A 107,157-nucleotide genomic window follows, 5' to 3' on the forward strand; every position below is an offset into this window, starting at 1 on the left:
ATCTATAGTAACTACATGGATATGCTAAAACAGATCTGTCACACAGCTCACCTGCTCTGTAATCACTCTCTCTCTCTCTCTCTCTCTCTCTCTCTCTCTCTCTCTCTCTCTCTCTCTCTCTCTCTCTCTCTCTCTCTCTCTCTCTCTCTCTCTCTCTCTCTCTCTCTCTCTCTCTCTCTCTCTCTCTCTCTCTCTCTCTCTCTCTCTCTCTCTCTCTCTCTCTCTCTCTCTCTCTCTCTCTCTCTCTCTCTCTCTCTCTCTCTCCCCCTCCTTCTCTCTCTCTCTCTCTCTCTAGCTCTCTCTCTCTCTCTCTCTCTCTCTCTCCCAGGTTGAAATGAAATCTACTGCAAGTCTATAGCCTACCTCTTCTCTCTTTATCTCTCTATCACCCTATCTCTGATTTCTTTCTCTCACATACCCAGATGAGAGCATGCACTAGTGTTGATTTCGTAGACTAAAACTATGACAAAAAATGTTCATCGACTACCTTTTTTCACTGACGAAAACTAAATAAAAACTAAGCTACGATGACTAAAACTAAGACTAAATATATTGACAATTTTGTCAACAAATAAAAACTAGACTAAAATGTTTGTAAGGGACTAATGGAGAAGAGATCCAATAGAACTAAAAGACATGTCATTTTATGTTTGGTTGCGCTCGGGTGTTGCATTCTGAAAATAGCAGATCTACAAGCTCACAACATGTCATTGTGAGCTTGTAGATCTGCTAATTTCAGCATGCAACCAAGTGTGAAATCAGGCATTATACGACGCAATCAAGGCCTGCCAAAATATATTTTAGTCGACTAAATCAACTGTAGATTTAGTCAACTAAAATCCTATGATATTTAGTCAACTAAAACTAGACTAACAGTAAAACATTTCAGGTGACTAAAATATGACTAAAACTAAATGAAAATGTATTCAAAAGCCTATGACTAAAACTAAATCAAAATGTGCTGTCAAAATCAACACTGGCATGCACGCACAGCTCCCACAGCAGCACACACACACACACACACACACACACACACACACACACACACACACACACACACACACTACTGCATTTATCTGAACATACATTGTGTTGGTCTAATATTTTTATTTAGTTAAGCCTTTCATTTTTTTTTATAATTGAGTTTAACCCTGCAATGGAATATGTTTTCCTTTTTTACCACAGCAAGTAGCCTAGTCTTCTAACCACACACAGAGTTTCTTTCCTCCAGTGCTTAGCCTATGACATTTCACAGTAAGTGATTTAGGACGTCCACTTGTCCTGCAGTGCTGCTGCATCCTGATTCATGACAAATGAATATTTTAGGCTGCTGTCAGGATATTTGGAAAGATGGAGAAGCGGAAATGAATCTGTGTTGTTTGGCCAACATCTTCTAATCAGTCTGTCTCAGCCAGCCAGGTGGTATATAAGGTAGCCAGGCCTCAACAGTAAGACTACCAAACAAAGCCTTATGCTCAGGTTGCAGGACATAAATTTGCCAAAAAAAACAACAACAATAAAGCTGTCTGTGCAGCTATTGAGTAAAACTAGGTTATAGGTCTACGGGGGCCCGGCGACGTGCACATTTCATTTCCGACCCCATGCTTAGGTTTTCCTGAAACTGGACCCGCGGGCCGATTAATAAAACATCCATTGTGCCGGTGTGTGTGGCTGATCCACCCGAGCTCCTTCAGCTGAATAAGCGGTGAAAGGCAACATAGGCTAATCTATCTAGAACAAGATCGGGACTGAGATTGAGAGTCCGTCCGTCTCTCACACACACACACACACACACACACACACACACACACACACACACACACACACACACACACACACACACACACAGAGAAAGGGACACTCTGCAGGAGAGCCAGCCAGAAAGACGCAGACGGGGTAGGGTCAGGGTGCCACTGCCAGGCACACACCATGTTAAAACCTCATCATCGCCACAGTGAGTTCCTGCTGCATGAGTCTTCTCTGCTGCCCGCAGTGTACGGCAAGCCGTGGTTCTGGGAGCGGCGGAGCAGCAGCATGGAGAGCACCCTGGGCCTGGCGCAGGTCATCATGGAGATGCGTGACGAGATCAAGAAGCTGGAGAGCGAGAACCGCGTCCTGAGAGAGGAGTTTGGCGGCCACCCAGCGGCGTCCAACCCGGCGGTCACGGTGGTGTCACCGGTGCAAGCTGCAGAGCATCCAGAGAACCCCTACTTGTTTCATCTGAGACGGAACGCCTCTGCGCCGGTGCTGGACTCCGGGCAATACAAGGGTGAGCAGCAGTGGTGGAAAGTAAATAAGTATATTTACTCAAGTACAATTTGTTGGTGTTTTTTACTTTAGTGGAGTATTTCCAATTTTCAATACTTTCACTTCTACTCCACTAGCCTACATTCCAGAGGCACATATTGTATCCTACTTTTACTCCACTATAATTATTTTTAAAACTTTAGTTACTAGTCTTCGTAGATTATTATTATTATTATGAAATGAGCCGATGGAACACTTGAGCCTGTAGAGCTGCTATTTTCAAAAGATTTTAATACATTTTATATATGATACCTTGTGAAATGAGACATTCTGCATAATGGCTAGGCTACTTTTACTTTTGGTACTTTAAGTATATTTTGATGCCAATGCGTTTGTACTGTTACTCCAGTAAATCTTGATTTCCAGACTTGTATCAGAGTGTTTCTACATTGCAGTATTGATACTTTTACTTAAGTAAAGAAATTGAGTACTTTTTCCACCACTGGTAAGCAGAGTGTTGCAGGCCTGTGACTCCAGTCCACTCAGGTGGTTGTGTTGTGTTCACAACTTGAAGTTACCAAATTCTCAGATGTTTTTATGTATATTTTTATGTAATTAAGTGCATTAACTCAAAATGTATTTAAATAGGCCTACAATTTATAAGGCCTGCTACTGATTGACTCGAGTATTTCCATTTTTGCTACTTTTAGGCTAGTCTACTTCTACTCTAAGTAGGCTACATATCACACATAAATATTGTATTTTACTCATTCATTGTACAGCTTTTGTTAGTTACTTAGGTTTAGATTATTAAAACAAATTATAAATTAATTAATTAATTATTAGGTATTTTTATATGTTAAGGCAGTTAAGCTGTATATAAGTCATTAAAATGAGCTCCACATTTACCAGCTGCAGCCTGCAGCCATAAATTGATGAACATATTAATGATGAATAATTAATTAACATGTGATTCTGAAATGGGAATTCTGTATAATGACTAATTTTACTTTAGCTACTTTATAAAAGTTGATGTTAATACTTTTGTAAGAATGCAGGACATTTACTTGTAATACAAAGTCTGGTATTGCTACTTTTACTTAGATTATTTGGTCAGTAACAACTGGGGCCTCCACATCTCTACAGCTCTATAGTAAACAGTAAATACATTCTCTATTCAATTCCATCCAATCAGGAGAGAGAACTCAAACAGGAAAAAGTAATTTCTTCCTCGGCCTAGTGGGAATGTGCGTGTGAAATTTCACGGAAATCGCAAGCTGCGTGCATAGTTTAGGCATTTTGTTCAAAACGGACCAATCCTGCAAACTTTGGAAGCCAACCTTAGCCAATGAGGATGGAATATGGGAAATCGGACAGATCCGTGTTGATCACATGACTATAGAAACACTGTGTACCGATTTGAGTGATGTTTGGATAAAATCTGTAGGAGTAATATAAACAAATGGGTTTTGCACAAATCGGCCTCCTTGTGGCGCTATAACAGGCCCATGTGAAAAATTTGGGGCAGAGGTTCTGAATTGGCATCCAGGGAGTGTGTGTGCACAGTTTCGCAGCGACCGGGCCAATGGTGCCGGAGATTAGCCGCTCGCACACGGACGGACGGACACACGGACGGACAGGGGTTAAAACATACTCTCTCGCCATGCCTAACCCTGGCGGAGACAACAAATGAAATTGGAAGAAAAATGGATCAGACAAAGTTGGAAGTTGGAACTGAAACACTATAACAATTTAAGCTGGAGTCCGCAAGGACTTTCATGAACGACCTGTTAAAAGGAATTATCCTTAAGCTGATGAAACTCTTTGTGGGGTTCTCTCTCCTGATTGGATGAAATTGGTAACCTGCCTGAAAATGTTGCCTATTTTCTGTTTACTAAAGAGCTGGGGACATAGGGAGACCTTTGTTACTGAACAAACACTATTTAGCAATGAATACTCCTGAAAACCCCCCAAAAACAATACCACTTATACAGCACCGTAAACCACTTAAACCCCCTATTCTTAATAAAACTGACCTGAGTTGCAACTGTACTTGGAACGCCTTTCTCTGTCTACACAAAATATTTTATAGCCGATCTACAAGCACACAAGTTGTGAGCTTGTGGATCTGCAATTTTGGACGAATTGTCCCCCCAGTATAGGGATGCTGGGGTTCAAGTGGTTAAGTCAATGTATCTGAGTATCACTGGTGTTTTGTTTGTTTGTTTGTTTGTTTGTCTGTTTCACAGACAATGCCGTCATGACTGTCAGAAGATACTCGATCTCCTCCAACCTGTCTGAGATGGACATGACGGACAGGGGGACGCGGAGAAGCGACTCCTCCGGCTGGGGAAGACTGCAACATGAAGTCCACAGTGGGAGCGGTGCTGCCATATATGCGAACACAGCCAGAGGAAATGGTGCTGCCATATATGCAAACACAGCCAGAGGAAAGATACAGCGACAGGAAATGGGGGGCAAAAATACCAACAGACATTCTCTGCAGGAATATGTGCACAAAAACAGGTAATCATTTTGTTTTAGAGGTGCTTGAGAGACGCACATTCTTTGTTCACATGTAGACTGGGGAGTATCCTTTTAAAGGTAAAATGAGTAAAGAAATTAGCTGAGTTGATTTGGCAGAGATTTAAGGCCAGGCAGCACCAATGCAACTAGTCGCAACTCCTTGTAACAAAACTGTTTTAAGGCCAGTTAGGCCAGTCCACACCAATGCAACTCCTTGCAACTGCCATTGGGGATAATGGTTGCAAGTACTTGCAAGTACTGTAGTTGCATGTTACAAAGGAGTTGCAAGGAGTTGAATTGGTGTGGACTGGCCTTTAGATTCAAGCGCTGGGTGTTATGACTAACAGTCAGTATTATCACACAATGTGAAGTTTTTTTTTATCCTAGCTAAGCTTTGAATAGTTAATTGAAATATGAAGCCTAACTTGACTTTATCTGTATTTTGTAAATCCATGAAAAAGTGGCATGATGAAGATTTGTATTTGTAACTTCAGTATTCTTAATTTGTGTTCCCAAACCTTAGTATTGCACCTTTAAGTCATAACCACTTAAACCCTATATACTTTGTTGACCCCCCCCCCATTTTGTCCCTATAAACCAAATAGCTTTTCCAAAAATAGCCAAATGTTTTACCAAATGTTTGTCTATTTTTTGGGTTCAGGTGGTTAATTCCTTTTTGTCATTACATTTTCCAGGGCCAAGGTAAAAACAGTCACATTCCTTCTACCCGTGGATGACATTTACACCAACCGGCCAGTTCTGACCAAACACCAGGAGGACCTCGAAACAAGCGAACTGGATTCCATATCTGAGACTGAATCGTGAGAAATTAAGTGCCTTTCAAGACATAATGAAGAATGGGCCACAGGCTCAAATATGAAATTGAACTCTGTGGTCTATTAGTGCATTATGAGGGGGGAAAAAACTGAGTTAACCCTTTATCTAGGTCAGTGTAGACTGGACTTTTTAGGGACAGCCAGGAGACTGATTTTTATCACACCTGACTAAGCAAACACAGACTCGTGTTTCAGGTGTTTGTTTCATCCGGTCATGGCGATCCACGCCCGGTCACCGGTGATGAGACATCGAGCCCTCTGCTGTGGGGATCAGATGTCCAACTCCGCCTGGGGTGTCATTTGGGAGCAACGTTGCACACCCCACAGGTGACCGGCCCTTTTACGGACATTACTGGTCTCAGTCTCAGTCTCCGAGAAGGCCCCCCACCAACCTGTGAGCGACGTCAGCGTCATTATTTATTTATCCTTGTTTGTTTTCACACAATCATCTAAATGAGGAGATAAAAGGACATGCATGTTTTGCTTTGAACTTGTGGGACCTTATTTTTGGACAGTATTCATGAAGAGTAAATCACACACTTGTTGTTTCAGCTTTCATGTGTGGAGGACTTGCATTATTTATAAACCAATTGTTATTGTCTTACTTCATAACGATATGCATGACACTGAAGTAACTGCAGTTTATTTCATGTAATGATTGTCATATTAAGTCAAGCTACGTGCAATATTTGTACAAACTGTTCACTGCTAAATCTCACCAATAAACATGAGCCTATACTTTCTCATGTTGAGCCATTACAAGTTTTTTTAAAGATTTGAAATAAAAGATATTCATGGCAAATTGCCTCAAATAACATCACATATAAGTACAGTGTAATATATTGATGGGTCAGGTCAGGTAGGTTATTGTAGCCTCCTGGTGGCGCTATAATAGGCCAATGTGAAAAGGGTGCCATTTCTTCTTAGGCCTTTCAATCGGACACTGCATTCATGATTTGAGGCATTTTGTTCCAAAAATGTGTTTTGCTAAATCAGACCTGCTGGTGGCGCTATAACAGGCCAATGTGAAAAGGGGGGCATTTCTTCCTCAGCCTAGTGGGAATGTGCGTGCAAAAATTCACGGAAATTGCACACTGCGTTCATGTTTTGAGGCATTTTGTTCAAAACTGACCAATCCTGCAAACTTTGGAAGCCACTCTTAGCCAATTAGGATGGAATATGAAATATCAGACAGATGACAGATCCATCAGAATCACATGACTATGGAGATACTGTGTACTATATAAAAAGCAGATGTGAAAAATGCAGGGCAGATGTTTTTCCTTTTCACACAGATCGGTGCAGTTATAGGTAAAAACGTGAATTGGCCTGTTATAGCGCCACCATGAGGCTGATTTGAAAGTTTTCAAGTGGCATTTCTTCCTGGGCCAAGTGGGAATCTAAGTGGAAAATTTCACGGAAATCGCATGCTTCGTTCATGATTTCAGGCATTGTGTTCAAAATGCTCAACCAATCCTGCAAACTTTGGGAGCCAATCTTGTAAATCGGACAGATTCGTGTTGATCACATGATTATAGAGATACTGTGTACCGATTTGCGTGATTTTTGGACAAAATCTGTAGGAGTAATATCCAAAAATGTGTTTTGCAAAAGTCTGCCTCATGGTGGCGCTATGACAGGCTGATCTGAAAAATGTGGGGCAGAGGTTCTGCTGTGGCATCCAGGGAGTGTGTGTGCGCAGTTTCACAGCGACCGGGCCAACGGTGGCGGAGATTAGCTGGTCACAGACAGAATGACGGACGGACGGACAGGGGGCAAAATATACTCTCTCGCCATGCCTTTCGGCCTGGCGGAGCGGAGACAATAACCGATCTACAAGCAACTTGTAGACTGGTTATTTAAAGCATTTTTTGAATTTTGTCGCCTATAATGACCAAAATAGGGATGCCAGGTTGAAAGCGGTTAAGTTGATGTTATTCAGTAAGTAAGACAGATACTTGACGTTTCTGTGAGAAGCATGTAACACTTTTAACCATGATGTATAGACCAATTAATTGTTTACTAACATTGAGACTGGATGCGCAGGTGATTGTTTCACGCAATCAATTTCCAACCTGTTGTTTCGGGGTGCGCTAGTTTCAGCACACCCCAACCCCCTCTTGTGTGTTGGCTAGTGTGGCACGTCCTGGCGAGACCTGATAGAATGGGTTTCATTGAGCGCATACTGGTTGCACGCATACTGGTTCTTATCAGTGTGACGTCGTCTGTTAAGGGGTCTATAATAAATCAATGTCAAACCTTAAAGGTAGGCTAAGTGATATTTTTTGGTAATTATTTTTTTCTTGTTAAAAAGGTCAAATTACTATATTCTGATAGTAATCATTGCTACCGAGCGTTTGTTCGGTCACAGGGATCTCTCCAGCTCTTTAGTAAACAGAATATAGTACATTCTCAGGTAGGTGACAAAATGTACAGAATGCATTTTCTGTTTAATAAAGAGCTGGAGAGACCTGGGAGACTCCTTTTACTGAACAAACACTCTATAGCAATGAGTACTATCAGAATATATCGCAATAACACTTATTGTAACCAAAGTTAATCACTTACCCTACCTTTAATTCAAAACAGCCCCATTAATGGCAGAACGTCATTCAGTCATTGTCGACCTATCTGCATTGGTTGCTGTGGTAACAACGTAATGACATACAGTAGGTTTGACCGTGAGTTCTATGTTAATCCGGCTCACAGGACCACACAGAACCTGGTGTGGTTGTGTTTGTTCCTTCTGGTGGATGAATCCCGCTCCGTGCTGGCAGTGATAATGTGCTCATCTTCATTGTCCAGATGTCTGTCATCATTTGGTCTGTCCGACTGTTGCTCCTCATCTTGGTTTTCCGATCGGCTGAGATGCTGCCTCGTCTGTGTTTCATTCGTGTCTTTCAACTGGTAGGGAGCCCTGTCTTCTGACAGACTGTCAGTGTGTAGACTTCCATAGCTCTCTGAGTCCCGCGGTTTGAAGGTGGAGCAAGGGTGGCGATCGAAGTTGCGTGGGGAGGGTGAGGCTTCACTCATACAGTCTCCATATCTCATAGGGACCGGGCAGAGGTCAAACTGATGCTGCTCTTCCACTGCTATGCATCAGGAGGTAAAGAGACAGAGATGGAGAAAGACTGAGAATGATGTACAGCATATAGACGTAGGGTGGCTACAGTACACACAGTATTATCATGTCAGTATCATGTGTTATGACCCTTATGTGTATCTTCCTGTGTGGTGTTGCCCTGTGCATGTCTTTCTTCCCTCTTTGGTGTGTGTGTGTGTGTGTGTGTGTGTGTGTGTGTGTGTGTGTGTGTGTGTGTGTGTGTGTGTGTGTGTGTGTGTGTGTGCGTGCGTGCGTGTGTGAGAGAGATTGAGTAGTGAATAGTGATGAGTGGCTGATTGACTACCAGCTGGTGTGAGTGGTGACTGAGTGGTGTCTGAATGTGAGTTGACTATTAGGTTGAACCAGGATTGTGATTGGCTCCTGTGTTGGTGGACTCTACTATAAAGCTGGCCCATTTCAACATGTACAGGTAATCCAACCACACCAATCATGTGTCTCTGTCAGCTTTTTAGATTTGGATTAACATGGGTTAGTGTGCAGCCAGCTCTGGTCCATAGCCTGAATGCACCCGCACCACAGGCTGTGTGCGCAGCCTCTCGTCTGCAGTCAAAATTTAAAATAAACTTTCGCTACTCACCAAAACAAAGACGGTTTTATGGAGTTGAAAGCCAACTCTATTAAGTGGGAATTTGGAACTCTGAGCCCCCCACCTCATGTCTAAAATACCCTTTTTGGACAAAATGCTAAATATTTCACCGGAAGGAAAACATTATTTAGACGTGCTTGTCCACCCAGCTCTCATAGACGCATTTCATCGCACTTCCGGTTCCAGTTTTGTCTCCCATGCACGTCAATGGCGCCTGCCCGTTCCGTAGGTTGACTGTACCGTCTTAATTAAAGCCTTGGTTTTAGGACTATAAACTGATTTTCAGGAAGTGTAACAAACTAACCTGTGCATTCTTGTCCTTGGTGACTAGGCTGGTAGCTCTGATCAGAGGTGGCCTCCTCAACGCCTGAAAGACCCATGAGCTGCTGCTCACTGGCTTGCAGGTTCCTCTCCAGGAAGTAGGTGGTCATCTTGCCCTTCCCCTTCACCTCGATCTCCCCTCGTTCCTGGATGTCAAAACCTTTACCCTTCAGAGACCTGAGGACATGAATACGAAACTTTACTACAAATGTTAACCAAATGGACCCGTCCGTCCGTTGTTCATTTTGGTTACATTTGTACAGTCTTCAGTGACAAGGGTCATCACCGCTGGCTTTATGGGGGTCCTTGAAAATAAAACATTTGAGAACCACTGTTACAGTGGACTCCTAATATGCCATTGTGTCATCATAGTAAATCATGTCATACATATTCTGAAGAAAACCTGGAGACTGACATTCAATGATTGGGTCTTATGATCAAAATAAGAACATTATGTTATGCAAAAAACTCTTGCCACAGACAAGGACAAGTCTTGCCATGGACACATTTGTCCTTGTACTGACATATTGATGACCCCTGTTCAGGGAGGATTTTACTGTATGCGAGTGTTCCTACTGGTAGACACTGGGGCTCAGGTGGATCTTGTTTGGCAGGCCGTGACTCTCCATGCGGGACGCTGTGTTGACCGTGTCTCCAAACAGACAGTAGCGAGGCATCTTCTCCCCTACCACCCCTGCCAGCACCGGACCACTGTGGAGGCCCACCCGGATCTGTGGAAGCACAGTATGATACAATACAATGAAATGCAATAGACAGGCAGTGATGTAAAGAAACTAAGAAACTGCAGATCTACAGGCTCACAACGGGTTGTATCACAATATCTTGTGAGCTTCTGAGATCTGTGAGATTTGTATATATTATGTTTAAACAATTTCCAATTTGTACATGTTTTTGAAAACTTTGGCCTGTAATGACATAGGGGTGTGTATGTTTCACCTGTATAGGCCCCCCAGTGACAGGATTTATGACTTCCCTGGCAGCCAGTATCATGCCCAGGGCAAAGTTGGCCACTCTCTCAGCATGGCTACTCACAGGGATAGGGACACCACCAACCACCATATACGCATCCCCTATGGTCTCCACCTGGGGAACACAAATCAAACACACACCAAGTAGGCTGAATAATATCCAGTCCACTATTTTCAGACATGTTTGAAGATAACTTGAATTTGTGTCCGGGTAGCTCAGTCTGTAGAGCTCTCGCCTTTGGACCGCAATGTCTTGGGTTCGATCCCTGATATTGCCAACTCAGCGTATGAGTAGCGTGGTTTCGGAGCAGCAAGACCTGTGGTAAGTACTGGGAGCTGATGGTAGGTGTGACCGTGTGACGCTCCACCTCAGCCATCCATCTCCCAGGTGTCTAGTGCATTGTAACGGAATAAACCTCTCCTACCTACTTACTTAATTAGTAACTTTAATTTTATAATGGAAGTCTAATCGGGCTGAGACCATGCATGCCCAGATTTTGAGTCATACGTCATATACAACTGATGTCACAGGCTAGCAACATAAAGTCAGTCAGCCATGTGTTACACACCATGTGGATCCCGTCACCCAAGAACCACATAATTCAAATGTTATATTTGTATCTTCTTTTCAATTACTATTGTTAACTGACTATTCTTTCTTTGTATTTCTCTACTCTTACCTGTATACATCTTTCATGTCTACAGTGGTGCTGCCATGACACCTACATTTCTCTCTGGATCAATATACTGTAGGTCTGTCTGTCTCTCTGTCTGTCTAAAGAAATCAATCCATACCTTGTAGACCTTGTGCACGGTGGTGAGTCGGTCAAAGCGCAGGTACATGGAGTTGAGCATGAAGACGATGTGGATGGGCTCACACTGGGAGCAGATGTCTGTGAAGGTCACCACATCACTGAACAGAATGGTACACTCCTTAAACTCTCCTGCAGGATACACACAACAAGCAGATGTAGCAGAGTAGCCCTGTCTGAGGCCCAGAAACCCAATATCCCCCACGGGCCAAGAGGGATTCCCCTTATGGTTGAGCGACAGGTGAGATGTCTGGTTTCCTACATAGTTACATTTGGGGGCTCGTCCAAATCAGGTTTCCTGATGGGGAAGGTGGAAGGTGTGTGTGTGTGTGTGTGTGTGTGTGTGTGTGTGTGTGTGTGTGTGTGTGCGTGCGTGCGTGCGCACGTTTGTGTGTGCGACTGTGCGTGCGCGCATGCATGTGTGTGTGTGTGTGCCAATCACCTGCTTCAACAGTCTTGCCCTCTTTGAGCTTATTGGCTACGTGTTTGGGCAGCATGGCGTACAGCAGGTTTTCCGTTTTCTTTCTTTCTTCCTCCAGGTGTTGAGACAAGAGGCGGAGCTCCTCTTTCTTCCTCTCCAGCTGATTGGACAGCTCCATTTCGGCCAGTCTCTGTTGGTTGAGCAGGATGAGATCCCGTGTGGCGTCGTGGGGGGCGATGTCAGCGATGTGCATGTGTCTCTCCTCCAGCTCCTGGAGGCTCCTTAGCAACGGGGATGCTTGGTATAACATGCAGCCCAGAGAAGACATCCAGATCATCTGACCTGATGACACAAGCATCAACAGATTTATAAGCTGAGAGGCTGCTCAAGATGTTACTTGCACAAAGTACAAGTAAAATAGACGTGATTCTTACAATATGTACTGTATATGCTTCTTCTGATTCGTTGCACATTTCACACTGTTTATCATACCTGTCTTAAGAGGTTTATCATACCTTTCTACCTGTCCGCTTTATGTATTTATTTATATTTATTTATATATATATATATATATAATGAATTCATGTTATATTGTATTGTTGTATTAGTATAGCAGTAGTGGCTCAGAGCCTCTGCCTGATGACCAAAAGCCTAATATGTCCCCCAGCCAAGGGGAATTCCCCTTTAGGCTAGTGGATAAGATGTTGGCTTTCCATGTGGGAGACCCATGTTCGAATCCCTGATGTTACATTAGCAGAGTCTCAGCACATTTAAACCCTATATACTTAATTGACCAGGGTCCCCCAAGGGTCTATACTTGGCCCCCTATTTTTTTCCCCCTCTAGTCTACACCAAATCTCTACCCAGAAGATATCTGATCTACAACATAAGTTCATCATCACAGTCATCACATGTTTGGTTTGTACCTCTTAGCTGCAGCATGGGCCTGTTCCTCCATGCCTCAGGCATCATTTCTCTGCACGTCTGCAGGACAAAATGGCTGTTGATGAACTTCCTAATGCTGGAGATGGTGAATGTGACCTCAGGCTGGATGATGGTGAAGTACTGGTCCAGAGTGATGCATCTTGTCTGGAGCCCAGGGACGATCCTCTGGAGGTTCACCCCAGCCTGGCGCACTATCAGCTGCCACGAGGAGACCATGAGGAGACACCATGAGGGCAACAACATTCAGCTTTATGTTTTTCAACTTATGCTGAGTTCCAAAGGTTGAGATCATCCCTTAACCATGTGTAATTGTTGATTCCACATGGCTCTGTTGAACTGAACTTGATTTCAAGGTCTTCTCAGCTCATATGATTCAAATTCATTCACATCAATACCAACCACCAACCATAGCTTTAATACACAAACACTGTGTCTCCTTCTGTAGAGTAGCCTACCTGCTCGTCGAAGACTATATGAAAGGGAAATGCATTGCAGAAGGTCTTCTGGTCAATGCTCAGATTATCAGGGTACTCTGGCACAAAGCCCCTCAACAATTTGCCTGTACAGAGAGATAAAGATTGTTGAAAAATATGTGCATGTTTACATACTGTATGGCTACGGCGGTCAGAACCTCTAGAATAGTTATGACTTTCACTTCAAGTTATTAAATCGTGCTTGCAGTTTGACATTGAAAGCTGTAATTCATTAGGAGCATATTTGGACAAGATCTAATACAAATGACATAGTAGAAAACAGACAGTGTGTGTGTGTGTGTGTGTGTGTGTGTGTGTGTGTGTGTGTGTGTGTGTGTGTGTGTGTGTGTGTGTGCGTGCGTGCGTGTGCGTGCGTGCGCGCGCGCATGTGTGTATACTGTACGGTATATACTGTATTATGCGTTATGTCACAGCGTACCTTTCCCCAGCTGGACAAGACCTCTAATAGTCTCCCAGTGGTTTCTGTAAACACTCAAGCTGGCTGTCTTCGGAGGGAGCGGCTTTGGACACAAGAGGACAAGGTGAGACATTTAATAACATCTGGCTTCATACGACTCTTCCTCACACAGCTCAAGGAGAAAGCTGATACCCTTAGAGAATATAACACACTGCAGTTTGCTGTTTACTAAATATTGCCTTGGTGTTGTTGTTTACATAAAATAGAAACGCAAAGCTCTGTGGTTGTGAAGCCTGCCTCTTTGCTGCAGGTCAGGGAATTACGTCTGCTGATCCGTGTTTGGAGTGACAGTGTGTGTGGGGGTGGACTTGAACCCGCAACCGTCGCCGGTCGCTGGGTAACCAGGAAAACCACGTGTTCTTTCTTCCCTGTTTCCAGCTCCTCGAGCTGGCTGATAATCTCCATGGTTATCTCACTGTCGAAGAAATCTTTAGCAACAGCTCCGATTATGCCTGCGGAAGATACAGTACGGTCGTCACTTTATGTTATATACACACAGTATAAACACACACACACGCACACACACGCACGCACGCACACACAATTGTATACATTATTTTAATGTATTGTTCTTATCTATTAGTTTTCATATTAGAGCTTTCCATGTTCTGATGTTTGTCCAGTTACCTGGGACAATATGGCACAGCCCTCTCCGATTGGAGTAATAGTGGAGAAGCATGGTGCTGCCATGGTTCCTCTCCACCCGAAATGATGGGGCCTTCATTTCCTGCAGGCACAGGTTGGTCGAACAACCAACAAACCTTTTATTTCTGAGAATACCAACGGAGAATACCCTTATACCTGTCGAACTACTTCTCCAAAGTGAGTGACACCCACAGCCACAACACTAGAGGGATCGACAATGATCTGGTACCATCCAAATTCAGAACAAACATGGGAAAGTTCACATTGTACTGCTCTGCCACCAAAATGTGGAATGCCCTGACACCATCCATTAAAGCAGGGGTCTTCAACATTTTCAGGCCAAGGACCCCCTAGCTGAGAGAGCGATGAAGCAGGGACCCTCTCTATATTGTATAAAATTGTGTTTCAGATTTAACTTTTTTTGTGTACTTGGTCTGCTCTTTTTTCCCGTTACACCAAACACCTCTTTGCCAAAAAATAGCCGATCTACAAGCTCACAACGCCTCGCAGCGCGAGGCGTTGTGATCTTGTAGATCTGCTATTTTTTGGCTAAAGTTCTCCTCGGAAAAGGGATGCTAGGGTTCAAGTGGTTAAGGTAAAAAAAAAAATCCTATCACACAAAGATTTGGCGGACCCCCTGTAGTAACTCTGAGGACCTCCTAGGGGTCCCGGACCCCCTGTTGAAGACCCCTGCATTAAAGGATGTGCAACACTGGTTTCTTTCAAAATTGGCCTGAAAATCTTTCCCATCTCTTTTGTACATAGTGTTTGTATTTTTTGATCACATTACTGTATTAATTTTGTATGCTATCATTGCCATGTTGATTAATGTAATACTATAGGACCACTATGGAAACAAGTCCCCAGGACTTTTTTGTGTTATCCTTTTAGCTTTAATGTCTTGACTGTACTGTGCTGTTTACATTTCTGACTAATAAAGTTCAATCAATCAATCAAAACAGTCGAACAAACAAACAGACAACCATTGGAGAGAGGTACATACCTTGTAAGAGAGTGCCAGGTAGCTGTGTAGTGCATCCAAATTCTCAATGAATTCAAACAAGTTCCCACCCAGAGTCCGCAGCATATGGTCATAGCCAGACCGCTTACAGAAGTCAAAGAAATATTCTCCAAATAACCTCAAGACCACCTCTGGCTTCACCTCTGCCAAAAGAAAAAAGCAGACTATCACCAAAGAACAGTGGTGGAAAGCAAGTATACTCATGTACTAATAGCCTACTTGAGTATTTTTCAGATGTTATACTTCTACTACTACATACTGTACATCTCTCTCTCTCTCTCTCTCTCTCTCTCTCTCTCTCTCTCTCTCTCTCTCTCTCTCTCTCTCTCTCTCTCTCTCTCTCTCTATATATATATATATATATGTAGCACTGGCCCTTTAAGGAAAGTGCATAAAGAGGGGTGGCCAGGTTAGTGGCCTCCTGTCTAGCCAGAAGCCTGGTTTGAGTGTTTGTGAGAGAGACCTGGAGGCATGAGGGGTACAGACTAATTCTGAATTTGCCTGTCTGAAACAAATGACAAGGTTTTTATAACTCATTGTAACAATAGTATATGTACAGTATAAGAGTTTAGATAGGCTGACAATATTAGGCCTGTTGTTAATTATACTAATATATATCTGTACTTCCAGAAGCCTCCAGGTCCTTTGAGTAGCAGTACTCTGTGGCTGTGCAGGTCTTTATCAATTGGAGCCATGAGCATACATTGACTATTTGGGTATGTTTGTTATTTTTCTGTATTTTGTCATCTTGCTATAGGAGCCTAATGAAGTGATGAATTGTTGGAGGGTTGGTCTAATGTTTTATTATTTGATTTTTGTAGGAGCTGAACTGTAAATCACTGTTTTTCCCACCGTGCCATATATATATATATATATATAAATACTATTTAGACTGAGTGCAATAGGGTTGACTGAGGACAGAGCTATACTGGGCCATTAGCTAGCATTGCATGACTTTGGTTTTGGTTTTGCTTATTTGTAGTTTGTTTTGATTTGCTTATTTGCTTATTTGCTTTTGGTTACTTATTTACTTTGTTTTATTTTGGTTTTGCATTATTTGGATTTGATTTGTTTAATTTCTGTATATTTACTTTAGAGGCCCCGAAGCCCTTACCCTTATTGCCCCCTTTGCCTCTTGAGTTCAGTCCCTTTTTGCAGAACTCTAACACTAACCGCTTTCTTCCGTTCTGTATTTTAACCTGACTATTTTTATAACAACTGTTGAATAAACTTGACACATTTGATACATCAGCCTCTGGTTCTGTTAATTCTGAACCCGTACCTTCCTGGGGAACCTTACCTTGTTCAGTCCTATATATCTATATATATACAGTATATGGTTAATGTGTTTAAAGGATCCCTCACTCCTATATGTGTGGGTGGCGTAGTCATTGCTTTTCCTAGCCCTGCTACATATATAATATAGTTACTTTGTAGATTTAGATAACATACAGTACATTAACCACTTAAACCCTATTTTATACTTGAAAATAGCTGATCTACAAGTTCACTACTTGAGCAATGTGAAATAGTTTCTAAACTTTGAGTTAATTTACTCTATAGGTGTATTTTGTAGCCAGTACTTTTGTACTTTTACTCAAGTACACATTTTTAATTCAGGGCTTTTACTGTAACAGAGTCATTTTATATTGTGATATTGTTAAAAAATAAAATAAAAGATCTGAGTAACTCTTTCACCACGGCTAAAGAAGTATAGCCTTTTATCTATTAATTTCTATTTAGGTGGAATGCAGTCAGACTTCCGAATAAGTGAAAGATCGTTTAAAGATTGTTGGATCACGATTTACCTAGCAACCTGCATGCTTCTGTGACTAGTTGCATGGTGATTTCATCTTCATACACTTCATATGTCAAGAAGGTGTCTTGAACGCCGGCTTCAACCCTGAGCATCATGAAGAAGTGCAAGGGGTGAAGGAAAAAACAGTGGCGTAAAATAACTAAGTACATTTACTAAAGTACTGTACAATGTTTAGGTATTTTTACTTTACTGGAGTATTTCCAATTTTCAGTACTTTTACTTCTACTCCCACTACATCTCAGAGGCAGATATTATACTTTTACTCCACTACAATTATTTTAAAACTTTAATTATTTATATACTATAGGCCATTTGAAAATAGCCGATCTACAAGCAGCTTAGCTCACAATGCATTGCGATGCTTAGATCTGCTATTTTCAAAAGATTTTAATACATTTTATACATTTGAAAACTTGAAATGGAACATAACGTATTTCTACATTGCAGTATTGATACTTTTACTTATAGGCTACGTAAAATGTAGTACTTTTTCCACCACTGCTGTCATGCACCGACTGACATTCACTTCAAACGCTATGACCATCGCATGTATTAGGCTGCTTAAGTACATTTTTGAATTAATTCCTAATATCAAGTCCTTCTATAAAAGGGAAATTATTTCTTACCTGAGCTTGTTCCAAGTCTCCTCGCCAAACTTTTCAACAACCAGTGTCCTCAAACATGTGTTAATAAAGCCATACTGTCAAAAAAGAAAACGACAGGTAAATTATGAGAAATGCATGCAAATAATGTTGTTGGCTGAATAAAATTGCCTAAAGCAAAAATAATTAGGCTAATTAAAAAAAAGAAAGGTTGCTGATGTAGGCCTACAGTCAACTGTCATACAATTCACATTCAGAATAAGGTGTAAAAATATGTTACACACCATGTTTCTGTCAGTTCCAAATCGCCATTCATAAAAACAAACTTAAATATGTCTCCACGTTTCACTGGTCCCTGGCTTTCAGTAAATCACTGTCCAGCCATAGAGTCTACATTCTGGATGTAAGACAAAGGCAAGTAGCCTACAACAAGTCTGTAAGACTTGACAACATGTTTTCTGGTTAAAATATGTTAGAAAATCCCCAGAAACAGCAAGATAGAGGTAGCCTCAAGCAGGAGTCAGATCCAGAGGAGCTGTCCACTGAGCCGTGGTGCTGAAATCAGCTGGGTGGGCATGCTCTCTGTAATGGTGCCAAGACAAAGTGGTGGTTTTTACTTGAGTAAATGTATCAATACTGCAATGTAGAAATACTCTGTTACAAGTAAATGTCCGGTAGCTCACAGCGCGGCACTTTGCAAGCTTATACAGCTGCTTTTTTTTTTAAACATTTGGAGATATATCAAAAATATTTGGGGTTTTTATAATCTTGATCATGTTTTAGCATAAATCCTCTCTTCTGGGGGTCCCTGGCAAAACCTTTCAGATGGGGGGTCCGCAGCCAAATACATATCAATTTCATATCAACAAATAAAAAAAGACAATGCACTTAAATGCAACACTTATTCATAAATAGTTTATTTTGCAAAACAACTTGTTGTCAAGGTAACACCAACATGTTGGCTACGCATGATTGTCAGAACATTGGAGCATACATCCTTATTGTACACACACACACACACACACACACACACACACACACACACACACACACACACACACACACACACACACACACACACACACACACACACACACACACACACACACACACACACACACACACACACACACACACACACACACACACACACACACACACACACACACACACACACACACACACAACTAACTTACTTGTAGTGACGAATATGAAATGTAAAAATAAAAGCAGAAGCATGGACATATTGTTGGAATGTATTTCATCAGGAAAAATATGGCTCGGATACCAAATATTCAATTATAATTATAGCCTCTTTTTTAAATGCAAAATATAACTTTTAAAAACACAAATATGCAGCATGTACTTACAATGTTTTAGGACGTAAGCAACCAACATTTGAAGCTAACATTGTAGGTTTTTTATGCCTTCTGGAAAAAAGGAAAATGTCCAGCTTTTTTGACACATACTTGTGCTTGAACCTCTATTGCCCTCTGCTGGTAGAACATGTAAACAACAAACAGGGTTACACTTGCAGTACTAGGAACAACTTGTATTTGCAAGATCAGAACCTATACACACAGTTCTGCTCTGGTAAATAGGACTTGTTGCACATTACGAGCAGGTGAATGTGGCACCAGAAGCCAGACCTGCTATCTGATCCAAAAATCTCAACGCAAATGTGTCCATGAGGTTACAGTTTTCATTATTTGGTTTAAAAAGGGGATCTTTAAAATTGATATTGTATACTTGTCAAGAACAGTTGGGTCATATAGTACTATATTTTTCTTTGTAACACAGTGAAACGGACAATAGACAGTAGTTTTAGTCAAGCTATGGGTTGTGTACTAATAACCAGTGTTGATGTTGACATCAGGTTTGAAATAGAATTCTCAACCTTTTGAATTTCAAGGACCTGCAGTTTTATATGCATTAGGCCAAAGACCCCCATTTGGTATGATTTCTATCTCTGGGACCCCAATTTACATTGTACAATCCTCACTGTCAATTCAACTCTGAGAGTATACAAATGGAACCAAATTCCATTTGGTTCCATTTGTAACACTCTCAGAGCTACAGACCCGTAAGGGTACATTTGGACCCAGACCCAACATGGAGAACGAGTAATATAGGTAGTGGTTAAGTAGGTAGCACCAATCTGCACCATTTCCATTGTTGTGCTGAGGTTCAGGTCCGTAGTGAGCTCTGCAGAGCTCTCATGTCCCTCAGCAGTCTCAGGTTCTTCTTGCTCCGCTCGCCTGGTGCCACCACTTTCACCGTCCCTGCAGAGCGACCCCTTGTGGCCACTGTGGTGGTCACCCGCACCTCGCTCCTCTCGCCCCGTCTCTGGCTCCCACTGGCTTCTCTACGCAATTTCTTCATCTAGTGCCAATGAGACAAAGAGGGAAATGAGGTAATACATAACTGTAATCATGTACTGTCTTTGCGCACACATACAATAATAGATCTCCAATATCAAATAGATAATCAATCTTGAAAAACTTTGGATTTGATTTAAGGTTTTTCAAAAATAGCTGATCTTCAAGCTCACAACGGGAGATTGCCTTGAAGATCGATTTCACCCATAATGACAGATGATAGAATGATCAAATTTTACTTTAGTGTACTCTTATATAAGGTAAGAATAAAAATCTAGAATCTTGGTGTGAATGCATGCATGTGCGTATACCTGTGTTTTATGTCTGTAGAGCTTGTTAATCTGCTCTCCTTTCCTCTCCATCTTCAGCAGCAGCATCTCTTGGTCTCTCTGTAGCTCTTTCCTCTCCCGCTCCGACACACTGGCTTCACCCTGCCTCATCAAGTCGTCCTGCTCTCTGCAATCACACACACACAGTTCTGTAGAATTTACTGGCATTCATGACCAACATACGAAAGCGACACGAGACGCGTGTGCACTCTGCTCAGTTTTCAACGAAAGAAATAGAATCACGTGGATGTCGGGACTCAAACGGGAACGGTGTCACTCGAATGTGACTTCATGTGGCCAGCCTGTGATATCATTCATGTATGACGGCAGACCTCTGTGACATTCAAATTTAGGCAAGGTTTCAGCCTGACCATAGCCATTATAAAATAAAAGTTAAATATTTCAAAAAATATGTTAACATTAATTTGACTTGATCAGTCCAGTGGTTTGCAAGATTAACTCCGGACACACACGGACACGGACACACACACACACACACACACAAATAAACTCACATGCTCATGAGTCGGAGCTCTTCCTGTAGTCCGTGCAGAAGCTCTGAAAGCTCCTCCCCACTGCCGCCAGACGAGGAGGAGGAGGAGCTGCTGTCTGATTGGCTGTGACTGTCGGTCCGCTTGTGAGACAGCACCCGGCTGTTGCAGAGCTGGGGCTGGTGCTGCTTCAGCAGAGACAGAACTGACTGGACGTTGGCTCGGACCGAGTGGCTGCCCCCTACCGACTGGAGGGACAGAGAGAAACATAACGTGTATTATGAATTAACTAATTATGTTGGTGGGGTCAAGGAAATGCACCTTTAAACACTTTCAACCAGGTCTCCCAATTTTGGGCATGTTATTATAGGTAACAATATTCCATTTTAAAAAATAGCAAAGAAAATAGCCCGTCTACAAGCTCATCGCGATGCGACATGTTGTGAGCTTGTTGATGGGCTATTTTGTGCGACAAAAACAAAAAAAAACATCTCCATGAATTCAAGGCTTCATGGGGTGTGTAATTGATAGAAAATAAGTCATCTTTTGGGTGAACTACTCCTTTAAGCTGGCACTTTGGCACGTGTCAACTACAGAAGGTTGGCATGTGTCAACTACATAATGGTGGTACAATACGGTGTGTGTGCTCATACCGTTCCGGTCACAAAGGGCACATCCCCAAGGCTCAGTCTGTAGTGTGGCTGTGTGTGAGAAGACTGCTGCAAAGACTTCTGGAAAGAGGTAAACAAACAGCTTTCACATGACAACAAGCACGTTCACACTCAAGTGAATAGATGACACAAGCTATCAGTCCTTTCCATATTTAGGGAAAGTTTCAGCCCTAGCCGACCTCCTCCGACTTCCAATATAAAGATGATTTATTTCATAAAGTATAAAACTTAAGGTGAGGATATTTTACTTCCATGGCCCTTCAATCATGTTCCCCAGTGCATTTACTTTTGAAACAGGCCTCTTCTCTTTGGACCGTTTCCTACTCCTAGGCAGCCGGGGTGACACCGACTGAAGGAGGATCCTATTGGCCTCCAAACCTGTCTGTAACTGCAGACAACCAATGAGAACAATAGAAACAATGTAAAAGGATTTACTGCGTTTATGTCTAGGCTGTGTGTGTGTGTGTGTGTGTGTGTGTGTGTGTGTGTGTGTGTGTGTGTGTGTGTGTGTGTGTGTGTGTGTGTGTGTACCTGTTTGGCCTTATCCTGGACAAGTTTTCTTTGATGTTCCTCCTCCTGTAGCTTTATCTCGATCTCACAAATCTTCCTCTGAGACAAACACACAACCAAATGATCTTTACTGCTTCACTCATACACCCGCTGTACCTCTCAGCCTTATGGAAAGTCGAAAGGGTCACAATTCATCTCCTTTTCTATGCCGCATCTTAAATCAGAAGCCAGCGTTTCTAAACGCTGATGATGACTGCAACAGTGTTTGTCAATGCCAGGTAGACATTTACAAACCATGGTACGGCACGTTAAAGGAGACGGATTAGGTTCAGGACCTATGAAGCTTCCACACAGCCTTAACAGATAAATCATTGTAATACCATCATAGCATAATATATGATAAATCACACTTTCTTCTAAAATTGTCACTGTGTATTGTTTTACAAAATACTTTTCTTACATATGGTCGTTCACTCGTTCTATTTAGTGAACATTATGTTATATTCTATACACTATCCATCCAGTTTGTTTTAGACCAGTGGAGTTGATGTACCTCAGCGATGCTCTGTGTGCGTGTCAGACGGAGGTACTCCTGCTCCAGTCTCTCCAGCTTCTCCATCTGGACTTGTTCAGACACAGCATCAAGCACCGGCTCAGCTGACCTGGCTGAAACCTGCAGGCAAATGTAAAGGGACATCTCATAGATTGTTATCCTTTATTTCTATTTATCTATAAACGCACGGAATCTCTGTCTCTGACCGATTGACTGCGCATATCATCAAGGACCCAAGGGAGTGCAGTGCCAAGTGGACATTATTTCTGTCTGTCTACAGTATGCCCCCTTTATGCCCATATATTGAGATCCCTGATACTACTGACATCATAGACTGGCCTCCAAGTAGTATGATAATGGTTAGTGCACCAAGTACTCTGTCAACGAGTACAAAGTTAAAAGCCAGATTCTGGATCGAGTCAAATATTAAGAAAAAACACTGCCACGCCTGCACTCTGGATCCAGCTCCAAAGGTATTTGTTATTAACACCGAAGGTGACGTTTCGAGCGAAGTGACCTGAGGAAGAGGCACTTCGGTGGGAATAAAAAAATACCTTTGGAGCTGGAACCAGTGTGCGGACTTAGTTTTTTCACCGTTAAATTCAAAACCTGCAAAAACGACAGCTGGACATCAGGGAAAACAACCGCAGAGCTACAGTACTGTACAGCTCATCAAGACACAATATGCATTTTGTCTGTAGCCTCCGTGACCCATGCTAGCTGACCTGTTGTTTGAGCAGGCTGGTCCTGTCCGACTTGGCGTGACGCACCATCCTCCTCATGTGCTCCAGCTGTCTCTCCAGCTGTACACAGCGAGACTCTGCAGCAGCTAACTGGGTGATCAATGCTGTCGAGGAGGAGAGTGAACAGACACGATGACATCCACAGAAGATATAGTGGGAGAAAATGGCAATAAGGTTCAATAGATTATCCTATCCTCGCAATCACCTTGGTTGCAATTGGAATGGTAAGTGGTTTCTCTCCCAGTGTCTCTCTGTGTCGGGTCTGAGAGTCTCCGGGTGACTTTCTCACTCTGTCGTGGTGTGTGGGACGTGTCACCGCCTGTCCTGTGAAGATTCTGGGACGTGTCACCGGTCCCCGTTGTGTATAGATTCAGCCTGCCTCGGCCTTCCTCTAGTTCCAGCCTCCTTATTTTCTCTTGGAGGTTCCTCAACGCAGATAAGATGGCTACACACATGTGCATGACCATACACACACACACACACACACACACACACACACACACACACACACACACACAGAAATTAAACGCTACACTGCAATGCATTCATGAATGTAATCATAACATTCAAAATATGCAACAAGGGAGATTCATACTTATGCTTTGGTATCGTGCACCAAAAATAGCAGATTTACAAGCTTGTGAGGTTGTAAATCGTCTATTTTCGGTGCGGGAGATGGCAGGCACACAACAACGTTTAAATCAGGCTTAAGGAAAGGCAATTTTGGTGTAATGAATAAGAAATAAAGTACACTGGTAATGTGTAACATCTCCGCTGTATTTCTATTGCTGTAAACGTTTCGATCATTTTGGTGTGATGGTCACAACATTGGACGTGGTGGGACTGGGATGACAGAATAGAGGGAGTAGGGTGGGAGCTTAGAAGAATGAGGAGACGTCAGGATAGTTGAGCCATTCAGGCAACATAGTGTCAAGTGTCAAATTGCAAATGCTGTAACCATGGTGCTCCGATACACCTCAATACCTAGATGGAAACTGCATGTTTTAGACACACACACACACACACACACACACACACACACAGTTACCTGTGCTGTTGGTCTCTGGGAATGCCTTGCTGGGTGAAGAAAGCCGAGATGTGAGATGTGTGTGTGTCTGGGGTGTGTGATACGTGTTGATTAATGGACGGTGTGTAGGGTATTCTTTGTAAGATGACAGTGATAGGCTGTCGGACACAACTCCGCTGGGAGGCGCCGGACACAGCTCCTGTTGGGAAACACACCTATGCATCAATCATTTTGCCATCATATTGACACCGTAACCAACACTGCAACACTGCACATGAAGGCAGATCACTTTGCCTGTGAAACGTATTGGATGCGGTGGTTTAACCACTTAAACCCTATATACTTTGTTGACCGGGGTCCTCCTGCGATTATGCTGAGAACTGGGACGCTAGGGTTCGTGTGGTTACCGGGCCGGTCCAATCCATGTATATATAAATTAGTTTTATAGATCACATACACAAACAAATCCATTCCAACCCAAACATACAGCAAATGCAGTTTTTAAATGAATTATCCATTATGTATAATGTTCAAGGCTAGTATACCTATATCACATAAAAAAATAAAAACATGTCTCCATCTGTTCATGTACATTTCTATTTTATTTTAGGTGGTGGAGCTACCCATTGATTTATGTTTCTAACACTGATTCGACTTAAAAATAGAAACCACTTACTGTCAAAAACACTAACCAAACCCTTCCCCATGAATCACATTGAACCAGCACAGTCATTGAAGTGTATGGAACCAACAACACATTACTGTGCAGGTTCCAAACATAGAGTTATAATATGGTTTCAACAGCATATTAACTATCTGCAGTTTGGAACCAGCACATGAACTGGAAGCAGCAGCATGTATGCACTGGAATCAGTCAACCAACATTAATTAAGTGTAATGGCCAGCAGTGAGTGAGTAACATGAAACGTTATCAGCGATCATGTGTACTTAACCTATGTGAATGTAAAACTCATATATGCGTTAAAGTGTATTGTAGTGGTGGCACAATAATGCACATTTGGGCTACTGTTTCCAGTTGTTTTCATTCATAATCATATATATGCATAATAACACATTATACATTATTAGCATAAGCAATGGGTCAGATGATACATCTTCTTTTTGCATAGATCTACAAACATAAAGAAAACACAACATAACTGTACCTTCTGTGGCGTTGACAGCGTCTCCATTTAAGTGCAGTTTATACAGGATCAATATGAGAACGTTAACCCAGCAGCTAGTGAACTAGCTTCTAATATGTAGTAGCATCTATTGTTGTTAGTGTTAGTAAAACAAAAAAAGAGGGGTAAAAAGAAAAACCTCCATTAATTCCGGCCACTATAGCGACCAGTTTCCAGCAGTATTTAGTAGCTGTCAACACTCACTGACCATTCACTGACCACTGTATCATTTCTGTCAGCGGGCTGGAGTTTCCAAAAAGGTACGAATGGTTTGATCCCCGCTGTGTCCCGTTCTAAACTGTGTTTGCAGCACTTGTAAACCTAGCCCTGATACATGGATGATCTTCAAAATAATGTTTGCACCGTCTCTCTTTTTAGGCCGTACATCTACATAAACGTTCATATTTCTAATATAAAGTGCTGAACCCATGGCCACAGATGTTATACTTATGTACGGGTCCTCAGAAGTACCCGTATCTTCCGTATTGTTCAATAAAAAAGCATTTTAATCTGATCGGTGGCCATTTCTCCGTACATTATGCTTTACGTGACCCTATCGGTTGGGAGGTGTATTGCACTCCAATACATTACAAGTACAACTCAATAAGAAAATGGCCACCAATCGGATTTTTTTTTTTTAGAACCATACGGAAGATACAGGTACTTCTGAGGACTCGTACATCATTTTAACATCCGTGGCCATGGGATAAGCACTTTATATTTCAAATCTGAACGTTTATGTAGGTGTACGGGCTGGGAAAAAAGACATAAAGTGCAAACACTATTTTGAAGATCCTCCAAGACGGTCATGACGGACACATGACAGGTCTTGTGATCCATGGCTACATGTAAACGCAGAGCAAACGCACCCACTTGGTTTGACCGGAAGAGTAGTTCTTTATTCCGGGCCGGAACTATGCTAACGTACGGAGACCTTCCTCTCACAGAACTACAACACCCATGTCGCTGCTGTAGGGGGGCGGGGTGGGCACACGGTTTGCAGAGAGAGACTCGCGGGGAACTTTCACCGTGGGAGGAGTCAGTACAGTGGGTAGGGGCGCTCTGTGTCTATCGAGGGAAACGAGGGTAGGATGATTTATCTCTGACATTTTATCCATAACTGTGATGTAAAATACATGTGTTTCTGATGGCCTAAATCAAGATAACAGCTTAATGTAGCTAATAATGTCAGCTGTTGTAAGTAGGCTCTCTAACGTGCATGGCATGCTTGTTTTTAGCTTAACAGCAAGCTAACATGCACTGTTGTCTGTTGTCTGTTGTGCATGAGTCAATCATGACAAGTGTAAATAGTTTGAGACCCAACCCAACAGTGTTTTTACCTTTTTTACTTTACTACTTTATGTTTACTCAACCATGCTTTGTGTAACGATGAATTGAATATACAGGAATACAATGGAAATAAGCCCTTTGGGCTTTTTGTGTTATCCTTTTAGCACCTACCATTGTACTTTTTTTTGCAAACTGTTAATAAAGTATTCAATCAATCAAAAGCTTGTAGACGACTAATAGGCCTGATATGATATCATATGGTGTGACTTTCCTTCATTGTTTATATTTACATGAATCTGTGCAGGAGACATCCAGTGTTCACCGTGTAGAGTCTGTCTGTCTGTTCCATTCAACATGTCCTCAGAAGCCTTGTGAGTTTGGTTTTGATTTATTTGAATGAAAGTCTGTCTTACCATTTTCTTAAATGAGAAAGATAGATAGACCTTTAGTTGATCGCGAAGGTGTCATCATCACTGTTCAGAGTAGCAAGAAAAACCCATCAGGTGGAGGTAGGAGTAGAGGAATACAACTAATGGATAAAAATGTATTAAAGTTTTAAAAAATAATAATGAAAATGGACTTGACTTAGTTCAAGGTTAGTATAATAAATACATTACTATTGAATAAATATATCTGCTGCTATGCTCACGCACCTTATGTCTTACCTCAGGTATGTGTAAATATGTAGATTATTCTTTTTTTTTTTTTATTGATCTCTCTTCCCCCTTGCCCCCCTTCTGCTTAGTTTAATTCAATTCAATTCAATAAATAAGAAGTATGATAAAATATAGGTGAAAGGTACAAACAAACTGTCAACAGTACATGAATCTTCACCTTTCGATTATCTCCAATGAAATGTGACATTTGAATTACTGTCACTGATATTTGCCATCAGATCCATTTGATCTAGTAAACGTGTGGTTCTATTAAGGTTGTAACTGCAGCGATCGCTCGATTAGTTAAATGACTGTCTAACTGAACCTTTTTGTTTTACCTTAATAGAGATGATGAGGATACCTTCAAGATCCTGATTGCTACAGACATTCATCTCGGTTACCTGGAGAAGGATGCTATCCGTGGCAACGACAGTTTCTCCGCTATGGAGGAGATCCTTCAATGTGCCAAAACACATGAGGTATACTTCTATGTAGAGTTGTTTCGATACTGATACTGGTTCGTAAAAACTGCCTAAAACTCTTTTGAAAATAGCAGATCTACAAGCTCACAATGCGTCGCATCGCGACGCATTGTGAGCTTTTAGATCGGCTATTTTCAAATGGCCAAAATGTATATAGGGCTGAAGTTGTTAATGTATGTTTTGTAATAATAATGAAAATCGACAAAGTAACTAGTAACTAACGTTTTTTCAAACAAATGTAGTGGAGTAAATGTACAATATTTACCTCTGAGGTGTAGTGGAGTAGAAGTTAAAGTATTGGAAATTGGAAATACTCAAGTAAAGTACAAATACCTAAAAACTTTACTTAAGTACAGTACTTGTGTACATGTACTTAATTACTTTCCACCATTGTCGGCGAGTATGCCAGTCTGTGCCATTCCGATACCACGTGATTCATCACGTGATGATATGTCATTTACAGTCATCAATTATTTTGTCTTTTGAATGCTTCATTTGACGTTGCATTGCCGTTTTATACTCTTACTGTACTATTTACATTATTATTTTACTAACTTGTAGCTGCACTTTAACAATTATTAATGGAAATGTTGTTTATTCCTAGATCAGTGGTTCTTAAACTTTTGAATTTCAAGAACCCCCATAATTCTTGAGAGTGAACTAAAAATGTTCCATTTGTACACTCTCAGAGTTAAAAGACCTGTGAGGGGCCATTTGGAACCTGGACCTCACTCTGAGAACCACTGTCCTAGATTATTTATTTTTTAAATTACACATATTATATTGGTATTGGATCGGTAGGCCTACTCGCTATCGACCAGTACGCAAGTTATCGGAATCGACCTCGGTACATCTCTACTTCTATGTGTATCTGTGTATCTTTGTCTGTGCTAACTAAACAATGATTGCTGTGTTTAGAAGCTTACATTACATATCTCACATGCCATATGCATTATGCACTCCTGTAACTTTCACCAGCAAAATAAATAATAATAATAATATTAAATGAATTAATGAATTAAGCATTATGAACCCTAGCGTCCCTGTTCTGTCCATGTCATAATAGGTTAACAACGCAATTTATGAGCTGTTAGATCTTTTATTCTTTTGGCAAAGAGATTTGGTGTAGAGAGGGAAAGAAGGAGGGATAAGGATGGACCCCTGGGGGACCCATGGTCAACGAAGTATAAATGGTTAAACAAATATAAAAAAATATTCTCTTTCTTCTCGACGTTACATATCGTGTCACATTTTAATATAACACGATATTTTGTGGCACAATATTGACATCCCTCGTAGAATATAAATGATTCTTTCAGGAGCTTCAGAATCTACCTTTATGAAAACTATTGTTTAGGCCTGTCACATTTGTTACAGAATTGCCTAATTATTTGAGATAATCTCAATTATTTAGCATAATCGTCATAATCGTTCCCATGTTGACAAACATAAAAAAAAGAAAATAGTGGAAATAGCCGATCTACGATGCGTTGTGAGCTTGTAGATCGGCTAAAGTTATTAAATATGTCAAGTCGTTTCTTTGTATATTTAGGTTATTTGTCATATCTGGCCTGTGCAACTCCAAAGCCTAAAAGCCAAACAAAAATGAAAAATGTATTCGTATGTTCCAGTGTTCAACGAAACAAAAACAGTAACTCAATTAAATCGTTAATCACAAGTATTTGTGTGACAATTAATCGTCATGTAAAAATGCCATAATCGTGACAGCACTACTAATTTGTTGTGCTTCTCTTTCTGCAGGTGGATTTCATCCTACTGGGAGGAGATCTGTTCCATCACAACAAGCCGTCCCGGCGCTGTCTCAACACCTGCATCAGTCAGTTCAGACAGTACTGCATGGGGGACTCTCCCATCCGCTTCAACATCATCAGTGACCAGGCTGTCAACTTCAGCAACAGCCAGTTAGTCCTGAGTCCTCTTGTGTGTGTGCATGTGTTATCCCTGTTAATCCATTAAGACCGGGAACGCATCTGTTTTTGATTTCTTTGGCTATTCAAAAATAGCAGATCTGCAAGCTCATAGCGCGGCACTCGCTTGTAGATCTGCCATTTCTTTTAAAGAAATTGTGAAAATGTGTGCAAATCTTTGAATATAGTATATATTTTTAAAGTGAACATTTGTAACTCAAATCTTTGCTTCTGGAACAAAATATTTTCAGATGGGGGTCCGCAGCCAAATACATATCTAACTAGAAAATGTGCTCCTCGGAGCACAGGTCTCCGCCAGTACTGTTCCTGATTAATCCTGTCTTACCTCACTTCAAAAGATATAAATGATCTTTTGAAGTGACACATCTATTTATAGGACTCTATTTCATCATGCGTCTCGCTAGCCAATCAAAGCACACCCTTTCAACATATTGTCACGTGTCATGTGAAGCTTGACGAATGTTAGCTTGGTGGACACACGGAAGGACGAGAACGAAAACATAGTCTCCTGGCGGAGACGAAAATGTTTTCTAAATCCTAATAGTATGTTGCTATATCACTGGTGCTCCATCTCAAATTATGTTGTTCCAGGGACCCCCAGAAGCACAGATCGGAGTAAAAAAAATAATTGCTTTAAAACATATATATATATATATATATTAAAAGATTTGCAAACATTTACAAGCTCATAGAGCGGCACTCGGTGCAGACTAAAATCGTATGATATTTAGTCAACTAAAACTAGACTAAAAGTAAAGAATTTCAGATGGCTAAAATCTCACTAAAACTAAACAGAATTGTATTCAAAAGACTATGACTGTAGCTAAATCAAAAGTTTGCTGTCAAAACTTACACTGCTGTTAGACCACTTATTTCTTGAACCCCAAGCGTCCATATTCATAAGCCAACAACGGTGTTCATGTTGAATGCAGATGTCATCCTGATGTTTTGTTCATGTGTAGGTTCCCCTGGGTGAACTATCAGGATGAGAACCTTAACATCTCCATCCCTGTGTTCAGTGTCCATGGAAACCATGACGACCCGTCTGGGGTGAGTCTCTGGTCGCACAAAGTGGGGTTAGACCATAGACTGTAAAAAAAACATGGACGAAGGGAACATGTCACGTGATCCATTGGTTTCTACAGACCAGTTTTGAAGCTAGTTTTTCCTGCAAATTCAAATGCACCATATTGGAAGTTCCGGTCCCAAAAGGGCTAAGCAACTGGAAACTGCTATTGGCTGCAACCGCAGCGAGGGTGGGTCTTCACTCAGTAGAACCAGTAGAAGCCTTAGAAACATACCCTACTTTATCATTCGTTTAAAAATGAATGGGACCATAATTTACTAAACGCATGATAATTGAAAAGAAAGACTTTCAACTAGCGATTTAAAACAAAGTATTAATGAAAATGTTTACTATGGTAATAAAATCAAGTATAAAAGTATGGCCAAAACCTCATTTACTTGAATGGAGTAAAAATGTTTCTGCAGCCAGCAGGACGGGAAATGGCACATCTGCTGGGCCATTAATTAGAGCTGCATGCTGACAATTACTTCCTATGTGGCCGTGTGCATTTCCTGAATATACTGTATAGGCCAGTGATTCGGAACCTTTTGAATTGCAAGGACCCCCAGTTTTGATAAGCATTGGGACACAGACGCCCATTTGATAAAAATGTGTGTCCCTGGGACCCCAATCTACACTGTAAAGTCCTCAGTGATAATTAAACTCTTGAGAGTGTACAAATTATGGGGTCCGGTGAGTTCCATTTGTACAGTCTCAGAGTTACAGACATGTAAGGGGTCTGTTTGGACCCCTTGGAGCTGACGTTGAAAGCCGGTGGTGTTGTATGCTCATGTTGTGTAATGGTCTTCTTTTCGTGTTTTCTGTCCACTAGGCTGAAGGTCTGTGTGCGTTGGATGTGCTCAGCTCTTGCGGCCTCCTCAACCACTTTGGACGGAACCACTCGGTGGAGAAGATAGAGATTAGTCCCATCCTCATGCAGAAAGGCAGCACCAAGCTGGCCTTATATGGGATTGGTAGGTGTCTGGAGGAGAGCGGAGGTCGAGGTGTGGTACCCTGCTAAAAAATCCTAAAGCATGACTTTGGACTAAGGTTTGTAACCTTGTGTATGTGTGTGTCTGTGTTTTTTTGTGGTTAGGCTCCATCCCTGATGAGCGCCTATATAGAATGTTTGTCAACAACCAGGTAACGATGCTTCGACCCAAAGAAGACCAGGACGAATGGTTTAATCTCTTCACCATCCACCAGAACAGGTAGGTGTGTGTGTGTGTGTGTGTGTGTGTGTGTGTGTGTGTGTGTGTGTGTGTGTGTGTGTGTGTGTGTGTGTGTGTGTGTGTGTGTGTGTGTGTGTGTGTGTGTGTGTGTGTGTGTGTGTGTGTGTGTGTGTGTGTGTGTGTGTGTGTGTGCGCGCGCATATGCTACAAAGCCAAAGTGCAGTAACTACGTTTTTGGACACACCGACTTATTTGTGTATCCCAAAGGTCAAATTAGCCTTCGTGATTTTGGGGGATAAACAATTACCTCAAGAACAGATGTAAAATTAGTGTAATATCACTTATATGCCGATATCTCATTTGGCTGACGAGTTGAATCATGTTTAACCCCATTTTTCATTGATTATTTGTTTTCATAGTTACTGCTCTTTGGCTTTGTAGGGCAGAGTAGGTCAGAAGTATTTGTCTTTTTCAAGAACTAGCCAGTTTGCTATTACTGGCACATTTGCTGTAATGACACTCAATCTGCTCTGTCCCTGTAAAAAAATAAACCTGTAAATAAAAACTAATGAAAAATACAGAAAATATCAGTATGCTGATGGCATCAACATTATCTTCAAACGCCAGTCCCTGTCGTTGAGTATGGATTTAGTATAAAAAATAAGTCATTGTTTTTAAATCTAAGTTTTGACATTTTGTGTCTTGTTGCAGAGCTGCACATGGTAAGACTAACCACATCCCAGAGCAGTTTCTGGACGACTTCCTGGACCTGGTGGTGTGGGGTCATGAACACGAGTGTCTGATCAACCCCACCAGGAACGAACAGAAGCTGTTCTACGTCACACAGCCCGGCAGCTCCGTGGCCACGTCCCTGTCCCCTGGAGAGGCCGCCAAGAAGTACACACACACACACACACACACACACACACGCAAGTGGAGCCTACTATGAAACCGTGCTCGGGTTGTGTGTCTGTCTCTCTGTGTGCAGTATGTGTGCACTGCCTGTGTGCAGCCAAGTAAATGTCCAATATAGACGTACCATACATCAAATGAAAGGTCTTTGAAAACTGAACATACCTGTCAATGTTGCGTTAGCCCGCCCCTTCCCCCGGAAGCCACGCCCCGGAGAACGCTCCTAAAAACTCCCCATTGAAACCCCATGTTAAATGAAAAGTGCCCGAATCGCTCCCATACTTTTTCTACCCCCCCTAAGTGGGGGTCTACGAACAAATACTTCGGCCTCGGATTTTGGCTCCGCCCCCCGGAAGTGGGTGAAACAGGCACTTCAAACACTTTGTTAAATTGTTCAAAAACATTCCATTTTTTTTTTGTGAATTTGTATTTTTCTCAGATGCTCCTTTTAACGCAGAATTTTTGGTTTTTTTTTTTTTTTTTTTTTTTTTACTTTTTACTACGCGTTTTACTTGTATAAATCTATTAGGTTTAGAAAAAATATAAACAAAACATCACAATTCTACATATGGTGCTAATTGGTTAGGAAACACTCTGTTTCACAAATCACAGATTGGGACTTGGCCTAAGTTTTCAGTCTTGAGATTCTATTTTGCTTTAAACCATGAGTCCGGCAGGGAGAAAGAAATTGGAACGCAAGCCAAGACTGTGCACTTAATGTGAGTGCAATTCCCTGTATCTGTGTCACATGGGTTTCACCACTACCCCACCCCCAGTGGCAGGTCCTGAGTCTATGCACTCCAATGGGACAAATGAACGTGAATACAGATTAAAGTATGACCAATTCTTTCGCCTCATAGTCACCCAAGTAAACATTGGAGTCATTTTTCACTTGCCACATATCTTCAGGGGAAGATAAGGGTAGATAGGCGAGTTGGCAAATGGCCATCGCTCCCATTCAGGAGACAGGAAGTTCATACCATTCCATAACATTGTTGCGGCTTGTAATGCATCGGCATCATCTTTGTTATAGATTATCTTTGGTCGAACGTCCATGTATCAATTGTATCAGTTGGTCAGGTTATTCCTTCATTTTTGGTCAGCGGTCCCCAGCTACATACAGTTGAAACTCTGCCTATAGTTCTTCTGACACGCCACTGGGTGGCAGTAATACACTAGGTTGCTACAGAGATGCAGACAAACATTGGCAATGAATGGAAATATGGCTGAAAATGGGCAACGTGTTCCTTTAAGAGTGTCAATGTTGCGTGTATGTCCTGGTCTGGGACATGTAGCAGTGTGTTGTGTGGATGTGGTGTTGCAGCTATCAATTATTTTGTGATTAATCTATCGATTACGTATCGGTCTTCAGTCAGCACGTATAAGTCAACAATTGACTATACTGTATATTGACTACAACAATTAGTGTGAATAACCAATTAATATTATTTCATACTTAGTCATGCAATGGTGTTACACAACATGTGATGAGTTAATCGCAATTATTTTTGCATAATCGTCATAATCGTTTCCATGTTATATATATTTTTTCCAAAAATTTGAAAAATATTGGAAATAGCAGATCTACAAGCTCACAACACGTCGCGATGCAACGCATTGTGAGCTTGTAGATCAGCTATTCCCACTATAAATGTTTTTTTTAAGTATAAAGTTATGAAACATGACAGTAATTTCTTTGTATATTTAGGCTATTTGTCATATCTGTCCTGTGCAACTTCAAAGCCTAAAAGCCAAACAGAAATGTAATATGTGAACATACAAATTTGTATGCATATGTTCAGTGTTCAACGACAAAAACACAATGAAATCGTTAATCGCACTCGTCAAGTAAAAATGTTTCATAATTGTGACAGCCCTAAGTATAGCAGTATGTTGTGTGTTGATCCAGACACATAGGGCTGCTGAGGGTGAAGGGCCGTAAGATGAACCTGCAGAAGATTCCACTGAAGACAGTGCGTCAGTTCTTCTTCCAGGACGTGGTGTTGGCCGACCACCAAGACCTTTTCACTCCTGATACTCCCCAGGTCACAAAGAAAGTGGCGGACTTCTGCCAAGCCAAGGTCACACACACACACACACACACACACACACACACACACACACACACACACACACACACACACACACACACACACACACACACACACACACACACACACACACACACACACACACACACAGAGAGAAAGAGAGAGAGAAAGAAACGTTTCTTTTTTGTTACATCTTGTGTACTGGTGCATAATAGTGAAATTCCTTTGTTCACACATCTGTTCAAGCTGCATTTTTTCAACTCTCTTCATGTCTCACAGGTGATGGAGATGCTAGAGGAAGCTGAAAGAGACCGACTGGGCAGTCCTCTCACTCCAGAGAAACCTCTGATTCGCCTCAGAGTAAGATATATAATTGATTGAATACTTTATTTGCAGTTTACAAAAATGTAAACTGCACGTGGTACAGTCAGGATATAAGGCTAAACTGATAACAAATGATAACACTTAGAGAGGCCTGGGAAACAGAAGGTCCCCAGTTGTTGTACCCCCCCACCAGTCCACTGCATTAATGGCACTTTCACACTCCTCCAAATGGTTAGGATGGGTTAAATGCAGAGGACACATTTCCATGATGTGCAAATGTACTGTGACAAAAACTACCCCAAAGAAGTGGGGACCAAATTATTATTATATAATATACCTTACCGTGTATATATAATATACTGTATAACCTATATATGTACTAGAGGTAGAAAAAAAAGGGGGGGGGGGGGAGAGATGGGGAGTGGCATGCAGCAATTCATTTGTTTATTTATGTATTCATTTATTCATTGATCCATTCAATGTTGTAAAGGAAAATAACACACAACAATCAGCACTGGTTAGTTTACTTCCTCTTTGGGCAGAGATGTTTGACAGTGGAACAAAGTCCAACTTCATGCGTAGGAGTTAGTTACTGTATTTGTAAAGTTATTTGTTAAACTGTGTTTACAGGTATGTTTTACTCCATCTAACAGCCAATCAAGCAAAGTCAATGGACTTTAGCTCTCTTCTCCAGTTCACTGGTGAACTGTACATGAGTTACTGTAGGGGTTGAAAGGTATACAGTTATTTAAAATCACATGACAAAATCGTAATGTTGCAATGTTTTAGCATTGCAGCTTTAACCACATGAACCCTAGCGTCCCTATTCTGGGCATGTCGGCGAACATGGAGCACAATTAGGCGAAAATAGGTAAACATTCAGCGAAAATTACAGATCAGCTATTTGACGATTTGACAGTACAGCAAAGTACTGTATATACTGTAGGGTTTAAGTGCTGTGCATTGAACTTGTATGGGTTTGGTGTTAATTGATTTCTATGAGCACACTACTTAACTACAGTCTTCTGGCAATTATTTTGCACCATAATAGCATCGTCAGAATATAATACAGTTTAACAGGTGTATTTATTTTCACAAACATCTATAATAAACATCCAAATAGCTTTAATCATTTTTGTTCCCAGGTGGACTACAGTGGAGGGTTCGAGACCTTCAATACATCTCGTTTCAGTCAGAAGTTTGTCGACCACGTGGCCAACCCCAAAGATGTCGTTAACTTCCTCAGACAACGTGAAAAAAAGGAGGGCATCAAAGGTCTAAATTCAAAAAATGTTGATCACAAATCCACTTTTGCATTTGGCCTGTATTTGCAAGCTGTTTGGCTTTTGTTATTCACTTAAGCCTAACTTACTCTCCATCGTACACCGGTGTCACACAGTCACATGCAACACCGTCATATGACAAAGTATAAATAAGGCTTTACTGTGCTGTATATGAGGCTAGCATTGTTACTCACTGTACTGTATATTTACTGAAGAAAAGGCTAACATTGTATTTCATTGTGTATCGTTGCTGTCGGGCAGAAACCTCCTATCTCCATATTCTACCTTTTTGTTGATCGTACTACAACAAAAACATAAAAAGTAGCAGATCCACAACCTTGAGCTTGTAGATCTGCTACTTTTGCTATTTTAGAATTTGAATCCTGAAAAGTAACAGTTTCGGACATGTGAGGTTTCCATCCAACAGCGGCGATCTGTACTGTAGACAAGGCTAACATTGTATTTCATTGTATATGTACCGTAGATGAGTCGCCTAACATTGACTACAGCCAGGTGTTAAGAAACACTGCAGTGGAGGGTCTGCGAGTGGAGGACCTTGTCCAACAATACTTTGAGACAGCTGAAAAGGTATGAAACCCCTAGCAACTTAGATGCTAGCCGCATCTAAAGTTACAATACCCTCCATTGACAACCGCATTCAGGAAATGGAAAAGTCCTATCTGGCTCTATTAAACGACAATAAACTCACCAATGTGTCATCCTCTTTGTCTCTTTAAATCACTCAACGCCCTGCCTACCACCTGTTTTGAAACTGCACACGTGCAGGACGTCGAGTGGTTTAAAACGAGCGCTTCCCAACTCAAGCACTTGCATTTAATCATGGCTGCACGTAGTTAACGTACATACATGTGTATACATACATTAATACATGTCTTCATGGCATGTTTTGTATTAATAATCTACGTCTGCAAAGTGACTAGTTACTAAAGCTGTCAATATTGTAGTGGAGTAAAAACTACAGTATTAGCCTCTGAGAAGAAGTATTAAGTATTAAAAGATACAAATAAGTAAAGTAAAGTAAAGCAGTGGTTCTCAAAGTGGGGGGTCCTTGGAGGGGTTCCGGCGGGTCCCCAGCAAAATGTGTTACCGTGTCTATTTAAAAATGGCAGATATACAAGCTTACAGCTCGGCACGAAGTGAGAGCTTGTACATCTGCCATTTTTGAACAGTTTAGAAAAATCTTGAAAGTGTTTTTTTTTAACACAAATCTTCTCTTCTGGGGGTCCCTGACACAAAACATTTTCAGATGGGGGGGCCCGCGGCCAAATATATAGCAATTTTGGTGTCCTTGGCACGAGAAGGTTTGAGAACCAGTGAAGTAAAGTACCTCAAAATGTACGTACAGTTCTTAGAGTTGTTACTTGCCACCACCGTGTGTATGTGCACCTCTCCAGAAGGTGCAGCTCTCCCTGCTTACGGAACAAGGCATGGGGAAGGCCATTCAGGAGTTCGTGGACAAGGACGAGAAGGACGCCATTGAGGAGCTCATCGCCTTCCAGCTGGACAAGACGCAGCGACACCTACGGGCCAGAGGAGTCAACTCGGAACAAGATATCGACACAGAGGTAGGAGAGGAGAGGGGAGGACAGGAGGAATGGCAGACATGGTAGGCAAACACTGCTGTGAGACTAACGTGATACTATCATCTTTTTATTCAGATCCAAATGTTCAGAGGTTCCAAAAAGAACACAACTGAGGAAGAGGAAGAAATCAAAGAGGTGATTAATGAACCCATTAACGCACAGTCCATACGCCCGCACACAGTAGGGTCCGGCAATCGTCTCCTATTTAGATCATCATGTTATCATTATGATTGAGCTAGTTGCACACAGGTGTCTCGCACCGGAAATAGCCGATCTACAAGGTCACAACGTGTGACATTTTGAGATTGCATGCCCTTGACATGACCCTAACACACTCTCTCTCTCTCTCTCTCTGTCTCTGTCTCTGTCTCTCTCTCTCCTCTCTCAGGTTATGAACCGAGCCAAGGCGCACCGTCTGGAGCGGGGGGAGGAGCCTGCGGACATATCAGAAGGGCTGGACATCGCGATGGACTCCGATGAGGGTTCGGCCCCACCCCCTACACGAGGCAGAGGGAGGGGCAGCCGTGGTGGGAGGGGCAGTCGTGGTGGGAGGGGCAGAGGTGTGTTCTTCTTGACATTTCTTTGAAGATTTTTAGGCATTTTCTGCCTTATTTGACAACAACAGTGAGTAGAGAGGCAGGAATGGTAGGAGACAAAGAGAGGGAATGACATAGAGCAAAGCGTCTTGGGTCGGATTCGAATCCGGGCCGGCTGCGGCCAGGACTGAGCCTTGATATGGTACAGGCTGTAGCAGGTGAGTCACCGGGGCGCCCCATCGCGCTCAGTGACATTTGTCGTAGAAACTGAAGTACTTCAGATTAGTAGGCTACTTTATAGTTTTTTGGTATATTTTCTAAGAAGTTAATATCATAGACCTTCTTCAGGTATATCTTCTTCGGTCTATGACCGAAAGCTTGCACAGTTTTGAGTGTGCAGAGGCACATCACCCAAGTCTACTGGCAGATGAGTGTTTTTTTTTTCTCCACCATTTTTTAAGAAGCTAATATAAAATAATAATAAATAATTTAACTTGTTTTTAATAAATAGTTATGTTTTTTATTTCCTTAATTTCAGCAGGTAAGTTATTGTACAAAGTCTTAGCGCACTCAACACACAGGACTTCTGTGGACATTCTAAACATATAGCCCCTACTCACAAAATTAACACATTTCTACCTTTCTGAGCCCCAATGCTGACAAAGGCCAGAAGGGTCGTCGGAACACAACCCTTTTTCTGCGACTGCTGCTGCAGTGCATTAAAGTTTTGAAACGCAATTTGTGAGTGCCTTTTTCTAAGTTCTTGAGAACAGAGTCTCTTGTACAACAACAACTTGGCCAAGAAGACCCATGGCAGAGTGATCGGCAGACTGCACACAAAAACAGCAACATTAATACAAACGAATAGCACAGAAAGACAATGACATGAATTATAATTGGTGTTCATCATGTCCCGTTCTGCCCGTCCAGGTGCATCTGACGCTGAACCAAAGCCAGCCAGTAGAGGCCGCAACCAGAGATCCTCCGCCCCAACACAGACCAGAAACATCATGGAAGGTACAGTAGCGGTGTGTGCCCTGCACGTGTGTGCTAGTCAGGCTTCAACTCTAAATCCTTGGAAATATTAGTATGTTTTCAACAATTTTTTCATCCTACTCTTGACTTCCCCTCCTCCATTTCTTGCTCTGTTTCATATCATCACCATATTTTCCATCTCGCTCTTTCTCTGTTCTTCTTCATCGCTCTTCAGCATTCCAGGCGTCCCAACGGCCGCCTCGGGCCGGAGTGGCCAAGTCCTACGCAGGAGACGACGTACGTTTACCCACAAGGCAGACACACACACACCCCATCTTTTATTCTGCATTTCCATTTGTTTCCGTTTATGTCTCACCCGTTGTTTTATCTTTTTCCAGATAACCATTGATGACTCTGATGAAGAGTCTTTTCCCGTAATGAAAGCCACCCGACCCACTCCGAGGTATGTTTCTTGTTTTCTGGACTAATTTCTCTGAAGGGTGATTCATACGCAGTTGCACGTTAGGACTGCAACAAAATGTCAAAAATGTACGCAGCGTGACGAATTGTGAGCTTGTAGATTGAGTATACTGTAAATCAGGCATAAAGTGTGAAGTTGCTTGGCCTCTCCTGTTTGTATGCTGATAAGTATTGTGCGCTCTAATCTTCTCAATCTTCCCTAGAACGGCCCAGAGCTCCACAGCGTCCTCATTCTCCTCCAGAAGTCAGAGCCAGAGCCAGTCCTTTAAAGGAGTGGCATTTGATGACAGTGATGATGAAGAGGTGAGGGGTTTTTCTTTATTTACTTCTTGTTGTTTTTTGCATTTTGTTATAGTAGGGGTGAAGAGATTAAAATGAATTAAAGTGAATCCATTTGAATTAGTAATCGAATGGTAAATTTAGTGATGCATCCGGTAAAAATGTCTAACGATGTGCTATTTACAAGTAAAGCAAAACGCGAATGCTTGCCTTGGTTCCTTATTATGTTTTTGACTGACAGGGAATGTATTAAAGAATGTCTGTTTGAATTAAGCAATATTACACGAGAGGGTGTGCTTTACCGTCATTATTGGCACGCCAGTGATGCGGTCAGGAACGAGGCGCAGCCGAGTTCCGCCAGCATCACTGAAGTGCCAATAATGTAAGGTAAAGCACACCCTCGAGTGTAATATTGCGATTATACAACAGTTACCAACAAAACACATCCAAATGTATTCATATTGTGGGGCAATTCATAATAAAAATGTTTCGCTATTATGTTTCCCTGTAAAGAGAAGAGTTTATTTGACTGAGACAAAATAGTCCCTGTAGCACAACACAGCTTAGGCACAACACAGCTGATTCCAGTAGGCTATATGCTCCGTCGTACGAAGGTATCGCACGGCGAAAATAGCCGATCTACAAGCTCACAACGCGTCGCGTTGTGAGCTTGTAGATCGGTTTCGCGTTCTCCTTCTCATCCTCTTGACCTCTTCTAACCATTGATCAACCGTAAGTCCACCAAATAAATCAAAATTGACAACATAGTCCATTTTGCATAGCTGTTTGTTCTCCGGTGGCGGCGGTGGGTCAGGATACTCTCTGTTTGTTTTCATACCGTGGGACAGCGTGACGTTACAGCACAGCTGTGCGATATATGGTCTAAGCAGGCGCGGAGTGATTTATTAATGTGATTCGGCCCGTGCTATGATGCTGGTTTGAAGCACGGCTAGAAAGCTATTTCAACCAATCAGATTGCTTGGTCGGAACTACCTGTTGTATAATTATTATTTATTCAATTTCTTTTTTTATTTAAGCACAAACAACAAAAATAGAAACACAGAACAGAACACAATCAACAAAACACCAAAAAAGTATTTAAAAAAAAACCCAAAAAACACGGTAGCCCACAAACATCACTGTACAAATAAAGCTTATTAATGTTGCTGTCTCTTCTTGCTAGTGAGAGCACGGCTGAATCGTGTGCCAATTTCCAAGTAGTCATACTCTTAATAGAGTATCGAAGTCCTGACGTCACTCCGTTGTCCCCTGGGGCACGGACGTATTTTTTCTTTTAAAAATACCATAGTCATCTTGGCATCGCGTCATATAAGAACTGTGTTCCACAACAAATCAGCCCTGCGATTCTGTCAGGTATGTGACTGTGTCATTTATGATATTTCTTACTCTTTGGGTAAATTAGTAAAATCTCCAGGCTCATTTGTTTCTTTTTGGAACACAGTTAGTTACACAATGCTATTGAAACCTGTGATATGGTATTTTCAATGGAAAAAGGGGGATAGTGACCTCTAGTGGCGGTGATGTCAGACTTCGGTTATCTATTGTTTTTGCAATTGTTTCTTTTTCTCTTACTCTCTTTTTTTGTCTGTCTGTCTGTTTGTTCATCCTCTCTCCATCATCCAGGACGATCCATTTAAAGGTCCCACAAGTCGTGCGCGGAGATAACCACATATACAATCTGTTGATGGGTTTGATTAGCTGACAAGCTATAAAGTAAACAAACATATGTTTCGCTAGTTAACAGCGGCTCTCAGTGGTTCCACTTGACCTTTTTGTTTGGGTTATTTTTATTTAGCACACTGTAGCTCTCTTTTTGCATAATTTATTTTGGTACCACCTGAGTGGACCAAAAATAAATATGCAGAAAGGGAGCTACAGTGTGCAAACTTTTATTTTGTCCACAATTTTTGTAGTTTGAAGTTCAGCACCTGCCTTTAATTGGAAAATGGATGTGTGCGATCCTCATTGTTCTTTTTATTTAGGACACGTTGCTTAGACCTAAAACCTCCCCAGCTCTCACACTGTCACCACCTGCTGGCTGTAGAACTGTAGAACTGACCCGTGATATGCCCAGCAGTTTTTGGTTAACACTAACCAGTGTTGTTTTGTTATTGGTCTGTGTTAGACCCTCATTTTCTGATGGGAATCAATAAATGGTTCTTTTTCACAAAACGGACTCTTTGTTTCTCTGACACTTTTGCGTTGCCCTCTCCTCTCAGGGGCACGATCTCTATTGTAAGCCTATGATATTTGATCTAAATTAGCTTGTATCATTGGACAGTACTATGCAGTATTTCTTCGAGTATGTCTGACAAACTGGAAATATTCCCATACTAAGCTGATAATGTTAATTTACATGCGCGCAACACACACACACACACACACACACACTAGAGGGACTCTAACCCCCAGTTAGATCAGTTGCTGTACAGTGGTGCTTCTTGACTATGCTCTAACCAACTGGTTCTCAAAGTGGGGTCCGGGGATAGTTCACTCAAAAAAATACTTTTTTCCTATCGATTAGTGTGTCTCCTACCGGAACCGCTGCCGGTTATCAAATTATTGGCTTAGGAATGCGACAAAAATAAAAAAATATCCATGAATTCAAGTCTCCATGGGGTGACTAATTGATAGAAAAAAGTAATTTTGAGGGTGAACTATCCCTTTAAGAGTATAACATTCTGTTCTGTCAGGGAAGATTCATGTCCTTGTCAGATCATACATCCAACACGACTGTTGTAAATATAATATGATAACGTACTGCACAGCATTACTGAAAGCCAAATGATAAGACAATGAGGCATAGGAATATACAATATGTTTGATTTTTATTTTATTGTTATTTACGATGCACATTACGGAGACTGGAGAAATCAACATTTCAGTTTTCACATCAATGTAAATGAGCCAGAGTTAGAAAAGAGATCATTTTCATCTGTAGGCCTAGTCCCTGAGCAGGTTGTTAAAATTGGTGATCTATTATTATCATGGATTCATGTGTATTTTCAGTCAGCACTTAAACCCTCAATACTTGCCTCACTCAGTAAATACTCAGTAAATTTGACTTTTGACTCTGTACTTGGTCTTCTCTTTTTTTTCCTCTACACCAAACCTCTTTGCCGAAAATAGCTGATGTACTAGCTCACAACACTTTGCAGTGCTGTGTAAAAAAAAGATCCTCTCACACAAAGATTTGGCGGTCGCCCTGTAGTAACTCTGAAGACCCCCTAGGTGTCCCGGACCCTCTGCTGGAGACCCATGCTATACGTCCTATAGGAAATTCATCACATCACTTTCAACATGCCGTCATTTTACTTTGCTTGTCATTATAGGTGCTTCTTTTTTTTGTTTGTTAAAAAATTGTCAATTTACAACCTCACAACGCATCGCGATGTGGCACTTTGTGAGCTTGTAGATCTGCTATTTTCTGGGCCAAAGTGATTAATGCATTGGAATATTTGGAACACATTTGGAAGTAATTCTGTAAATGAAACCCTTCAAAATGGACCATTTTGAGTTATCTTTATTTATCAGAATTGGTCTTTAACAAGATGCAAATGACATGTGAGCATATTAGAATTTAAGTTATTTATCTGTTAATCTGCAGGTCCTGTATTTATTATTATTATGATAAATATACTCAAATTTGAAGGCCAAATTAATCCATTTCTTGTTGTAGTGTGTTCAGGTGTAGCTGACAGCTATATCATAGTGACTGGGTGTTCTATTTGGCTTCATGGGCAGTTGAGTTTCTATTTTTGAAAAAGGAGAGCAAAGAAGGCAATCTCCTGATTCTTGATGTAATTTCCCCCTACTTACTTAATTATTCTTTACACATTATAATTACAGTTGAATGCTATGGTGTGATGCGATCATGCAAGAGTGCGTGTTATTGTAGGCTCGCTCCAAAAACCTATCTCGCATCTCTGAGGCTTTTTCAGTGAAATCTTCAGTAGAATGACTAACTCGTCTTAGTCTATAAAATTGGCTCTTGGGAAGGCCCCTTTTTAGTGGTGTAGGGTGAAAACTCGTGGCCAAAAGGAGTGTGTTTCTATCAGTCTCCTTCCTGTATAGTGTAGTGAATAGATCTCCATTGCCTTTCATGACCCACATATCTAGAAAATGTACTTTCTCTGTGCTGTGGTCCATTGTAAATTGTAAATTACAGTCAAAACTATTCAACAGTCTCAAAGTTCATATAGTTCATCCACCCTGGTAAATACAAAAGACATCATCAATGTACCGGTACCATTTTAAAATTCTATTCAAATGGCTGTTGATATCCGGGTTGGAAACAAAAGTGTGCTCAAAATATCCCATATATAGATTAGCATAGTTAGGGGCGCAAATGGAGCCCATGCTGGTGCCTGAAACCTGAAGATAAAACTCATTGTTAAACTTGAAATAGTTATGTTTCATGACGAGGCCATGACGAGGTCATTTAGACCATACCACACCAAATCATGTATAACAATAAGAATGTTCTTAGATTGCTGTCCCATAGCTAAAAATTGTAAAACCCATGTAGTGAACCACTGTCCCAGACTGAAGCAGGATAGATTACATCCTCAGAGTGTGAGTGGTAGAAGGTGGACGACTCAGTGGTAGAAGACGTATGTCCTCTACCACTGTGTGTGTATGTATGCACAGTGGTAGAAGACATACTCCCCAGGAGTGTGTCTGGTAGAATGCGGATGGTGCAGCTTCCCTTGATGTGTCTGAAGCTGGAACAGTCAAAGTCCACCAGCAGAGTCTTCACTCCTTGCTTGTAGGGAAGGATGGTGAACTTGAAGCTCACCTGGCGATGTGGACCCAACTCATCTAATCTGCACATACAACACAACACATACATTTTCATAAATGGAGATACGCACACACACATGCATGCATGCACGCACACACACACTCTCACACACAGACTTACACACACACGCACGCACGCACGCACACACACACACTCACACAGACTCACTCACACACACACACACACACACACACACACACACACACACACACACACACACACACACACACACACACACACACACACACACACACACTAACCTGGCCTTAATGGTGTCTTTGACCAGTCCACTGCCAGTGATAGTCAAAGAGCAGTTCCTCAGCTCCTCATCAAGTGGGTTTTTAAACACAACCTCCACTGACAGCTCTCTGTGCTGCTGGCCCTGCTCTGGAACCTACAACACACACACACACACACACACACACACACACACACACACACACACACACACACAGGTTCAAGTGGTTAATGTAAAATAAAAGAATATCCTATCACTCAAAGATTCGGCGGCCTGTAGTTCCTGCAGCCTGTAGGACCCCCTAGGAGCCCCGGACCCCCTGTTGAAGACCCCTGCCTTACTGGATCAAACCAAAGGTTTTGAGTCACTGCGCATTGCAATACGTCCTGAATGCACACCCTACACCCCCGTAGCCACAAACATGCAGCAACATGCCAAACAACGCTCTTTCCCGCAAAAACAGTAGAATAAAACTGGAAGCACATCAACACTTTCTCCGCATTGAGAAATTCTGGATACATGAATATTCAAAAAACGGGCCTTGTGCCCCGCCCACCTATGCTGCACAAAACAAAGAGATGGTAATGAAGGTACAGTAGTGTCTTGCAGTGCAACATCTCGGCGCTGTCGGGTGGAAACCTTGTATGTCCAAAATCATAAATGTGTGAAAAGTTGAAATATGGAGATACGAGGTTTCTGCCTGACAGCAACAAGACTCTGTAGATCAGGTACCCAGGGGTCCTTGAGGGGCTTCCCCAGCCAAATGTGTTAATATAGAATAAAAATCAGTTGAACCACTCTAACCCCACTTTACATCAGATACAAGCTCACATCGCAGACAAAATTGAGAAAATGTGAACAATTTTGAATACTTTTGAAACATTTTAACATCACAAATCTCTAACGGGGGTCCCGGCACAATACATTTTCAGATGGGGGTCTGCGGCCAGATACATATTCATTTGGGGGTCCTTGGCATGAAAACATTTCAGAGCCACTGATGTAGGATTTAGGAACCTCATCCCAGAGCTACAGCAGCAGTAGTAGTAGTAGTAGTAGTAGTAGTAGTGGAATTAGTGGCAGAGGTGGACAGTAACTAAATACATTTATTTGATTACTGTACTTTTACCATACATTTTTGGATTTTTTTTTTTACAAGCTGATGAAAAACAATATTTTACTTTTGACTTCACTACATCTAGGAAGGGACTCTTGGGACCCAAACTTACAAAAACAATATTATGAATTAATCACTTAAGTCCTATCTCAAATATAGTGAAAATAGCTGATCTGCAAGGTCACAGATTTTCTATTTTCACTATTTTATTTCTGAAAATGTACTTCATAATTTGTACTTTTGAATGCTTGAGTATTTACTTTACTTAGTATATACTTTGTCCACCACTGATTAGTGGCAGTTTTAGTAGTAACTAATGTAGTACTAACAGTAATAGAGATAGGAGGGGTTTCCAGTGTGATGTCTGCCTCTGTCAGGTAGATGGCATCTGGCTCTTCTTTGTCTGTGGCCGTGACTGACACCTTCACACTGTTCAGCATGTGTCCCCTGTACGCTGAGGCTCGAACCAGGATGGGGATGGACATGTCTATAGAGAGAGAGAGAGAGAGAGAGCGAGACAAACGTTCTTACAGTTCATTATTTAGCTCTGAACTGGGAAAGCTGACGTGTCCATAAATCCCCAGTAATCCGTTTAGCTGAATGCAGCACAATGTGTCAGAAAAACTAAATGATTTCAAGTGTGCCAAATAACTTCCTAATGCACAATAATTAGCAAGTTTGCATAATTCCCTATATGGTCACATTCCCTGTGGTGTTATATATGTCCTTTGGACCCCTGGTGGTCCGGGGACCACCAGGGGTCCAAATGGACAGTTACGAGTCTATAACTCTGACAGTGTATAAAAGTACTGTAAGTAAGTGGGTCGGAGAGGCTTATTGACGGTATCAGCCGGGAGTCTATCCACTTTTCACAATACGCGTTAGACCCCTGGGAGACGGATTGCTGAGTTGGAGTGCAACACCTACCATCAGCTCCCAGTACTTACCGCACGACTTGCCGCACCCAAGCCGCGCTACGCATACGCTGAGGTGGCGGTGCCCGTCGAACCAAGGTCGAATGACCTTGTGGTCGAAAGGCGGGTGCTTTACCGTCGGAGCTACCCGGACACTGAAGTACTTGAGTTAAATTAACAATGAGGATTTTACAGTGAGTGTAGATTAGGATTGGAGAGGAAAAAGATCTGCACACCGTGTTAATGCTCCCAACATTTTTATATTAATAAAGCGGCTCTGCAGCCTTCGTCAGGTTAGCTGACGAAGGCCGCAGAGGCCGAAACGTTGTTTGTTTTGGCGTTTTGGCACTTTAAAATATTTTGGGAGCATTAAGATGGTGTGCAGATCTTTTTCCTCTCTCCAGCATGTGATCCTTCACCCGTCTAAATATATGTTTGGATGTGCATGCACACCTTGGACTGCAGTGTAGATTAGGATCACAGAGATACAAAATGGTATCAAATGGAGGCCTTGTGCATATCAAACTGGGAATCCTTGAAATTAAAACTGCTGTTGAGAACAACTGCAGTTATGTTGCTTTAGCATTTAGGCCTGCAACAAGAAATAATTTTCTTAGTGATTAATTATCAATTACTTTTTTGATTCCATCGAATAATTGATCATATATATTGACAAATTAACTTAAAAAAATCTGAATAGATTTTTTTAATAATCGACATAGACTGAATTGAATAGTATTACTAAGCACTTCAGCTGTATTTTGCAGTTTGTTGCACCCATACTGTAAAAATGAATGGACAAAGTGACGCAATTGGTTTCTACAGACAGTAAATGAAGCCGATTTTTCTGCCATTTGAAATCCGCCATCTTTAATATATACAAAAAAGCAACCAGCAATAGGAACCGGAAATCAATCCCTAAATGAATGCTATTGATTGGGTAGCTTGTCAGTCAAGAGCGGGGGCGGGGAATGAATGCTATTGGTCGTGTAGCTTGTCAATCAAATCATCCTGCCCCTCCTAGAGCATACCCTACTTTATCGTCAATTTTTAAATAAATGGGACCATAATTTACCAAAATGCAAATCATGATGATTGAAAGATGACTTTAAACTAGCGACTGGAAGCATATAGTATATATGACAAAGTTTATTAAGGTAATAAAATCAAGTCTAGCATTGGAATTGGATTGCACTGGACATTTTACCAACCCAAACTACCCACGCTGCATGCAGCAGCATCCTCAGCCAATCAGAGGAGTGAATGAAGGTGGTTGCAAGAAATGATTGCGTGTGGACTGGGGCCTAGGCTCCGACCTGTGATACCTCCAGTGTTGATTTCGTCGACTAAAACTATGACGAAAAATGTTCGTCGACTACCTTTTTTCACTCACAAAAACTAAATAAAAACTAAGCTACGATGACTAAAACTAAAATATTATATATATAACTATATTGACAATTTCATCAACAAATAAAAAACAGACTAAAATGTTAGGGAGAGACGAGTGGAGAAGAGATCCAAAAGAACTAAAACACAAGTCATTTTATGCTTGGTTGTGCTCAGGTGTTGTGCTCTGAAAATAGAAGATCTACAAGCTCACGTTGTGAGCTTGTAGATTTAATATTTTCAGCATGCAATGTGTAAAGTGTAAAATCTAGCATTATGACACTATCAAGGCACTGCCAAAATACATTTTTGTCGACTAAATCAACTGTAGATTTAGTCGACTAAAATCTTATGATATTTAGTCGACTGAAACTAGACAAAAACTAAAACATTTCAGATGACTAAAATATGACAAAACAAAACTAAATCAAAACTTTTCTGTCAAAATCAACACTGGATACCTCTCTACTCAGCTGTTTGTTAGTGACCTGACCGTAGGGACAGACTAGTTTACCTCGTCCAGGCTGTAGAGTGACATCGTTCCGCTGGGTGCAGACGTTAGCAGAAGGTGCACCGTTGTGCCCCATGACCTGGGTACTGATGTTAACAGAGAAACGCCTGGCTGCCTGGTCCTTAATGCTCATCTGCAGCTTCAAACTGATGTCCTGACCGTTGATGGGCCTGGACACCTAGAATAATACAAAACCAATGTTATAAGAAGTAATCAGATCTTCTTTACTTTTCTAACCAAGTACCAATAGTACCAATACCACAATATAGAATACTCTCAAAATGTTACTAGCGTAAAAGAACAAAAGTATTGGCATCAAAATATACTTATAGAATGCCAAAGTAAAAGTACTCCCATTTCACAATCTTTTAATAAAAAAAAAAAACCAATTATAGCTGATCTACAAGCTCAAACAACACGCATTGTGAGCTTGTGCAGCCATCATACATCCATTGTCCTCAAGTAAGTAAGTACCTCCTCGATGTTCATTGAAATGACCTTGAGAGCATGGACACCATTTGTGGGTCGTCCCACTCTGGCGAGGGCGTGTTTAATGACACTTCTCTCCTCATCGGTACCTGTTAGGAGCAGAGGTGTCATTTCAGAAAAGAAAATAGGGGATGATACTGGAGTTTAAGTACTGGAGAACTTGCTTTTAAAAATACTGAAGTATTCAAAAGTATAAATTACAGAGTAATTTATTTTTTCTTTTTAATATCAATGCATTGCTGTATTGATATTCAGACATTTCCCCCCAAATCTTCAGAAATCTTAAAAGTATCATAAAATCTACAAGCCACAACGTGCTGCGATGAGACGCATTGTGAGCCTGTAGATGAGCAATTTTCACGAAAAGAAAGTACTTAAGTACAGCACTCAAGTAAATGTACTCCATTATCCACCACTGATGTATATGCATTTGGCTAGACATGCATGTGTGTGTCCTCATTTATATGCGCGCGTGCGTGCACATAATATATTCACCCTCTCTGTGTTTGTAGCTGTCTGTGATATCCATCCTCCTGTTGGAGCCCACAGACTTGGTGGAGATGTTTTGACCAACTCTCTTAGTGTCAGAAGACATTTTCTTCTTTGAACCATCGGCCATAACCTAGCAGTATACAAAAAAAAACACATAATTGTAATAATAATATTATGAATGATAATGATGATGATAATTGCAATAATAATAATAACATAAACGCAGCTACAAAACGCTTAACCACATGAACCCTAGCACATGAATCTGAAACATTCCGGAATCCATCTTCGGATTCATCATCTCGACGGCCGACATAGCCTCGAACAGGCCAAACAGTTTGTCATGAAGCAACTCGCCTACGGTTCAGTTCCTTACACGCCCCCGTGAAATTACGAGTGACGTCAACGCACTTGGCGTTATTCTTCATCTTCTCGGGGACAATGCCCAGTCTCCAGCCAGCATCATCATCATCATCATCATCCTCAACCCGACGACTTCATCACCATAATAGCTACCAGCCTGCTAATCGTTTAACCATTCAGCTAATAAAGCCCTTCTCGAAGGGCCTGAGAGATTAAAGTGCCCAAATCCTGGTTCCCTTTTAAAGTCGGTGAGAGTCAGCAGTAAATGGTTCAAGTTTGTCTGGATCAGTATTCCCTCCTCCTGTTTAGCTGTGGAAATAGTCATACAGGCTTGCAGTGATTGATGTTTGGTGCTAGTTCAATAGGTGTTGAAATCACATCCGGGTGTCTGGTCAGAACAGTATTACCGATGTTTGGGTGAAACCAAAGGACTGCCGAGTTCCGGGGATTCAGTATCAGACTGTTGCTATGTACGTATATGATTTCAGAGGCAGCTATCTGACTCCGGAGATTAATCTAGTGCTATTTGTCATACAAAGAAGTATATACAGTACAATTAGGGCTTAAGTGGTTAAGTGGTTGGTTGTAGATCATCTATTTTTGGCTCAAGTACAGTAGCTGATGTATACAGGGTCCAAACTGATGTTGATGTTGTATTTTCAAATTTAGCTGGGGACCCCCTATACCCCTAAAGGCCCCACTTTGAGGACCACTGATATAACTAATTCCCTGAACACAGTTCCTTTCCTGTCCAGCAGGTACTAACCAGCCAGTCAATGACGTCAGCGTTGACCTCAGCAAAGACAAACGGAACATCGTATTTCTGGTCGGTGTGTCCTTCACGGATCGCTGCGACTGGAGCCGGACCAAGGCAGAACACACCTGCAGAAGAGGAGAACAAACTCATGTTAGTCCATTCCACTGGTTCTCAAACGTTTTTATTTATTTCAAGGACCCCCAGTTGCTATGCCATAAAGGTTGATAACCACTGCTTGCAGAGACAAGTACCATTGCTCCTCTCCTGTGGGGTTGCGTCCAGAACCTGCCAGCCATCATAGCTTCCATCCTCCTTCAGGTCTGGCCGTCTCATCCAGGCCTCCACCCACACATGGAAATTCCTGCATGACACAAACAACAGTAAGGTAGAAAGGTTCGCGCTCTAAACTCAAGACTTACCAAAGTTAAAACCAGGTGCAAGAGGCCGGCAGTAAAGTCCATAAAATAACAGAAAATGCCGCATGGGCATAAAAGGGACAACGGCTGACAGATAAAGATCTCCATATATGGGCATAAAAGGGATACAGGTAGACAGACAGATACAGAGATCTCCATACTGTATATGGGCACAAAAGGGGACACGGGTAGACGGGTACAATGGGTACTCTGACACAACGCTGTCACTATGACTGTGCTCATGGTGCTCTAGATGTGAGGGTTGCATACCATAGCACATACAGTAAGTACATGCACGCAGCGTGCATGTACTTACTGTATGTGCTTGTGTGTGCTTGTACTGTACTTAATGTCATTTAATTAGGGTCATTGGGATGCGTTTAAATGTTTTTAATATAGACGAGAGAGTGCTACAGTACTGTTTATTTTCTCAGCGTGTTTTTAACTCTCAGTGTGTGTGTGTGTGCAGCACACTGAGTCCACACTGTGCTCTGTTGTTCCATTCACTCCTCTCTCTCTCTCTGGTCTATGCCATACGTCGACGCTCCAAAATAGAACCGAGCTCTGAAAGACATGTCGTCAACAGGTTTTGACATCCTCTTGATGTCTTCAGTGTAGCTGCATCCGTTGTAAACAATGGGTGCATTTGATGACGCGCGTATACAATTTAGGTATTTAGTAGACGCTCTTATCCAGACCGATTTACAATAAGCAAGGTAAAGACATACATCAAATGCAGAGCGACAGTGCAGCCTCAGTAAACTAGGATCAGGTTTCACTCACCAAATGGATTCCTTTTTGGGAAGCTGGACTCCATAGTCTGCGCTGAACACATCGATGGTCAGGCTACCGTCCATGTCGTGAGCTGACTTGAAGTTGGTGACAACACGGCATGGAATTCCCAAGCACCTCAAAACTGGAAAACACACACACACACACACACACACACACACACACACTTGAATCTTATATTAAATTGCCTTGTGGGTGGACGATGGACGGCGGATGTCACAAAAACTACTCAATTCACAATTATTTGATTAATCAAAGAAGTCATCGACTAAGAAAATAATCGATTGCTCCGGCCCTAAAGCATGACTTATTTAGTACTGAACAAGCGCTGAGCCCTGTTATTCCGAACTGATATTGATGTATTTTCTATTTACTAGTAAGAGCTGGAGAGACGGGGAGACCCCCGTTACTGAACAAACACTCTAATGATGATTATATCAGAATATAGAGCTATTCAACACTTTTTTATAGTGATAATAATTTATCTATAACGAAGCTCACAACAACGTGTCGCGATGCATGCATTGTGAGCTTCGTTGTGAGAACTATTTTTGTTCTCTGTTTTGTTTTCTTTAAAAGCCATTTCGCCATGGAGGTTTGCAGCCAGACCCTTATTTGGAGGTCTGTGTTCATGGAAAGGTTTGGGAACTCCTGCGTTAACCTAGAGCTCCATCCATGGTTATTATCTTACTTTCAAAAGTTATACCTTACAGGCCAGGGGGGTCTGTCTTTTGTAGGAATCGGATCCAACATTGAGGAACTGTCACATTTGGAACCGTTAACTTTTACGGAACCGGTTTAATACGCAGTCAGAGCTGGTATGTAGGAGACTCCGCAAGTCTACTACTGGAGACTCTGCCGGTCATCAAATTATTGGCTTAGGAATGCGACAAAACAAAGAACAGACGAACATTTTGTGAACATTAATGACAACCAGAACAGTAGCACTGGAGCTCACATTAACTTGGGTTCCTTACCTGTACACATCACCCCGGCGAACACAAAGCACTGCCCGTACTTCACCGCCTGACAGTCAGATTTGTGCCATTTTTGCAGGATTTCGACACTTCCGCTCCAAGAACTGGGCAAGACGCCGTCAGAATAATCACCCCAAGAGCCGGCCAGCACTCCTCTGTCATCATTATAGTTGATCTGCACGAATAATACACAATGGTAGAAGACGTACTCAGACGTTTTACTTAAGTAAAAGTAACTAACACAAATAGAAATATCCTGTTACGAGTAAAAGTACTGCATTCGAAATTTTACTTGAGTACAAAGGTATTGGCTTCAAAATATACTTGCATTATCAAAAATTAAAGTACTCATTTTGTAGAATAGCCTAATTCAGAATCATATTATTGGATATTAGTAATGCAATAATGTGTTCATTTTAATGTTGCAGCTGGTTAAGATGGGGCTGATTGTAATTACTTTATGGAGTAAAAAGTACATTATTTCCCTCTCAGATGTACTGGAGTATAAAGTCAGAAAATGTAAATATTAAAGTAAAGTAAAAGGTGCCTACCTGAAAACTGTACTCAATTACAGTACTTATGTATGTATGCTAATTTTCACCACTGACAATACATAAGATACGTCGACAGACAGGCAGGCCGTTTAGAAAAAATCTTATATATATATACATATATTTCCGAACTGTCCACAGCCCTCCTCTGAGACACAGGCAGAGTAGAGAAAATAATTGGTACCTTTTAATGAGCGTTAGTGAGGACTAATTATAATATAATAATAATGGACTTGATGAGACCAGTTGCAGAGAATGCGGACACACATGCACACTCACAGCCATTGTCATAACTACAGTAGGCTATGTGATTAATCGGAACTTAAAGTAAACTCTGTTAGTTACATGGATCCAAGTCGGAACGAAACCGATTAATTGATAATTACAATAAACGTGCTCTGAAAATGTACGGGCCCACCCATCTGACCACTTAACACGGCCATTCGGCTGCCATGTGGTCAATGGGTGGGCCACGAACACTTTCGAGACTTTCAAGTGAGCCCTGGTCCAGAAAAAGTTGAGAGCCACAGCCACTGGACTACAGGCTAATAGTGGCTACTATACAAATAAGCCTTGCCTTTACCTTTGCCTTTGCCTTAGCCTTACCATAGCACTGACCACTCTGCTGACATAGATGGGGTTACAGCGAGCGGCGGTGTCATCAGCTGAGTCTTTCCCGAACTTGGGGTTGACGTCCAACAACTTCAGACAAATGTCCACCATGTCTTCCTCAAACTGGACGGCGAGAGACACATAAAAATATTGAGTTTAATAAAGATTTGTTTTAGCCACATGAGTTTTTGAAATAAATCTTGATTATGACCCGGGGAAATAATGCCTAATGTTGGGCATGTTTGTTTATCACATGCCAATTGAATTCATTATTAATTAAAGACAACAGGGGTATGACATTTTATCAACACTTTAATGTCTGTCTGTCTGTCTGTCTGTCTGTCTGTCTGTCTGTCTGTCTGTCTGTCTGTCTGTCTGTCTGTCTGTCTGTCTGTCTGTCTGTCTGTCCGTCCGTCCGTCCGTCCGTCCGTCCGTCCGTCCGTCCGTCCGTCCGTCCGTCCGTCCGTCCGTCCGTCCGTCCGTCCGTCCGTCCGTCCGTCCGTCCGTCCATACCTGTCACTGGTGTAATCTAATGTAATGTTTACCTGTCCATAATCCCAGTCCAGAGCTACAATGTGACTGTGTGTTCCTCCGTAGGTGATTCCATGTTCGTTCATCACATATTCCTGTCTCTCAGCCTTCTCAGGAAGATGCACCAAATCATCTACACACAACACAATAAACATCCAGTCATTCTATACACAAAACAAGATAAGTGCAGATTCCCACTAGGCCAGGTTTACTACACAGCAATGTATACGTTATATAAAACCTTATAACCTTACAAACCTTCTAAAACCAACAGCAATTGTCACTGCACCACAGTGGATTTGAACACACAGCCTCAACAGTGGTGGGCAGGCACTTTACCACTGCACCACCCGAGTGCTCCTTCTTAATGTTCTTTAATGAGATCATTATGGATTTGTTAAAGTTCAAAGTTGTTTCCCTCCCTCCATTCGTACCTTTACACCAGGGGTTAAAGAGCACCACCAGCTTGCCCATGATGACTTTTGGTCCCTCGCTGGTTACAGAGAGTTCGTACTCCCCTATGGGAGCGTCAGCAGGGGGGGTCACATCCAAGATCACGCGGCCTTGCTGAGGGGCGGAACCCTCGTGAAGCTCCACCTTCCATATCGCCTTATCGCCCTTCCTATGGAATCCCTTGAGGCCTTGGATACCAAACACAGCCTGCGTACCGAGCTCCTTTGAGGGCTTGGGACCTACAATTTACAATACAAGTTGACAATTTACAATATAGGCTCTATGCATAGCAGCATATTGGAAAGAAATTGGTGATGATTCTAATGAATGTTCTGTTCCATTCTGGTCAAACAGAGTCAGGGTGCTGATATTGTGTATGTTGGCTCACATGGTCTGCTACACCAGTGGGTCTAAAATGGGGTCGAGGGACCCACATGGTTCCTTGAGCGGGTTCCAAATGGTGCCTTATGGATGTGTAACGGGTCCATTTGGTTCCATTTGTACACTCTCAGAGTTATGTCCTCCTCACATACAAGGCTCTCAATGGACAGGCACCAGTATATCTCAAAGAACTCATCGAGCCCTATAAACCAGCCAGAACACCATTGCGTCCACAGTATGAAAAAATGCTTACGGCTCCAGGAAACCCCAAAAAAGCCAGAACAGGAGGCAGAGCATTTAAGTTTCAGGCACCTCAGCTGTGGAACCTTCTCCCAGTCTCAGTCCGTGAAGCAGACACACTCTGTATATTTAAGACTAGATTAAAAACCTTTCTCTATGATAAAGCCTATAGCCGAAGTGTATAGACTCAGTCACCCTATATAGTCATCCTCTCTCCCCACCCCCTCCCCACCTCCCCCCCCTTTCTCCTCTCTCCTCTCGTCCTCCCTTTTGGTTGTGTAGATTTGTGTCCCATTGGTACAATCATAATTAACCCTGTACGGATTCACGCTCTAGTAAGGCCTGCCACTAATTCTACACCCGGGGACCCGCTCCCCGGAGTTTCTTTTATCTCCCACGTCGCAGGTCCATGGACTGTCACTACGGACCCCCAGCTGCGGCTCAAGACTGTGACTGCGGACCGGGCCTCTCCATGGAGCACGATCGTGGATTTCTACTACACTACACTATACCACTACACTATACTGTATATTATCTTAACATTATTATATTATACCATTATATACTGCATACACATTATTGCTGTACTATATTATATTATCATATACTATCTTACACTATTATATTTGCTACTATTGTTATTGTTACTACTTGTACTGTATCTGTTTCTGTCTCTCCTCTGTCTCTGTCTCTCCCTCTCTCTCACTTCTTTCCCCCAACACGGTCGAGGCAGAAGGCCGCCACCCTCGAGCCTAGGGTCTGCCTGACGTTTCTTCCAGTCAAGAGGGAGTTTTTCGTTGCCACTGTCGCAAAATTGCTTGCTCAGGGTGGGACTGTCGGGTCTTTGATTTGACACTTTAATGAAATTGAATTGAATTGAATTGAATGGGGGTCCTTGAAATTCAAATGTTTAAGAACCACTGTGCTACACTAAATGGAACAGAGCCTTCATTAGTATCATTGGTTACACCTGTGAAGGAAGTATGGAAGAGGCCCAATTTCTTTCTGCTGCTGTGCACAGAGCATATTGAGGCTTTTAACAGACACTCTTATCCAGAGTGACTAGGCAAGGTAAACAACACATAGCATACATCAAATGCAGAGAGACAGTGTCTCAGTAAACTATAGGATCACAGGAAAACTTCATGATCTCATTGGTGGAATGTGGTTAGAACCTGATGTTTATTCATACGGATATGCTGATGTAGTCACACATTATGTCTTTGTTTGACAGGAAGACATTAATATAGGACTTTTAGGGACTTTTAACATGAAAATACTATTTAAAAAAATATATTTTGGCATCTATTGTTAATTATGTCTCCATTATCACAGATATGCTCTTTAATACCATATTATACTGTGAAGAGTGATGACCCACATCGAACAAAGTCCAGTCCAATCTTTTCATTTAATGCCCCCCCCCCCCCCCCCTTTTTTCCCTCTACACCAAACCACTTCACCAAAAAGCAGATCCACAAGTGCACAAGGTGTGGCGGGTCATACGGTACCTGTATCAACGGTAAAGCGGAGCTGGTCGGAGTCAGGGTTATAAGGTTGCAGCAGGTCAACGGTCAAGACGAATGACTGGCCCCGCCTCACGATCAGCTGGTCAACTCTGATGTCACTGGTGTGGTGGGAGGAGTTATTGGTCTGACAGTGGAAGTCCACCTTCTTGTACATTGCACTACCTACAGTTCAAGAGTCATAATAGTGTGTTAATGAGCGTATTTGGCAGTTTGACATATAAAATGTTTGACACTGATGAAGCGTTTTCCGAGATTAGCTCCTGACTCACCCAGGACCAGGATGTTACAATGTTAATTTATCAAATACTCACACACACACACACACACACACACACACACACACACACACACACACACACACACACACACACACACACACACACACACACACACACACACACACACACACACACACACACACACACATACCTTGGGCACAAGAAGTTTAGAAACCACTGGGCTAGACTTATGAGCAGCCACGCCATAAAAAATAAACATTTACAGAGTGATGATAAGCATGAGAAAACATGTTTACAGAGTCTATTCTGCAAGGATTTTGACTTGTCCTTTGGATCTATCATCTACCATCTATCCATCTATCCATCTATCCATCTATCCATCTATCCATCTATCTATCCATCTATCTATCCATCTATCTATCCATCCATCCATCTATCCATCTATCCATCTATCATCCATCCATATCCACTGACTGTGTCCGTCTCTCCCATTGTCTCTCTCCCATTGTCTCTCTCATCCTCCACCATCTAAAGCAGCAGAAATACTGTATAAATCAATCAAGTTAAAGCTGCAATCCGTAATGTCCTGTCCTGACAAAGAGAGTACGCCTGGGATTCAAACCCAGGTCTCTCCTGCATTAGAGACCAAACATCTACCACCTGGCAGGAGGAGACCTCCGGGTTCATGTGCTTCAGACAGGGCTACTTGTCAACCAGTAGGTGCTATACCAGGGTCTACAGGGTCTCAATGGAAGAGTATGGAGACCACCTCCAACCACTGCACTTCGTATCGTTGTTGTTGGGCAGAAACCTTGTATCTCCAAATTTTTACTTTTTTCCTGTAAATCGATGCCCTACTTTGTCATACTACACTATAGTGTAACACAAAAGAAGCTAAAATAGCCAATCTACATGCTCAAAATGTGTCGCCATGCGACGCACTTTGATCTGCAAAAAAAGTTTTTATCTGAATCTTGAAAAGTAACAGTTTCGGACATGGAGGTTTCCACCTGACAGCAACGTTATACTGTATCAACATACTAATAATAATAACGCACTTTACATTTTTGCAAATAACAAAGTGCTACAGGGTTTAAAAACAAATGGCACAAAAATAATGCTATACAGATAAAATAACGGTTTATTAATTCAAATAAGTTCTGGATTGCAGCTTTAATGAAATTAAATAACCAATTAATAATAATAGAATACAGTTCTGTTTACTTACTCAAATCCGAGTATGCCATGTGTTGTCTTACAGAGGTAGAAGTCACAGGGAGCTGCATGTATCGTAACGTGTGTGTGTGTGTGTGTGTGTGTGTGTGTGTGTCTGTGTCTTGCTGTCATGCAGCAGTATAAATACCTTCCCAACCCGTCTCATTAGAATGTGATTCATGATAAAAATCTATGTGTGTTAAACCGGTCATGCTTTCTCTTTTCTTATCAATCAAATCAATCTGTCACTTAAAGCACCTTCAATGCAGGCACACAGGTTCTGAGGTGAAGACATGACTTAACCCCATGAACCCTAGCGTTCCCACTCTGGCCAGCCCTGGCCTGGGGTATTCCAGTCAACTTAGTATAGGGTTTTAAGTACTTAAACTATTGTGTGCTTCTAGAGTGCCCGGACGAGAACCACTGCTTTAGAGAGGACTCACCATCCATCCATCCATGACCATCGCCTCAGGCGATCAGCTCCAATCATACAGGTGCAACAGGCTTGCTGTTTGCTACCTGGCCTACTGCTCCAGAATGCCACTGCAGCCTAGCACCCAACCACACCCACTACCACAACTCACTGGTCTTCACCACTATTAAACTAACGTTGGACTTGAGCTTTATGACTTCATAAGACTTAATCCTCTCCTTAACCTTTAGTAATAAAATATGTTGCCATAAAAAGTGTACACAGCGAATGAAATCTGAATTTCCTGCTTTTCAATTAGCATTCCCTTTGTTAATTAGCACCTGCCAAAGGCTTGAGAAATGCAAATACGAGATGAATATTGTGGTTAGATTAGATTTACATTTGTAGCAAAGACTCAATGTGGTTAAAATGCACGACACAAGTGTGCAAAGTATACTATTTTTAGTTACTGAAACCATCACAAGGCCTAGTTTCCTCTTCAGTAGAAGGTATTGAAAAGTGTGCTCGGTAAGAGCTGAATAATTGTTCCCCATCTTGATGAAAATGCCTGTGATATACATGCCTGAGCACAGACATGTACATGTCCAGGAATGTACGGTACACTTAAGGGTCCTGGTTTGTGGGTTTGGAAATATGGCCTCCCTAAATTAACCCAGCACTGTTCAATTCAATTCAATTCAATCTTTATTTCAGACCCAGGAAGATCCATATTACAAGAATACAACACCACACAATAAAAACAGAAAAATAAAATAAAAATAATGCAAATAGCCCACCTGACAGAACTGCGTGTGGGGTCCGTTATGACAGCGATTATGTCATTTACTGACTCAGATGCTCTACACATAAACCTATACATAAGGTTACGTAGCACAGCAGTACAGGTGGGTACCCCAACACTAACAAACATCTGGCTTGCACTGGAGCTTCTTGGAGCTCTCAGCAGCAGCCTCATGCAGTCATTATAGGCCACTGTAAGTCGTCTGATGCTGCCTTGCCTGTAGCGACTCCAAAGGTGGGCAGTATACAGTGGTGTACAAAAGGATCTAAAGAGAGAGATCTTCACAGGTACTGAGCACATGCTAAATTTGCGACACAGCATGTTTGCTTGGGCATGCAGCTTACGCCGCTGCCAATAGATGTCCTTGTCATCTGATAGGTCATTGGAGATAATATGTCCCAAATAAGTAATCTCACTGCACACACTAAGGGCAGTGCCAGCCAGATAGAAGTCAGGAAAGCTAGATTGTCTGTCTTCCCTACTTCGGACAATCATGACCTTACTCTTTTTAGCGTTGTATTTTATATTAAAATCAAAACCATACTGTGAGCATATCCTCAGTAGCTGTTGTAGCCCAGCACTATATGGACTAAAGATGACCAAATCATCCACATACATCAGGTGATTAATTAACGAGTCACCAACTCTACACCCTGTCCCACATGCATTTAACATCAAATGATAAATCATTCATTTATTTTCATTCATTTGTGTAGCATTGTAGAAAGAAAACTGTATTCTAGATAGTGGTTATCAGACTTTTTCATGTTAAAGAAAATATCCCCACTGGCTTAAAGGACAGCCAATCTGTCAAATCTGTCGAATGGAAAATCTGTCGAATGCAAATCTGTAATCTGTCGAATGCAAATCTTGATGACTAGTAGGTCTGCCTCTTCTTAGACCAGCATGCTTTCAGCAAGCTGGTAAAAATGGGTTTTGCAAATATCGGCCACACACACACACACGCACACGCACACGCACACGCACACGCACACGCAGACACAGACACACACACACACACACACACACACACACACACACACACACACACACACACACACACACACACACACACACACACACACACACACACACACACACACACACACACACACACACACATGCTCATTACTGTGGTGTGGGTTTACCCTTTGCTTAATTTTCTAATCTATCTTTTTTTGAGTCTTCGATTATCACTCTGTGGAAATGTAATTAACAAATTGTATTGTCAAAACTACCATATTGTTAAACTGGCATGTTATGTCTCTGATACCGAAGTCACATCTATGGTCTGTTTGGTACTACTTACATCATTTCCATTCCTCTGACTCCAATTATTTTTTCTTACATCAAGATTCTTAAAATCTGTGTACAAGTCTCAAAGGAGACCAGAAAGCCTTAAAGGGTTAGTTCAGATTTTTTGAGTATTTTCTGTAGGAAATACTTACCATTAATGTAGTGCTTGCAAAGGTATTAATTGATTGCCCGAGTCCCGTGGTCAGAGTTATGGTCCGTTTCTGATAAATATGAATGTAGTTCCGGTAGATTAGTAGATTTGGTGGGGGCCGCTCATTAAAAATAAATACATTTAAAAAACTAGCGTCATTTGTATTGTTGACCTATTTCTACCATATAGAGCAAGTTTCGTTCAATTTCGACCCCTCTGTCACATGTTACTATTTTTCGTGTCATATATTTTGTGCGTGAGTAGGCTGCCGCGGCGCAGTGATTCTGGACACAAACATTAGTACCATGTGACAGAGGGGTCGAAATTGAACGAAACTTGCTCTATATGGTAGAAATAGGTCAACAATACAAATGACGTTAGTTTTTTTAATTTATTTATTTTTAATGAGCGGCCCCCACCAAATCTACTAATCTACCGGAACTACTTCATATTTATCAGAAACGGACCATAACTCTGACCTCGGGACTCGGGCAATCAATTAATACCTTTGCAACAACTACATTAATGGTAAGTATTTCCTACAGAAAATACTCAAAAAATCTGAACTAACCCTTTAAGTACATGCACCCCTCACCTCGTCTCGCTTTTGAACTTTTCCTTTGGCTCGTTGCTTCAAATAATCGAAAGTAGATTTGATACAACAAATACTAATATACCTTCTGGTTTGAGTATATTTTTATCCTTGTATTTTTTGATGTGCCAGCCATTTCTCAATCCTATAATGTATGGAATGAGAATGTCCAAAATCCGAAATATATGTAAAGGTTTTGGTGTGTTCTGAAAAGTAGGGTTCATTCCTATATGCATGTGTGTCTGACCTCTTAAAATACTTTACTTTAATCACTTCCTTTGAAATTGTACAAAATAATGGAACAATGGTTGAAAAAATATACATCGAGAACAGTAAAAGCGACAGCATACAAACCTATCTTGGGCCTTTGTGGAGAGAACAGGAGGGTGATGTGATGTTGTTTGTTTTACTGATGCCACTGGAGTAGATTAAAATAGTTATATTATTATTTCTTTGTTGGAACAAGGCTTCATGATATCCTCAGAAACAAGGTCTCTATAAAAAAAAGTGACATCTGTGGTGGTATGGGTCAAATATGACCCGGCAGAGAAGTGTGGCTCAATTCTCCCCAAATTGTCAATATTCAATGTTAACATGTCTGACTTTTTACCTTCTTTCCTGGTCAATTTTGACCTAGCTGTTGATATTATTGTTAATAATATTAAGTTAAAAAACTAAAACAAGGAATTTATTTTTGGAAGTGTGTTCTATTAGTCTATTATAGCCAGATAACATCATTATCCATTATCTTCATTATAGGAAATGTAATGAGTGAATTTTTACATTTTTACAATTGATCACTATATTGAAAGTGTGTGTGCCCAGTTTCACAGCGACCTGGCCAACGGTGGCGGAGATTAGCTGCTCACAGACAGAAGGACGGACGGACGGACGGACGGACGGACAGGGGGCAAAACATACGAGAGAGTATGGCCTTTCGGCATGGCAATACTCGTATATCAGGTATACAAAATACTCGGCCTTTCGGCCGAGTATTTTGGGCTGAGTTAAATCATGGATCCGCTAACACCAAAAGCGTCAGCAGGTTTATAACACAATGCTTAACCCATGAGATGAATTCTTCCCCAAGTCCAAATCTCTCCATAGTGTCGAAGCCATGTCGACCCTGCCGAAAGACTATTCTGCATCAAGCGACACCACAACCTTTGGAGTCTTGTAGCTGGACATGTTAAGAATGTTAAGAAGCCTCATATATATATATATATATATATATACTGTATATATTTTATCTCTATATGATTAGTGCCGTGATTGGTGACTATTTGCTCTTATGGTCCAACTGAACTCCCTGTTGACTCCCTGAATAAACAGCTGACCTGTTTAGTCGTATAAAGACATTTGTACCCTTGACCGTGTGTTAACCTATTATGACTAATAAAACTGAAACTGAAACAGATTCTGACATACATTGTGTGCAAGTTAAGTTGATATTTTGTGTGCAAAGTTGATATTGTGTGTGCAAAGTTGATATTTTCTGACTGTGTGTGCCATCCATAGAGAAAATAAATGAATCTAGAGGAGAGAACAGTCTGATTCGTTTACGCACATATTTTGTACTTCACGGCATTTACGCAAATTCCCACGTTTGGAGTCTGATTCATCAATCTTTTTTTGACCGTGAATTTTGATGGATGTCCGCTCAAAGTCACGTCTGCTCAGAAGCAGACTTACATGGGACCAAAGCTTGCAGAATGCCTTATTCTTCTGCAAAACGCATATCAACGCATATATAAATATATGTATGTCAAACGATGCTTGTATGCATATTATAGACATGCAAATTACAATACAAGCAAATTCAACCGATTTTTTTTAATTTTCAGTTGACACAGTATAGCTCCTTACACACCGGGGGTGAATTTTTCATGCGAATAATACGTAAAAACCCTTATAAAGTCAATGCAAGCTTCCATGGAGCGAAAAAGTGTCTTTTAATTATTTGGAACGAGTCCGAATTTTGCTTATATTCGCATAATCGCCGGTGTGTAATGACCTTTAGAGCTGAAGTAGTAGCTCCCTCGGCACGTTTTCCGTTTCTGCAAATGTGGCCACAGTTTCGCCGATGGGGCTTTCATGCCAATTCCAATGTCACGCTATTAATTCATAATATTGACCACATCACATGAACACAGTATTACCATCTGATGAGGATACAGTATGGATGATATCTAGCTGTGTCCATTACTCCATTTCCAATTCTGATGTAGGACAGTGGAGGGTTCGTCCAAAGGACAGATTCAGAAAGACCAACAGAAGTTTGGCCTATGGGTGGCACTAGAGAAGAGGCTATGGGGTCACCAAAATCTAAAATCAGTAGGGTTCATTCTCAAATTTAATGGAAATCCTGCCAAGAGAAATATCTTGTTTGGGACCAAAATGTGTTCACACCTGTCCGTCTGTCTGTATGACTGTGGACAGGTCATCTCAGACACCACGGACCGATTACCATCAAACTTTGCAAAGCACGCACGCACGCACGCACGCACGCACGCACGCACGCACGCACGCACGCACACACACACACACACACACACACACACACACACACACACACACACACACACACACAAACTAATAATAATAATATTTTTTTTTAAAAGAAAAGAAAATTCTTAACCACTTAAACCCTACAGTATATCCTTTGTCATAGACCAGGGGGGCATTTTCGAAAATTGGAAAATACTTTAGCCTACTTACCAACTACTGTACATCTCCTATCGTACCTTTGGACCATAACAAAGTCACATAACAAATGCATCGCATTACAACTATTTTATTTAACTACAGTGCAATAGCCCTTTATTGGCAGCGTAGCCAAATGTAAGCGTGCTTTGAACAAAACAAAAACAATTCAGCTTATCGACTTGCACTACTGATGCAATGTGATTCAGGATTTCATATTAGACTTTCTAAGCTACATGATACTGACTTACTTGCACTACAGTGAATGCACCACATGTCATTTAGGACCTCTTTTAACTCACATGATACCGATTTTAACATGCTTTTCAGGCTTTTGTATTCTTATTTTATATTCATTTTTTCACTTGTAATTTTCTCTCATTCTTTTAATCCAATGGAATAATCAACGGGAACGGAATCATTTTAAGATTTCTTTCGGCTATTCAAGAATAGCAGATATACAAGCTATATGAAAAATTGTGGATTTTCTTTGCAAATCATTGAATATGTATGTTTTAAACGAACATGGAAAAATTGGAGCACTACTGATATAGCAACATATACTGTTAGGATTTAAAAAACAGATCTACAAGCTCATAGCACGGCACTATGAGCTTGTAGATCAGCTATTTTAAGAAATCTTAAAATGACACAGATTCCCGGTCTTAATGGATTAAACTGCAAATGTGATAGCCTGTATAAATAAGAGTTTGCCCTCACTTTAACCTGTAACTGTGTTGTGACAATAAAGTTGATTGATTGATAGAAAAGGTTACTGTTACGGCCCTATGTGGCCTCGTATTGTGTTTTTAACCCTCTGAGTGATTGCAGTGCCCTACTTGGAAATGGAGGGTGGAGTGGAGATTGGAGGAGTGGCATGGTGTCTGGAGACACACCTGGGCCTCATTCCTCAATCAGCCCAGCCAGCATAAAGTTCTGGGAGAAGCCCCACATCAGTGGCTTTTGCCATCTGTCACCATGTGCTGCTGAACCCTTTTCTGCTAGTTTGGTGTGTTTATTGCTGTAGGTCTGTTGGCTGTGTGCCTTACCTTTTCAGGCTTAGTGCGTAAAGGTTACTTTATTACTGAGTGTTTGAAGTACAGACAATTCTAATATAATATAAGCTAGTCTTAATTATATTTCCAAACCTTTTTCCTGAGTACCTCTGAACAGGGAAGCTGGTAGGGGTGTGCTGCCATTTTCTTTGTTCCCCCTTTTTCTCCTGTTTTTCTTAGGTAGGGAGTTTATATTGTACTTTTTGTTTTGGTGTAGCGTAGATTGTTCTTTTAAGGTAGGGTTTGTTCTGGCTTTGGCCACCCCGACGTTGGTGCTTCCCCTGTTTTGTTTTCCCTTGTGAATTTGAGTTAATTAATAAACTGTACATTTTTTAATGTGTTAAGAGTGCAAAATCAGAGTAAGCATGAACCCCAGTCAACAAACAATAGTCACATAATTAGAGAGCAGAGAAAACAACCTGGTGCCTCACAGAAACTCTAATCTAAATAACTTTCTTATACTGTTTCAGCATGGTAAACTATCACCTGTCAAAAGGTCACAAGAAGGGATACAAGGAGAGAGTACTAGGGGTTGAGGTGGAGTCTGAAGAGCAGATTCTTCAGACAGCAGCAGAAAATTGGGAGTGAGTCAGATGGGGTCACACTGATGAAGTCAATGTGTTCTTATACACTATACAGCTTTATCAGCTGACTGCTGTCTGCACAGTCCCACATACACGCACGCACGCAGTGGCGTAAAGGAACTAAGTTCTCTAAAAGTAACTCTAAAGTAATTATGTACTCAAGAAATGTACTTGCTGTATATTTCTTAACTTAATGTACACATTTTAAGTCATTTGTTAATATTACTTAACTTTACAAGTCACTTTGGCCAGTAGAGACAGAGGAGTGTATTACCATTTGTTGGCTCCAGCCTGGGTGTGGGGTACACTTAGCATGGAGACAGTGTGTCTAGGCATTTGTCATCAAGGCTGACACCTCTTCCTTTCCTGGCTCTTTACAGTTGCAAATGTGGAAGAGCCAGGGGAGGTGGGGGTTCACCATACAGGGCTGACACACCCAACACGTACCTACTCTTAGATCTCAAAGGTGACCACTGCTATAAAGGACTGACTGAAATGTAACTAACTTAGTGTGTCTCAGGCCGGAGGGCCGCCTGTGTGGACCTCAGGGTCTCCATAGAAAGTCTGTACTATGATGAAATAAACTGGAAGCAACGAACCTCACTATTGGAGTGATGTCTCATCCATTCTTCACCATTCATTCACATCTCTGGAACATCAAACTAACTTTACAATATGGCGTTGTTGGCAATTAGTATAGTGCATTAAACCTGTAAGTCGGTGGTTTTAAATATACCTCATACTCTTGGTGAAACTAGATAAATAAAAATGTTCTGATTTTGCCTTTCTGACCATACTATTACCTTTATTTCGCAGCAATCTAAAAGATAACCAGTCTGGTTCACCAGAACTTCTGGCCTTTGATCAGGCCACATCTCTGTGGCGGAGGGCCTCTTTGAGATCCGCTGAAAACCAGGGACTCGATTGTTATCTAAAATTCTTATAGGGGGCATGATTCTCCGTAATAGAATTAAAAATAGTAAGAAATAGATTAAGAGCTAGGTCAGGGTCGAGTTGAAATGACCCTGTCCAAATCAGAATAAAATAAATCATGTAAAAAACCCTGTTAATTAAAAACTTGTGAAATTACGTTTAATAATCATCCGCCCCTGTTTTATCAGCTTTCGCAACTCTAACACAGACTATGGGGCAATGGTCACTGACACCTTGAGCATGTCCATTGTCATTGGCTGATCTCAGCTCATTTTGTCAAGCTAAGCTAAGCTAAATTAAGTTAACTACGTTGAATGTTAAGAGTCTTGGAGGGTTTGAAGGATAATGTCATGCAGTGATGATAGGCCACAGAGGTCAAGAGGCCAGTTTTTTTTTGCGGAACACTCAGCCCCCGCGGTTCTTGTATTTGTTTTACTGAGGTCAAGGTTAGGAATAAGGTTAGGGTTAGGCATAGTTTTACTGTGGTTAAGTTGAGGAATACCTGGTGGCGACCGCCCTGAGGTCGCCGGATTTGACCGTGTCAGACTATTGTACCAACTGTTCTTGTATTCTGTGTAGGCAGACACAATTCTGTCAGTCATGTTGAGGAGGAACAGTTGAAACCATCCCTGAGTGTAAAAACTATAATGCCAAAACAATGGGAGCTAAAACAAAAAGAAAAGTCCAACTCTTCATCAGGGCGCATGTTTATTCCCTGATGAAGACAACTATGCGTCTTCATAAAGTTGTTGTTTTTTGAGTGACAAACGCAGGTGTACATAAAACGATTATGACATGTAAGGAAATTACAGCAACAGATCACCCACAGCAGTCTAGATCAGTGGTTCTCAACCTTTTCAGGCTGTGACCCCCCAAAAGAATCATATTTGAGCTGCCCCCCCCCCAAAAAAAAATCACATTTGAACCGGCGACCCACCAAAATAATCATATTTGAACTAGGGACCCCCCCACCCTGACAAGCACTTGGAATATAGGAGTTGAGGCATTACATTTAGTTTGACTCAGTTACACAGATAAATATTGTGGAAATAGCAGATCTACAAGTACAACGCCTCGCAATCTGTCTGTCTGAAGACTCTCCTCTTCAGAGAGTCTTCAGACTCCACCTCAACCCCTAGTACTCCTCTCTCTCTCCTTGTATCCCTACGTGTGACCTTTTGACAGATGATAGTTTACCATGCAGATACAGTACGTCTTGGTTACTTGTTCACATGTGTTGTTATTTATATTTGCTTTGCTTGACACCACAAAATAAGAAAGTTATTTAGAAAGAGTTTCTTAGTAGGCAGTAAAATAGCAGATCTGTTGCGAGGCGTTGTGAGCTTGTAGATCGGCTATTTTTTACAATTGTTGCCTCTTTCTTATATTATTTGACAATTTGGGCAATGTTTGACCAGTTTTATAGTATAATATAATGCCTTTTGATGCAGTAATGCTTTCTTTCTTCTTCTTTTTTTAGGTGTTAAAAAGGTCTTAAAAGTCCTTAAATTGTCACTTCACTGTGACCCCCCCACCCCCGCAAATCATTTAGGGACCCCCAGGTTGAGAACCACTGGTCTAGATCACCCACAGTCCTCCTTCCATTGAGGACATTATACGTCAGCAGGTGCAGGAGCAGTGTGGCTCACCCGGCCCATGAGCGGTTTGACCCACTCCCCTCGGGCAAGAGGCTGCGGTGCATCAAAGCTAGAACTGTTAGGCTTAAAGGGATAGTTCACCCCAAAAATGACATTGGTTCTTTTCATTTCTATCGATTAGTCACCCCATGGAGACTTGAATTCATGGATATTGTTTTGTTTTTGTCACATTCCTAGGCCAATAATTTGATGACCGGCAGCGGTTCCGGTAGGAGACACAAAGAGTCTCCTTTGTGGCTCCTACCGGAACCGCTGCCAACTGGTCCACTGGTCATCAAATTATTGGTTTAGGAATGCAACAAAAACAAAAAAAATATCCATGAATTCAAGTCTCCATGGGGTGACTAATTGATAGAAAAAAAATATTTTTTTGGGTGAACTATGCCTTTAACCCATTCAAACCGGGAAAGCATCTGTGTCATTTTAGATTTCTTTGGCTATTAAAAAATAACAGATATACAAGCTCAAAGCGCAAAAAAATGGTGAAAATTTGTGCACATCTTGGGATATATTATAAAGCGAACATTTGTAATTCAAATCTTTGCTTCTGGGGATTCTACAAATGTCCTCTAAATCCTAACAGTTTTTATTTTTTCTAAAACTTATGTTATGTCAAGGACCACCCAAAATGATATGTATTTGGCCACGGACCCCCCCCCCCCCCCCCAGCTCAAAATATTTTGTTCCAGGGACCCCCAGAAGCAAAGATTTGAGTTAAACATTTATATATACAAAAGTATAGTACATCTTCAAAAATAGCAGATCTACTATGAGCTTGTATATCTACTATTTCTTTAATAGCCAAAGAAATCTAAAGTGACACAGATGCGTTCCTGGATTGAATGGGTGCAGCTTCAACCCAGGGGCTGTTAGACAGATGAACTCTATGCCCCAATAAATGCACTTTCACTGTTCTGCCTGGCTGTACAGTATATCATGCTGCCATGTTATCTTGTTTTGATAAATGCTGGATGCTACTTTTTCATGCTGCTCAGTTTTAATTAAATGCACTTTGGGTTTTTTATGCTCATTTTTTAAATCTATTGATAGTTGTTTTATTGTACGCTGCTGGTCCTGAGAAAACAAATAAATAACAGTCACTGAGACCCCAGTGACCCCTGGCTAAACTGCTTTTAATTGGCCTCTGGGGGTGGGGCTGTAGAGTCTCCTGTGTGTCCACTTGTCCAACACGCTGCTCTCCAAGGCTCTCTAGGAAACAAACAGTGCGTCCACACAGCTCTCTGGGGGCTCATTAAGGTACGGTAACAACACCGTTCCCTGCTGCATGCGCACTATTAGTCTGACAACAGTGTGGCACAACATTATTGACCCCGTAATAATCTGTGTCCCATACCAGTGTCCCTTAATGAGTTGACCGAGTGGTTGCGTCACTTCCTCACGCTGTGTGCTTGTTGTTTCCATGGTTTCAACACAGAAATGTTTGTAACAGTTATACATTTTCCATCAACATGTTTGGTTAATTCATACATATTTTTCTTAATATTCTTTACTGTCTACCACTGCATTGGAGTTTGTTTCACACAGTTAGTTGACTTAATTAAAGACAATCACATTCAGAGGTTGGACAACAACAATAACAGAATTCAAGTTTCAGTATAGAATTGTCAGCTGAGGGTTTAAAACAGAAGTAAAGCAAAAGGATAGCTCTCCAGCCACATCCAGTATATTAGCGATAAGGGTGATTTATACTTGCGCGTCTGTCTCGTGCACTGAAAAGCTGCCGATCTACAAGCTCACAACGCATCACAGCGAGATGCGTTGTAAGCTTGTAGATCAGCTATTTTCGATGTGCGACACAGAGCACAACCAAGTATATATCGGGCGTTAGCCACGCTCACACTGCTTCTCAATGACATCGCATCCATGAGCTTGGTTTAAGCAAACAAATCAATTAAATAATTATATAACTTAAAAGGCTTTTTTTTATTTTTTAAACAACCCATATACTGTATTGGTCACTGTTTTTTTTAAGATTTACAAAAACATGAGATGTTAGAATGAAGTCCTGTGAAAAAGAGAAAACTTGACAAGACGCTTCAGGTTTGTGTGGATCAGAAGCTCAGGAGCTGAAGTAGGAGGTAGAAGGCTTCATGTTGGGAGATGTCAGAGGGTGTTGATGAGAGGAGCCAGGAGACTGGGACTTTGGTCCTGGAGAAAGTAGAGCCTCAGGTTTACAGCTGAACGTGGTTCAAAGTTATTATGATCTCAGTATACTGCCCAACAAAGTCAAATATCACTATCTTTGACCTAATACCTCTAGCGATACGCAGTGGTGGAAAAAGTACTCACAGTTTTTACTTATGTAAAAGTATAAATACTGCAGTATAGAAATACTCTGTTACAAAAAAAAGTACGGAATTCAAAATTTACTTGAGTAAAAGTACATACTATACGTACTATAACTAAAGTGTTCAAATAAATGTAGTGGAGTAGAAGTAAAAGTATTGGAAATTGGAAATACTTTCAGAAAATGCTTTTAAAAAACACTTTACGATGTCCAAAATCCTTGATATATTGCCCAGCCATCTTTGAGTATACACAACAGATGATGTAGGAAAAAACAAACGTGTGGTTAAAAGTATATTATCCATAATAATACACAGATCTAATATCTGACCAACCTGTAATGCTGTGATCTGTCTTCACACTTTCCATGTGGAAGTCCTGGTGTCTCTGGTAGGCCTCAAAGTTGACCGAGGCATCGTCTTCTGATAGACTGTGAGGGACTTGTCCGTCACCAGGACGACAGACCTCAAAACGAATCCACTGGTAGCTATGGTGACGGCACAAAGAATTCATGTCATTTGAATTAGGATTAATTCTTGCTTGTAAACATGTCTATACTTTATTATACAATAGTTTATGTAACCACACTGAGAATAATGCAACTTACTTGCTGCATTTCCGTGCTCCGGGACAGCTCTGGATGAGGTTTTGGATGGTGGGGTGAGAAAACCCAAAGAAGTCTGCTCCTGAAGGCACGATGGGGCTCACAGGCTTGGTCCTGGAAGTAACAGGTGTTGAACAAAAACAAAAAAAGGCCTGTAAGATGTGAGATACTTTCATTTTCACCTTGCATTCCTCACTAATGTTCGCTTAAAATGCTTTAAGCTAAATGGAATGTACTGTAACACGGTCAAACCTGTCAGACCTGGAATCAATTAGAAGGAGACCTGGAGCAGTAAAGTGTCTTTCCTATTAATGCAACAACTGTCTTTATTTGCCTCGGGTGCCAGATGATTGGTCTTCACTTCTCTCTAAAGTTATTCATTACTTGAGGCTGGATCAATCAGCCTAGGACTCCGTTTCCAAAACACTTCAGAAAATGGAACACTGTTGCACTAATTATGTTTTTCAGGCTCTGGTATATACCTTCCATTCAGACGTGGGTAAAATATTGTGGGTTGTCACATAAACAAGGAGATAAAAGGTATTTGGTTAACCCATTAAGACCGGGAAAGCATCTGTCATTTTTTATTTTAACCACTTTAATCTTATACTTTGGCTATTAAAAAATAGCAGATCTACAGCTTGTAGCAGATCTACAGCTTGTAGCAGATCTACAGCTTGTAGATCAATAGCAGATACATACTGTGCCGCGCAATGAGCTTGTAGATCTGCTATTGATCTGCTATGTCAAAGGTTATATTCCGAATGAATGCTTTGGGTCATGTAAACGAGGAATACTTTTATTCAGGTCCCATGTAAACAGGTGAGTGGAACAGATTCCTCTATTCGGAATGAGTTCATTCTGAAGGAATACATGATGTCCATGTAACTGCAGCCTTTGTGTCTCCTATCGGAACCGCAGCCGGTCATCAAATGATTGGCTTATAGGAATGAGACAAAAACAAATAAATATCCATGAATTCAAGTCTCCATGGGGTGACTGATCGATAGAAAAAAAGTCCTTTTGGGGGTGAACTATACCTTTAATCAATTTCTCAAAAACTACTTAAGACTCTCTATAGCAGGGGTATTCTACTAGATTAGGCAGGGGGCCAAAATTGTAAAATGACTTTAAGTCGGGGGCCACAAGACAAACAAAAAAAAAAGTTCATGGTTTAACCAGAAACTGTTAAGAAATGTGTAACTAGCCAGTTGAATATCGCTGCTCTATAGTGTGACAATGTACAGTCATCTGTGAGGTGAACTAAGGCAGTACCTGACAGATGCAATGGCCTTCAGTAGATCAGAGTGGCACGTCAGAGCGGACGAGGCAACGATAGCATTCTGAGGGTCCTCCTCTGGCACGATCTCAAACTGTGGACATACGTTTATGCAAATAGTTTCAAACCAAGCACACACAAAAAGCTGTAGGATTTAAATATGTATTACCCTACCCTGCGAGATTGTGAAATTGATTGTGTATCTACAGTAGGCCTTTAACGATTCACTCAACTCACGATACGATTCGAATCACGATACTAGGTTCACAATTTTTTAAAGACAAATGTTTTTTTTTCTATTTTTTACTATACTGTGTTTTCTCGTATCCTCTTTTCAATACAGTAGCAAATGACTAAAATCTATTTTTGTCTCCGCCAGGCCGAAAGGCATGGCGAGAGAGTATGTTTTGCACCCTCTCCGTCCGTCCGTCCTTCTGTCTGTGAACAGCTAATCCAAAGTTTGCAGGATTGGTCCGTTTTGAACAAAATGCCTCAAATTATGAACGCAGCATGCGCTTTCCGTGAAATTTCACATGCGCATTCCCACTAGGCCAAGGAAGAAATGCCACCCTTTTCACATTGGCACAAGCAGGTCTAATTTAGCAAAACACATTTTTGGAACAAAATGCATCAAATCATGAATGCAGTGTCCAATTGCCGTTGTGACAAATGCACATTATATTATTATATTTATCTGCTTGACCTATGGGTGTTATTATATCTATATCTATTTTGAATAGCCATAGTATAAAAGATGGAAAAATGTGACGCTTTATATTAACTCATTTTGCTGGGGACCCCCTGGTAGCCCCCCAAGGACCCCTGGGGGTCCCCGGACCCCACTTTGAGAACCAATGGTGTACGGTATGTGTATACCTGTGGCCCAGCCCCCCCATCCTTGATCTGGCAGGTGTAGAGGCACTGCTGGTCTGGGTTCTTCATGCTGGCAAAGACACGTGTGCTGCAGAAGCCGACTGGATAGATGGCACACTGGTCATGGAACAGCATTCTGTCTATGATGATCTGGACAACAATGGCAAGTGTGTTAACCAAGCCCCCAGAACCCAGTGGTGGCATTGAAGCGCATTGGACATGCTGGCGAATAGGTACTGCAGCTGGCGCCACTTTACATGAACGAGCGAAAACGGTTTCGACCAATGGGCATCGACTCACGAGCTTGCGCACGGGGCTGCGCACCGAGGTGACGCAAAACGCGACACAGAAACGTGTCACAGTGGCCCCAAATAGGCCCCGCCCATCACATTTCACAACCCGGAAGAAGGGGTGATTTCGGCCCATGCGCTGGGTGAGCAACTCAATGGAAGTGAATGGGAGGGGATAGCCGGTGCCCTCTCTATTATTTTTTAATTCTATGGTGTTAACCCATTAACCCACTAAGACCTGAGGCCCATTCTACAAATGTCTTCTAAATCCTAACAGTTTTCTGAAACACTTATGCTGCTACATCAGTGGTTCTCAAACTTTTTCATGTCAAGGACCCAAAAATGTCATGTATTTGGCCGCGGACTACCCCCAGAAGCAAAGATTTGAGATACAAATTAAATGTATATATATGCAAAGATTTGCACACATTTTCATGATTTTTGAATAGCCAAAGTATAGTAGTTACACAGATGTGTTCCCAGTCTTAATGGGTTAAGCTCGGGAAAGCACATACGTTGTTATACCTTTAAGAACCGGGAAAGCATCTGTGTCATTTTAGATGTAGCTATGTATGTAGCAACAGGAATTTATTTTAATTTGTTGAATAAAAAATAGAAGATTTTCTGTAAAGGATTTAGAAGGCGTTTTTAAAATTGGCCTCAGGTCTAAATGACTTAAATCATAGTGTTTATTTATTTGTGCAAGCAAAAGAAGTATGTGTCATGATGAGATAAACATTCAACATTAAAATGTTCAATTAAGTAAAGAAAACCATGGAAGATCCTGCGTCTGACAAAATGAAGTTCACCCTCAAACACAACTAGTATGAAGGAAATGATGTTCTCTCGGTTAACCTTTCACAGACGTTATGATGTAAAGTTCTGGATGTTTAGCACAATAGAATAGCACACATATCTACAGCTATGGACGTTTCTTGATTCTAATGTTATTAACCCATTAAGACCGGGAACGCACACTGTGTGTCATTTTTATATTTCTTTGGCTTTTCAAAAATAGCAGATCTACAAGCTTATAGCGCGGCACAGAGTGCAGCATTTTTGCAAACATTTTTGCAAATCTTTGTATATACTTATGTTATGTTGCTATAATATCAGTGGTTCTTAAACTTGTTCATGTCAAGGACCTCCCAAAATGACATGTATTTGGCCGCGGACCCCCATCTGAAAATATTTTGTTCCAGGGACCCCCAGAAGCAAAGATTTGAGTTAAAAATGTATACATATATTCAAAGATTTTAACACATTTTCACGATTTCTTTAAAAAAGAAATAGCAGATCTACAAGCTCATAGCGCGGCACTCAGTGCCGTGATACGTTTTTTGGCTATTTTTGAATAGCCAAAAAAATCTAAAAATGACACACAGATGCTTATGTCAGAGCTGAGACACTGACCTCTCCTAAGCTGTAGACGGTTAGTCCTCCCAGTACGATAGGAAAGACAGGACGGCCAGACGAGTCCAGAACGATGGGCTGCACCAGCTTACGAGAACCATCCGTTAGCTTTCTCTTCTTGGACATCTTCTTTGGAGCTGAAGGAACACCACATGAAATGATAACGGGAAAATATTGGACTTTCTGTTCTTAGCACTTGAGTTTTGCATCATAAAGCCTCATTTTTATTTAATTGTATATGACCATGTCACTTGCTGACAATCAATTTAATTATCATAAAAACGGTTAGTTATGAGTGAGTTGTTGTCGGCAAGCAACATAGTAGCATAATGAAATCTAAATTAGCCACTGTATCTCCTTTCTTCTGACAATGTACTTAAGTCTTATTTATGTTGCGTGGATCAAAATGTAAAATAAACTCACCCTCCTCCTTTCCGTTCTCCTTGCCTCGTTCTCTCCTTTCCTTCTTGGGTTTCTTCTGAAGCCCCTCTTCAAGCGTTGGCACCCCTGAAACCAGGTTCTGATCCACGGAGAGGACACAAGTCCCAGAGGGTCCAGAGCTTAAGGCCACCACTGGCACAGGTTGGTGAGAACTGGTGCTGGGAGTAGGCAACAGCTCCCCCTCTGACACAGACTGGTATTGCAGCAATGACTTCAGCAAAAATCTGGAAATCAGTATGTGAGGATAAGGATAATTCCTTTTAACAGGTCGTTCATGAAAGTCCTTGCGGTCTTGTTTCCAATGAGAACCTGTGAGCAATTAGGGGTTAAGAGTCTTGCTCAGGGACAAATTTCATTTCATCGACACATATGCTGACCTGGCCTGGAATCGAACCTGGGGCAACCAGGGCCTCTGGCTCCCTAGGCGGGCTCACTAACCACTCAGCTATGGCCGCCCCTGAGTATGAACTTAAAATGTGCTTTTTTTTTAAAGGAACAAGCAATAAAGCCTCACTGTAAGCAGGCCTCTAAATTGGGCTCTTGTGACGAGGGTCTTGTGGTACCAAGTTCAACCTGCCTTCTCAATGGAAGATCACACTTGCCTAGCCCTAGCACTAAGGCCATACTGTATGTCCAACCAAAACATTTTTTTTTGCCAGCTAAAAATGCAAGACACTCTTCTAAAAAAACACCCATCTGGGGGCACTTGAGGGCGCTTTGGAGGCCCTTAAACCATGTATATTGCATACTTGTATGTAACAAAAAACAAACAACATAACAAGCACTATAATCATTGTCTTTGTATTCAAATATAGATTTTCTGACATTTAAATGCTTTGTGGAAATTATCAGCATGACTGGAATGAAGAGTCAAATTGCTTCGCAGGAGCTCCCTATTGTATTGCATAATCAATAATTGTAATAATATTCTCACCTGCGTTCTTCCTTTGCTCTAACAAACTTCTCCTCCAGGTGAGCAACTTCATCACAGAGGGCTGCATTTTCCTGTGGGCAATTTATTACAGACAAGACATGACATTTTGAACATTCAAAGTCATGATACGGTAGCAAGAACATTTCTTAACCCATTAAGACCGGGAAAGCATCTGTCATTTTATTTTTTAACCATTATCTTATGCTTTGGCTATTCAAAAATAGCAGATATACAAGCTCACAGCTATGAGCTTGTAGATCTGCTATTTCTTTTAAATCATGAACATTTGTGCAAATCTTAAATATATATTTTTCAAAGCGAACATTTGTAACTCAAATCTTTGCTTCTGGGGATTCTACAAATGTCTTCTAAATCCTAACAGTTTTTTGAAAAAACTTATGTTGCTATAATATCAGTGGTTCTCAAACTTTTTCATGTCAAGGACCCCCAAAATGATATGTATTTGTCCACCAACCTCCCTTCTCAAAGTATTTTGTTCCAGGGACCCCCAGAAGCAAAGATTTTAGTTAAAAATGTTAGATATAAAAAAGATATACTATATTCAAAGATTTGCACAAATGTTCACGATTTTTCGAAAAATAGCACATCTACAAGCTCATAGCGCTATGAGCTTGTATATCTGCTATTTTTGAATAGCCATCTAAAAACAATTACACAGATGCGTTCCCGGTCTTAATGGGTTAAGGTAAAAAAAAAAAAAGTATTTTTAAAAAATCCATTGTGTACAAAATACTAAACAGAAAATAATTCACTACTATGTAATAAATTGCATTTTATTAGCAATATAAAATAACTTTCAAGTATCACTCACAAATATCATTGCCCTTGCAGCTTTGCGCAGCCTGAGGTACTTCAGTCTGTATTTTTCATTCTGGTTTTTGCGCTGGACTTTCTTGACCTTGGGCTTGTGCTCGGTGGAGCTGGTGGGGGAGGGGAAGGCGGGCATGGAGGCGGCTGAGCCAGAGCTGGAGATGGTGGTCTGGGGAGGGGAGCCCAGGAAAGACTGGGTGGGGAAGGCTGCGAGGGACTGCTGACGCTCCTCATCCGTCTGGTGAGACGATGGGGGAGAGAATTAAGGAGAGACAGCGTGAGAGTGAGATAGGAGGAAAAAGTGGGGAAAGGAAGCGAGCAGAAAGGAGAGACAGAGGAAGCAGCTGAAGAGAGAAAGCTGATTCAAATACAGTAGCACTGACACCTCCTTTGTGACAGTATGAGAACATGTACAGAGAAAGATGGTAAATATAAAAGAATGCCTTGATGCATAAGAAAATTAAATTAGAGCATAAGAAATATGAGAATAACAGAAAGAAATTAACTTATGACATTCACAGAAAACAATCTTTATTTGATGTTTTATCTTACCTGCACGCATCTTGTTTCTTGCTTATTGTTGTTGCTGCTACGACACCCGAATTTCCCCTCTGGGATCAATAGTTATCTTATCTTACTATCAATGCATCTCTGACCATGTTCTTATGTTTAATCTGTAGAAAATACTGTAACTATGCGGAGGATTATTCCTCATTATTAGCCAGTCAGTGGACTGTGACACACCAACAGGCAAAGTTTGGGGAAATATACTGTACATGGACAATGCCCCCAGCAACACTCAACAACATGAGCAACAGGGTTCAAATTCTCTGTAAATGTTCCCTGGCTTTCAAATGTTTAACGTGTTTAAAGCCGTGTTGATTTTGTCGACTAAAACTATGACGGAAAATGTTCGCCGACTTCCTTTTTTCGAACAACAAATAAATAATTAGACTAAAATGTTAGTGAGGGACTAGTGGAGAAGAGATCCAGTAGAACTGAAAGACAAGTCATTTTATGCGTGTATGCGCAATAGCCGATCTAAACAGCCAATCTACAAGCTCACAACGTGTCGTGCTGCGACGCGTTGTGGGCTTGTAGATCGGCTATTTTCAGCTAGCAACCAAGTTTAAAATCAGGCATTACGACACCATCAAGGCACCGCCAAAATTCATTTTAGTCAACTAAATCAACTGTAGATTTAGTCCACTAAAATCGTATGATATTTAGTCGACTAAAACTAAAACATTTCAGATGACTAAAATATGACTAAAACTAAATGGAATTTGATTCAAAAGGCTATGACTAAAACTAAATCAAAATGTGCTGTCAAAATCAACACTGGTTTAAAACAACAATTGAGGCTGAAGTCATTCATAAGACCCTGTGCCGTCCAGCAGAGTTGCCCAAAACATCCCTGTGTGCCTCACTTTGTTTGGAATCCTAAATGACAACAACTCACCAACAGTGCAAAGACTCCATTTCTGTTCTCAATCCTCTTGAATCTCCTGCTGCCTTTTTGTGTCTGAAACACAACGGGACACTGAAGCCAGGGCATGGAGTTGGGAAAACGCTGACTAAACGCTGCACACCTGAACTGAATCTTGGAAGCCAGCTAAACGTATATAGATTTGTACAGTTTTAGGGTTTGTGCATCAAAGCCTTAAAGGGATAGTTCAAAACCCCCCAAAAATGTTCCTATCAATTTAGTCACCCCATGGAGACTTGAATTCATGGATATTTTTTAGTTTTCGTCGCATTCCTAAGCCAATAATTTGATGACCAGCGGACCGGTAGGCAGCGGTTCTGGTAGGAGACACAAAGGAGACTTTATATTTGTTTGCGTCTCCTACCGGAACCGCTGCCGGTCATCAAATGATTGGCTTAGGAATGAGACAAAAACAAAAAAATATCCATGAATTCAAGTCTCCATGGGGTGACTAATCGATAGAAAAAAGGTCATTTTGGGGGGTTACTGAGACTGAATTACAAAGTGAGATTATGGTCTAATGTCAGAATAGGTACAGTGAGACGATTGCACTATTAGGGCTTCTGGCAGGCTTGTGGACGTAATTCACTTTAACACTGGAGATGGGAGATGCCCACGTGTTAACTGCAATGACACATCTGATCTCATCATCTTTCTAATAGTAAATCAGTGTTCACAATTGATTATATTAAAATAGATCCTGTGTATTGGTAAATGTTTTACATCTCTTTCACTGAGTTAAATAAAGAAAAAGAACCGGGATGAGTAAAATATGAAGAAAATAATAATTTAAAAACAATCATGAAACATGGATCAACTGAAGAAACAAATGCAATGCTGAAGTGCAATAGACTATACTAGAAACACCAGAGGGTGCTGTTACACAGCGTCTCAATCACTGGTCTTACCTCACGGTACATCACAGCTTCCAGGCTGGACTTTGCACTGCAAGGGAGAACAGATGGATAAAGTCAATATTTAAAACATTCAAGAAATTGTAAGTTCCCCCATCTCAAAATATGTTGTTCCAGGCACAGATCAGAGTTAAAAATGTTGTAGATCTGCTATTTTTTGAAAAATAACAGGTAGCATTATAGGTATTATTAAATGTAATAACATCCGGTATCACAACACACCATCACCCCTTTTCCTTGGCGGGTTGAAAGGCATTTCAATTTAGACCAGTGTTTCTCAACCTGTGGGCCGGGGCCCACCGGTGGGGCGTGAGGATATTGCGAGTGGGCCACCAAGTAATTGGCAGAACACTAAAGATTTGAATAATATAACATTAACACTTAAAAAAAAATGAATGTAAAAGTTGTGATACCAATAAAGAAGAACTTTAGGTATACTATGTTAGTTTCATTGATCCAAGTCAGAACACTATCAATTGATTGAAAATAAACATGCTCTGAAATACTACAGTGGTCAGATGGGTGGGCCGAGAACGGTCTTGCAGTTTTCATGTGGGCCCTGATCCCGAAAAAGGTTGAGAACCACTGATTAAGAGTGTAAGATTCCTAAACTCTCCATCAAAACAGATACTTATGCAAATTCGTCTCACGTGTGGTATAACTCCACTATGTTTTGTGGCAGAGCTCAATTACTCATGGTACAAGAAGTCCATAATTTACGATTCTGTCCCTATCGGTACATAACTCGAACGGCACTAAGTCGGCTCTAGCAGCCCTCGCAACGTTCGGCACGGCGACTCGCTCGGCGGTGCGTCTCGTTGCTCATGCCCGCCAGAGACGGTGCGCTTCCGACGGCGCGCCTCCGACATTGTAACTGTTTTTTGCTACTACTGAACACCAAGCGGGCCGAGTGGTCCGCCTTGCTGGGGGCGACAAAAACTATGCCTAAACCTTACGCCAATAAAATAATACCTGAACCTTAATCCCAATAAAATAATTTGCGACACACTAGATAAGATAAATAACAATGTTGGGAGAGGAATAAGAACCCCTGGCGCTGGGTCAGAAGACGCCTAACGGTGCACGCCACGGAGATACCTGGTGATGCAGGGGTTTGGGAGTTATTTAACGCGATCCGCTCATGTTAGAGGCAGTTCCGCGCGCGGCACAGAAGGGGGCGTCGTCAAGTTACTACTACGACCCGTTGGCAAAAGCTGGTGCGCGTACGTCCGAGAAACATGGTCACATGCCATGTGGGAGGAGCCACCCATTAGGGTCGCCTTGAATCAGTCACTATGTCTCATCCGTCGAACCATCTTATTCTTCTGCAAAATGTGAAAGGTTTCTCTGATTGAAACACTATCTAGCAGTTTTGCAAGTTAAAAAGACTGTACTTGGATTGAACGAGGCCCCTGTCGATGATTCTTTGTTTGATCTCCTTAATGTGCATCGGCCGCCCAGCTTCCTCCAAGACGATCTAAAAGGAGAAACATACCACAAAAAAAAAAGAGTTGTCACAGATACAGTATCACTTTGGACAATTCACCCTTTAACACCATTTGAAAAAGAACGCTTCCTTTTATATATTAAAGCACTTGTTATGTAATAAATGTAATCTGCTTCTCTACACAGAATCAGACCACATTCAATTGATAAATAAAGAAATACACATACAGTACAGCATACAGCTAAACAAAGAAATATGAGTACTGGTGGGCAGCATTTTCCACTTTCCAGTGGAAAAAGTGTGCTTACCCCATTCAAACCGTGAACGCATCTGTGTAACCACTTTATCCATATTTTATACTTTGGCTATTCAGAAATAGCACCGAGTGCCGCGCTATGAGCTTGTAGATCTGCTATTTTTGATAAACGGGGGGGGGGGGGGGGTCCGGGGTCCCTGGAACAAAACCCTTTGAGATGGGGGCCCACGGCCAAATACATATCTAAAAATGTTTTCTAAATCCCAACAGTATGTTGCTATATCAGTGGTGTTCCAACTTTTCCATGTCAAAATCTCAAAATATGTTGTTGAATAATAATAATAATAATAAACTTTATTTGTATAGCACCTTTCATGACATGAAATTCAGCGCAAAGTGCTTTACAGAGCAAGAATACAAATACAGTTACAACCAATTTAACAATAAAGCAAAAAAAATAAAATAAGATAAAAGCAAAAGCATAAAACAACATTAAATAGGTAGTACTGTGAGGACTTAAAAATCAACCAATGAATCAGCTAAAAGCAAGAGTGAATGAGACACTGGGCTGAATGAGAAGGGCTCCGAGACGATCGGAATGTTTGTTGTCTGGGTGTCGCACACACATACCCTGTCTGTTTACAAACGATTGGACATGCGATCATAATGAATATACATTTTTTGTGACCTGTTAAAAGTTAAAAAAAAAAACGAAATTGCCGCAGTGGGCAAACACAGCCAGAAATAAATCTGGCAGTGAATGAGTTAATGGATTAAAATGTGCTCAAATGCAAACTCTTAAGAAACATTACAGTACCTGAGCAGCATCGAGCCATGTGAGGTTTGGCTTCTCTGCAATATCACTTTGTGGTTCGCTGCTAACAGAAAAATAGTTAAAATGCTGTAGAGACACAAACCCTGTGGGTGAGCTTTTCATGTACAGGATCAACACATACATCCTTTACAGGAATTTCAAATAATATCATCATTTAAAAAGAATAGATCTGCCATAAGAAAAAAATACTTTACCAACAGTTGAACGATGTTGTTAAATGTAAAAATACTTTGACAAAATCATGTCTGATATGAAAGAAATACGAATGATTGTCTTATAAAACAGTAATACTTTTTACACTGCTGTTTGCATTTATTGGGCATGGATGTGGAATGAGAATGTTATAATAAATATGGATAGTTTTTTTTTTCAACAATCTACTATATCGATATACAAACAGCAAAATATTGTATCATTTGACTTTGTATCGTATCGAATCGTTTTGCAATGCAAACAATCGATGTTATCGATACTAAGTACTTGTGAGTTGTATTTAGCCATTTTAAGAAGAAAAAAGAGAAAGAGTGCTTTAATTACTTTTCCATTCCATATCACTACACTTGGTTTATGGATAAATGTGTGTAATCTCTGTGTTCATGTCAAGGTGCGGGTTTGTCCATATGTGTTCAAATACAATGTCCATGTATTTGCCAGAGAATCACTGTGTTTACTTATTTATATCCATAATAATAAATGTTTTCCTTAAAAAACCTGCTCTATCCACACTTGGCTAAATAGTTACTGTATCGATTTTAAATCATTGTATCGTATTGCTATGATTGAACCAATATCGTCCATGTATCGTATCGTCAACCATGTATCGTGTCGCTGTTAAAATGTATCGTTACACCCCTAATGAACAGTCATTGTTTTGAATGAAACACCTTTCCAGAGTCTCTGAGGTCCCTGACAGAGCTGCCATGCTGTCCAACGCAGGGAACAGAGAGTAGTTTCCTTGTCCATCGGTCTCTATCTCAGTTTCAAAGTTGGGCAGAGTGTTAAGAGACTCCATCGGTGACAAGGATGAGCCTCGACCCTGGACGCTGCTTGTAGAAGGCTGAAACACACAGGAGACGCATTAAGATATGTATATCCACACACACACACACACACACACACACACACACACACACACACACACACACACGTGGAAAACTGCTATTTTCAAATGGTCGAAATGTATATAGGGCTGAAGTGGTTAATGCATGTTTTTTAATGATAATCAAAATCTGCAAAGTAATTAGTAACTAAAGTTGTCAAATAATTGTAGTGGAGTAAAAGTACAATATTTGCCTCTGGGATGTAGTGGAGTAGAAGTAGAAGTACAGAAAATTGGAAATACTCCAGTGAAGTAAAGATACCAAACATCCTCTTGTCATCACAAACGTCATCACAAATTGACACAGGGAAGCACAAACGAATGGGGCACACAATTGACAGGTGCTTGTGATTGGTGCGGGGTAATGAATCACATCACCTGCCAACTGTGTGCCCCAAACATGTGTGCGCCCTAAAGGAAGTTTAGATATATTCAGTATATATATCCTGCACTCGTTCCAGGCCCCTCGCCCGTACAGAAAGTCGTCCGTATGCAGCTCGTGGAAAAGTGGAGATTGATTGATTGATTGATTGATGTACTTTATTTAGTAAGACATGAGAACAGTACATGACAGTACATAACAGTACATGGAAGTACAAATTCGCAATACAAGGTCTACTAAACTGGATAGCTCAGTTAAGCACGTAGCTTGTTTAAGATGAGATCCCCATGCACACAAATCATGTTGACATATAAGAGACAGACAGATATACACACTACTATACAGAATGTCATACAATCAGTTTACAGGTTACTGGTATGAAGGGTGAAAAATATGTACAAAAAAGAAAGAGAGGGGGGGGGGGGTTAGGTTAGGACATGGGGTAGGTTAGGACTTGGACAGGGGCCATTTTTGAATTGCAGCCTCCTGAAGGTGTATCTTTAGGGCATTTTTGAAAGTGAGTAGGGTTTTGCACTCCTTTACTCCTTTTGGTAGGGCATTCCACATTTTAGATGAATAGCATGAGAAAGAGTTCATTCCCTTTGTTGTGCCAAATCTGGGTTGAACATGGTTTGTGGAGCTGCCTCTGGTGTTATGATCATGGACTTGATTAACATTTTGGAAGTATTTTGACAAATACAGGGGGATCCCAATGTTGTGGTGTATCTTGAAGACCAGGCCCATAGCAAGTTGCTGTACTCTGTCCTCAACCCTAAGCCATCCAAGCCTAGCAAAATGATCAGGGGTTAGATGGGTTTTGTAATTGAGGCCAAGAAGTAGCCTTACAAGTTTGTTTTGGGATGTTTGGAGCCTTGTTTTTAGGGCCTTGGAGGTGTTGTGATACCATGAAGTGCATGCATAATCATAATGACCTTGTATGAGGGCCCCTATAAGAATCTTCAGAGTATTCTTACTGACTTTACGAACAAGCCTCCACATCCTCCGTGTTATTTTGTGGACCTTTTTGATCGTCTTTTCAGCGTTTTTGTCACCTGAGAGGTTTGCCTCCAAGATGGAACCCAGGTAGGTAATTTCCTCCTTTCTTGTGATAACATTTTCACCCACTTTGATCGTGAAACTCTCAGCCTTTCTAAGGTTAGGGTTGGACCCAAAGAGGATGGATTCAGTTTTACCCAGGTGTAATGAGAGTTTGTTGTCGGAGAGCCAGATGCAGATCTTGTTGAGTTCAGTGCTGAGAGTTTTCTCAACCTGCAGCCTGTCCCTGTCCGAGACCAGCAGAGCCGAGTCATCTGCGAACAGGAACAGTTTGCAGTCGCAAGCTGAGGACATATCATTCACATATATCAGGAACAGTAGTGGTCCTAGTATGCTTCCTTGAGGAACACCACAAGTCACTGGGAGAGGAGGGGACTGGGTGCCGTTTACTTCCACCACTTGCTCCCTCCCCTCCAGGTAGGATCTCATCCAGTTCACCGACGTGTCATCAAAGCCTATTGCTTTGAGCTTATTGATCATAATTGGGTGATTAACGGTGTCAAAAGCCTTCTGGAGGTCCAGCATGACCATGCCGCAATATTTGCCCTTGTCGACATCTTGTTTGATAGAGTCGTTCAAATAGAGAAGGCATGTGTCAGTGGAGTGGTTTGTTCTGAAACCAGATTGGAATTCGTAAATTAGATTTTTTTCGGCAAGGTACTTATCAACCTGTTCATAGACTATTTTTTCCATGACTTTCGAGATGGAGCTAAGAATAGAAATAGGGCGGTAGTTGCCAGGGTCTAATTGGTTTCCTTTTTTGTACAGAGGGGTCACTCTTGCTTTTTTGAAGTCGTTAGGGACCCGTCCCTGTATGATGGAGAGGTTTATTATGTGGGTAATGATTGGGGCAATGGAGGCGGCTGAGTCTTTTAGAAATTTAGCGGGGATGTTGTCGGGACCTGTGGCTCTGTGTTGTTGGAGTGCACTCAATTTTTTAAACACCTCATCTGTTGACACAGGGGAGAGTTTAAAATCATCTTTGCGTACACCCTGTTTATCGTAAAATGAATCAACATACTCTCCACCATGACTCCCAGAGTGAGGGGGTAGTTTTTCAACTAACTCTGAGGCCACGGTCGTGAAGAATATGTTGAGGATTTTACTCACTTCCCGTTTGGATGAAATGAGAGTGTCATTCACCTTGAGGTTTATGTTTGTAAACCTGGTTTTCAATTTCTTGCTGCAGCCTAGTAGGTTGTTGAATAGCTTCCAGAGCTCACGTGGTTTGTTTTGATTTTCCTCAATTTTGCCATCGAGGTAGCTTTTTTCTGCTAACAGCAGCATGCCATTAACCTTGTTTCTTAGCATGTTTTTCTCTTTTTTGAGTTTCGCTACGTGGGATTCGAGACCTTTGTTGAAGCTTTTGGCAAGTTTGATCCTACTTTTATGATAGTCAGAACACTTTTTGTCTCTGACTTTCATGGTAGTAAGGATATCCGAATTCATCCATGGAACCGAGCGGGTTTTGACCCTGATGGTTTTCATGGGAGCCACACTGTCCAAAATTTGAATGAATTTGGTTTTGAAACCAAGCCAACATTCGTCTACCTGTGTGCTGTTTAGTACGTCGGACCAATCCTGTTCCTCCAGTCTGTGATCTAAGTCCTCACTCTTGTAGTTTTTGAGGTCTCTGATCGTGACTGTTTGGTGGTAACCGGTCTTAGGTTTACGTTTCTTTCTGGTGCAGAAGATCATGTTATGATCAGATATGCCACAGGTAGTAACACCACTATTGAGGATTTTGTCCTTGTCCGTTGTTAGAATGAGATCTATGATAGTTTGAGTGGAAACACACAGCCTTGTGGGCTGAGTGATCAGCTGGTGGAGTGAGTGCCGATTACAAAACCCCCTGAATGACTTAAACACTGACGCTTCCTTACGGAGCATGTCAGTGTTAAAGTCACCAAGAAGTACTGTCTCCTCATTGTCCACTTTAGCTAAACATTCATCAAGTCTATCATAGAAATCAGTCTGGTTAGGAGGTCTGTATATGGTACCGACTAGCACAGGTTTAGCATTTTCAAAAATGATCTCGACCCACACAGCTTCAATGTCTGCATCATTCAGGTCTTCACGAAGGATGCAGACATTGTCTTTATGTACATACATGCATACGCCGCCCCCGTTTCTGTTTCTATCTTTTCTGAAAAGTTTGTAGTTTTCAATCTCAATATCAGTATCATCTATCGTATGATCAAGTTTCGTTTCAGAGAAAGTTAAAATGTCAACCTTACCATCATAAAACATCTGCTTGATTTGTGTTAGCTTGTCTCCTACAAGGGAATTCACATTGAGGTGTATCATGTGCAAGCCAACGCCAAACGATTTTTTCATTTGTTCAATGAAAAGATGACTGTCCACTGATAGTCCACAGAGAGAAGCAGTATCGGGGGGGGAGGGGGGTGTTGAGGTGTTAGCGTCCATCAAAGCCTCTGTTTCGCTGTGCGCGGCCATCTGTGGGGGTTGGGGGGGGGTGGGGGGTTGGGCATCGTCTGGTTCTCGGTGGTAAGCAACCAGCTGTGGGGCTTGGGGGATGGGGGGATGGGGGGTTGAGGGGGGCCTTCGTCTGTGTCCACGGGGGTCCATCCTGGTCCTTGTGCCGCCTGGAACCGCCAGAAGTGTCCGTGGATAGGTTTCTTCCGTTGCGCAGCGTCTCTCCGTCGCGCGTCGTGGAGCGGCGAGTACAGCTGTGGTGTTGATGCAGTCCGAGGGTGCGTTGGCTTGTTGGGAACGAGAGCTAGCGGCGTGGGTTTGTTGTTGTTGTGCGACGTTGTCGCTGGCAACGATAGCAACGTTAGCAGCGCTAGCTTCGTTGGCCAAGTTTGCCTCTCTCGCCAGACGGGCAGAAGTTTGCCTGGTGGTAACTGGGCCTGGATTAACGTGGATATCACCCGACAGGAGAAGAAGAATGATGATTAAAAATCTTCGGTCCATGCGTCCTGTCGGGGGCGCGTACTTTCTAGTCGAGTCCATGGCGAGGAGGGTATGGAGAGCTCCAGCCGCGAACCCCAGATGCTTTGTTTCTGTAGTGTCGAGTAGGTAGAAGTCCGAGTGTTTTTCGTTTTTCATTTCCCGTGGATTACCCTTTTCTGTCTCCATCAGGTGTAGATTTTGTGGGTATTCTAGGAATGAATCCGTCGTCCACGAAAGGATGAAAATGAAAAGTAAATCCAGTGAAAAACTGGCAAATATGTTGCCGTGAGAGCGCGTCTCCAAACGGGAGCGCGGAGAGCGCGTCTTCATGCGACTTCTCATCTCGACGTCTAGACTAGACTGTGATATTTGACTAAACACGCGTTTTCTGGCAGAACTTTCAAATGGATATGAAACTAGAGGACAATATCTGACTCCAAGTCTTAGGAATTAATTATTGGGTGAGTACAGACGGAGTTATAGACCAATTATGTGTTTACCAACATTGAGACTGGATGCACAGGTGATTGTTTCATGCAATCAATTCTCAACCTGTTGTTTCGGGGTGCGCTGGTTTCAGCACACCCCAACCCCCTCTTGTGTGTTGGCTAGTGAGGCGCGTCCTAGCGAGACCTGACAGAATGGGTTTCATTGAGCGCATACTGGTTGCACGCATACTGGTGCTTATCAGTGTGACGTCGTCTGTTAAGGGGTCTATAAGAGCACTTTTACGGCCGCGCAGATCGTCACTACACAGCGCATCGTCCAGGGTGATCTATGACTGTGTATTTGGAATACATGAAATGTATGTAAGATCACAGACATTCAAGGGCTAACACTCACCCCACTCCTCTCTATCCTGGCTCTGCTCTGCTCTTTTCCATGGATCATCGGGGATCCTTCACTGGCATCCATCTCATTGTTTACATTCAGCACTCTGACACTAGATGCTAACAACAAACAGCTCCTTATGTGTGCATATATACAGTATATGGATATACTGCGTTTTTATCTCAACAAACACATGACTAGTTTAACTGACTGTTTAAAAGGCTGAAGGAGAACGATGATCCATTATTGAATTATTATGCGACTTCTCAGGAACTAAATAATAACAACCGAGCATTTTAGGGGTGAGCACCAGTGTTGCCAGGTTTTGAGAGAGAAACAAGCAATCCGGTCTATGAAAACATCTTCGCCCTTCAAACATAGATAGTCCTACAATGGCTATTTGAAAATAGCAGATCTACTTGTTGTGAGCTTGTAGACCTGCTATGTTCAAAAAAATCTTGAAGACGTTAAAATAAATATATATATTTTTTAAAAACATTTTAACAACACAAATCTTGTATGGGGGTCCCTGGCAATATATTTTAATTTGGGGGGTCCTTGAAAATGAAACACTGGTTTAAACAACATTTGGAAACAAGCCCAAATAAACATCTACACTTTAGAAACAAGCCCAAATAAACATCTACACTCACTTTATAAACAAGCCCAAATAAGCAAGCGACTTGACAGAAAAACAAGCCCAAAGTCGCTTATAATAAGCGGACATGGCAACGCTGGGGAGCACTCACACCGGATATCCTTTCCATGTCTCACTACTGGCAGTAGGGAAATGCAGTCCATGTCTCACTACTGGCAGTAGGGAAATGCAGTCCATGTCTCACTACTGGCAGTAGGGAAATGTAGTCCATGTCTCACTACTGGCAGTAGGGAAATGTAGTCCATGTCTCACTACTGGCAGTAGGGAAATGTAGTTTTTCGTCTGAAACAGGCGTCTTCATTGTGTTTTTTACATCTGTTGTAATGACTTCTCTCCGTCGGGAGAGGGAGACAACGGGCATAGAACGTATGGCTTGTAACTTCAACAAAATTAACCTTTTTGCCTTCACCTCACTTGCTAAATGTTGTGTAATTTACACAATCCCCATAATGCATTAATTGCCATATTAATCAATGTAAATTATATGGACAATATTTGATATTTTCAAAATTCAAAATGGCCGTTTAAACCAAAAGTGACTATTTCAAAACTCAAAGTTGAAAAAAATGAAAATTCTAGTGTAGGATATTTAAGAAACATTGTCCAAAAGGTGCAGAACACTTGTACATATGAAAATTGAAAATCTACCATCAATAGCGCTTTTCTAAGTACTCAATGTTTTGATGTCGGTTAGGATGCTGATCCTAATGCCTTGTGTCTATTATGTTTGTATGCAGGGCCAGACTGGGAACACAAATTAGGTTGGGAATGTACATGACAGCCTCACCCATGTCCAAATGTACATACAAATAATAACGTAGTTAGAGTGGGCAGCCAAAAGGAAAGTGGAGAAAGTGCAATGTTTTATGCCCATATTTATTTAATCATTACACAAACGGCAAATGAAGTCATCAGCACTCACAAACAAGTATGCACCACTTTTAATAATACACGGCAGCAGAAGGAAACAGACCTTCTTCTGGATTTCTGAGACATATGGGTGTGAAGTCTGATTTTAACACATCATTCCCCAAAGTGTGAGCACTGAGCCTGCATGTTAGGTTACGTTGATCGGCTGTACTGACTGACCAAAAGTATTGGTATCAAAATGTAGGCTACTTAAAGTACCAAAAGTAAAAGTACTGAAATGTTTGAAAATAGCCCATCTCAGATCGGCTATTTTCAAATAGCCTATGTATAAAATAGGGCTAAAGTGGTTAATGTATGTTTTATAACATAATAATTTATATCTGCAAAGTAATTAGTAACTAAAATGTTCAAATAGTTGTAGTGGAGTAAAAGTACAATATTTGCCTCTGAGATGTAGTGGAGTAGAAGTAAAAGTATAGACAATTGGAAATACTCCATTAAAGTAAAAGTACCTCAAAATTGCACTGCTAAATGACACACACATACACATTTAATCATTTATTTATGTCCACATAAGAGATACTGTACAATACAAGGACACAAATATTACAAGGTTCTGTAAAAATATCCAGTCAGCAAATCATGGACAAAAACCCACGCACCCTTCAGGGGTACAAATACCCACACATCCTTAAGGGGTAAAAAATACCCCCATACCCTTCAGGGGTACAAGTAACAGCGTCTTTGCCATATTTGGCGGCTACCGATAGTAGAAGAGATTGCAAAGAATTTTGCAAGCAGTTTAGCTGATTTTGTTGGCATTGAAGTTGTTGGAACCCTCTAAGAAACAACCTATGTTGTATGTCCTATAGGCTGCCAAAGATAAACACAAGTAGATTACACCTATAGCTCTGTGATGGTATGGAGGAACCACACACACGCACACGGACACACATGCAGCAAATAATGTATTCTACTACTTTTGTGCTACTTTCCGTAAAACACATTGAAATTAAGCTATAAAAAAAGACTCAAAAGAATAGGTTATGGAATAGAAAAAATCCACAATCATGTTGCCATTTGGCCAAGGAAAACACTCACCGAAATGTGTCATCTGTCATAACAACTACGTAACTTAATATTTGTGTAAATGCATTACCTCAGACATACCGTCTATCCAGGCAATGGCATCTTGTCTGCAAGGTTACAGTAACATGGAGTGGATATACTGTATGTCTAGCTGACAGGTTTATACGTACTGTATAGACAAGCTCTCGTAACAAGTATGTCTGAATTACCTCACTGTAACTTAGTAATATGGATCATTTATATGGACAGGATTGTATCTTATGTATGTTGACGAGGCATGAATGAGGTCAATGTCAATTCAAACAATACAGAGATGCCCACCTACTAAATGTACAAACCTTTGATGACCACCAATTGATTTTAAATCACACATGAAAATAATAGTCATTCATTTACCATTAACATTGATGTGCCCATGAATACTCAAGGCCTGGGGCAGCCCTCCACACATTTCTAGGCCCTGTACAATCCAGGCTGTGGGCCCACTGGGCCCACAGCCCATTTGTTGAAAATCTTTGAAAACAATTAAGTCAACTCATACATAATGATAAAGCAGGCAGGCTTAATACTACATTTGATTTGTAGTGCCCCGTTCAAAGTTGACATAATCCGTGTTCCAAACAATAATCAAGTTAAAGGGATAGTTCACCCTAAAAATGTCATTTTTTCTATCGATTAGTCACCCCATGGAGACTTTAATTAGTGGATATTATTTTGTTTTTGCCGCATTCCTAAGCCAATAATTTGATGGCCGGCAGCGGTTCCGGTAGGAGACACAAAGAGTCTCCTTTGTGTCTCCTACCGGAACCGCTGCCTACCTAATTTTTGGCTTAGGAATGAGACAAAAACAAAAAAATATCCATTCAAGTCTCCATGGGGTGACTAATAGATAGGAAAAAAGTATTTTTTGGGGCGAACAACACCTTGAAGCTTTCAGTTTCAAGATCTCAGTTCTTGCTGTGAGAATTGTTGATTCTTGTAACGCATGCATTCCTTTCACAGACATTTCGTACAGATCTGATAGAAAGAATGCTAGCGTCTTCCAGTTCTTAATAACAGTTGAGCCAACCGTAGTTGAGGAGAACACGATTCACTGCCTTGTATGCATAGTTGTATTCAGTCTGCCTTGGTCCGTCGGAGAAGTATAGGTACCCTATGGAAGGAGGCATTCAGTTAATTTAACCCAGGCATTATAACCGGTAACGCATCTGTGTAACCACTTTAACCATTATTTTATATTTTGGCTATTTTTTGAAGAATCTTGAACACTGTGCAAATATTTGAATATATGTATATATTTTTTAAGGGAACATTTTTTACTAAAATCTGTGCTTCTGGGGGTCCCTATTACAAAATATTTTGAGATGGGGTTTGGCGGCCAAATACATAATTATTTTGGGGTTCCTTAAAGGGGAAGACCACTCATTTTCAACATTGAACTATGCTCTAGGGTGTATTAAAGACATTGTTCAATGTTGAAAATGAGTGGTCTTCCCCCACATGAAATAGTCTGAGAACCACTAATATAGCAACATACGTTTTTCAGAAAACTGTTTCTTTAGAAGACATTTTGTAGAATCAGCCTCAGGTCTTAATGGGTTAACAAAGTAACAAACGTTGGTACATAGGTGAATAATATCTTTTCATCCTTATATAATTTGACCGGCCAACACCATTTTAAACTCTATGTTTCTGTGTTATATGGACATCAATGTTTTGATAACGTACTCCCTTGGGTGGTCACCTCCATCACCACTGCCCCAAAAGTGCCCCTGCTGTACCCTAACCCTAACCCTGGAATATTGAGTGTTTGCATCTTTTACCATAATTCTCAAAGGCCGCATCCACTCTACAACTCATGCCAGGAAAATCCCAGGAGATGTATCTCGGGTATCCGTTGTCCATTTGGTTTCTGCGCTCATCATAACTGGAAAATACATGACATGGAGATCCATCAATTATCTCCATAAATTGCATTTTAAAATGGGAGGAACTAATGAATTAAGAGAGACTGGCTGCACATGCCCATGAAGTGAAGATTAAAAGTGATGATAATAATGATGAAAAGTGTGCATGTTAACTCTCACCTCCAATACTGACTATCCACAAAAATGAGCGTTTTCCCAGTGGTTTTGACAAAAACAGCTGCATCCACCTTCTTCACAGTCGAGGGGAGGCCAAGGTTGGTGAGACGCTTTGGATATCCAGACAGTTTTGTGCTTGTATAAGCCCTAATGCCCCAGTACTGATCACCTGCAGAAAAAGCAATGGCAGTTACTGTATCTTTGTATTAATAATAACAGGGGGAGAAAAAGTACTCAAATGTTCTACAATGTAGAAGTACTCTGTTACAAGTAAAAGTTCGGAATTCAAAATGTACTTGAGTAAAAGTACAAAAGTATTGGTATCAAAATGTACATGTAAGTGTCAAAAGTAAAAGTACTAAAATGTTTGAAAGTAGCCAATCTACAAGCTCACAGCGCGTCACGATGCGACACGTTGTGAGCTTGTAGATCAGCTGTTTTCAAATAGCCTAGGTATAAAATAGGGCTAAAGTGGTTAATGTATGTTTTATAATGTAACAATTTATATCTGCATAGTAACTAAAGTTTTCAAATCATTGTAGTGGAGTAAAAGTACAATATTTGCCTCTGAGATGGACTGGAGTAGAAGTAAAAGTATTGACAATTGGAAATACTCCAGTAAAGTAAAAAAAATACCTCAAAATTGTACTTAAGTACAGTACTTGAGTACATGTACTTAGTTACTTTACACCACTGCAGATAACAGTGGAAGAAATAGTCCAGAGCTTTGACATTTCCAGGCTGATTTATAATCAGTGAAACACTGACTTTTTTGTTTTCAGATCTATAATCCCTTCTCTTGAATAGTACCTTCAAAGAGATAGAACACGTCCTTGTCTGGGACTTCATAGGCAGCATCGACTCCGTTGATCCCTGGCCATCTGGTGCTCACTTTGCTGAGACGGATAATTTGGCCTCGAGCACTCTTCTTCCAATAGTAACTATGGAGGAACACAACAATTTGTTAATTTATTTCATAAAAGAAAAAGCTTACATTCAAGAAAGACATAATAAATCATATATACACAGTATTTGTCATATCACAAAACAAATAAATCTTATATAGCGATTGATGAGATTGTTATTGTTGTCTACAGCATTGGTTCTCAAAGTGGGCTCCGGGGACTTCGGGGGGGTACCAGGGGGTCCCCAGCAAAATGAGTTGATAAAGCATCACAATCATTTTAACCCCTTTATCCATATTGTATACTTATTGTATATTAAAAAATAGCAGGTCTACAAGCTCATAGTGTGGCACCCAGTGCCGCGCTATGAGCTTGTAGATTTGCTTTTTTTTTTTTTTTTGTGAAAATGTGTGCACATTTTATATATTTTTTTTCAAAGCGAACATTTGTAACTCAAATCTTTGCTTCTAGGGGGTCCCTGGAACAAAATGTTTTTAGATGGGGGTCCACGGCCAAATACATATCATTTTGGGGGTCCTTGACAGAACCAATGGTCTACAGGACTGATTTACAACATTCCCTCTGTAGTATTTGCTCAGCATTTAAATATTTGCAAAGTAAAAGTAAGAAAAATAACCTATTTTGCATACATTCAGATTCAAACATACGTTACCCGTTTTTGAAGAACAGCAGGTCTCCCCTGACAGAGGTGGCGGCATCAAACACCAGGTCCCGGCTGCACTGCTCGTCTCGAGGGTTGCGGCCCGGGTCTGGCTGAGTGGGTTCTTCAGGCTCCGGTTCGGGTTCTGGAGTGGGTGTGGGAGCTGGTGTTGGGTCGGGCTGTGGGTCTGGCTGAAAGCTACGGCTTCCTTTAAGACAGTTGGGCAACAAAAACATTTCAATCATTATACAGAGTTTGCTGTATGGTGGAGTTGTTAATCAACCCATTAAAGGAGTAGTTCACCCAAAGAATGACTTATTTTCTATCAATTGCACACCCCATGAAGCCTTGAATCCATGGATTTATTTGTGTTTTTGTCGCATTCCTAAGCTAATGAATTTGATTCCTGTCTCCTACCGGCTATTGTATCCGGTAGGAGACACAAAGTAGATTCTTTGTGTGTCCTACCGGAAATACACCTGGGCATCAAATTATTGGCTTAGGAATGCGACAAAAAACAAAATAAATCCATGTATTCAAGGCTTCATTGGGTGTGCAATTGATGGAAAATACATCATTTTTTGGGTGACCTCCTCCTTTAAGACCTGCGACGCATCTGTGTCATTTTATTTTATTTGGCTATTCAAAAATAGCAGATATACAAGCTCATGTAGGCTACATCCGCTGTTTTTTGAAAAATCGTGAAAATGTATGCAAATCTTTGAATATTATATTCTTTAAAGCGAATATTTTTTACTCAAATCTTTGTTTCTGGGGGGTCCCTGGAACAAAATATTTTGAGATGGCGGTCCACGGCCAAATATCATTTTGGGGGTCCTTGACATGAAAAGGTTTAGATTTTTATTTTTCACACCGCACTTTTATTTTACCTCTGGGGCGGAATCTGCCAATGCTTTGTCAATGCAAATGCGTGGATTCATAGTCTTGCGATTTTTTTCCAAGAATCCACACATTTACATTGACAAAGCATTGCACTTTTATTTTACCTCTGGGGCGGAATCGGCCAATGCTTTGTCGTGGATTCGAGTGAAAGATGCGCACGACCATGAATCCACGCATTTGCATTGACAAAGCATTGGCAGATTCCGCCCCATAGGTAAAATAAAAGTGCGGTGTGACCGTGCCCATAATGGGTTAATATGTTGCACAGACAGTGAATATATTCATGAGCACAAACTTCTTTCCTCACATGCCTGATGTGTGCATCCTTGTTAAGTATGCCTGATGCGAACTAGAGGAGCTCAAACCTTGTTAAATAGACCACAGACCAGTGTCCAGTGTGCTTGTACATCTTTCCAGTGGTGTAAAGTAACAAAGTACATGTACTCAAGTACTGTAGGCCTACTTAAGAACAATTTTGACATATTTCCAATTTTCAATACTTTTACTTCTACTGATGCGATGCCAAGCATTGTGAGCTTGTAGATTTGCTATTTTCAAAGGTTTATTTTTTATTTTATACATTTGAAAACTTGTGAAACGGGACATTCTGCGTAACAAGTACTTTTACTTTTGATACTTTAAGTACATTTTTATACCAATACCTTTGTACTTTTACTCAAGTACATCTTGAATTCCAGACTTTTACTTGTAGAGTAATTCTACATTGCAGTATTGGCACTTTTACTTAAGTCAAATATTTGAGTAATTTTTCCACCACAGCATTTTTCTTTTTTCTTTCCTTTTTTAAAAAAAATCAAGAGACTTCATTCTGTCTACAAATCAAAGACAATGGCTGGAATAGACTGTATAGTCTCTGAATAAATCATCACACAGGATCTAAAGGATCTTTGCTTACCATACAGAGCTTGTACCCCACGTCTGTCGTCGTCTGGCAGCTTGTATCCATTAGTGGAGACGTAAGCGTAAGTGGGGAACATCAGAGCTCTCCTGTCCCTGGAGTGATCCAGGCCCAGAGCATGGCCAAACTCATGAGCTGCCACTAACAGCAGATTTATACCTGATAGCAACAATCACAAGGCATATTAATAATCACAGATATGGAATAATCAGCTTTTATAGTTTTTCTTTTACCTTTTTTGATTTACCTTTTTCCCTCTTCTTTCCTTTCCTCTTTTCCGTATTGTTTTATCCTATCATTCGTTTTTTGCTTTTAGATTTTATTGTGCATTATATTATAACCTGTAGGAGTGCAGCAACAGAGATCGCTCTCCCCACCCATGTCCCTGTGACTGATGTCACAGACACAAGTCTGAGACAAAGCCATGTGCATTGCCCGGATCACCGGTTCTCCAAAAATCATCATCATCGTCATCGTCATTGTCATTGTCATGTCATTATCATCACCATACAATAAGCCACCAAGTCTCTGTGAAAAATGTCTGTGTACACAGAATCTCTGTCCGGGGCATAACTCGGGGAGCGATAAACCAAATGGTCGCAAAATGGGGTGCAGAGCCTCAGAGACCGCTTGGGAACGTGCCAAGCTGCTATTGGGAGGGACAAAAAAAAAACGGGCAAAAACGTTGCGTGACCTTCGTGGCGGGCTTAGCGTGATGTTTGCGCCGGCCTTCACGTGACAAATGTGAATTGGCTAAGCTAAGCTTATTGGCTAAGCTTTGTAACCCACTAGTGGTTTGGGCCGCTGATCGGCCCTCCCGTCTAGCCGTTGCGCGAGGCTCCCGTCTAGTAGCCTGGCCCGCACATCGGAGACAGAGACAGCAGAGCGTGTTGACGTTCATTGCAACACAGGTTTTGTGTCGACACGCACATTCGAAAGCGAAACCAAACTGCAACATGCAAACCGAAAGCGAAGCGAGACCTAACTTGTTGGAGACCCAGACAGACAAACAGCTTGGAGACGCAAACAGCCACTCATGCGCGCGACTCTCTATTGTATATTAGGATGCGTGCCTTGGGATCCGTAAGGGCCATGCGTTCTGGCGGGAATCGCACTAGTCTTGTTTAGAATGTCATCTGTTCACAAACATATTCTTTGCTTTTAAAACCATTTGAGAAAATATATCTACCTGCTGTAGAAGTTAATATTGTTTATGTTTTTTGATTGTGGTTTGAAAGTATTACCTCTCTGGGTTAAAGTCCATGGTTCATGATCATCAAAGTGTGTGTCCCCTCCTTGTCCCTTTCCAGGAGCGTTGGCATGGGCCAACACTCCACTAGGTCCATCAAACGGGTAAAAGTCCCCATGATCTGATTCACAAAAGAGAGATTACATAATCAGTGGTTCTCAACCAGTGGTTCGGGGACCACCTGTGGTCCTTGAGGGGGTTCCATGTGGTCTCCATCTAAATGATGGAGAGTTGGTAACCAAATGGACCCTTTTAGATCTTTAACTCTTGAGAGTGTAAAATTAAACCAAATGGACCCTTATGAGTCCATTTGGTTTCATTTTACGCTCTCAAGAGTTAAATTATTGTTAAACATCTGCATTACTTAATTAAAGAATTGTTATTTTGATCAACGTTTGCCTGTCATCTCTCCTATGATGGTACCACATCAATACAGTATGCATGGAATTGAGGACAAAATCTTATCCAACAATAACAAAATATGAATTTAGTTTTGGGTCTGAGAGGCAAAATCTCATCAAACGGTGGTTTCGTGACTCAAATACCCAATAAATAATGGACCTTGATATGAAAAGGGTTGAAAACCACTGCTATAAATGAAAGGGTATACTTGAGGAATATAATACACAGTGTTTGTACAGTGACTAAAGAATAATTCTGGTAATAATGTAATGATAAAAGGTAAAAAAAAGTCTTGCATGCTGGTTCTTGGTTACACTTTTATCGCTGCTTTCAGCGTTTTGATCTATTCGATCTTCATCTGGAATGTATTATAAATTCGAGATGAAGTTTGAATAGATCAAAACGTTGAAAGCAGCAATAAAAGTGGAGCTGAGAACCAGCTGGTGTGCAGACTTTATTTGTTTTTGCTGTTGGTCTGCCATTTCTGCAGCACTTACATTTGGATTTGGATGTGCATCTCCCTTTGTAATCATTTGATAATTCAAATAATGCATCATGGAGGGACTTAAGCAATATCATCTTTCAGTACAATTTCAGATTTATTTGGCTATTTTTGAAAAATCTTGACATTTTTTGCAAATCTTTGAATATATATATATATATTTTAAAGTGAACGTTTGTAACTCAAATCTTTGCTTCTGGGGGTCCCTGGAACAAAATATTTACAAAATATATATTTAAAGATTTGCACAAATTTTCACGATTTTTCAAAAATGGCAGATCTACAAGCTCATAGCGCGGCTATATGAGCTTTTATATCTGCTATTTTTTAATAGCCAAAGAAATCTAAAATGACACAGATGCGTTCCCGGATTGAATGGGTTAAGTATTATTATTGGTATACTGTACCAAAATGTTTTTGCATATCAATAATGTATATTGTATAAAAAATATATCGTATTGTTATAGCTTTTTATTTTACATAATTAAGAATGCTTGGCTTTTATCTTGATTATCAAACCCTTTTCTCATATTCACCTCTACGTCCGAAGAGTATCATGATGTATGCAGTACCACTGCGAATCTGTTTGAAATCGAGCGGGATCACATCACTGTAGAGCTTGAATGCTTTAGCGATGGTGGCATCCACCTCATTCTGGCTCAGATGACTACTGTACTGTGTGATCCTGTTGATTGGAAGCATAGCACTAACTACATCTCACAATCACACAGTGGTGGAAAAAGTACTCACTTGTTTTACTTAAGTAAAAGTGTCAAAATAAGAAATAATCCTTTACAATTAAGTAAGTCCGGAATTACAAATTTACTTGAGTGAAAGTACAAAAGTATTGGTATCAAAATGTACTTAAAGGGTAAGACCACTTTGGTAGAGGTTTGGGTTGTGTAGTTACCTTGCCATGATGTAACTCCAAAGGTGGGCAAGAAATAAAAAGTAATTGCTCCATCGATTAGAAATTGATAATTCAAAATATGCTCCTCATTGACTTACATTGTACGGTAAAACTGCTCTCAAAGTCACTCTTTTAGCACAAAAACGAACGCAAACAAAGTTGATTCAGACAATATAGAACATCACCAAACCCAGTACTGTTTTTTTTTAAATAAAAATGTCAACTTCCTGTTGATTTTGCCATTTTTAATAAGTAGAAAACCCGAACTGGATCGGCGGATCCGGATCCAGATCTTCAAATAGTAAAATCAACAGGAAGTTGACATTTTTATTAAAAAAACAAACAGTACTGGGTTTGGTGATGCTCTATATTGTCTGAATCAAATACGTTTGGGTTCATTTACGTGCTAAAAGAGTGACTTTGAGAGCAGGTTTACCGTACAATGTAAGTCAATGAGGAGCATATTTTGAATTATCAATTTCTAATCAATGGAGCAATTATTTTTTATTTCTTGCCCACCTTTAGAGTTACATCATGGCAAGGTAACTACACAACCCAAACCTCTACCAAAGTGGTCTTACCCTTTAAAGTACCAAAAGTAAAAGTAATCATTATGCAGAATGTCCCATTTCAAGTTTTCAAAAGTATAGAATAAAAATTAAATCAGGCTCACAATGCTCACAAGCTCACAATGCGTCGCATTGTGAGCTTGTAGATCTGCTATTTTCAAATGGCCAAAATGTACATAGGGCTTAAGTGGTTACTGTATGTTTTGTAATAATAATCAAAATCTACAAAGTAACTCGTAACCAAAGTTTTCTAATAATTGCAGTGGAGTAAAAGTACAATATTTTTCTCTGAGCTGTGGAGTAGAAGTAAAAGTACTGGAAATTGGAAATACTCTAGTAAAGTAAAAGTACCTCAAAATTAAGTACAGTACTTGAGTAAATCTACCTAGTTACTTTCCACCACTGCAATCACCCACTATCTTCTGACACACGTTATATTGAAGGAATGCACATATCATATATTTGCACATATCTTATGTTTTTGTGTCTGTTATAGTGTATTTCACCTATAGCACTAGTCTATCTAAGCACAAGTTTGATGCAAAATAATAACATACATTTATATTATTCTGATTTACATGTATACATTGTCGTTGTTATCACATGAAGGAGCATTTACAGTACAAGCATGAAGTGTTTTAATGTTCAGCACCTGTAGGTAATGACTTTACTCTTCCATTTGGGTCTCCCGTAGAAATGTGCGAAATGGCTGATGTCAGAAACGCCACACCTGGGTGCCTTAATCACCTCCATAGTTGCAGTATCCAAGGTGCCAGTTACCTGGTGTGCATTAAATGGCAGATAACGTTAGAAAATCTCATGCATTATTTTTGGTAATTAAAATGTTTAACTACTATATCATCAGATATCCACCTTTTGAATGATTGCTGGTATGAAACTCATTAACAATTCTTTTTCAAGATTGTGGCATTTTATTATTATTATTATTATTGTCTCCGCCAGGTCGAAAGGCATGGCAAGAGAGTATGTTTTGCACCCTGTCCGTCCCTGTGTCCGTCCGTGTGTCCGTCCATCCGTGTGTCCGTGTGTCCTGTCCGTCCGTTAGCAGCTAATCTACGGCACCATTGGCCCCGTCGCTGTGAAACTGTGCACACACACTCCCTGGATGCCAATTCAGAACCTCTGCCTCAAATCACATTTGATCAATTTTCACATGGGCCTTTTATAGCGACACCAGGAGGCCACAATAATGTACCTGACCTGGCGGAGACCTGTGCTCCGAGGAGCACTTTTTCTAGTTATTAAATGTTTTAATCAAGAAAAAATAGGAGGTCTCCGCCACGACAGGTAGGTTATTGTGGCCAATTTGAAAAGGGTGCCATTACTTCCTCGATGTGTGCAAAGTTTCATGGCAATCGCACGCTGCGTTCATGATTTGAGCCATTTTGTTCAAAACTAGCCACTCATGCAAACTTTAGATGGCAATCTTAGCCAAAAGCCACCAAGTCCTGGCGGAGACAAAAATAAGCTAAAGTACCCATTCACTTCAAACCCAGACCAGGGCAAAGTCATGGTAAAATGAGGACACTCGACTCGAAATATTTTATGATCAAAAGAAACAGAACTTCATAAATTTATATTATCCTCCTTGGCAACATGTGTATGGGCTGTAGAGAGTTCCATAATTATGAACAATATCCCCCAAAAAACTGTAGTCCATTGTCTGTATGAAATGGAGTGTGGTAACTTCTTGCAAGTGGCAATAATTTTTTGTCTGCCAAAAGGCAGCAAACAACATGTTTCTTAGCAAGAGGAAGATGTACAGTAATGGGGAAAGATCAGAACAGAAGGAGAGGGTGGTATACAGACAGCAATAGAAAGAGTTTTATAGCGATCATAAGACTGACATTCTTGTATATCGTTGCTGTCAGGCATAAAACTCTTATCTCCATATTCTAACTTTTTGTGTTTTTTTGTAAATTCATTCCCTACTCGATCATACTACAACGTCACACAAAAGTAGCAGATCTTTAAGCGTTTTGTGCTTGTAGATCTGCTACTTTTGATACTTTTTTCAAAACAGTTTTGAACATATGGGGTTTCCACCCACGACAGGCACGATACGCAACGTACCGATCTACATGTGGGGATGTTATGTGTATGTTATTTACATGAACATCATGCAACGTGCTTGATGTCTTGCCTCCCTGACAGAGGATGTTATTCTCGAAGGAGTAGGCGCCCATTTAAAAGTTTGAACTAAGAATGTGCCATGTTCAGAATGAAAAACAAGGGGAAAAAGAACATAAATAAATAAATAATAGTGGCATAACTGGGCTCTCTCAACATATAGAGCAATGTTAATTTTGTTGTCTAAGACTAAGACTAAAAGATTTTGATATTTAGTCGACTAAGACTGAACAATTTCAGATGACTAAAATAGGACTAAAAACTAAATGTATGTTATTCAAAAGACTAAGACTTTGCAGAATTTGCTGTCGAAATTAACACTGATACAGAGCCCATTAATTATTTGCAGAAGTAATCGGCTGCAGAAGTATTAACCAATATGTTACCTCGAGGCCAAAGAAGTTCTGCATGGCCTTTAGGCTGTCATTGAATGAGCTCCCCGTCATAATGTTGTGCACGGTAGAAATCCCAACATCAGTGTAGAAATGAGACAGGTACTTCTAATAAAAAAGGAGAGGGCAGAGGATTATATAAAATGTAGTTGACATTTTGCCTACATGATACTATTTAACATTTAATGACCAATTCTACTTTAAAATGTACTTTTTGAAATGTTAATGCAACCTGAGGGCCTATGTGTCTCCACCCTGTCAATGTACCACCCGGTACATTTCTCCTTCATAAATGAAGTGGATTTAATGGAGGACACATGTGTCAATTCACCATATTCACACGGCAGCCCTTTTGCTATTAAGTTAATGAAATAATGGCACCCCGGGGTGGCATTATTTCTTCCCCACCCGCAAATATGACGTGAGAGCAAAATGGCCGCTGAATGTGTGAATATAGTCAATGGTTTATATTATCATTATGACTCTCCCCAGGATTCCACAGCTACGTCTATTTCACTATAGGAAAACTACAAAGTATGGACACAACAGTGGTGGGAAAAGAACACACATTTTTTACATGAGTAATACTGCAATAAAGAAATACTCTGTTACAAGTAAAAGTCCAGAATTCAATATGTACTTGAGTAAAAGTACAAAAGTATTGGCATCAAAATGTTCTTAAAGTACCAAAAGTAAAAGTACTCATTATGCAGAAGGTCCCATTTCACAAGTTTTCTAGAGTACATAAAATGTACAACAATCCTTTGCAAATAGCAGATCTACAAGCTCAGTTGTGAGCTTGTAGATCTGCTATTTTCAAATAGACCAAGATTAAGGGCTAAAGTTCTGTGTATGTTTTGTGAGCTAAATCTACAAAGTAACTAGTAACTAAAGTGGTCAAATAGTAATGGAGCAAAAGTATATGGTAGTACAATATTTGCCTCTGATATGTAGTGGAGTAGAAGTAAAAGTATAGGAAATTGGAAATACTCAAGTAAAGTACAAATACCTCAAACTTTTACTTAAGTACAGTACTTGAGTACATGTACTTAGTTACTTTCCACCACTGGTACACCACATATTCTTCATTACCTGAGCGAGCGTATCTTCATCCTCCTGCACAGCGTCGGCTTCAGGAGCAACAGTTGGAGCCGTTGAGCATAGAGTTAAACAGGTCAGCAACACCAACAACACCATGCAGGAATCCATTCTGTACCAAAGACCATCTCTCTCTGTCTATCTCTCTATTTATATCTCCCCCTGGTTGTGTCCATCGTTCTCACACAGCCCGCCCCCTGTGCCTGAGGTGGGTGTTGTTCATGTTTGAATGACATGACAGGGATGGCAGCATCCTCTGGTACATTCCTAGAAGTGCTGGGACAGGCCTTCTTCGTCCTGAAGGGGAAAAGTGAAGTGAAAAGAGGCCCCTGTGAGTACAGTACTTGAGTAAATGTACTTCACACCACTGGGGCTGTGATAAAATGGGAGGAACTCTTCAAAAGTACTTTCCTTGGTGATTTCTACTGTGCCTTAAAATTTTATCTCTGCCTGGCCAGCTATGTTTTTTAAAAAGCCGCTTAAATTACCTGCACTGCACTGAAATGTGTACTTGCATATTTTGACAGTATCAAGAATCAAGAATAAAGTACACACAACTTTCTGTGTTTGTTGTGCTATATGTTTGATCCTGTGCACGTTTAAAACATTTAGTCAATTCTTTTGTCAATCTGGGATCCCATTCTGTAAACAAATATTTTCTTTTCCTTTGTTTTTGCCTCATGTGGGCACCACCTCCTTTTTTGTATTGAAACAGTAACTCTGTTTCAATACAAACTATCTTAGTCCACTTACTCCCGAGTGCTTCTGTGTTTATTCCTAAACAACCAAATCCTATAACAACAATACATGTTTAGGGCAGTGGTGTTGACAGAGAGAGATTACTGCTCTAGTCACGTGATGTGACAGTGACAGCTCCAGGCTGCACAACCCACTTCTGAACTATAGCCCTGGATAAGGGGCCATGGAGTTCATCTGAAAAAGACCAAATTGTTTGGTTGAAATGTTGTGCTGTGCAGTTTGCACAGTACATATTTTTGGGACCATTAAGCTGTGTGCAGATGTTTGGTGGCGCTATAACAGGCTAATGTGAAAAGGGTGGCATTTCTTCCTCGGCCTAGTGGGAATATGCGTGCAAAATTTCACGGAAATCGCACACTGCGTTCATGATTTGAGGATTTCTTTTTAAAATGGACCTATCCTGCAAACTTTGGAAGCCAATGCTAGCCAAGAAGATGGAATATGAAATATCGGACACATCCATCTTGATCACATGACTATAGAGATACTGTGTACCGATTTGCGAGATGTTTGGACAGAATCTGTAGGAGTAATATCAAATAATGGGTTTTACAAAAGTCGGCCTCATGGTGGCGCTATGACAGGCTGATCTGAAAAATGTGGGGCAGAGCTTCTGCTGTGGCATCCAGGGAGTGTGTGTGCGCAGTTTCACAGCGACCGGGCCAACGGTGGCGGAGATTAGCTGGTCACAGACAGAAGGACGGACGGATGGCCGGATGGACGGATGGACGGACGGCAAAACATACTCTCTCGCCATGCCTTTTGGCCTGGCGGAGACAATGATTACAACACACAGCAAAACTCACCATAAACAAACTTTTACAAAACTATT

General features: G+C 41.1%; 7 protein-coding genes across 10 annotated transcripts; 2 read left to right on the forward strand and 5 right to left on the reverse strand.

The window, feature by feature from the left end:
- Positions 1-1,929: 1,929 nt before the first annotated feature.
- On the forward strand, positions 1,930-5,598 carry LOC311050532 (uncharacterized protein; the record flags this gene model as incomplete). The annotated part of the gene is made up of 3 exons (XM_084064617.1): positions 1,930-2,269; positions 4,497-4,773; positions 5,469-5,598. The coding sequence occupies 3 exons, from the start codon at positions 1,930-1,932 to the stop codon at positions 5,596-5,598; spliced, it is 747 nt and encodes a 248-aa protein (XP_083920743.1).
- A 2,714-nt stretch (positions 5,599-8,312) lies between these two features.
- LOC311050533 (guanylate cyclase soluble subunit beta-2-like) lies at positions 8,313-19,353 on the reverse strand (the record flags this gene model as incomplete). The annotated part of the gene is made up of 15 exons (XM_084064618.1): positions 8,313-8,701; positions 9,624-9,817; positions 10,217-10,371; positions 10,598-10,744; positions 11,425-11,573; positions 11,884-12,204; positions 12,789-13,005; positions 13,263-13,366; positions 13,720-13,801; positions 14,080-14,210; positions 14,386-14,485; positions 15,407-15,567; positions 17,233-17,327; positions 17,870-17,943; positions 19,315-19,353. The coding sequence occupies 15 exons, from the start codon at positions 19,351-19,353 to the stop codon at positions 8,313-8,315; spliced, it is 2,358 nt and encodes a 785-aa protein (XP_083920744.1).
- Positions 19,029-25,955, reverse strand: cep57 (centrosomal protein 57). 3 transcript variants are annotated; one of them, XM_084064272.1, is made up of 11 exons: positions 25,714-25,955; positions 24,569-24,746; positions 23,726-23,965; positions 23,503-23,624; positions 22,778-22,897; positions 22,246-22,323; positions 22,001-22,102; positions 21,697-21,774; positions 21,068-21,291; positions 20,535-20,679; positions 19,029-20,227 (listed from the first exon to the last, which is right to left on the reverse strand). In XM_084064272.1, the coding sequence occupies exons 1-11, from the start codon at positions 25,738-25,740 to the stop codon at positions 20,033-20,035; spliced, it is 1,509 nt and encodes a 502-aa protein (XP_083920398.1). In that variant the 5' UTR covers positions 25,741-25,955; the 3' UTR covers positions 19,029-20,032. The 3 variants fall into 3 exon arrangements, with proteins under 3 accessions (XP_083920398.1, XP_083920400.1, XP_083920399.1); XM_084064274.1 differs by lacking the exon at positions 22,001-22,102; XM_084064273.1 differs by lacking the exon at positions 21,697-21,774.
- An 802-nt stretch (positions 25,956-26,757) lies between these two features.
- LOC311049964 (double-strand break repair protein MRE11-like) lies at positions 26,758-42,973 on the forward strand. The gene is made up of 20 exons (XM_084063927.1): positions 26,758-26,817; positions 27,326-27,392; positions 28,024-28,156; positions 29,921-30,081; positions 31,071-31,158; positions 32,007-32,148; positions 32,271-32,385; positions 33,058-33,243; positions 35,168-35,339; positions 35,589-35,669; positions 36,779-36,908; positions 37,401-37,504; positions 38,332-38,502; positions 38,596-38,655; positions 38,909-39,080; positions 39,987-40,073; positions 40,267-40,328; positions 40,430-40,494; positions 40,715-40,814; positions 42,435-42,973. Exons 2-20 carry the CDS (start codon positions 27,376-27,378, stop codon positions 42,474-42,476), a joined length of 2,088 nt encoding a protein of 695 aa, XP_083920053.1. The 5' UTR covers positions 26,758-26,817; positions 27,326-27,375; the 3' UTR covers positions 42,477-42,973.
- Positions 42,974-45,315: 2,342 nt separating this feature from the next.
- On the reverse strand, positions 45,316-59,903 carry LOC311050534 (protein-glutamine gamma-glutamyltransferase E-like; the record flags this gene model as incomplete). The annotated part of the gene is made up of 15 exons (XM_084064619.1): positions 59,835-59,903; positions 58,350-58,529; positions 56,199-56,456; positions 55,779-55,897; positions 55,228-55,356; positions 54,071-54,245; positions 53,085-53,217; positions 52,137-52,246; positions 51,895-52,010; positions 50,769-50,895; positions 50,259-50,362; positions 49,788-49,962; positions 47,300-47,457; positions 45,876-46,009; positions 45,316-45,637 (listed from the first exon to the last, which is right to left on the reverse strand). The coding sequence occupies exons 1-15, from the start codon at positions 59,890-59,892 to the stop codon at positions 45,316-45,318; spliced, it is 2,298 nt and encodes a 765-aa protein (XP_083920745.1). The 5' UTR covers positions 59,893-59,903.
- Positions 59,904-71,641: 11,738 nt separating this feature from the next.
- On the reverse strand, positions 71,642-90,466 carry tbrg1 (transforming growth factor beta regulator 1). 2 transcript variants are annotated; one of them, XM_084064924.1, is made up of 15 exons: positions 90,217-90,466; positions 84,805-84,977; positions 83,903-83,960; positions 82,777-82,859; positions 81,377-81,413; positions 80,442-80,504; positions 78,981-79,217; positions 78,149-78,219; positions 77,197-77,438; positions 76,774-76,910; positions 75,074-75,220; positions 74,194-74,291; positions 72,922-73,032; positions 72,650-72,801; positions 71,642-72,176 (listed from the first exon to the last, which is right to left on the reverse strand). In XM_084064924.1, the coding sequence occupies exons 1-15, from the start codon at positions 90,286-90,288 to the stop codon at positions 72,088-72,090; spliced, it is 1,770 nt and encodes a 589-aa protein (XP_083921050.1). In that variant the 5' UTR covers positions 90,289-90,466; the 3' UTR covers positions 71,642-72,087. The 2 variants fall into 2 exon arrangements, with proteins under 2 accessions (XP_083921050.1, XP_083921049.1); XM_084064923.1 differs by having other exon boundaries at positions 83,903-83,963.
- Positions 90,467-93,674: 3,208 nt separating this feature from the next.
- On the reverse strand, positions 93,675-105,708 carry LOC311050320 (collagenase 3-like). The gene is made up of 11 exons (XM_084064334.1): positions 105,561-105,708; positions 104,463-104,576; positions 102,578-102,705; positions 100,983-101,131; positions 99,538-99,663; positions 98,291-98,452; positions 96,484-96,679; positions 95,716-95,846; positions 94,909-95,074; positions 94,645-94,748; positions 93,675-93,974 (listed from the first exon to the last, which is right to left on the reverse strand). Exons 1-11 carry the CDS (start codon positions 105,675-105,677, stop codon positions 93,871-93,873), a joined length of 1,497 nt encoding a protein of 498 aa, XP_083920460.1. The 5' UTR covers positions 105,678-105,708; the 3' UTR covers positions 93,675-93,870.
- Between the last annotated feature and the right edge of the window lie 1,449 nt (positions 105,709-107,157).

This window comes from Gymnoscopelus microlampas, assembly GCF_963454915.1.
Source record: "Gymnoscopelus microlampas genome assembly, chromosome: 8".
Lineage (NCBI taxonomy): Eukaryota > Metazoa > Chordata > Actinopteri > Myctophiformes > Myctophidae > Gymnoscopelus > Gymnoscopelus microlampas.

Bases quoted from the DNA above. Each gene is read 5' to 3' on its own strand.
- cep57 (XM_084064272.1), bottom strand. From the start codon at position 25,740: ATGGAGACGCTGTCAACGCCACAGAAG. The intron at 23,966-24,568 runs GTAACTGTGTGT...ACATGTGTGTAG, and splicing joins CCCAGAGACCAACAGCACAG to CCATCTTATCTGCGTTGAGG. The intron at 23,625-23,725 runs GTGATTGCGAGG...CCTCCTCGACAG, and splicing joins CCATTCCAATTGCAACCAAG to CATTGATCACCCAGTTAGCT.
- LOC311049964 (XM_084063927.1), top strand. The intron at 33,244-35,167 runs GTACACACACAC...GTGTTGATCCAG, and splicing joins CCTGGAGAGGCCGCCAAGAA to ACACATAGGGCTGCTGAGGG. The intron at 35,340-35,588 runs GTCACACACACA...CATGTCTCACAG, and splicing joins CGGACTTCTGCCAAGCCAAG to GTGATGGAGATGCTAGAGGA.
- LOC311050320 (XM_084064334.1), bottom strand. From the start codon at position 105,677: ATGGATTCCTGCATGGTGTTGTTGGTGTTGCTGACCTGTTTAACTCTA. The intron at 102,706-104,462 runs GTAACATATTGG...AATGCACACCAG, and splicing joins AGAACTTCTTTGGCCTCGAG to GTAACTGGCACCTTGGATAC. The intron at 95,847-96,483 runs GTAACGTATGTT...GTTCCTCCATAG, and splicing joins CTGCTGTTCTTCAAAAACGG to TTACTATTGGAAGAAGAGTG.
- tbrg1 (XM_084064923.1), bottom strand. From the start codon at position 90,288: ATGGATGCCAGTGAAGGATCCCCGATGATCCATGGAAAAGAGCAGAGC. The intron at 73,033-74,193 runs GTACTGCCTTAG...TGTTACTTCCAG, and splicing joins AAGGCCATTGCATCTGTCAG to GACCAAGCCTGTGAGCCCCA. The intron at 72,802-72,921 runs GTAAGTTGCATT...CCGTCACCATAG, and splicing joins GGAGCACGGAAATGCAGCAA to CTACCAGTGGATTCGTTTTG.